The sequence below is a fragment of the Corvus hawaiiensis genome, chromosome Z (assembly GCF_020740725.1).
Source record: "Corvus hawaiiensis isolate bCorHaw1 chromosome Z, bCorHaw1.pri.cur, whole genome shotgun sequence".
NCBI lineage: Eukaryota > Metazoa > Chordata > Aves > Passeriformes > Corvidae > Corvus > Corvus hawaiiensis.
The window spans coordinates 35,654,966-35,798,019 of NC_063255.1; the positions used below are offsets into that span (position 1 = coordinate 35,654,966).

Below are 143,054 nucleotides of genomic sequence, written 5' to 3' on the forward strand. Positions count from 1 at the left end.
CTTTCCTTGTAAGTTGTTTTTATGTTAACCAGTGGAGAATTTTCAGGATTATACAAAAAAAAAAAAAAATCCCAACTTGCTCTACTATAAAACTTTTGCTCCCTTTTCTTCCTAAATTTTTTTTTTTTTTTTAAATTTTCCTGTATTGTCTGGCAGTTCTGCAGAAACATGAATAAAGAACTTCTAAGGAGGGGATTGTTTCAGACAGACAAAAGACATCTTTTCCTGGTAGCCAAACTGCTCAATGCACATTGAAGGAGGTAATCGTAAGTATTTGCATTTCTCTTTGTCTTTCAGGGGGACAGCAAGATACAAATGTGAATTTTGACATTGTGCACATCTACTCACTTGGATTGTTACACAAGTCTTACAGAAGCTATAAAATGTTCCCTATTTCTGCATGCTTAAAATGACCTTTTAAAATTATCTTTGTGAGTCTCTTGTCAAGGACTATTCTTGGTCCCTTCCAACCTATCTTTTATTTTCCCTTTTGTTATTCACTGAACAAAGCTCTGTGTGCCTAAGAGGGTTTTGATAGTTGCAAATTGTTCATATCAGCTTAGAAAAACCCCTCCTTTCCTGTACTGTATGTCCTTCTATTTAATTTATAATGGTGAGGCAATTGGATCCTTTGCTTTTGTTCTCCATATAAAGTAACAGAAACCTAATAGGAGCCGCTGGTGGAAAAGAAAACCTTACTGTAGGGCAGGAAAGAAATGTCCCTGTGACAGACATCACACTGGGAAATCGTGACCTGGTTTAGCTTCAGCCAAAGAGGTGGTTATTAGGGCAACTTAGTTCAAGAAGCAAGTTACATCAGGTTTTTGCATTCTTTGGGAGTGAGAAGGACAAGGGATGCCAGCGCAAAAAAGGAAAAAAAAAAGGTCACACAAGGAGAGGAAAGCAGTCTGCTTTCACCTTTTATTCACATTATATTTCCATTGCTGACTTCTCATTTTGCGGATTCATGGTTGTCTTAAGAGTTGACAGGAGTCAATTGGCTTGTGCATTACTTGAGACAGATGCCCCGTACAAAAACAGGAGCAACTATGAGATACATGTTTTAACATTATTTTTCCATCAAGGTTCAAACTTGGGGAGTCTACAGGTTTTAGCAGGGTAATTCAGCATAAGTTACAGGCATTGGTACAAGTCAAAGAATCCCAACAGTCTTGTGATCCTCTCCGAGTAAATTGTGTGTATGGAAAGCAACTGAATTAAAATGCTATGCTGAATGATAAAAAGGCAGACTCTTCATTCCTTACTGTGGTGATGCATTCCCCCCTTCTCAGGCCACACTATGATCTGAGACACGCATACATAAATGAGACAGGTCTGTGGTTACTATCTTTTACAATCAAGTTTGTCACCAGAAAAATCCCTTGTAATTCCACTTCTTAATTTGTTTTTGTAAAACATGATATGAAGTTATTAGTCTATTAAAAGAAGTATGAAAAATAAGAAAACATCATAAAATATTATAATAGTGCAGGCAATAAAAATGTAGGGTTCATACAGGAAGAATGCAAGCTTAGTATAAAGTTTATAAATGTCTCAATCCATTACTGTCAAACCCTACATTTGCTTTTCCTGTGTTAACAACTGAACACGTTTGTTACCTCTCTGGTTTCATATTTATTCATGACTAGCACATGTTACCCCACATCAATAGTTTGATATTGATATTATACATGTGAAAAACATGTAATCAGAAATGATTCCTGTGATTGGTGATGACTCCATTAAACAATTTTCATTAATTCAATCTTTTTGGAAATGTAATTGCATTTTCAAAAAACATAAAAACAATATATTGAGTTTTAGTTTCTTCATTATTCTTATTGTACTACATTATTGATGTTGCCTCATTGACCTTGTCCCCTGAGGCAAGCACGGCTGACACCTTTTTTATTATTTTTCTCATTAATAAACATGTGCCTCCTTCAGTAGCCCATGTACTTCTTCCACCATGTAGAGTGGATAAAGTGTCTTTATCACTCATTCATTATTCATTGACTGTTGATTCTAAGTCTTTCCATGCCATCTTCCAATGAAAAGACCATTGGAGTGGTTAGTTTCTTAATTTTGTACCCATGCACATAACTTAGCTATTTGTGTAAGAATTACAGGCTCTGTATTTGGACACTGATAAGTGGAAACACAAAATATTTGTTGTTGCTATTTTGTCTAGGAGCAAAGTATGTTAGTAATTTGCTAGTGATACCTCATTTTAAAATACAAATGCTGACACAGCACCACAATGAAGGAAATCCCTACCACTTTTGCCATCCTTCCCTAAATTCTCCGTGTCCCTTATCCCTTTAGCGAACTTTCTAACACGCTTTGCAGTGAGATTTAATAGAGACTGGACTATAGATTACTCCATGGCTAGACACTAACCTACAGTGTAGCTCCACTAAATCTGTTATTCCAGATTAGGAAATAAAAAGAAAATATTCTCTGTGACCTTTACAGCCACTAGATGCACCAAAGGCAGAGAAAAAGACCTTCCTCTGCCACGTCATCCGGACATGCACTTCCCCTACACTACATCATCTAAATGCAGAAGTCTGTGTAACATTTACTTAGCTCCCTCTTCTTCTGTTTTAGGCATACAAACATGGTAAATACAGGGACAGTTTCAAAGTCTCTGAGTGTATCCTCTACATAATTGCCACGTTTATCCATAATGATATAGGAAGTGTTCAGTCCAACAAAACCCAAAAAATCCCAAGGTTAGGAGATAACACCCCTTGACTATTATAATTTAGTTTCATTGCCTCTGTAATTGCAAAAGTGAAGCCAATGCATTTTCTCTGCCTGATGGGGAAAATAAAAAAGTAAAAGGTCAAGGCTTTATCCATCTGTGGTTCTGCCACTGACTTAGTGTATAATCTTGCACAAATCCCTTTGAGCTGTTGTGTATCAGGTTCCTAACTAGGATAGTTAATGGCATCTTCCTGCTCTGCAAAGAATTTTAGGTCTATGTCAATTCTAGTAGTTTGATAGCATTAATCAACATTAATTTGTTGGGCAATGCTTTTAAATGTCTTTTGTGTGCTTATTTTTCCATAATAATGTTTCCAAAACTATTTTTATTGTCATGACTGTAAAATGCATTTAAAATCCTTATTTTTATTATGTTATTTTCCCACAACTGGCAGTGAAAAGGGATTTCTTCTTCAGCAATGTGTGGTTTTTTTCCTCTGATGCTGGCTTACGTCAATGACAAGTGATCTGAAAAGTCATGCCATCATAGCAATATAAAGGTATAGCTTGAAACTTCCACTTTATTCAGAATTGTTCACAGTCACATTCAGCCCAACTGCTTATTCTTTTATCCTCTCGTCCATTCATTCTCTCATCCACTCTGCTACTGACCTATTCCCTGCATCATATATCGGTTTGCAAACCTCCGGGCACGTTCACTGCCCTTTTCACTGACTTACTAAAAACCTTCCACCTGTTCACTCACTCACTCTTGGACAGATCTGCTCTCAGTCCCAGACCTGGCTTCCGAGACAGTTTTGGTCTCCTCTCATTCCCTACTCTGCTCCTGTATCTCCTATGCTGTAGCTTACTTGTTTCCGAGTTTAATTAGAGCACCATCAGTTGCTACAGCTTTCTTTAATCCTTTTTTCTTGCTTAATTGCTTTTTTTTTCCCCTGGCACAGATTTGATATGGTTTGCCTAGACTTAAAATACCCATATGTATATTCAACCTCAACATGCTGTCTGAACGAAGTGTATTATGACTGAGGCATTCTTTACATGTTATTACTTTGCAGAAAGCATTATGTGTCCTTTTTAAGATCAGACTTTATTATGCTTATAGTAGAGGTTTTTAAAAGCATGTTTCCTTCATGTCCTTGGAATACCCATTATGGAATTGATGTGGACAGGTATTAATAATTGTTCATTATATGATCTCATTGACACAGCATGCAGTATTTGGAAGACTATAATCTTTTTTAGGAAAACAAAATCAGTTATAATTACTGTGAGGACCAGTGTCTTTAGCCCTACATCACTAGCTCACATACAACCCAGATTAATATTACAGACCTCTGGAAAACCTGTCAAATTTGTGTTTGAGGCCATTTGTTTCCTAGTCCTGTGAAAGATATGACTTATCACTGGAACCTCTAAGAATTTTCAGTGGTGCAATTTATGGTATTTATGTGTGTTCCCAACACTGTTATTATTAACAGCAAATCCCATTTGGCAATATATTTTACTTGAAAGAAGGTTCTAAATGTGACTGAGAATCTGGCATTTGACAAGGTACAAGTATCAATTCCTTGTTTTACCTCCGACCTTCAAGTCTGTAAGACTTTCCAGGTTTTGCTGAGAATGGAGATTGAAAACTACATTATACAAATTAACAATACAGTTCTTAAAAGGTCATTAAATGTCACCTGGATAGAGTCAGAAATAATGGAAATTTTGTCTTGGTGCTAGCCTTTGCTCCAGTTCCTTTGTGCCACTCTGGGTTTTTGGAAGTTTGTGCAGACTGCAGACTCCCCGGGGAAACCTAACAAAATCCCTGAGATTTTCCTACTCAGAGCTAAGAACTGCCCAAGCTTAGACTTTGTAAAATGAGAGATTAAAAAAGCATCTTTGTTTCTTCCCTTGGAATATAATTTCATAGTTGTACCCCTCAGGAGATGCTTCAAGTCTTGTCTATACTAGAAGGTTTAGCTGGCATATTAATACCAGCAGTCAGTCCCAGGGGAGACGCAGGCTAATCTTCTGATAGTATAAATTACTGCAATTGCCCAAATAAAATATGATAAGGATTTTTTGTCACGCTACTGTATTTGCAGCAAGGATTTTCTGGCATGGGTTCATCTGATCCTTTTTTATGCTCCTGTAAGACTCAGGTTCTCCTCCGCCCTGGCAGACTATGGCTTCTCAGCCCCTCCTGCTCCCTGCTGCTGTTGTGTCCCAGAGCTGGGTATGACTGCTTTCTTCTCCATGTTTCATATCCAATATTTTGATGGCATTATGACCCCATTTGATGCCAATGGTGTGATGGACACTGGTTACCCAATGTTAAAGTGGCCTAAGTTAAATCACCATTTTGAAAACATAATGCAGGAAAATTGATTTCCCAGTGTTTTCCACACAACAGACTGTTTGCTGGCTATGCTAGTATCCTCCTTCACACTCTATCATTTCATAGACCCTGAAATATCAAGGCTGCTTTGCACCTAAACTTTCTTCATCTGAGGTTATCATCATGTCTCCATGTCTTTAAGAGGTTTGATTTGCCCAGTGATTTCTTCTTGACAGTATTTCTTACCTACAGCTAATGTGAATTATTAGAGATTGACTATCATGTTATTGTAAAATTACAATGTTGTGTAACGCTGGAATTTAAAGGTCAGCCAGGAAAGCAAGTGCCAATATCTGACAAACAAAATATTTTGTTCAGTCTTGCTTCAATGACTCTTGCTAACTGAGCTATGGCAATCTCACTACACTGGTATCACCTGTTCCACAGCAATAAAAAAAACCAAACCCCAATCCAAAACCAGACACCCATGTGTCGGTCCATGTCATTCATCTGAACAGTAACACCAGGCGTGCACGGACATGATGGTAATCAATAACCCATCAGTGACTCAGCAGAAGGATCTCGGGTGAGATCTGTGCATTTACTAACCTATTTTCTTTCCTCCTTTTATATACCGCCAAGCAGTCACCTAAGCGAATCTACGCTTTAAGGTGCAGTAATTCCAATAACGTTTGCTTTCGATACGAGTTATTCCATTCCCATGGTGTCGAGAAGCTGGATCCCAGGTGCGGCTTTCCCTGTGGTCTGCGGCGAGCGGACCCATCCTGCCCCAGACGAAAAGGCGGAGGAGGAGCAGCGGAATGCGACAAGTGGCACTAGGTGCGAGGAGCTGCGGCGGCTCTTGCACGGCCCAGCTGAACTGCGGGACACCGCACCTGCTTTCGGCAGAGACGCCTCGCCAAGCCACGCAGCCCCAGGTGGCGCGGGAGGAGCGGCTCCTCGGCGCCGTGACCGGGCTGATGTCACACGGCGCCCCTGCTGCTCCGGCCGCCTGGCGGGGACGCTGCCGTTAACGGGGCTGCGCCGGGCGCGAGGGAAGGGACGAGCAGCACCGAGGAGAGGGCAGCTCAGCCCCCCCAGCCGGACCCCCGCCAGGGAGGGCCGGGACCGCCCCCAGCGCCGCTCGGCCGCCATACTGCGGGACAACCCAAACTTGTTACACACGGGCACCAACTCCTCCTCCTCCTCCTGTTGCCCCTCCCGCCGCCACCGCCCTGCCCCCGCCGGCGGGGGGAGGAGGGGGCTGCGCCGGCCCAGCCCCAGCCGCGGGGAAGGCGCCGAGGCGGGCGGGGGCTGTGCGAGGGGAGCGGCGCAGCCCCCCGCAGGTAGGAGCGCCCGGCGGGGCAGGCTGTGCGCCGGCCGGGGGAGGAGCAGAAGGCGGCGGGGGGCGGGCGGAGGGAGCAGGAGGCGGCGGCGAGGGAGCGGTCGGCACTGGGGCCAGCGACCGTCCGTGCCCGCCGCGCCTTCTCCCACCGAGGTGGGTGTGGGGCTGAGTGACCCGGAGTGGGAGCGCGCGGTGCCGCCGCACCTACGGAACGCAGTCGGTCCTGCCGCCTCACGGGGCCCGGGCCGCCGCTGGGTTCGGGCGGGGGGCGAGGGCTGAGGCAGCCCCCGCCTGCGACGCGGCTGGAGTGAGGCGGAGAGGAGGAGCCTCCAGCAGCAGCAAATGAGCGAGGGCTGTCAGGTTTATAAATCTGCTTTTCCTCCCACCGCCCCCGAGCCCCGCTGACTCCGGCGGGAGCGATCGCCTGCCCGCTGGCTGCGGCTCCGCCAGGTGCGTGTCCGGGGCGGCGGCCGGGTCCCCACCGCCCGTGCTCGCCGCACCTGCCGCGAAGACGGGGGGCCGGGAGCGCGCCCGAGGGTGGTGGGGACGAATGCGAGGCGTTCTCGCCCGGCTGGAAAGCGGTCGGTTTCCAAAGGCCAGCAGCCCAGGTTGCCAGGAGTGTGTCCGGGCGCTTCGGGGAGGCCGCTGTCTGCTGGGAGCCGCCGTCCCTCATTCAGCGAATAGCAGGACGCGGTACTGGGTACTTGCTGTCGGGTAACCGGCTGCATGTGTGCTGAAGAGCTGTTATGTGCTGTTTTATTTTTCAGCTGTCAAGGAGACTTTAAATCACGTCTCCACAGAGGTGCCGAGTTTACAAGGTACGGGTGAAGAGAGAGTTTTCTGTCCCCATTTGCCCCTCTGCTAATTCTGAGGGGATGTCTTTACTGCTTCGCGGATGTGTGGGTTGTTGCATGGTGTTTTCCGCGTATACAAAACTACGTAATGGGCGTTTAGGGGAGAAGGATTGAGTGGACGAATGCAGCTGTGGTAACTTCATTGTTGCAGCTCCGTTCTATTACGTGACTGCCTTTAGCAGGGAGTGGAACAGTAGCTTGATCCTGCCCTGGTGTGGGAGGGAACCTGATGGATCTGTAGGTTGAAGGGCTTTTCAAGTCTGCTTTTTGGTTTAATGCTGAAACATTTTCCTATCCCCATTCATGTCTTTATTATCATGTACCTCTTGCGGGGAGTTACTTCGGCTGAAAAATGTGAAACATCGCCTTTAAGTCTGTGGCACCCAAGTGTTTCTAGTAGCTCTGGAAGTCACTGTAGTAATAAAGCCTCTTTTTTTAAAGAAAACTAAAATTCCTACAGTAATGAGCACAAGGCTGTTGAGTGCTTTATGCCCATCAGGCTCAGAAATAGCTACTGATCTCATACTCCCTTTTGGATACCTGTGTGGTGGTTTTGTTGGAGAACTGTTTTAATGACTTCTTTTATTAGAAAGAGTGCGAGCTCAGGCAATTACGCAAGTGCGCCTAAAGGAAGCTGTGCTGGCTGCATGGATGGCAAATGTGGAGGCCGAGCCGGAGTGGGAGTATCATTTACAAACTGAGTTAGAAAGGGGCATTGTAAGAGAGAACCGAGTAGCCCGTGTAGGGTGAAACACTGTACATACCGTGTTCCCTGCTGTGCGGGGAAGAACATTTGTACAGTGGGCTGCCTGGGGTGAGCAGGCTATGTGTGGATGGACACTCATCGTTCTTTCCGGTAGCAGAGATGAGGTATAGGTGACTTTTTTTCCACTGAAAGCAAATGAGTGGCATGGGAATCTGTTACTATGTCTATATTCTTGGTGGGGGAGGCGGGGAGGGCAAGAAAGCTTTGTAAATGGGGCACTGGATTGACAGGTGAAATCTGTCTTTACTGTGATTTGTTGGCTTGGAGAGGGAGTATTTCACTATCTTTCCCCCCTCCCCTGAAGCAATTACTTTATATACCTTTTTCAATGGTCAAGGACTGCTACAGAGTCTGCTGACAAAAGCTGCTTGCATTCGTACCTACCAAAATAGGTCTGTAGCTGTTTTTTAAATTTCTCTTTTTTTTTAAGAAACAAAAGCCATTGTAGCTGATGGGGACGGCGGTAGCTGCTTCCAGAACAAATGAAGCGTTTGATGTGAACGGTTCTATTTCACAACTGTAACACTGATTCATTGGTTTTTCTGGACACTGTAAGTACAGTGCCCGCAGACTTAATACGCGGTGTTGCCATCTCTTTGCTGGTATTACGATACCCCCCCCCTCAGTCCCTGTATAAACAGCCATTACAATGAACACTTGATAACCTTTTTTGTTAAACTTGCATGGATATAGCAGTAGCCTGCCAAAATGTGTGGATTTATACCACTTGGAGGTCCTGCAGGAAGGAGAGATGTTCTGGATGCCCTGGTGCATCCCTTATTGGCCTGCCTCCTGAGCATGTGAGCGTCAGAGTTACGTGCTTCATGCACCTTCTTGCTGGGGAGGAGCTGGAGAACTCAGAAGGATCTGTCATCTGCTGAAGGCCACTTGGCTGGAGTTGGAAACTGCACTGTGCTTGCTTTGCAGCACACTCTTGCCCTCTCTCCCAGCTGTCTTAGGGGGTGTGTGCCAAATGAATATTTTTGTGTTAAAATACGTTTTCTTAGATGTTTTCTTGCAGTGAAGCAAGTGGAAGGTCTCTTTCAGTCATGTCAAAATTAATTCTTGCTTTGGGCTGCTAGCATTAGATGTAATAATAGGTGCATATGCCGCCTAGTTAGCAAAACGTGTTGGATAAGTTGACAGGCAGTTTTGCCGTAATCTGATTTTTAAGGATGACTTTTCAAAGTGCGACTCCAAATCAGTAGAAATAAAATCTTGAAGCGTTTCTATCATAGTTATGTTGTCTCGGAACTCTGCCAATTGTTTCGATTTAGTTTTGGTCTTCTCCAGGAAAAATGGAATCTCAAGGCAGTTGTTGCAATAGGGATTTTGTAGGTAACAAGAATATAAAGTATTTCCCCTGAATGTTCAGAGGTGAAGTTACTTATCCTGGTTTTTGCTGTGCAAAGGTAATAAAATAATTTCCAAAGTTGACTAACGTTTCTTGTAAGCCTTCAATGCTTCCAGGTATTGGATCTTATTGGATTCATATTCTGTGATTTAAATGAGTTGAAAAGTAATTTCTGAAGGTATATGACCATGAAAGCATTATTCATGAATGGGTGGTGATCTACTATGTTTCGTATTAAACTGAGAATTAAGTACTTGTAGACATGACTGAGACAATTTTTCATGGTGTTTTAGATTCTGGGAAGCATGTGAGAATAAGGTTGGAGATTTAAAGATGACAACAAAAACAAGCAAAGCAGATTGTAAACTTTCACTGTGGTAATATTAAACAGTTTGTTGGGGGGGTATTCTCTGTTGTGCCCTATACTTAGTTGCTTTATGCCATGTCAATTAACTGAATAAAGGTATGCTCAGTTGGGAGGCTGCATAAAAAACAAGGAGCTGGGAAGTGCTTTTGGCTTTTTATTTGGTTGTGCTTTCTCTGAATTTTATGCCTCCTTCTTTGTAACTAGTTATTTTTCTGATGACAAAGCAGTCTTTTGTAAGGCCTTCTTCATCTGTCTGTGCATAGTAGTCCTGTGCTCGAGTGTCTAGGTAGATAGGTAAAAGAAGGGTATTGAATAGAATGAGGAAAGTCCCACTTACGTTACTTGAGTTTGGGAAGTTGAAGTGGCTGAAGAGCTGCTTTCCAGTGAAGCTTATTCAACTGGTTGTGTACAAGAAGGAGCTTGGGAATGCCAAAAGGCACTGCTGTAGCTTCCACTTGCAGTTAACTTGCCCGTGTGTTGATATAGATGTGCAGGCTAGATGTGGAAGATATTTTAATTGTTTCCCTTTTGATAAGAGGGTTTTGTCATTGTTTCTTGGATGAATTAATGAAAGGAACCAAAAATTACTTTTCCTGTTCCCAAAGGTCTTCAGCTGCAAAGAAAAAAGTAGTACCTCATATTTCAGACTAATGTGTGCCATCATCCTGGATTGGGAAGTTACAGATCTTGCTGTCCAGAACTGGATTAATGAGGTCTTACATTTAATTGTATTCTAGCCAAAAAGCTTTTATGGTGTTTTATCTCCCTGTAAAGTCCAGGAATGCAAAGGCCTGTTCAGCCTTCTGAAGGTGTTGCTGTAGCCTGCCTTCACCATGAGGGAGGATATTGCCTGTAGTATGGAGTGTGTTGAGCGCCACTTCCAGCCAAGGGCGTCCAAGAGCTGTTCCCTGTAACACCAAGCTGTGGTGCAGTGAGCTTCTGGGTATGTGAGCATTTCTGAAAATGAAATGAAAAAATATGCCAAAACTTATTTTTAGTATGTGTAGTGCCTTTTTTTTTTTTATGATGGGATGGAGGAGGAAAAAAAGACTTGTACTGAATGAAGAGGCATGCATGTTGTTCTCAGTACTGTAACTCTGAGACTTTTGACAAATAAGTCTTTTAAAGCACCCAACAGCAGCCTTTATTTCAACAGTATGTTGTTCTGTACTGAGTGGTCCAGTTCTTGTGGCCTGAGGGGAAAACAAAACAGATGAGAAAATAATAAAAACCTGTAAACAGACAAAAAAAAAATAATAAAAATCTGTACATGTAAGCAGATAAGGAACTTAGGAACCTTAGTAAAGACTAAATATAGTTAATTGAAGACCACGTATCAAGTTTAGAACCAAGTTTATTGGCACAAGAAATAGTGGACACACTTTTTTGTCTTTCTCTGCTCTTCCACCTATTCCTTTTTGTCTGTTCATGTACAGCAGTAAACTCATAATCCACTAGGCATTTTCTGCATTGATCCTCTTAAAAAATTGGTATTAGCCTATATATGAGGCAGGCTAAAGAGGATTGAACACTGCTGCAAAATTAGTACCTGTTGGCCTCATTGCAAGGACAGGCAGGCTCCCTGTCTCTTGCATGGAGCTTGGTTGTGTTTTCCTCTGCAGGATTGTGCATGCTGAGCAGATGTGTAGGTGATGGAGCACTGCTGTGGAAGTGACTGGGAAATATACGGAATTAGCGGACTGGGAAATTGTGGCGTCGTTAGTGCATCTGATTGCTTGACTGAGCTGGGAGACAGAAAAGGATATGCAAAGCAGAGGAAGGTTTATGGAGATGGACAGTTCTACTGGGAAAACAGGGAGGAGAGGAAAAACTTCTACAAACTTAGTTAGCTCTTTTCTGGCATGCAACAGAGAGACCAAAGGTTGTCTGGAAGCTAAAGAAGGTCTGACAGAACTGCAGCAAGGCGAGACAGTGGGGAGGCTGGTGTTCCCTGTGCCTTAGTAAAACCTCCAGGTCCACACAGATTTGCATGCATTGCAAATGGAAGAGCAGAGGAATAGGGAGAAAAATGCATGAAACATGATTATAGTTCTTACTTTGTTCAAGAGTAGTTTTCACAGGCAGGCTTTAACAGTATTTCTGAGTTTTCTTCCTTCTCCCAATATAAAGCAGGCATTCTTCTTGCTCCAAGTAATTGATTTTGTAAGTATATGCTCAGTTGTGCTTGATTTTTTTCTTTTTTAATAAACAAATGATACTGTATGAACTTTGTCATTGAATATACAAAGAGGTGCATAGAAATGTGCAGGCTTTTTGTTTTTTATAGAATGTCTTCGTTCTCATTTCCACTGAAAGAGCTAATGAGTTATGGTTGTGTGTTACTGGAGAAACAATGCAGGATGTAAGGAAGAGACCTAGAGATGTGGAAGCTCTTGGATTTGTATTTGAACTCTCTGTGTAAATTTTGTGTTCTGGGGAGAATGGAGCAGTATAGACTTTTTAAAAAACAAAGTGCACATTGAATTGAACTCTGAAATCAGGTCATTGAAGCTGTGCTTGACCTTGTTTATATTTGTTGTAATTAAACTCATAATTCTGGAATGCTTCAAAAGGAGCTGTTGTTTGTTTAGCTGAGCATGATATAGACTGGTCAAAGTTTGTGTGGGGACACAGTTAATTCAGTAATTTATCTCCATAAAATGCTTTACTTTACCTCTTTGGTTTGCAGATCATTTCTTGTGACAGTAGGAAAGACTAAACTGGCAATAAATACCCTGTGGTATATGGGACTGTCATATGCACATGGATAACACTGGTTTGTTTGCTAGAGTTAAAGTAACTTGTAAGAATGCATGTCAGTACACTATTTAACAGATACTCGGCTTTCACCTCATCTAGTAATGCTTGAATTTATTCAAAAGACACTTACTAGGTCATATTTAAGAAATGAAATCCCAGTTTTTAATGCAAGCATTTGGCTGTTCAGTAAAATCAGATGAGATTCCTTTTGCTTGTCTGAGACTGTAAGGAAGACAGTCTGTGGAAAGAGGATCACTGGACCAACTGATACAATGGCAGGTTTTAGGAAATCAATATTCTCTCAACCTAATCTTATAAAATATTTATTGCCCCTCTTTCTGAGCCCCATCTTGGATGTTTTCAAGTAGACTCTGTAATTCATGCCAGACATTGCAGTGTGGGCCACGAGATAGTGCTGTGTCTAAATCTGCACTTAATTTGAGTACGGTAAGAATTGTCTGCAAAGCATTTAAGAAGAGAAGAGCGGTCTGCATCTGCATGCAGAAGTTAATAATCAGGGCCCTGGTCTTGCTGGCAAGTTTGTGTGCATGGAACGTAGCTGAGGCTGGGCCTATGCCTGCAGAGGTTTCCGTCAGGTACAGGGTCCTGCGCAAGTATGCTCTCCTGACCTCTCAAAGAAACAACAACAAAAATCCAAACCAAACAAAAAACTCCCCAAAACAACAACAAAACAATCCAAACCAACCAAAACCACACACACACGCACACAATCCCCCAAAACCAAAAACCCTCAGTAGCAAGCTTTAGTTGTCTGCAGACCTTAGGAGTCTGCTGGACCAGTGCTGTGCTCAAAGCTGTTTTTTTACTCCCATATATCTGTTGTTCCTTTTCACAAAAAGTGCCTAAAATGGCTAGAGGCAAGAAATTAGGCATTCCTGTTTCCACTCAGCAATTGCATATAATTACTAAGGATTTGCTAGAGGTGCATATATATGCGCACAGAGATCCCCATCTGTATATGGCTGTAGATGTACCCCACCTGAAGGGGCAATTTGTCAGAAAATTATTCATCCATCAGAACTGTAGGTGTAAAGAAAATAAGTACATTTGATGGAATTAATACCCCCACCAAGAAAGCCAAACAATAAAAAACCCCTGCAAAGCCATTAAAAAGTGTCTGTATTTTGCTAAGTAGTGGGAATTAAATTCTTCTTTCCTGTTAAAGTCTAGTGTTATTTAGGTGAGAGAATGACTGCCTTTTTCTTCATTAAATTATTGGGATTGTGAAAAATCTGCGGTTACATGTTTAGATGCTTGGCCCTGTAGAAATAAATTTACTGTTCTGTTGAATCTGACAGGTTTTTACTCAGCATCAGTGAAATTGATAAACTGCCTTGAAAGGTCGTTCTGGTTATCTTCTAGGTAAGTGAGACGTAGAATGTAATTTTTGTTTCACTTCTTTTGTGCTGGAATTAGTTGTAAAGGATTGTATGGTGAATATGTGAGACCTTTCTACAGGCTTAAGAGCTTTTCTCTACAATTTTCTCTCTCTAAAGAATTAAAAAAAAACCAAACCTGAACCCATAGGTATACATTTGCAGTATATTAGTTGTTTAAAATATTTGACTGGCTGTTTTTAATGAGGGTGGATACTACTGAAATAGTTTCTTTCTTCAAATATGTAGATAAATTTGTTCTAAATGTATTTTGAATCTTATCTTTCTTGTGTCTAAGGGATTTATTACTGCAATGTCAGAGGGTATGTGACACAAATCTCTATTTCATACAAATACATAACTGCATAAACTAAATGTGTATATTGGCTCATGTGTAAATTAAGATGTTTTTAAGAAGACATTCTCAGATGGTTGAATTTGCCTATTTTGAGTTGATTTAAAATAATAATTAAAAAAGGCATCTGTTTGCATTTGTATTGAAATGGGCCTCCTATGTGCATAAATCGATTGTGCATCGAATGGTACATGCTGATATCCAGGAATTCCACTGAGGTTTTTAAGAACTTCTTTTTCCCTCTTCAGCACTGACAACCACCAGAGGTAAAAGTAACCATGATTCAGAGGCTGTCTTCTGTTTTCTAATTTAATTGTTGGCTTTTAGGAGAGTTCAGTTCCTGTTGCTGCACGTCTGCTTCTGTTTTTCTTCATAGTTCTGCTTTCCATCTTCTGGAGTAGAATGCAGATTTATTATATGTCAATTGCTTTGGAAAAAGAAATTTCTCAATGTATTATGAAATGATGCTCTTGATCAGGTGAAACATCTGATGGCCTGTGCAACCTCTGTTTTCTGCTTAGTGTTTGCTGAGAAGGCAATATACATTGAAGTTGAATTTGCTGTAGTGTGAAGGATGGTGCTAAAACAGGTTTAGGAGCATGTCCTGGGGGAATGGGCGAGTGCAGCAGAAAATCAGTTGAGCAGGAATAGTTACTATTTGGTCTGTGGAAGGTGAATGGATTCAGCTGTGCTAATTTCTATGCAATAAATGGGCTTTGAGAGTCAACGGTGCTAATGTGACCCTGTCATTACAAGGCGCCCGGCAGTGAAGGGAGCTTTGAGGTTCCCACAGAGAGATTCTGGCCTGAATATTTCCATGGCAACAGCCATCCCTTACACATTTATAACCTTTGATTAAAGATACAAAAAGGAGGAGGAAACCTTTTAGAAGTTACAAATGTATAGCTTTAACTAGATCTTTCATTTTAACAATATCCCTTATTTACATTCCTTGGAGTGTGGAGATTTTATAAGGAACACAGCTGTCCTTTTCCCATTTGGTAGACTTCGAGATGACATTTGGGGGCAAATGTGATGTTCTGGAGATGGCTATCTGACTTTGATCATAGCTGCACTAATATCACTCTACCAATTTAGTTGCTATTTACTTACATTAGTGTATTTTGTACCAAAATTATACTTGAAGTTTATTATTTTAGGATATTTGTTACTCTGATAAAAGTGTTTGAGGAAAAAAACTAATTCTCTGTTGAATAAGACTTACTTTCAAAGAGGAGGAACATGAGATGGCCTAAATCATAGTTTCTTAAGCAGTATAGTGGCCGATGCAAAAAAAACCTTACTCTGCTGGGGAGAGCAAGCTGTTCCTGCAGAAACTTAGGCTTGCTCTTGACTTGCAAGCTATGTAGGAGGGCATATTTATGGTTGGTGCATCTTCACATCTCTCCCTCCTTTACCCACCTTTGTGTTCTTGAAAATATTTTACTACATGCAGTGGTGGCCAGGTATCAGGATTGTGAAAGGAGTGCTGTCTGTCCAGGTTAGCTATTCTCATTTGTAATTCTCAGATGCATCATGTTGCACTTCCTGGGAATTAGTATTATTGAAATGCAACAGAATTTTGCCACCTATCACTTTTCTTGAATCATCCTTGTGAAGAAATAGTGAATTACTTTTGGATTTCACGTTTATGCTAGAAGAAATTGAGCTGTAGTACCAGAACTAATGCAGTGGGACCTCTGCAGAGGAATGAAATAAAACTGTGTTTCTTCTGTGCCTTTGCTTTGGACTAGTCAGTACTGACTCTAGGTAAGGGCAGAAGGGGCTGGTAATTGCTGTCTTGGTGAGGGAAAATGACAGATACTTTGTTGGGACTGCATGCAGAATCTCTCCAGCATTTCACTGTCATTTCTTTCAGAAGGAAGAGATGTATAGATGCTACTAAGCTCAGTGGTTGGTGATTGATAATTTAAATGGACAGGGTTGCCTAGGGTTGCCTATGGTTGCCATAACAGGGAGTTTTAGTGCTAGATATATTGTTCCATTTGAATTGCTAAGGCCAAGCACACTGTGTCATTACCAAAAGCTTCATGTGCCACTTCTGCCTTGACCATGAAGCAAAGCACCCTTGATGCTGCCCTTGTACAGATCCCTAACGTTCCTTGGGAGAGTTTTTGGTACTGAAAGACCCAGTTGGTTACTGTGGAAAGTTCATAGTGACTATGCAAAGAGGACTGGAAAGTTCATGATGCTGGGATATTTAGAAGGATATTCTCTGTTATAAAAGAGAAAAGAAAAAGAAAACTTAGAGGAAAATAAGAGGATATTGCAAACTACTTTTTTTATTTAAGCTAGCAAACGGTCTTGATACTGTTATTAATCTGTGTAATTTTGCATTGAGAATGGTTTACAGTGGCTGTTGTGATATGAATAAGTATTTCTGGCCACTCTGAAATAAGAGATAACTGTTGTCTGCTTGGGATCTAAGTAAAAGCATCAGAAAACAGAGGTCATCGTGGTGTCAGGACCACATGTCAAATTGACATGGTGGCATAGTTACAGCATTTCCATCAATTTTCATGAACCAAAAAGGTGAGGTTTAGCACTAGTCAGTGTGGTTTGTTTTTTGTTTTTAATAGAGGATGAGGTGGTGTTTTGGCAATTTTTGGCTTTAACCAGAGTTAAACATACATTTTAAGGCCAAATTAGCTTTTGGGTCAAGTTGCCTTACCACCTGAACGCAAGACATTATGCAAGTGAATACAGTTACACCCATGAAAGAGCATGGTCATTTGTCTTCTAAGAGAAGAGTGCTCTCAGTAAAACACTGAAGTCACAACCCCTCTCTCTGAGGTTTTGTTACAGCAGTTACCACCAGAGAAGGAAAGTTGTGCTGTTTTTGTCAGCTTTTGCAATGTAGCAGTAGAACGTAGCAGTTGTACGGGGGTGGATTGGGGTAATGTTTGAGAATAGAAAACGTAATTTGCTAGCTAGCTTCTCTGTCAGTTACAGCTAAGATTCTAACCATTGTTTTAAGTTCCTGAAGACTTGTTTGCAAGCCTTGTCAAGGTTTATGTCCTGTTTCACTAAGAGAGTAAAACCAGGCAAGATCCAGATAAATAACATTAATTGAAACTGCCTAAAAGGGGGGTAGAGGTGGGAGTCAAGTGGTCTAAAATTAAGGATACTGAAAGCACGTGTTGGAGTTTGAAGATGGGTGCATAAAATGCAGCATAGACTCTGATGATCTGAACGTGTGCTTCTGGCAGCTCTGAACTTGAGTGTTCAGACCATGATGTTTGGGCAGTCTTTGAACAGTTCACGCTAATCCTGAAATGTCTGCCTGGATAAAGCTCAGCTGGAATAGATACGCATCTAGAAGATAATACTGTAGCCTTTGTTCAGGATTTGCAGGTTTTTATGTTGGCTTCTGAAAAATGTTTTAATGCTCTCACTAGGAAGAGCAGTGTGGATTTTTAATGTGGTACTTAGATTACAGCCAGTAGCACCATGAAAATGGTTAGATGTCCTTACGGGATTGCTGCTGTGACTTCAAAACTTCTTCAGATGTGATCAAATGACTTCAGCAGGCTCTTCTGAAACCCTTCCTGAGGTGTTGAAAATCCTTTGTGGTTGCATGAGTTAAAGGTGTTCAAGCCTTGAGATTTAAGACTTTATAGACTTGAAAATTGTAAATGTAGCTGACATTCTATATTTGGTTACTGAGGCAACATGCTATTAGATTTTTCTTTATACATTACCACCCCTGAGTATGCCCTCTGTTCAGACAGAGGAACCTTTGGTTTGGGTTAAAATTAATCAGATATTGACAGTAAAGCCACAAGCATTTTTGTAGACTATACTGTTTGAAGGTGGCATATATTAAGATTCTTGTGGGAAGCAAGAAAAAAATGAAGTTTTATCACTTTAATACTGACAATAATGATGAATATCAGTTTCAGCATTCAAAGAGGGAAAGCACAGTTTTGAGCCACTGTTTGTTTTGGCAAGTCATTTTTTGAAAATGTATTGATGGAACTGTTTGTACTGTTCTGAGCCAGAACAATGTAAGGTGGGTTCTGCGTGTACTGGAACAAGCAACTTCAGTGTTTCCTGAATCATCCTGAGTAGAGGACTGTGAAGGACAAAACTGTAATAAAAACTGATGATTATTGCTATTCACTCAAAGAGAAAAGCTGTAGCTAAAATTCAATTTAGTTTAAATTCTTGTTGTTTTATTTTCTTTACTCCAAAGGAGTTCATAAAAATATAGTTGATACCTTGCTTTTGAAGACAGGTATATTCCATGGGACTTAGAAGTCAGGCTTCATTAAAATTAAAATCACTTTAGTCTAAATTTTAATATCAAGCTGCTTAGAAATTGTTTTAATCTAAATTTTGGTCTCAAAATTAGTTAGAGTTGGTTTAGTGAGTTTTTAGTGGATAGTATATGTAGCTTGTATAAGTTGGGCTATAAAGTAGGTATTTCTAACACCTAAGACAAAGAAGTATTGTATATAAAGCCTGCTTCTCAGTTGCCTTAAATTCCTAATACTATCATGTACAACAAACTACACACATAGCTGTTTGTCATCTTTGCACAGTGGCACAGATTTTCTGGACTCATCATGCTGAACCAGTAGTGGGGTTTGTGCCAAAGGGTTAAGTGTATAGAGCAAGAGGCAAGGCATGCAATATCCAGGACAGCACCAGCATTGTGATGATTGTCTTTTCTGGGGCTCTGTTGTGATTTGTACAGTCTGTGTAGCAATCCTTCAAAACCTTGTATTTCTATTAGTATTTCAAGTGAATGTGTTTGTGGCAGAGGCAGGAAGTGGGAGGGTGAAAGCTGTTAACTTTTCATAAAATGCACAGCAAGGTATAGAATTCGTCAGAGGCTCTGTCTCAGCCCAGCTGTCAGCCAGAGAGTTACCCACAGGAGTAAAGTACTTGTGCTTGTTTTGGGGTTGAACTTTGTGGCAGGTGGAAACTGGAGTTCACTAAAACAGCTGAGTGTTTGCTGTGTTGATTGTGGCATGCATCTGGACTTTGGCTGTAACCTCCTGCTCAGCTCTTTGGCAGGAGGACAGTGTGATCTGGTCCAAAGCCTGAGGTGAACTACTCAGGCTTTTACATGTCTGAGAAGCATGTGGAACAGCCTAGGTCTGAAACTGCTAAAGGGGGAGAAACTGTGATAGCAGTGAGGATCAGTAATGAAGCTTAATGCTTCTTCTGTAGCCATCTGCAGAGATGGAAATGTGAGGTTAGTGAGCTTCACTGTTCATTGTGTATTGGCTGTCTTTGTACTTGGGGGTCATGTAGACATGCATCGTACAGGAATACCTTGATTAATCAAGGAAGTATTTCTAGTGTGAACAGGAAACACTTAAAAACCCGAGCTTTTCATTAGCACTTCCCCTTTCCTGTCTAGCCTCTGTATGATGAAATACTGGAGTTTATTTACTTCTGGACTTGAATGCCTTAAGCATTTGGTAAAATTTTCTTGTACTCAGGCATTCTGTATTTGCTTACATTGCCACCATGTTTCTTCAAGATTCTCAGGATGCCTTGATCATTTTCAGGATATAAAGCACTTCTTTTTTTTGACCTCCCAAAGCAAAGACTTGCTTTCTCAATTTTCAGAATTTTGCTTTAATTTTAATACCTAATTGTATTTGTTTTTCGAAGTTTATGTGAAAATGTTCAAAGGTTTCTGTGTTACTGTGATGTGACATGAAGCAAGGGAAGTTTAATCTTTTGTAGTTGATGAAAACGTGAGCTTTAAAAAACATTTAGGAAACAGAGAAGAAATACAAGTGATTTTTTGAGAGGTTGTGGAAGTCATTATGAAGGCTTCTGAAACTTTGTTCCCAACAGTTAAACTGTGCCTGATATAACAAAATTAGGTAGGTCCCTTTATGTGGAGAAGAAGGGCTTGCAGGTTGTGATAGTGTTTGTTGCTTTCACAATTAATGAGTTCCATTTTCTACAAAAATCTGAAGACTTCAGGCTCAAGTGTAATTGATGGCTTTATGGTACTACCAGGGCTGTCATATTCTGATGGCATTCGAGGGCCCCAGATAGGCAGGTGTGTTAAGGGTTTATGGTTTTTAAACACCAATGGGAGACATGGTCACTGCCCTATGAAGTTGACAGCGTAGTTTGAAACAAGAAGAAAGTGAACCTCATGGAAGGAGGAGAATCAGAATTTCGGAAGATAATTTAAGTGGTCCTGCTCCTTTGAGTCACTCAAATTTGTGTTTGGCTGTTTCATCTGAAAATGCTTTCCAGATAAGGCTATCTGTGGAAGTGGATCCCAAATGCTTGGAGGAGGGAAAGGTAGCAGTAGCTGTTAGTTTATTGAATATACTGCAAAATTGAAAGTGTGGGGCAGGGGATGTAAGCATCACCCACATGTCTGAGCTGTGTGGCACAGACATCAAGAGTGGATAGTTAAGAAGGGCGTGGAGTTGTGAAGGATGGAAAACTGGATAAGAAGAAAGAATTACAGGATTTAAGTGTTCTTACAGAAAAGGTGATTTTGGTGTCTTTTTGAGAGGGAGGATGGGAAGGATCATGTCTAGATTTCAAGCAAATGTGTCGTGTGAAAAGAAAAGGGGACTTGCTCTGAAGAAACTCATCCATGCAATTTCTAGATGTGGTTGTTCCATTGTGGAGTGAGACTATAGTGTGTATTACTGATCTGATGCAAGCTGAAATATGTATCATTCTGATCACACGTTACCTTCTTGGTATACCCACTGCAAATACAGTAACAAAGCCCATGATCACATTTTTTCCCTCCATCCCTCCAATTTGATGAGAAATAGATAACTAGGTTTTTTTCCTAAGGTATTTATGCAGGGAAGTAAATTAATCACATTTTATAAATCTAGTAGAATTTTACTGGTATCCTTCCTATGCCAGAGCATTGGAACTTGCAAACCTACTGCTGTTGATTACCATGTTCACACTATGATAAAAATTTAAAGATAATGCAGTTGATTATTGCTTGTGGTTTTGTATCTAGGTATACCAAACATATTGGGAGTTCATTTCTACAAATGGGTTTTCCCTGAGGTTTGTATTCAGGCTGCACTGATTGATCCTTGGCAATAGCTGTATCAATAAGCTGAGTCCTAATAGGCAGCTGGTAATAGAACTGGGTTTTTAGAGGGCAGCCTTATTGGAATATGGCTCTCATTATGGGAGAGTACCACATCTAAAGTCATTTTAGTTCTTATGTTGCAGTAGTGCCGTGTGGAGATGGTGTGATTGCTCCAGGGAGACGGTGGAAATGCCTCACATCACTCAGCTGTCCTCCTGCTGATTAAGGAGTGACACTGTCTGAGATGCCTTTAGGAGGCAGGCATTTATTTTCAGATGGAGAGATGTTAACCAACAACTGAAGCCTTATGGGAGCAAAGGGTAAGCAGGGCTGGAAAGGGAGGATGCCATTCCCAAAACATTTATTTTTCTGTTTCTTAGTATTAGTGTCTCTTAAGAACGGTTTTCCGTTTACATGATGAAGCATTTAGCACTTGTGAGCTGACTATGTGCAGAGCTAAGTGTTCTCTGTTTCATACTCTTATCTTTACACTTGCTCAAATGTAAAACAGCCTAGTGCTAATTTGCATCCTGTTAGTGAGACCAGCACTGATGCTTCTTATTATTTCTACTCTTTTCAGATAGTATTAGGGGGTTTGTTTTGTTTTTGTTTTAATATTGATCCAAAATCTAGTTTTAAGCCGCAAAGGGATTTAAATCCAGGCGGCTGCTACGATGTGGTCATTATATTTGTGGCAGACTCATTACTTGATGACAAAATTTAGGGCATTGCCAAATGCTCAAGGCAACCTTTTGCTACAGTCCTTGTAATAAAGCTCTGAGAACAGCCATGCAGCTTGAGTTGCAGGTAAGAAATTAGTTTTTTAGATATTTTATTAGGCAGGGTGAATTGGAAGCTCATTTAAAGATTCTTCTAGTAAATTAGTTGTCACAATAGGGAATAATTTAGTAGCAGTGGAAAATAATTTTTTAACTTGTAAAATCGTGTAATCTAGGCTCCAAATGGGAGAGGCTTACATAATGTTATCACTGTTGACTGGTCAATTTCATTACATCATAACTAACAATGAAGCTGTTTGAATTGCTTAGCAGATTGAAATTTCTTAAACTGACTCTGAGTCATGTTGTGTATGTGGAGATTAACTGTAAATGTTCGTATGTGTACAGTGGCATCTCTTTCTGTGAGTAGTTTTCATTATTTGTGTAATAGCCTTGGTTCAGCTGGAGACATATGCAGGTGTAGTTCCCAGGAACAGCAGTGCTTGAGTGAGTGCCTCAGTGCTGTCTAATATGACCCATTGGGAAGCTGTTTTCTTTTTGTTGTTGTTGGTACATTGTTTATAGATACTGTATGTTTTCTATTGCCATACAGCTTAAATGTGAAGAATTCTGGAAAAACACTGATGCCTATTTTGTGTAAATTGTGGCTGAACAGTTGGCTGCTTTCTTTACACAATGAGTGTGCAAAACTGTAACTTTATTCTGTATACCTTACTACAAATCACATCAAAGCCTGATGTCTTCAAAATAAATCTCAAGATTAATCTGTGTTTACAAAAGTGAATGGCAGTTGAATATCAGTATTTTTTGCCCAAAGACATGCTGAAGTTAGATGAATAAATGGGGGCTGGGATGACAGGCACAGACCTCAATTGTGCTTGTGCTCTAGAATGTATTATTGCATTTTCTGGTTATTGCTTCTAAATCGTGCCAGTGCTTTTGCTTTTTTATTAAAACTTGTGGTATGTATTGCGTAACTAGTATTTGCTTTTTCCAGTTTTGTGATTTTAAAAATTTAACTGTACCTTGATTATCAGCGTCACTGAAGCCCACTTGAATAAATGAACAGAAGGCACTCCACACAAATGCAAAATCAGTAGGGTGTTGTTTGGAAATATGTGCAAAACAAAAGGTAAACCAAGAATAAAATCTGCCTTTCAGAAGGCATCAGAATAATCTTTTATGCTCCTAAAAGATCTTTTCCTTAATAACAAGAATCTATTAAATACTGAAAGGATGCTGTTACATTTTAATGACATTGATGCTTTGTCTGTTAAAAAAAAGAAAACAAATGGGGAGGATTCTGTGAGCACTTTGAGAAGCTAAGAATTCAAGAAGAGACTTCCCTGGTTCTCATTTAACATGTATATTTAATTTTTTTTAATATGTTAATTTTGTTTTAATATGTTTAATATGACCTTTAGTCAAGGTCTCACTAAACCTATGAATTCCCAATTAGTTTTTTTTAAATTTGATCAGAAAAAGAAGACCAGAATGGTAACAATGACAGAAAATCAGATTCAGAGAAATGAACATTTCTCAACGAGTTTTTGTGGTGGTTGTGCATGCAGTGCTATCTATCTGAAGTTTGATATCTTGAAATTTCTTTTTCCCTCCTACTATGACAAAAAAGGTGTGTGTGTATATATATGTTTATTTCCAGGGATATTGGCGGGTAGCAGAATAAATAGAGCTGATGATGTAGTGTGCAAAATGGAGAAGGATTTTACAGTGAGACCATGGCACACACAAAGAATTGGATAGCTCTCTTGAGGAAGTTCATCTTTGTTGGAAAGGGAGACTTTCCTGAAGAATTTGGCTGAGGAGGTGGTGTCCATAGATCAGTGTGCAGGGAGCACTAGATAGGTGCAGGCAGGGGAGTAAGAGTTTGGTCTGGTGGTGGTAGGTCCTTCAGTAGGAGTTTGCCACAGCAGGCTGTTCTTGGTTTTGGTCTGGTTTTCAAGGCTGCTGGGAGATGAGGATTGTTTTTGTGGGTGCAGGTGGTTTTTCTTTGCACTCAGTTGGAGTGATCTGAGAGGGTGGTCCTACCAATTGGTGGGAGATGTGTGTGATACAGACCTGCTTTTCTCCTGAATGGCTGAAACCTGTTACGTGGCGTAACTTTCTTTGGGGAATGGTAAGCTGATACTTCTGATCTGGAGTAGCTGTTGTTGGTGTTTTGCTCTCTCCCATTTTTTTCTGAGTATGTAGCCGTGTCTGCTTTTTCCTATTCCTTTCCCTTTTAATTTTTTTTTTAAGCTCATGCCACATGACTACTATCTTGCATAACTCTCTACAGCTTTGTTTATTGATGCACTTCAGTACAGACTATTCTTTTGTCTTTGCTTTTGTCCCTGTAGCTTATGTGGTAATTAGTTTTCCCCTGATCTTTGCAGGTGCTGGCAGACAGGGGCAGAGTTGCCAGTGCTGTGGGACAGCTCGGGAGGTCCTCTGCTAACCTGTCAGCAATGGATGTTGCTGTGGTAGCCTCACTGGGGCACCTGCCTGCTTGTTGGCCGTTGCCTCCTCTCCAGGCTGCCCTCTCCAGGAATAAGAGCACTAGAATGGGCTGTTACGGAACCTTCACAGAGGGAGCGGCTGGGCTGCCAAGTGTCAGGGCATAAACCACAGGTGGTGGTAGTGAGTGGAACTGAGAGTGTTCCTCACATGGAAGTTGCGTCCTTCTCCACAGCTTCTTTCATTTTACACAAATCACATTTTGCCGTTGTTTCTTTTCTTTTTTAGCCCACAAAACCATGGATTTGCCAAGTAATTTTCATAATACAGTTTTTATTTGTGTGCTGAGAGTTACTGCTTTTTAGTTGCAGAATTGTGCTGTGAACACCAGCTGAAGAAGTATAGTTGCAGATTAGAAGTGGACAGTGTTCAGGCTTCCTTTCTCATTATTCTGTCAAGAACGAAATGGTTAAAACAATGAGAGGTTTCTGGTTACCATGTTTGTATCAGCTGACTATGTGTTTTTCTTATTAATGAAATGTAGCTGAGTAGTTGGCATCTGCTGTGAGGGAGGGTGAATGGGAGACGGAAATTATCAACCATCGGTTTTGTGACTTTGCTTTGTAGACCAGCTATTTAAACATAGTGCAGTAAAACTTAGCAATTTTGGCAATTCAGAATGATGCTGGCAGTTCCACATTGTTTTCTGTGTGAACAAAGTAGCTGTTGCTGTTCTGGTTGTTTCTGTTAGCCTTCATCAGTGTAAAATAAGGTCCACAAAAACTGCTGTGAAACTAATGATCTCTTTTGAAAAAATCACACACGTTAGGGATTAGTGTGGTCGCTTCACCAGTATGACCGAGGACCAGATTGGGGGTATGTAGCACAGCATGCCAGAGCAGAAGCCAGTGGTGCATGCTGGTTTTTGCAGTTAAAATGGTTTGCAGAAATAGTGCTGACAAAGTCACCTACCAGAGTTGCAAACAGTCAGGAGGTTTGGGGAGAGCTGCAGTGACTGAGTTGCCATCCTTGCTTTGGCCTCTGGGGAAGTCAGTGTAACTAAACAAAGAAGTTTGTTTTAAAAAGTAGTTTGTTCTAAAAAGTTTTAAGTGACTTTGGGTGATAGCCTCATGATCTTGAAATTAGGTTATGTGGACAATATAAATTTGCTGTTTGAATTTTACATCTGGGAGGATTTCAAAAAGCTCAATGAAGTAAGGCGCTTAAATTTGCTTGGAAAACCAGAGTAAAATGAGTGCATAGCACAGTTTTCATGACTGTTTTCTGCTTTTATATTAGATGTTGCTTTAAACTTTAAAGGCATCAGTCAATGAAAGAGGCCTGTACTCTTCAAAATTTTTCTAATAAATATAAGTAACTATATCACTTTGTTAATATGTATTGTAGTACCTAACATATATTATATACTAATGTGTTATTATAAGTAATTATAGTAATTACATTATTAATCATGTAAATACAAATTTTCTTTTCTGGAAGTCTAGTGAAGGTCAGGATCCTGAAGTTTGCTTGAAGTTCAATGTTATTCTGAGGATGGATGAGGAACTTCAGGAAGAAAAACAAGTTATACCTGTTTCTTTGATTTGAGAAGCTACTAGTTACAAGCTCAGGAGCGTTTACCACTCTTATTATATGATCTGCCTTCTTGATTTGGATTTGTGGGTGACAGAAGCAGATGAAATATTTCAGGAAGTAGTCAAGAATGGAGAAGGGAGGCTGCTTGAGCTCGGTGTTAACTGGCTATGTTTTGCCCATCTTTTTGGGTGATGGGGATTCATTACTTCCTGAAGGGACCACCCTTGCCTTCAGAGGCTCTGGAGATACAGGGCTTCTGGGAAAGGGAGTATGTTTAACTCTGTCTCAGCAGTAGCACTACAAGACCAGGCACTAGATCAGTGGTCCTCATCTGCTTGAGAATTTGTAGTCTTGTGAAGGGAAAGACTGGTGTAGGAGGAAGGATCCTTAGCTGTGTTGGCACTTGCTGCTGACTTCAGTTTGGCAGATGATATGCAGAGTGAGGTGTTCTGCTAGTGTATTTTCAGTAACCCTTCGGGCCATGTGCCCTCTTCAGGGTAGTAACAGTACAAACACAAATGCTTTGGTCAAATGATAATTTGGGCAAGATGTGTGATACCGAGAGGGATGAGAGAGTTTCCCCAAACAGCATTGCTACCATAGGCAAAACATGAGATAATGCTGCTTTTCTTTCACTCCATACTGTCCCAGACATCTTCAGATCCCATGTCAGGTTTTCAGAGAGAGTTTTCTGAGGTTTGGCATGCATGCAGAATGTACAGTGTCTTGAGGCTGAAAGTTACTTTCCCATTTGTTTGATCTTACAGACTATCATTTTCCAGTTCTACAATGAAATTTTTCTTCATATGGGATTCATCATGAAGGCCCTTAATTATCATGTGCAATTTGGGGAGTTCCCTTTGCATTACTTTCAGCTGATGTTCTGTCAGTGTACTTACATTGTATTTTATCTTGTGTTATAATTGTTGTTTATGAACTAGACCTGCACTATGCTAGAGCTTATCTAGAAATTGAGAAGTAAATGGTGTAGCCGTGTGTAAGCATAACATGTGAAATAAATGTGTACTGAGACATTTCCTTCGCATGGCATGGAATCTCTCAGTTAAATTTGTACAAATATGCAGAGAGAACATATGTAATTATGCCATGCAAGGTGGCAGGAGTTAATATGGAGAACTTGTATTGAAATGATTCATGGCAAATAAGAACAGACTTAGAGGAGTGTGGCTTTGTGACAGAAACTTTTTAAAAATCTAAGTGGGATTTTTCAAAGCTATACAGCCAAAGAGAAATTAGGAAGGTTTTTTCACAATAATTTTCAGGTAGGTCGCTGAGTAGAGCTTTGCTCTATATTGACTAGACATTGTTTCCAAAGTACAGATGTACTGATGCTATGGTTTAGCTTCCAGCTTGACAATGAGTTGGGCAGATTGATAATGAAAAGAATCTGTGCTGTAATGATGAATTACTGTTTTTTTGGTGTGGTGTGGGGGGTTTTTTTTTGTGTTTGTTTTGGTTTTGGGTGAAATAATAGAGAAATGTATCCAAAACAGCCGTAAGACTGGTTGCTGCCTTGGTCTTTTGTTGTCTCTCTCAGAGGTACACATGAAGTGTTTCTGAGCACTGCATGGGATAGTGAGGCAGCTGCAAGTGTAGCAGAAGACTGCTGAGTGGTTTTTGCCCTGAGAAAGGGCTGTGCTGCAGCTGTGTTCTATCCTTCATTGCTTTTGCAGCTTTGTGACATGGCTGCATTGTAGAACTATGTAAAAAATATAAAAGATAGTAAAATTCTTGATAGAGCCACAAAACCAGTTTTATTGTAGCACCCCAGAATTACAGCAGCTGCTGTCTTGCCTACCCTTTCAATGCCCCCTCTCTTGCCTGAGAGAGGGGAAGGGGTGGGGGGAGGGTGGCAAGCTTCAGCTGAAGGTGAGAAGATAACCTGATGAAAAATGTGAGCCAGTGTTTTCCTGAAGAACAGCAAATTACAGGTGTTACCTTAGCCCCTGAGTAACATGGACCTCTGGAATGACTGAGTGAAATTCTATACTGAGCCTTGTCCACTACTCTCATGTTCCCCATGCAGAAAATGGATCTCTACGAATTTTGTTTCTAATGATTGCAAATCCCCCATCTTATTTCCAAGCATTAATTACTCTCCTCTGTGAGAGCCTGCGCATTTTGTTGTTGATCATCAGTTTCTGGCTGCTGGATCTTTTCATACTTTATTAGATGAATGACCATGCTATTCAATATCACCTTCTCCTATCAACATGATAAACTCTTAAATTGTTTGCATATTGCTTAGACTGTAATAGGCATTTCATAGGCAAATGGGTTACTGTTGGAAGGGCTGATCTTTGTGTACAGGGAGTCTATCATTTGTAGTGTTAAAATTCCAGAATATAGTTTTGCAAAAGTGGAAGCTTTCAAATACTGTAAAATAAGATCATAGGAAAGAAGTGACTGAGCAAAATCAGTACTAAATCTTGTTGGTTTTTTTCCCCATTGATTTACTAAATGTTGCAAATACAATACTGAATAGTTCACCATTTAAAAGCACAGTCGTGGAACAATCAACCTCATCATTTGGTTTTAAGTCAATAAATAATTCGGCTGCTTTTACTTTTCTATGTGAGGGTTGAAGAGGAGCGGAGGATTTTGTTATTGAATGTACTAGTTAAATATCCTAGGCCGTTTACACTGTAACTAATAATTCTGATTAACTCTGGGAGTGAATTTGTTTTTACTTTGAGTAGACAGCTGTAATAGTTGCATGCTATATTAAACTGCAAACAGTTTTTAAATACAGGTGGGGTAGGAATTTTTGAACCAGCGAATGCAGCAAAACGAATTGAGCTTCTTGTTAAATCAGTTGTATGTTTGCCTGTTAACCTGAGTGACATGGTCTGCTGCCTGTCCTCTCTTTAAAAGTGGAAGCAATGTGTACCTTCAGCAAATTTACACTGTGTCTGCCTTAAATTCTACTTCTGTGAGCAAGTGTAAGGGGGGCATTTTAAAGAAAACCCTTAGGGGAACAGCAGAGGCTCTGGGAATGCTGCATTTGACATTGTATATGGTAGCTGGAGTCACGGTTTGAGCCCCTGGAGATGTGATGCTTTGTACATTGCCTATATAGATATGCTTTGCCAGTGAAATAGACTCAGCAGCAGGAGTCATAATCCTGGAGCAATAACTTTTTTCAGTTTTCCTGTAATACTTACTTTAGTATAGGGAACAGTTGCTCTGTTCCTAGTTGCCTGGTTTTGTTTTTAATCTTGATGCTAGCTGGACTCAAACTTGGTAGAGTTCTTGAAAAGCTTTGTAGAGAAGTATGTACAAGATCAGTTTAGGAGGAGGAAACCGTTGCTAGCAGTTACATGAAACTGTTCATGCAGATGATGCTGACTTGCAATGAAAACATGCACTCCTGAATTTATACCCTTAACTTCACGATGCTGATGGGCTTCAGTGGTGATTCTCATGAGGTGTACATATTCAGTCTCAAGTGTGCCCCTTTGCAGTAGCTTTTTGTGGCATAGCCGGTTTTTCAGCACAATTTACTTTGACATTTACTTGAGTAGGTTTTTCTGTTGAAAAGGGTATTTCAGATATCGTACTGTAAGGTTTACAAAAGAGTTGCATCTAATTGCTCAGACTGAAGTGCTCAACTTTCCCGGCTTGCACACACTGCCTATGAAACATGTTAATCCCCTCCTGCCCTCCCCCATTGAAGAAGCATGATACATTTCCTTTTGCATTAGTTGGGCCTTCTGGGAAATACATGCAGAAATAAAAGACTTTTCTATAGCCCTTTCTCCCTCAGGAATGCATAGAAACCAGCTCCTTGGATCTGGTCCACAAAGTTGAAACTTGATTGGGGGGGGGTGGGGAGGGAAGGAAATCTATAATCCTGTGCACATGGTTCTGAGAGAGTCCTAATTACAAACTGAGGTAAAGGTATAGAAACTCAGATGATCTCACAGTACTTTGCAAATAAAGAAGATGTTTGGTTGGTTTTTTTTTTTTAAACCTGTATGTTTTGCTGAGGTTTGCCTCCAAAGCAGGTATTTAAAACTCTCCTAGCTTTGTGACCTTTATTTGTCCTTTGTCTTCATTGGCAGTGTCTACCCAGACAGTCTATGTTGAAGAGGCTTGTTTTGTTTGCAAAGATTACTCAGGTACCGTGGTGTTTTCTGAACTAGCAGTGGTACTCAGACGTTTTACCTTAACTATAGCAAGAAGTGGGCCCCTTGCCTTGGGATAACTATTTGTGCATACTAGTTACACATGCATGAAAACCTACAAGAAAGGTGACTGCAGGTTTTCACGTGGTATTGCTGTGTTGGTAATGGATGCCTGTAATGTACTGCAGGCAGGAAGGCCATGCTGATTTTGGCGTACTATTTGGTTGTATAGGAGTGCTTGCAACTTGGGATGGGCTGTCTGTCATGTTGCAGAGGACCCCAAGTTTTGAGCTGCCTGTGTATGTATGGCTGTGGCTCTTGGGGCATGCAGGTGCTGGACCTTTACAAGAAAGACCTTGTGAGGAGCTGGCCTGGGGTTGGTTAGCTGTGGTGGTATAGTGGTGCTGCCAGGGGATAGAGTATAGAGTGGTGTGATGGCCTGTTCATGTTGTTGGGCATGTGGCAGTGTCCATGCTGCCCTCCTCCTGCCTGAAAGAGGAGTCAGTGTGATTTGAGACATGTGAAGCACAAATGCAAGCCCTTACGGGCAGGACAATGTGGGTGTTCCAAACATAGGCTTGCCTGTGGGTTCATCTTTACTATGGGCAAAACCAAAGTTGCCTCTTTCTCCTCCATGATTGTATTTATTGTTTTAATGTAGCCTGAAAATTGCACAATAAAACTCTTTATTTTGAATACATATGCAAATATCCAACGTCGCCACTTGCTCATTAAGATCAACTCAAATGCAGCAGCATTAGTGGTGCTTTGTGTTTCTTATGGTCATTGCATTCACGGAGGCTTGTGTCTCTCAGTGTTGGTGCACCACTGCCATTGCATATGCCAGAAAAGCCAGTCTGAGCTACTTCTGCTGATTCCCACTCTCTCTCCTTGCTCCCATGCTAACTTCCTCAGAAGTGGTAGTGTCGCTGCTTAGAGGCCTGATGCTGCAGCACATCCATCAGTGCTTCTTGCTGATGGTGTGGCCCCACCAGTGACAAAGCAGCACTGCTGTGGGGCCAGGAGCTGCCTCAGCTGGTTTTGCCAGCAAGAGGAGTGTTAGTGAAACCGTGGTGTGATCTGTGCTGTGGTGAGCTGGAGCATGAAAATGGGCATGAACAAATTAGGGGTAAATCTGACTTGACTGAAGTGACAGTTTCTTTTAGCTTTCATAAGTGTTGGCTTTCTCTCACTTATTATCTAGTGTGGAATTGTAGGTCATGTTCGTTGGCAGCCACCAAAGGAGGGAATTATTTTAATTCCACACCTCTCCCTGAAGCAAGAGATTATGATCTTTGTGATGATGGGTTGTCAGGCTATCGCTTCTCCCCCCAAGTTTTAGAATGGAATTGCAGAGGATGGGGTGTTGGAGACCTGTTGCACAATGTACTTTTCTTTTGATGCTGATGTCTTTCCCTCATGTTTCGGTGCTCTCTGCACCTTGACTTCTATGGGTCAGTTTAATAAGAGCATCTGGCATTCTAATGTCTCCAGCTGACAGTTTCTTAGAGTAGGCTGCATATTTTCTTCTCTTTGATTTTAGTTCAGGTTAGTAGTTGATCTTCTTTGTGCAGGCACAGATTTTTACCATGTTGTTCACTCTCAATAGGTGGCATCTTGTTCTGTGGGCTGTCTTTGTTTAAGCCCAGACTTTAAATGTAGAGGGAGGGCTCTCCTTAAAAAGTATGTAATCTGGCTTTGTAGGCTTTTGGGGACACTTTCCAACACTGACCAGCTCACTGTGATTAATTATATGGCTACTAATGAATTGGGATGTTTTCTGCATTTTTGTTACTGTCAGTGGTTGGTACTTTTTCACAGCTTGCATTGTGCTAAGTAGTTTCCTCAAGATTTAATATCCTGCTTCCAAGGTATGTTTTTTAATTACATTGAGCAAGTTGCTGATTTTAATATGGAATCTTCATTTAGAAATTACTTCACAGGCTGTAGGCAGTGTTTTGCTACAAAACTGTTTTGCTTTAGCTCACCCATATGTGACAGCTCCCGTGAAGTTTGCTGGTCCTGTTGTCTTAACAGCAGGCTACTTACTAGGTAAGAAGGCTGAAAACAGAAGTTTTTGTTTAATTTAAAAACTTAACCTTCTGTAGCTTGATACACTTTGCAGAGAATCACACAGACATATATATAGCATGTGGTTTTAGTCTTTTATGGGAGTACTGTTTGCTTTTGAATGGTGGAAAAATTTTAAGAAAAGTGTGTCAGAAAACACAGCTGTTTAATGGCAGGTCTTAATTTACTCCTTGATTTGATGTTTAAATTTTTAAGTGTGCAGAAATCTTTCTGTATCAAAACTTGCATCATAGGGACAGTATGGTGGGCAGCTTCTTTTTAATCATCTTCCTGAAAGAATGGTTGCTGTAGACCTGATAAATCTTTAGTCTATTTGTTGAGGGGCGCCTGGAGAAAAAAATGTGCTTAGTCATGCTGTGTACGTTTATCTAGCACTTGAAACTCCTAATTTTCCATATTGTTTCGACTGCATTTATTTCCAGTAACACATTTGACTGTGGAATAGGGTTTAGGCATGGAGAAGATATTTCTGCCTTTTACAAGGGTGGCACAGTGTTGTTTTGTGCTCATGGGCAAGAAAAATACATGTCAGCAGGGTTTCTTCAAAGCTAGAAATAGATAAAAGTTTGGTGAAGTTTAGTGTTAGGGGTTTTTTTAATGTCTAGTTAAAATACAGATCATTTGACAGTCAGGTTCTGATTGGGCAAGAGTTTCAAGGTATAAAATGTGAACTGATAAAAGCTGTCTTTGTATGCCTTAAGAAAAGAGGGTTGACCCTTAATTTGAAACAAACAGATCAGTTGATGTTTTCAGCCTGGATAAAATGCCTTTTAAGGGTCTGATAAATCAGTTGTGTGGTTTAACATTGAACAAAGCCCTTTTTAAAAATAGTAAAACTGTCTGATACTGTGCCTTAAATTATTAATGGCAGATGATAGCTGTGGACCCCAAGACAACCTCCTTCCTTCTTCTGTGACATGTTTCAGTGTCTGTTGTGTAGGGGCCCTCTGGCTGTTGGAGCAGTGTTGGCCAGCTGCCGGTGGCTTAGTGTGAGCAGAGTCTTCTGGGGTGGCTGAAGGCTGACTGGGGATGTGAGATATGGTAGGGATCCAGGGAGGCTCTGACCCAAACTCTTCACCAAACAGAAACGCAACTGGGCATCCATTAAGGAGGGGAAGGAGTGTTACTGCTGGGATGGCAGGCTCTTCAAGTTTACGTCATCTGAAGATTATTAAGAGCACAGACCTAATTTTCTTTCTAAATTAGGTGTGGAGTTATTTACCCTTCTTTGAGTAGTAGATTTGGTAGAATCATCTGACAGTCATTCTTATTTTGAGTATCTTGATGTTAACTTACTTGTTCCCCCTTTGTTGTAAGTATGTGCAATCTGGCATAGCAAGATCAGCCCCAGTGTCAGCCTGACTTTCCTCCGAGGCCTTTATGCCCTTCTTGAAGGCATGGGGCAAGGATAGAGGACAAGGAGGAGCAGCTGCCAGCTCTCCCCTGTTTTCAGGTGGTGTGACAAGAGAGCCGTGTCTGTCCAGCACCAGCCTCTGGGAAAGGCTGCTGGAGCTGAAGGGGGCCAGGAGAAACCCGCTCTGAAGGATGGGTGGGAAGCATGTTTTGCTTTCCCCTCAGTTAATGATTGAGAAAGTTGCAATGCCACAGCTCCTTTTGGCAGCACTACAAAAATGGCCTCCATCTCTAGTAATTTATGCCTCTTACTAGGTTTTTACACTCACTGTTTCCCATGGTGATCACTGCCTCTGTCAGCTTCTTGCCTAGCTGTATCCCTGTGTGCCTGGCTGCTCCCTCCCTGCCTCCCAGTGCCTGCCAGAGGGAGCAGGCTCTGAGCCTCTGGGAAGCGCATCCTCGATCTTTTACCATCCCTGTGGTTTTTGGGGAACAGTGCTGTGTGGCATGGTCTGGCTTACATTGCAGACAGCCAGAATGGTGGTTTGTGAGCATATGGGTCCAGACTGTCTTCTGATCCAGCACCAGGGAGAGACAGCAAACCAAGACCCTCTGGCACAGAACTTGCTCTGCTGGCCCTGGGAGGTGGAACTGGGTTGCCACAAGAACTCCATGTCCCATTTAATGTTGGTAAAGAACTGTGACTCGCCTCTTTGTATCTGTAGAAATTGGATTCAGCAAAAATACCAGGTTTAATGAGCAAGGTGCCTTTCTAGGATATTTGTATTTGATGACAACGACAGGGCCTACGGGGAGGATTGGCCTCTATCTCTTCTGGGTAGTGATGCTGTTAATAAGGTTTTCTAATGTGTAATCTGGTAGTAGTCTTTGACCAAACTGATATGTTTTGTCTGAATGCTGACTCATGCCATCTGGATCATCAGGTTTCTACGATTTCCAGGACTCACTCACAGCACAGTATTGGATTGTATTTTTTTTTTTTTCTTCTTCTCCCATTTTGGTGTTGCTGAACTCTTCTCTGTAATCCTCTCAATTCTGTAGGTATCAATTTTTAAAGTATTTTTGCCTGTTTTGTTGAGGAGCTTTCTAGAGTAGATGTGGTAGCCACTACCTTAAATTCCCGTGGTCACTGCTGTCCTGGTGCCCTAGAGTACTGAACCAAGATGACATCAGTTGCTTCTCATGTAAGTCAAATTCTAAACAAAAATGGGCCCCTAAACCAGAAAGTCAGCTGGTGGAAAACACAGGATCCTTTCTCTGACCTTGCTTTCCTCAATTGTTTTCCTCCCTGTGGTTGAGCAGCGCACTCAAGTCTGGGAGGACAAGAGCCAGATGCAGTGGTGGCCAGACTGGCTGCAGGACATGGGGAAGGAAAGCTGTGTTACGGGGCATGTGCCGCACTGGGCATTATAGTGTGAGGGAGCTTGTCTTCTCTGGCGTTGCAGCTGGGTGGCCTTCCCCTCACTTCACTGCTTTTTTGTGCCCATCCTGATATTGCTGTGCTCTCATCCATGTAATGTTTAAGCTCAGTTAAAGAGGAAGACATTGGGATTCTTATGACCTGAAGAAGGTAAGTTCAGATGGTGATTAAGCTGAGCAATTTCATCTGAGTGGTGAAGGCAAGAGGTTTGTTGGCTTGTACTGGAATGAAAGGGGAAGAAGGAAATGAGTCAAAGGGTTTAATTTTGTTTCTGTAATCCCATTTGTTTCTCTTCCTCTTGCAAACTTTTATGTCAGTTTTAGTTGATGGGAGTAAGAGGATGAAGAGGATTTTGTGTCTTCTAGCAATTTAAGAATTGGACTCAGATTGAAGAGAAGTACACCTATTCATGGCATGGCCAAATTGGGCCATGAGAAAAATCTGTTGGGTGTTAGTAGCTTATCTCTGCTTCTTACTTGGTCGGAAGGATTTCTACCTGACAGACCTCCTTTACTCACATGAAATGATGTAACTACAGTGGAAAAGAATGCAGAAGTGCACTAAGGGTTAATTTTTTGCTTCTTAACTTTAGGAACTGTGCTGAACTGGCTGAAGTTGCATGACTTAATGAAAGATCTCGGTGTACTGAAAAGTAACTGTTTTAAAAAGAAAAAAAAACAACCTCAAACCAAAGCAAATTCCAAGAAGTGGCTTTACCTATGTCCTTTATGTTGTAAAGAGTATCTGTGTCTTAGAGATTCTGGAAGGTAAACGCTTGCTGTAGGCTTTTCTTTTCAGTAACTCAAGCTACCTAAATTAACATCAGAGGACTCCAGTGCTGACAGCCCCCAGAGGCTGTTGGTCTCAGTCATGACTTCTGGCTCTGAACCTGGTTGCTTTGAAAACACAAGGTTTTGGACAGACATTGTCTGAATGTCTCAAAAAACAGTTTTAAAAGACACTTGCAAGGATTCATTTGAAAGTTTGGAGCTTTATTTTGCTTTATTCTCTTAATCTTGTCTAGGCTCTGTTTTGAGGTAGCCACTCCAAGGCATCAGTAATAACTTAGCCATTGTGAACTGATGCTATGTATGTTTTTAATCTGTGATGCTTGTAATGAGTATTAGTTTAGTGAAGCTCACAAAAGCTTGGTGTAGTCTTCTTCCATTATCTTGTTTGCCTGTGAAGGAGTAGAGGGTATTACCTGAGTCATGGAGGGTTGAAAAGTGCTAAAAAATATTTACAGTGGGATAAATTCAAGAAGCACTACCTTTGTGATTTCTCAAAGAAAAAATAATGGGTATAAATGGATAATTACAAATGATGGGGAAGAAAAATTTAGCTGACTCCTTAGGGTAACATATGTAGGACCCCAATATTTGGAAACCGGAGGCAGGTATTTCAGAGAAGTAATAAAGCACGCTTCCATAAAGGAAAAGTGGTTATGGATTCTACCTCTGCAGGGAGGCTGTATGTTGGGAATTGCTTTTCTAAGAGCAGATTTTCTCTTCAGTTGACCTGTGGAGGGGTTTAGCAGCCTCTGTTATACAGAAGGGCAAAAATTTTCAGTGACAGCTTTGACTTTGTTAGCTGTGTGGTTTTTTTCCATCCATATCTTCCCTTCTGTAAATGTTTGTCATATAATAATTGTTCTTTGTGAGTTTATTTCATTTCTTACAGCCTTCACCTACTCTAATTCACAGCTGTGTGTTACCTACCTTTGTGTTTCGACTTCACACATTGTTTCATCTGTATCCTAGCTTGGAAGCGGAGATACTTGAAAAGAGAAATGTTGGTAGTTGGGAGAACAGCTTATATCTGGTCTCTAATTTCTTTTGGTTGATTTTGAAGATAGCATTAAGGCATGTCTTAATAAACTTAGGGTCATAAAAATAAATGAATTTTAAGACTTTGTTTAAAGTGTTCATTTGTCTTTTTCACGAGATTATCACTTACAGGCACTTGACATCAGCCAACTCAGATCCATATTGCTAATTGAAAAACATTTTCTCCCTACATGAATTCCTAAATCATGTGGGTTTGTTACATAACCTGACACTAACAGGCTGTGATAGAATAAATCACTACCATTACAGGCCCTTTACTTGTGTCAGCCTGCTATTTCATTTTATTCTGGGATTTCTTTCTTTACTTGTTTCTGAAGCTTTGGATGTTCTTTCATCAATTTTCTCTTCTCATGAAAATTAGGATGAAAATATTTATTCACCTCTTCTCAGTTGGTCCTCACTTTGTGCCACCTGCGATTGCTGCTTGTAGTTAGTGTGGTTGATAAAACATTACAATTTAGAAACAACATTGATATGATTGATTTTTATTCTTAAATATGTTGTATATGTTCATGAAACACCAACAGAAACTCAAAATCCTTTGTAGATTCCTTTATGAAAGGAGTTTTCTCTTTACCTTTTTCTCATGGTAAGTGTTTTCAATTTCTTGTGTCCTATTTTTACTGAAGAATAATTGTCATGTTACAAATGTTTTGGAAGAAGTGAATATCTGATTTTTCTTCTTTTTTAGATGTTTGTCTCATACCTGAGTGTCAAAATGTTGTATTTTTTTCATAGGTTTTAAAAGTTGCAAAAGAGCACTAAATATAGTGACCTAGGAGGCTGGAAGGAAGAGAAACTGTCCTTCCTGGGGAGGGGTTTTGTACTGTCTTTGCTAGCTGATGGCAGTAGTTAAGTGGTATGATGTTGAACTTAAAATTTGATGGCTGTTATGAAAAGGTGCTGTTCAGTGAAAAACTGTAAGAGGAAACTTCAGGGAAACTTTCTATTTTTGCTAAGAGTTTTCACCTCTTCTTTCCGTGCAAAATCTCTTTTCACTGTTGTGTTTGTTGATGAGAAATGGAGCTACCTGCAGAAGTTCAAGCCCTTGTTGACTGTACAACAGTCACCTTTTGTTCTCCAGTTGAATATGTAAAAGACTGACTAACAATGGTTTCGTTATGTGATGGCTCCTGAATGCTGTTGCCTGATAGGCAAGGAAGCGTCAGCTTTAATTAATGGACAGTCTGTTAGTACAGTTTGTTTGTCTGAGCTGTGCTAGGAGGCCCATTGCTCAGTGATACACTAAGCTACAGGAATATGTAATTGTCTGCCTTGAAAACCTTTCAGACTGGTGTATGAGTTTCAGCATCTAAAACTCATTCATTGGCAGAAAAGTTAGACTTGTGCCAGTAGCTGTGAATTATGATTTATCTGTTTTGAAGCTCTACTTCTGAGAGTGACAGGATTAATATCCAGTTCTTCTGCCAGGGAAACAAGTGGATGCCATCATGCTTAGGCAGGGCTTTAATCACAGACCTAGTTCTGTTTCTCAAGATGGCAGTACCCACCTAAACTGTTTTAGTAATTGCAACGCTTTGTCTTTGGGACCCCATTACATTTACAGTAAGGTAGACAAACCTTTTAAAACAAAGTTTCACATACCCATTACTCAAGGGTGCATAGCATGAAAAGCAAAGGTTAATGAAGTGCCTGTGTGTGAAAGTCTTAGTTGTATGTTAACTTTTTGTTTGGCAGTTCTAAACTTTCCTGATTACAGCTTTTGTACAAAGCGTTTTCTGTCTGCTGCAGCTGTCGTGACTATACCGTGTGTCATGTTCAGTCTGTCACTGTTCATTGATCTGGAGGGGGGTAGCCATTAATTGCTCATTCCACTACCTGCTTCTCTAGCAGTTTTGCATTTAGAATCTTTGGATGAGAATACCAGTCTAACTTTCATAGAGTGAGATGGCAGAATTTGGTTAAATATCAGTTTATGTCAAATTAGTTTACTTCATGTTGTTTCTACACAGAACTGTGTCTTTCAGGTTGGTTTTTTGTTCTTGGAGCCTTTGTTTGCTGCCTGAAGTTGCATCAGGCTGAGGGCTGAGACTTTGCATTAAAACTGTAAGTGCACTTGGTTTGTGTTTGCCATACCCAGTGCCTTAGTTTTCTTAGTGATCCTTTATGGTACACTTTCAGTCTCCAACATGTGGCAAGCAAATTTTAAACATGCTAACATTGCTTGTTCATACTTTCTTTGTGCTATCCCAAGTTGTGAAACCAGCTTGTGGTACAAATTACACTTGTTCTCAGGCATTTATCTGCTCTATCTCACAGCACTCAAAATGGCTTTTGGTGTTCTGCAGTCACTGAAGTTGGAAGACAAAAGTAAATAAACCGGCTTCAGCGTAGGTGACCTCTCTCTTTCTGTTCTTCCTCAGTGTTCGTTTTCAGGTCCTGCTGCTGACCATTTGTGACACATCATTATATTCTCATAATGCTAAATCATTATGTCCCTGCCACAGTCTGCTAGGTTTCGTCAGCATGAGAACAGAAGAGAGCTGTGGGACTGCTGTCATTCAGCTATTTATTTATTTATTTATTTATCTTCTGGGAGCAGCTCATGTTTTGGCTGGAGTGAGAATGGAGTAGTGTAGGCTTGGCATCCCCCATACGCTTCTGTAGAGAGAGGCTTTGCAGGCAGCTGAAGCCCATGTTATCTGTCTGCTTAAATGGACTGAGACAAGCTCTAGGATGGGAAGAGAGCAAAGGCGGTGGGATCTGCATTGAGTCCTGTTATTCTGAACTCCAGATCTTCCACTTTTTAGTGCACCTGCGTTACAAGCTTTGACCCGTTCTTAATGCTGTTGTAGATCAGAATCCTGTAGCCGTCTGTGGCTATGTGTTTCAGTGACGCTCAGGTTGGTGTTTCTGAAGTGTTCTCCTGTGTGTGTGTGACAGCAACACAGCTTGTGCACTTGCACTTATGTTTATTCAGTCCTCTAGTATCAGCACAGACTTTTCAGAGCCTCAGAGGTCCAGCCTCTCTGTATGCTTCTCACCACCTCCACTGTAGCTCAAACACAAGTTAACACAGACTTCAAATAAAATAGGATGGTATTCTGCAGTGTTTCCTCACTTGGTTAGCAAGAGCATTAACCCTGTGTGTGCTGTGAGCTGAAGAGACATGCTTCATAGTTTATCAAGTCTCTGGTGCAGCTGCCCGAAGGAAAATTACATAAAAGAGATTCAAAAGATACCCACATGCAATTAAAAATTGAAGAGACGGGTGGATCAGTGGAAACCCAAATTTGTGAGGAACACATTCAAGATGCTTTGTTCCATGGCAGCAGCTGGTCTGGTAGCTTCCAATGTGTTTTCTCTGGTTGGCAGAATTTCAGTCAAAACCTTAACACTTTCCAAAACCGTAGTTCTGCACTGTGAAAGAGAGCATATTCTTCCTGAAAATGTGCAGTTAAGTGAGCTTTTACTTGTTTCCTTGCATTAGTACTAAAACTTTTCTGGCTCTACACTGAGCTGCATTTAGAAGCTGATCTGGCTGAAAAGTCACACCTTCGTTTCTCCCCATCAAAGCAAGTGGCCTACTTTTTCGTCTGGGTAAGTCTTTTGAAACTTCAAATTTAGTGTTTTCATTTCTCTGTAAAAATAAGGGGAAGAAACCTATGCATGTGTAGCTTTCTGCATCTCTCGTACTAATACATATGTTACATATTTACTGCTGTTGAAGTGTCATTTCAGGCACTGTCAGTCTGGTGATTGTATAAAGTCTGAAGTTTTCTGCTTGTGTGCCTGGTCCTGTTTTTCTCGTCCCTTGGGTGATGATATTCTGTTCCTGGTTGGTGTAGGTGGAGAGAAGACTGTGTTTGTTGCTGGCAAATCTCTCTATCTCCATTAATGCACTGCTAATTTTTATTCAAATTATCTTCCATCTCTTGCCTGATACTCTTCAAACAAGTGAATTTCGGGGCTTTTCTGATGGAGCAGATTTCAAGCACTTGATAGTTTACAGTCTCTTTAATCCTTGGTAAGTAACACCAGACAACAAGGGGGAGGAAAAAAAGGTGTATGTGCAGATGTGACTCTAGCAAAAACCTGGAAAATACATTTTTGCCTGACTTGTTTCTATATATCCCAGAAGTATATTCTTCAGAACTGGTCAGGTCTGAGAAGTGCTGAAACAAGCAGAAGTATGGATCCCTGCCGTAGTTCTTCCAGCTAGAATCCCTGGTTAAGAAAGTGGTGTTTGGGAGAGCACTGTTTCTCTTTTGGCTGTGTTGATAGGGAATGCCAGTCTTCTCTCCATATGGCCTAGGCTGGTTCAGTGTGCAGTGGGGGATGATGCTGGGAATTTTCACTGAATGTGAGAAGGAGCTGGATGGTGGTGCTGTTTGAGCAGTAATTGCTAAGTAGCCACTGACAGCCAGGTGCAGGCTCCCATGCCACCCTTGATGGGAAGATCTTTCACTTCCCCTTTGCACAGTGATGAGATGTGTTGTTGGCTGCCTGTTTTCTGGCCTGAGACCAGGGCTGTGTAGGGATGGAGGGCACAGCTTGCTGGGTTCATTCACAGTAAGGCCCATCTTGCCATCACTCTGCAGATGTGCCGCCTTTTATGGCACAGAGAGTGAGGCTGATGCAGTTCAGTTAGTAAGATTTTTGCTGTTATGGCTCAAATTCTCAGGCCAGAGCAGAGGAGGACAGGTATATTTGTGTGTTTTAAATCAGTGAGTATAGCAAACACCCTACTTACCCCATTTTCCTTTGAATTATGGACTGGTTTTTCTTCTTAGAACAGGAGATGCTGTGTGTTTTCAACACTTGTAGCATTGTCTTGGTGCTTTCTGATTCGATTTTCATGAATTTTATGTTTCAGTCACCACATGCAGAATGAGGAAATGGCGCCATTTGCAACAGGAGAACTGGCTTCTATGAGAAGTTTAATTCTGGCCTTATGGAGGCCCTTTGAAAGCTTTGGCCTATTTTGGGAGCTGTCTCTTGTCAGCCACATATTATTTCAGATGAGTTAGCCGTGGCTGTGACAGTAGGCACGTGATTGCTTTTGAAGAATCTCAGCACTGGGAAAAAAATTACTTAATTATTGCAGTATATTGCAGTTCTACTTCTTTTTCTCCATGTATAAAACTCCAAAATTACAGCCTTGCTTTCCTTGCTCTATGGTCATGAAAAGGCCAAGTTTGGAAGGCGCAGTTCTGGTTTTATTACAGAGAAATCTGGGCGAAAAAACTGTAAATTGAGATTTTTTTTTTTTTTTCTTCATGCTACAACAGGCTTGGCTCTTTGAAGAAGCAGCTCTTTGACAATATGTTCTGAACTGTGAGCATGGAATTTTGACACTTGGTGCTGTGAGAACAGAGCAAATGTTCACACCCAGGTTTTGGTGTGGAATTTTGCAGATTTTTTATATATATTTTTATAACAGCAGTTTTGGTCTGATTTTTGCCTGTCCGGTGCTACTGCCGACTCTCTCAGGCACCAGATGATTACTGAAATTTTGGGCATGCAGTCTTAGTATGTTAAATGTGAGTTCCATGGAGTAACCATGCTTTTTGGAAACTGTAATAAAAACATCTGAAAGAGATTCTTCTCCCTCTCTTGTCCCCAGCCTTCCAGAAAGTCTTGCTGTGGAAACAGTGAAACCCAAAACATGCATGTTGTATATTCAGGCTATTGCTCTTGGTGTCTGAAGGCTCTGTTTCCCTGCAAACTAAGTTAGGTGTTTTTATTGTGCCATTTACAGGCTTTCGGTATTTTTTGTTGTTGTTGTTGTTCACAGTGTTTTGTTTGTAATTTAGCATAACCATTAATTGAGTTTGAAAGTGATCTAGAAGAGCCAGGCAAAATTGAAGGCTCCATTGTGCTTGGTACCATGATGAATGTATTTTCTGTTTCTGGTTGGATTTGCAGCACTATTAATTTCAGAGTTGTGTTGGATGCACAATGAAACAGGTTTTGAACTTGTGGGTAAAGGGAGTATTTTTCAGCTGGAAAACCATACTTAATGCTTATTTATACTGCCAGATGCATCAGAAGTTAATAATGAAAAATCATGTTTTAAACTGCTGCCAGAGGGGAAATTTGAGAAATGTGCCTCTAAGTTTGGAGTATTGAAAGTCAATACATGTTCCGTATCTGTGCTATGTGTAAAAGCAGTAACTTAATGTAGGAGACCTACCTTAGGTTCATTCTTGCCTAGGTGTGCCACTTCCAGTACTCTTGTCCTGTATATCCTGCATGGATAGGCAACATCCTGACAGCTGAAACCAGCTGTCACAGGTGTGTGACAGTTAAACATGGCTCTTTCCTGTAGACCCTGCATCAGTTATTTTAAATCTGTATTTCCTGGTTGCTGTTTTACAGATGGGTTGGACAGAGTTTAAACGAACAGAAGTTCTTAATTTCTTGGCTATGCTCATATGAGGCTGTAACACTTTTTAAATTTTCTATTAGTTAGCTTCTTCGATTGGACATTGCTTACATTACCAAATAATCTATTCAAATATTTAAAAACAAGCATTCCAAGATTCAATTTGCATTCCAATTTACTAGTCTATTGCCTTTCTTCAAAATACGAATATTGCCAAAAATGTTGTCAGTAATGTGATATCTGCATATGATATATGCAGACACTAAAGTATTTTAATGTAAATATGAACAAAATATTTTCAGGAATTTTTTTTCTGCTTCTTGCTTTGCTTTTTGCAAAGGTTGTAGCCTTGGGAAGCTAGCCAGACTGTGAACTGTAAAAGAGAGCATAAAGAATGCAGGATGTTTTTAGAATAGACTGAACTGTGAGCAGATGGCTTCATTAAATTCTTTTTAGGAACAAGGAGAGCAGTTGCTTCTTTTGGAACAAAATTGGTTAGAGTAACTGCTTGTACATTGCCATCCTAAGTGTGTGGCAGGTAGAAAGATTATTGGTACAATTCAGTGGAAAACAGTTGGTCCATGTACCTTCAAAATACAGATGCAGGAGAGTGGTGCCTCTGTTCAGTGAAATGATAGGTACTAATTATAACAAAAGACTGAATGTTTCATCAGTAAACTTCCTCTGCATGTTTTTGATATTGGACAGGAGAATCTCTGTTAGTTGATTTTTTGCTCTTCGACCCCAGAATTCTATTCTTTGCCACAAAGTCCTTTGTTCCGCTTTTTTTTGCTTTCCTTTCTGGAGAACACACTGGAAAACTACATTTATAACTAAATGTAACAACATGGAGCTATAAAGGACTTTTGAAGGAGAATGATGCCCGAAAGGTAATTTTCTTCCTTTAGAATATAAAGACTTCTGGCAGAAGTGTATCAAGAACATGGTTGCTCAGGGTTTCAGTATTTTGTGTTGATTAAAGTTTAGTGTGTTCAGTGTGAGCAAATTTTTGCTTTGCTTGCACCTGAGCTGTAATTAGGTACTTGATGCTCAATTTTCTCCCAATCCTTCTAGCCCCAGTGTTAAAGAAAGAACTTCTAAAGTGTGGGTCAATGCAAATACTCTCAAATTACAATATCTGAACTCAGTATCTGAATTTTACAAGCAAAAGAATGTCTGTTGAGCTTCAAATATGGGGATAGCTTTAAGGAGGAGAAATTTGAAGGGCTGTTAGGCCCTTTCAGAGTTGAGTGTTTCCTTTAATTTGTTGTCTTAAAAATTAAATTTGAAGGCAATAAACTGGTGTCTGGGAAGACAGTGTCCTGCTTTAATGCTAAATTTATTGGTATTTATTACTGCATATCTATTTTTTGGTCTGTGAAATGCCTCTTTATTACAAATTAGATTTTAGCTTGTTTTAAGTAGTGGAGGAGAACTAGTGCGTCTGCTGCTGGTACATTTTAACTTGTGTGTTAAGGCTTGTCTGTTGGTATATGGTGTGTTCCAGGGAAGACTTGGGCTCTAATCAAGCTTTTTTGTTGGTTTCAGCTCTGTATTCTGTTAAAATGCCCCTAGCAGATAATCTGGGACAGTAGTATTGGGATTAATTTGTTGTTTGAGATTGAGTCAGGGGGATGCCTTTATTTATGAAGGTGCTTGTACGTCAGGTTGTTTCACCACACTGAACCAAATACCTCAGTGTAGCAGTGGTGTGGAAGTTTGTATGTGAATGTTTACACATATTTGCATAATAGATCAAGTTTGTGGTATTTACCCAGGTTGCTTTTTAAGGGTAAATTTGTAATGTACACATGCGTTGTGGAAACTGGCTGAGCCAGACATCATATTGCTGGAGGAAATTCTGTGTTTAATTAGAATCAATACATTCCACAATGAGGGTAGAAAATGACCTTGTGTTTGGGAGGATGAATTACTGGCATGTTATTGGCCTTGTTCGAAGTTTCTCCCTGAGTTACTCGCACCCTGGATTCTCCTGTTAAGCTTTGTATGTCTATGATACTTCGTTTTAAAATGCTGTCTTTTATGTGTGTGTTTTCCAGAGCTGTATGTGGTACTAAGAGAGCTGGACAGTGCTACTGTTGTGTTAGAAGTATCTGAGCAGATCCACTGTAAATGCAGTTCTGGGCCTAGCTAACTCATCCCTCCCACTGTCTGTAAGGCAAAGCTTTTGGACTTATGCTGGTACACATTTATTAAAACAGTCATGGCTGTAAGTGGAGCATTTCGCCTCATCCCATAGTGTGTATCAGGTATTTTCCAAGATTGGCAGCATTTTTCTTACCTCTTTTGTCTCTCTGCCTCCTTGTTGCTGACAGGTGCAGCACTCTGCATGAGTGTGTGGGGACACTAATGGTCAGGTGTTTTAGATTCTGGATTGTATCCATTTTCACCTTTCATTTGAACACGAACTGAATGTTGTATAACCGTAGTTCTGGTACATCAGTGAGCATTAGCAGTATGTGCTATGAAGAGTAGTCTTGTTAAACGCCAGGCCTTGCACGTCCTCTGTACAGGAACTCAGTCATGTATTTGTGTCTGTCATTCCTTATTGATGTTTTGCAAACATCTCACAACAAAGACTGCTAAGCCATTCGGACATCTGGGCTGAATCACATTTAACCAGCTTATGTGAGCAAATGTTTCTACCCATTCACGTAGAGAAATGTTAGCTGCAAAGCCTGGGATATTCTGCACAGAGATGAATGGCTTAATGTGGTTATGATTTAACTAAATTCACTCAGCTTGTTCTAACCATGGCATTTTCCTCATAAAGGCAGAAATGATTGTCACTTTGCAGTCTAGGTTTAATCTTTCGGCACATGGAAATTCTCTGCTTTTGCTCTTGCTCTGTTTAGCTTCTGTCAACCACAGACCCTCTATAAGCAGAAGCAAAGGAAAGGGTGTGTGCAGACCTATTGCAGATCAGATGCCTCTTGTGTGTCTGGTCAGCCTTGGTTTGGACCATATAATACACAACATGTGAAAACATTTTTGCTAGTTTGGTAGTGTTTTTGTGTGCTGGTGGAGTAGATTATCAGCTTCCTTGAAACTGGCGATGTAATAATGACCCGTATGTTAAGAAGATAAAATGTCTGCTAAGACTGGAGTGCAAATAATTCTTAGTCAGAGTCTGCCGTGTTTCCAGATTTTTCCTAATACACAGCAAAGGAAAATGAGTCTGGTGTTCCAGTACTCGCTCCTTCAACTCTGATCTAGTTGTCAGTGTTGCAGCTCCTAGGTGTGAACAGCTTCACACTACTCTGAGCTGCTGCAGAAAGTGGCCCAGGAGCAGGGTGGGAGGAAGGCCAGTACTCCAAGGATGCAGCCTTAAGTCATAGCTTCAGGTTGTGCTTAATTGAGTAACTGCAATTGCCCGTTGCTTGTCCTTTTGCCCCCTTCCCTGAACTCCTGTGCTGCTGCTTCTCTTGACTGAGATCTTTACGATGATGGGACTGTAGAGTGTCCTGGTTAAAAATTTATTCTTTGTCTTATTCACAAGATAGCTTTCCGCTGAAACAGCTGTCTGATTTTTTTAATTTTATTTTTGTTTTTAGTTTTTATCTCTGCTGTACCACATGGCATGTTACAGCCCAAACAAGCTGTGCCTGTTCTGTTCTTGTATTGTTCTCTTTAGTGCTTAATGCAAATCCTGCTCATCAGTGGTGGTTGTTTCTGTTTCAGGTACAAAAAAGCGAGTCATTGTTCCACTAGCTTCCTCAAGTCCTGGTTGATGGGCAGCATTATCCACTGTGTAGATCAAGAGCCTGAATGCTGTGTAAACCCTGGCCTGACTATAGTATTGTCTGCAGAATGGACTAGTAACTTGACTTTCAGGCCTGTAGACTTGCTTTATCCTCCCTCTGCTGGTGATCAGCCTTCTGCAGTCGCATGGATATAATTGTCACAGACAGCCTTCTGAAAGTGACATGTCATCCTTTCTGATCCAATAGAGTTTAATCTTTTGGACTACAGACATTGACATATAATTGACATTATTGAAATGGGGTTTGACAATATTTTATATTCTCTAAGCATTTTTATTTGCTATTTTCTGTTTAAATTTGGCAAACTAGCAGCAGAAACAACTCCATGTTCTTCCATGGTACTCTGCAGCTATGAAGACCTCTTCCTTTGAGAAACGGTATTTGTGTTTTGGTTAAGTCTTCCAGTGTGCTGCAGTAACACACTGAAGTGTTTGCTTTATCTGTTTGCATAGATTGCTTTAATATCTTGTAATCTTATTTGTCTCAATTTCAAGCTGGCAGGGCAAGGATTGGAGGACTACAGACTTCCTATTGGATGAGCATTTCACCTGAAAAATATTCGGTTTTAGGTTGTTTAGTACTTTCTCAGTGAGGCAATCCAAATGACAGCATATTTATTCCTTGAAATTGTGCATCTTTGCTGTTGATATCCCAAGAACAGGCTATGTGCTTTGCTGTCTGAGAGAGTGCTTCTTGTTGCTTGTTGGTCTGAAAATTTGTCAGTCATCCTGGAGTCAAAATTATGAAACAGGACCCTGCACAGCAATGGGAGAGAGAAGTCCAGCTGGCCTCTTCCGGCAGCATGGAAGAGAGTAGAGGGGCTGGCATGGGGTCTTTGCTTGCACCTGCGTCTCTCACTTACCAGCAGCTCATGGAGATGGGTTTATTCAGGGCACAGGGTTTAGTTGCTAGAAGACCAGATAGAGTGCTGCTGAGAGAATAGGCACTTTTTTCAAACCTCTCTGCATTCATATACATGAGGTTGTTTTTGCTGATGGGTGTTTTCTAAGTTTGCATGTAAGTACTGAAGGTGTGGTTGTACTACTCTGTGGCAGGCTTGGGTCGTTGGGTGCAGTTGGAAGAGTCCTGTGGTGGCAAAGGAGTGGCTGCTACAGTGAGGTAGCTCTGGTAGGTGTCGAGATAGGTGTGAAGGAAGGAGTGTGGTGAGTGGCTGGGAGAGCCTCATGGAGGTGGATGGCAGGTGATGGGAGGTGCTCACAGGCTATGCTGCCAGCTCCTCAGACTGTTAAAGGGACTGATAAATAATGTTTATTAAACTTTGTTTTCCCCCTGAAACCTTATGAAGTGGCTTAGGAGAGAATTGCTTGCTAAGTGACATAAGCATTGAGATGTGTAAGCTGAAAGTGGTGCAAACTTTCACTGAATTATCCAAATTGTACCGTTTACAAGCCACATGAAAATCCTCAGTAGGCAGGCTTCTCACCCTCTTTCTGTTGGAGCTGCTGAAGTCTTCAAGTCTTTCTGATTAGTAAAATTTTGCTTTTTTGAACTGTTGTTCAAGTGCCCTAGCAAGAAGAGGCTTTCATTGAGTCCATTGTGACACTTCAGTAGGTTTCCTGGCAGCCTTTGTGTGCCACAGGAGCTGGTGGAGTGCTTTGCTGAGTAGCTGCTTTCCCAGGCGTGGTCACTTTCTGTTTTTGCAGTTACCGCGTCCTTTGGAGGTGAAACAGTTGATCCCAGGCTTTTGCACTCTTTGTCAGACACGGAACTGGCAACTGCACTGTCATGTATCAGAGAAGCTTAAACATAATGCATGTCTCTGATAGCTGGGAATGTACCAGAGCACTGGAGAGAAGATAAATGCCAATGACAAGTTCTGGGCCTTGGGTGAAAAAAGACCCATCACCCAAGGAGTGGTGTGAGCAATTGCTAGTCAGCAGCTCATCTTGGTCAGGAGCTGACCACATTGTTTTCAGAACATGTTTTCTCAGGAAGTGTCCTATGAAGCCTCTCTTGTTAGATGGGAAGGAGTCCTGTAGGAAATCTTGCAAAAAATCCTGTAGTAGGTAGAATGAAGCAACCAGTTTTCATACTCTTGAGAAACAGCAGGAGATGCATCTTTTGTTCCCTGTGCATCTCAAGTAATTTGGAGAACTTAGGTGAATGTCTGCAAAAAGAAATTTTTGTATCACTGCTGAAACATATATGAAATAAACATAACTCTTTAGTTTTTCATAAGTTTGTCATTTTCTTGCAGAAGGTTCATTTTGAGCAGTACTTTCAAGTGTTAACATTTTAAGTTCTTTGTTTCATTCTAACACAAAAGTAAGCAAGGGCTTTTTTTGCTACTGAGGGGTGATGCCATTTAACATCATCTAAGGTGACACAGCATGACAAGTGTTTGCTAGCAGTCTTGAGGGAGGGGTCAGCTGTTGTGAAATTGCATAACCATTTTCTGTCACTCAAATGTTGGATATGCCACCAGCCTTTCAAAGCATGTTAGGATTCTAAAAACTTTAACTTATTCAGATACTTCTAAAGTGCCGTAGCTCAAAAGAGCTAATGGTAAAGTTCATAATGTCCATTGTATTAGAAAGATAGAGAAGCTATTTGAGCACAGATACTCCAGTACCTTTAATTTTTCTGCAGAGTGACTATTAGTTTTAGGGTTTCTCACAGGGAAATCAGATGAGTTTTGTGATCAATAAAGGAGCAGCTTGTGTTGTGTCTCGAGGTGTGCAGTTGGCTGACCTTGCTGGTGAGCAGCTTAGACCACTGCCTGTGAACAGTAGCGCAGTTTCTCATGTGTCATTGAACAACAAATCTGTTTTTAAAGACAGTGTTTTACCAAGCAGAAATATGTCTGCAGCCTTTAAGAATAAGGAAGCTTAAATGAAGCTCGCTAGCAAACAGTCCAACGGGAGACAGGATTCTTAGCAACAAAAATAATGAAATCTGTCATTCTGTCTTAAATTGTAGAGGAGCAGTAGGAAAGCAGCTAATATATGGATGTTAATCTGGAGTGCTGATTTCAGTTTGTATTATGTATATTTGTGGTTACCTTGAATGACTTCTAATAGATCTGCAAAGGCTACTTAAGAATAGCAAGCTGATTGTTAGTAGATTTAAATTCTAACTGCAAGTCTGCACATTGTATAGGGAACTTGAAGGTCAGTGGTTTTCAATTTCTGAAAAAAAAAAATTTCTGGATTAAAAGAAGTGTAGATAATAGTTATCTGGAAAGAAAACTGTATCAGAAGCAACTCCACAAATAAATAACATTATCTAGCTGGGCTCACATTTTAATAATGGGACATTGTTTTGTTTTGTTACAAACTCTTGCAGTAGTTTAAAGCTAATATTCCAATTAGAGAAAATTGGGGGAAGTGTCAAGGAAGAGTGAGAAGGAAACCAATGCTTAGTAAGAGTCATTGATTTGTTTACTGTAATAAATCTGCCCTTATTAAAAAAAAAAAAAAAAAACAAAAACAAAACCCAAAAAAACAAAAAAACCAAAACCAACAGACCCAAAACAAAACACCAGACTTTTAGCAAATGAGCTGCATAACAATTGAAATTTAAATTTAGAAAATTAATACATCCACAAAGAACTTTCCACTTAAAAGTTTAATTGATTTGAATTAATGTAGAAAGATGATTTTTCGTTTTGTTTTGTAGACAGGGCCCATTTATTTTATAGGCTGTATGGGGGCTTTTGTTTGTTTCTTGCTCTATTAAGTGCACTTTAGAAGAGAAGGATATTTTGCAGTGTAGAATGACACTTGGAATATAGACAGTGAAGGTTATCTTCTTGACTCCTGTCTCTACGTGTTCTGTGTTGTGCAGCAAGGAAAGAGGATATAGCAGTCTCAAGGATGTTCTTCTTTGCATATTTTCTGGTAATGTGACGACCTCAGAAGGATATAAAGGGATACAGGGAAGCAGCTAATGGCTTGAACACCTATGCAGGATCTGGTTCACAAGTCACATTAATTTCCACTGAATTCTCTAACATAATCTCTCTTGTCTGAGATTAATTTTTGCGTTTGGCTGAGCTTAACCTAATTTTTCCACTCTGGCATTTGAAATGTGAAAGCTGTAAGTGTTTTGGGGTGGGAATCTGTGGTTTGAGATAAGACATGAATGGTGGTTGCTGTGGCATTTGGAGGTCAGCTTTGCCAAGGAAAGATGTGTTTCTCTGTTGAGCACTAAACCTTGGAGGAAACACATAAATCTCATCTTGCCTCTAATGCCTTCATGTAATTTTCCAGTTCTGCTTTTCTGTAATACTAAAACCCCTCAAGTTCAGCTTTCAAAGGCTAGAAACTTGCAGTAATTATGTGCTTTGTCAACAAAGTTTGAGGCAGAACCTCTGTGGTGTATGTATCTCCTATTTCTCCTGTTAAAATATCTGTAATGATAGTGCAAACAAGGTTTTGAAAGTTAATCGTCGAGTGTAATAATTACTCTCTCTGCAGCATTTCATTTGGCATAAGAAAAAGCTCTTTTTCGGCTTTGTAGGAGTTAAAATCCCAGTAATGCTCATGAGAATGTTCTGCGAGCAAAGCTTCTATTAATCCTGTCCCTGACATGCTCACACATAATTTCATGTGAAACCTGAAGCACTTGTACTGAAAGATCTGCACCTGTGTTTTTGGACGTACGGAAAGCAGTAATATGGGCAAAACCTGATACCCAGTTACTAGGTAAAGGTCAGAATGACCTTTGCACTGTTAATATCAACACAAGGGTTGTATTGAGGCAGGAACAGTTAAGATCGATGCTCTATAATCTCATAGAATAGATGTAACAGCACATGATGAATCACTGCATCTCTGGAAGATACCCCAGAGTCAGAGGGTTTTGGTTTTGGTTGGGGTTTTTTTTTTTTTTTTCCAAACTCTAGAGTCAGTCATTGCTGAGTTGTTGCTAACTGAATTCTGCTTATGTTTAACAAATTCTTTTCTGTGCAAACATTTTTGTATTTGCTGGTATCTATAATTTCTTTGTATATCTTACAGAAGAGTGCAGATTCCCTGCACATAGTTCAAAAAACAGCAAAGGTTGTTAGTGAGCAACGGTAAAATAATCTAAGGATGATTTGTAAAAGCCCATGTCTGTGCTGTCTGTGGAAAGCACTAGCAGCTTATTTCAGAAGTATGGTTCTGTTACTTTTCAGCATAAAAAATGCAAGGGTTGATGTAAAGGTTTTAACACAGTAAAAAAGGATAATTCAGTTCTGACCTAGCAGAACCTTAAACACAGCGAAATCCCAAACCTTTTAAAATGCTTGCTGCTGAAGCTGCCTGCATTAAGTGTATCTGTTAAGGTGAAATGATGATTTCTTAAATTTCAAGGCTATTTTACTGCATTTCTGTCATGCTTGGCAGGAAAATAATGAGTTGTATTTTGCTTTTGGAGATAATCTCTTGTCAAGATCTCAGCTATTTAAAATGACCTTTGCAGTGTGTGGTGAATTCTGAATTTTGACCCTAAACTTTGTATGTCCGTTTTTGAGTGAGGTTGGCTGGGACATGCGGTTTTACCATGATATGTGATCTTTGCCAGTCCTTCAGAGACAGTGGAGTTTCTTAAATATGCAAGGAAATTTAAGGGTTAACGTGCTTGTGGCCAGGGTTTAGCTGATGAGAAGGAATTGTTGTTGCTTATCACTGGCAGAATAAAGTAAATTGTTTTTCTAATGGTATTGCAGCAGAAGAGCAGTATTTATTCTTTGGGGAAGTGGTATTACCCTTGGGTGGACTTCTGTCTTTTCAACATCTTTTTTTGGCAAGCAATCCTGCAGAAAGGTCCATACCTGGTGGCTGCTGTGCAGCATTAGAGGGGAGAGCTGCATTACATGTGTCACAGGCCTAATAATATACAGCCCTCAGTCCTTCAGCGTTTTCTTTTATGGGCCAGGATGGCTTATCTCTTCCTCACTTTTTCTTATATTGGCCCTGAGATGAGGCAAGGAGGACTTGGAGTGAGTCTTAACACTTATTTGCCATTCCCATTTTCTTTTTTCCCCTGCCCAAGGAAGGCCCAGACTTAATGTCTCCTGTGGTGTTCCACTTACATTTCAACTGCCACAGGCTAGCATGGCTGCTGAAAGGGGCACTGTGGGTGAATTTAAACTCCCTTGATCCAGCACCTCCCCAGACTACATTTTTAGCCTTTGGAAGTTGATCAGTTGACCTCTGGAATAGGTCTGGGCTGGGAATTAGGGATGGATGGAGACCAGAGGACAGGAGTGGCCAGAGGCAGGACAGCGTAAGTAAGCAGGCTGGACATCTTGAAACTGTAAGGAAGAAAAGCAGTTATCTTGCTTGTATTTCCCAGCCCTGTTTGGGGAACCAGGGAATGATTGTTTTAAGCCATTTACCCTGGTACACTGCTAAATTTATGATGAGTGTCTTAAAACTCAGATGTTCATGTAATTTATCAGCTGGTGTCTAGGACCTATAGAGCCTAAATGTGCTGTATTAACAAGAGTGAGTTACCTCATACTGCAAGTGGTATACTGCAGGAGGAAGAGGAAAAAAATAGTTACCTGGTGGTAGACTAGGCATGAGAACTGAGAATGTCAAACTCTACTTGTGTCAGTGCAACGAAAACTTGAAAACTGCGTTGCTTCTTTGTGCTGTTGATGTGGTATCTGAAAATAGAATTTTACATTTGTTGTCTGAAAGTCAGGTATCAAAGAACGGGTATGGAAGGTAGAAAAAAAGATGTTTCTGTTATTTTTATTAATGGAAGGGTAAGCAGACCTGAGGGAAATTACCACTTTTAGTATGTTTTGTTGTTGTGGTTAATTCTTTATTCTGTATCAGGTTTTCAGTGGAAATAAGTTCAGAAGCCAAGACTGGGTTTGCTTTGAGAAGATTCCCTGTATGACTTTATCCCACAGCTGGGTGACAGGAAAAAAGGAATTGATGTTCTGTGTAAGTCTTAACACCCCTGTCTCTGTCGTATGGAAACACGAGTGGTGAAACTTGTTCTGAGAAAACAGCTTACAAAACAAACAGCACATGCATAGAGGCACTGGCTTCAGCTTGGAGCTTTGGAAAGAGAATTGACAGCATTTGATGGTGACTCTTCAGCTAACTGCCATAGAAATACAATTACTTGAGGAAAAAGTGTTTTGAAAGAGGGCTTTACTGCACCACCTTAAATGTGTGTAATGCCAGATGGAGGAAGAATTGCAGATTTTACTGTTCAGGCAGCATGATTCATGTCAAATGCAAAGCTGGTTGTGTGTGTTGGGCAGTAGAAGCAGCTCTGTGGAGTGACAGGTGAAGCACTGGGAGGGTTGATGCTTCCATGCCCTCTCTGCATCCAAAACTGACCTGTTTGGCATTTGGTTGTTGTAGTTCTTCATCCCAAATGTAACTGGGAGTGTGGTACAGGAGGATTCAAGAATGTATGAATTTCCTGTGGTCCATTCTGGTTGTCTTACTATTGAATGGGCATGTTTTTATCATGCTATGAAGTATCATTCTAACCAGTTCGATTGACATTCTCATTGCATTATGATTTGTGCAATTGAACATGAGGGGTAGATAATTTCAAAGTGGCATGTGTGATAAGGCAGGCGTGATGCAGGGTAGTAAGATAGAGATGCTCAGAAGTAGAACAAATTTTACCTGTTCATAAATCAGAGATGTCTTTACAGAACTTGTAGTGCTTGAGGAAATCCCTTTTTATAGCTTTTTAGGGTTTTTTTGGACATAAAGAGTTTTGTTTTGGTTTGACAAAAAAATGGGTGAATTCCATCTGTGAATTTTAATTGGGATTTTTTTTAACAGTAAATACTGCTGCAAGGTTCAATTTCTGACTTTTACATAGCCAAACACAGTTAAGTTTTGTTTTCGTTACTTCTCCACTGTTTTGAATAACTTGGATCAAATTCCCTACTTCAGCAACCTTGTGCAGCTCCCTCAGGGAAGTTGTGCTATGTCTTACACAACCAGGGAGCTGATTCTCTGGCTCCTCGAACTGAAGTTGCGTGGTTTTTTCAGCACAGAAGCTTTTTCTCAGACGGACAGGTAACCTCTTCCAAGGCTTCTCTTTAAGGTGTAAAACGTTTTGCTGGGCAGTTGAAGAAGTACTGGCTTGTAGTTTTATGTGCTGAGATGAAAATTACTCCTCTTTTTCCTTCTGTTCCACTTAATGCCAAATAACTTTAGGAAAAAAAGAAAAAGGAAGGCAGTGTTTTGAATGTGCTTTTAAAGTTAGTTTAAAGCTGGTTTTGCATTGTGTTGTCTCATTGTTTGTGTCCCTGAGCAGTGCATGGTATTGACAGTGTGTAGGGATATATACAGCTTACCAAGTTGAGTGTTCTCAGTGGGCAAACTTGCCAAAGATGTTTTGGTACTGAAAATTGCTGCTGTGGGCAAAAGGTTGTTGTTGTATTTGCCTCCTCTGAGAGTCAAGAAACTTCAGAGTCTGGGACCTGTCAGTAACTGGCATGTTTTGTTAAAAACTGGCTTGAAAGCCTGAAAAACTAGACTCTGATACTGAATAACTGGGTTTTTCTGCACTATCAGGATGGTAAAATACTCAGTTCTAAAGAACACTAAAGATTCTTCATGTCTTTTCCTTGCCTGTGTGGGTTTTTTTTTGGTGTTGGTGGTTTTTTTTGGTATTGTTTTTGGTTTTTTTTGTCAAGGGGCATTGTGTTTCTTAAGGCAAGAGAAAAAAATACCAAGGCAGCACTGAAAAATACTAAATATGAAATACTGTGAAATCTAGGTGTTTTGTAATCTATGTTTAGATAACTCTCTTAAATATATTCAACTATCACCTGTAAGCACTGCTAATGCAGTTTATGTAAAGAATCCAGAAAAATAAAAACAGGAAATGCTGTAGTATTGTATAGTTGAAAAGCAACAAATGGCGTTCTCTGAAACGGACAAAATATTTGATCTAAGCTCTTAAGAAAACAGGTGGTATAGTACAGCATATTGACCTTAGTTTTAGCTTTCCTGGGTTGGTGTGTTGTCAGAATGAATACAGAAGTAGGTAACTTCTCTTACTAATATTAGGAAGTGTTTCCCCATAATTGGCAGCTGATAGTCTTTCGGGTAAGACACATGGTTTTGTGGGGTTTTTAGGGCTTTTTAACTCTTGATTTTCTTTTAGAGAGCTTAAAGAACATCTGATAAAGAACATCAGCGAAAAATACAGGCAGAATTTAGACTTCCGTTTCCTGTTACTTTTCGTTGAATACCAAGAGTAAGATTTGAAGGCTTACCTGCTGTTAATTCTTGTGCAGGTGTTTTAACCGGCAAATAATTTCCAGGATTGCTCCTTTTCTGATAGAAGGAGGAGACGCCAATTACATGGGATTTTATGACGAGAGGCTTAGTAGTTGTCTCCTTTATTTTGACCTTGTTGAAGTAAAAAAAATTGGTGAATATGGAGGTGGTCACAGTGATCTCTGCTCTTCAAAGACTATGTTTTTATTGACCAGAATATTCCAGTGTTGCTTCTGAATTGTTTCCTTCCCTAAGCAAAGGTTATATGAATACATAAAAATTTTACATGTTCCTGCAGTGGTGGCTTAAAAAGATTAATCTGAAGCAAAAGTGCTTGTACTTGTTACTTTCTTTATGCATTTGTGCATCCTCGTTTCTTCTCTCCTGCACTGTGGCTCTTGATCTCACACAGTTTTTTCTCTACCTTTACTGGAATTTGATTCAGAACCAAATCCTTTCCTGAAGAGGGGTTGGGATGCATAGATACTATCATGAAAGCTCCTGTTCAGTTTTATGGAAGTTAAGGTGTAAATTGGTTTGTGGAGCGCTTCATAACTTATCGGATGATTTACAGTTTGCCTGCTCTGGTTTGTTTTCAACAGAATGAAAGCTGGATGGGATTTTTTTTACACCAAGGAAGTTGCTTAACTACAGATTCTCTTAATGTCCTTAAAAATGGAGAAACTCTCATCATGGCAGTAGCTGGCCCAATCTTGATATTTGTATTTTGCCATTGGATACAGAAGGCATTTGTATTTCTGTGTCACCAGTTTAGTCTCTGTTTTTCTTGGCTTTTTTGAAGATGCTTGTGAGATCTCAGGAGGGCCAAGGTGACAGGAATTAAAACTGAGGACCCCAGCACAGTTTGGGCTAGATTGAGATGTCTTTTTGAGACCTAACAGAGCTTTTTTACTCTGTTGTTTCAGAACAAGGTTTAGGATGGGCCTCTGCTTCAGGTTAAAGCTCATGTACTTATCTTTCTTATAATCTTTAGAAAAAGTAGAAGGGTGTTGATAGGCCAGTAAATGGGTCTGTGAAATAAAGATGTTTTTATGAAAAGTAAACTTTGCAGGCAGGAAAGGGAAAAAAACATTTGAGCTTTGCTCTTTAAGTCTTGTAGCATGTTTGTTACTTGATTTTTCACCCCCGGTGTCTTGCACAGGGTGGTTAGCAGGTGTAATCAGCCCCATCCAGAGTGGGTGGGAGCAGTGGAAGTTATGGCCGTGTCAGCAACTGTTACTTTGGTATGTCAGATCAATTATTTAAATATAATTGATGGTAATATGCACTGTTCTTGAAGTTTGTAGTCTAGCCTACCTTTTCATGTCATTTGAAACTCTAAACCACACACAGCATTCACAGGAAAGTTCTAAGTGAGAGACACTGTCTGTGGGCAGCTGTCTGTGCAGCCTTAGTTATTCATAGCTGTATGTTGGCTTTATTGTGGCTTCCATGTAAGCTTTTAAAATAGTTTTTCTAAGAAAGCCGGTATGTGTAGATTGTGGCTGACTTGAGATATAGGTAGCAAATACAGCTCTAGTTGTGATCATCAAGGTATATTTATCTGGAAATCGTATTTCACAAAGGTTAGTGTATAATGCTGTAACACTAGAAATGTTCTCAAACTTAAAATTTGCCTCTATGGGCTCCCTAAGAGACCTCTGAGTAAAGAAAATTTGTTTATAAACTAGTTTTCTTAAATTTCCTTTCTTCTTTTCAGTTAGAATCACTAGGACATGGTTACAGCAGGCGTGTGCTTGAACAGAAAATGAAAGAAATGCCACTGATCTGGATGGTAATTGATGTGCAGAAAGAAAAGTAGTACATGTTAGTTGTTCTTTGGATTTTTTTTTTTAATGCAAGTAGGATGTGACAGCCTGAAGTACCTTGTAATGCATTAATGTGCTTTGGAATTTGACAGATGAGAAGGTCTTCAAATAAATAAAGTGTATGCAAACACATATATGAAGGATTGTGGATCTTTGATGAAAATTTTCGTTAAGGTGACTATCTTTTCATTCTACATAATGTATTCCAGGCTGTCTTTCAGTTATAATCCAGTAGGTGTTTTCTTTAATCTTTGAAGACTTAGTCACAGTTGTCAAAATAATGAGCTATTCGAGGTGTAATTCTTCTCCTCAAGCTTTAAGTAATTGTTGCCAGAAGAAACAGTTTCGGGGTTTTTTTTCCCGGTAAGTTTAGACTTAAGTACTCTTAAAACCTGACAGGGTCTAAGGTTTGTTAAGGAGCTCCTGCGGTGCCTGCTGTAAAGGATCACCTGTGAGGTTTGGGTCAAACAAGAGGACCTGAAGGATGTCTGCCAACCTGCAGTGCTTACATGGATGTTTAATTTCATATTCAAGTTGGGTTAAAGGGCTTAATTATGTCATAGCTTCTGGCAAGCAGGGAGTAGTTACTCATGTGTGCAGCATGGCTACAAATGGTGTCCTCACAAGCAGCCAATGGCAGTGTGAACAAAGGAGAGGAATGAGGCCCTACTTACAAACCACCCTTCTTCACCTTAGCCCAGCCACCCTCTCACATCCAGCCCCATGTCTGTGGGCTTCTCTGCAAGAAACACTGGTGGTTAGTGACCGCTTCCCAAGGACCACACTGAGGAGGGATGGACTACTCTTGGGAGCAGAGTTCTTGAGCTGAGGTGCCGCAGCTTGGAAGTCCAGCAGTTGATCTGCATCATTCCCTCTCTGTGGAGATCCAGAGGCTGGCTGAGAGCTGGCCTGACCTCCAGCCATCTGCCTACCTGTCTTTCAGTCCCCAGTGACCTCAGATCACAGTTCAGAAACCTGGAGCTATTTGTGGAGACTTGAAAACCTCCATGTAAGGCTGTTTAAAGTAAGCCAGGACAGTATATAGGTTAGCTAATTTGCTGCTAGACTTCTCAGAGGAGTTTCACACCTACTGTAGCAATTCATTTAGATGCAAGTGCTTTGTTACAATGAAAAGTGCTTGTACAAGCTATAGGCTGCTGGAAGCTCTTTCTCAAGAGAGGCAAAAGAGAATTTTCTTTTTCCCTTGAGGTACTTACAGCTAAAGTAGATGATTATAGTTTGCTGTGTGAGCAGTAAACTATAAGGAGGCATACTGGGATCTGAAAACTCCTGTAGTCATACTGACTGGCTATGTTGATTGATGTCCTCTTGTGGCAAGCAGGAATTTTTTGTAAATTTTACGTGCTCACTTAAATATTGAGTAGCTACAGCCATAGAGATGATCTGGTGTAAATTGGTTTGTGGAGAGCTTCATAACTGATTGGATGATTTACAGTTTGCCTGCTCTGGTTTGTTTTCAACAGAATGAAAAGTGGATGGGATCTTTTTATACCAAAAATAAGTCAGTTATATTCTGCTACCGTTTGTGAAAAGTAGCCAGTTGGTAATAACATAGGTGGGTGATGGATTTTTGTGGTGTATCTTGTTGAAAAAAGATTGTGGGGAGAATCAGACTGGATTGCCCTCTTTATAGCCCAAAAGACCCAAAAGATACTGAAAATACTGTTTTGTAAGCAAAAGTGGGTTTGATGTAGCTGTTTGATGCCTTTTACCATATTGGTAGCCACAAAACATGGACTGTTGAAGATCTCTGGAAAAGACCCTGTATCAGGCTCTCCCTTTCCTTAGAGACCTGCAGTATTGAGCTGTTTCTTAAAATTTTCTCTGGCCTTTTTCTTCTCGGGCCTCTGTCTTGTGAATCATTACAATCTTCTGGATCAAGAATGAAGTCTTCAGAAGTGCAGTGAAGATTTTTTTGTCAGGTGCACCATCTTAACCACTTGCATCTTTGGGAACCTCCTTACTGTTGACTTCAGTAAAATCTACTTCAGACCCACAATGACTTGCATTTAAAAAACACTGTCCCTTCACATGGCTCAGACCATTCTAAAAGTGCTTGGATGAACACTAGGAAATACGTATGCTGAATATAGTCTGATGTAACAGTGTTATGGGTCTGCATATTAGAAGCATGTTACCTGGAATAGTCTTGGGATAAATGTGTTGTTGCGCCTAGTTGTGATGGCTTCAGAGTGGCCCATTCTTCTCCTGTGATTACAGCAAAATAAATACGAGCATGCCAGGTTTTGTTGTCCGTGTCCAGATCCTCTTTCCTAAGCTTGTGCATCATACAGTTCTTTAATAATGCAGGAGAGTGTTGGAACTGCTCTGTATGAATTTAGTAACGGTAGTTGTGTGTGGGGCTGGCTGGTGTCTAACCTTTCTTTAGTACATCCTGTACCAGCATGTGAGGGGTCCCAGACTCTTCCAGTATCAGTAATTGCTACTGTAATGCAAGTGCTGAATAATTTTGTACTGAGTATGTATCAGCCAGCTTGGGATAGGAGAAACAAATTGAATTTTAAAAGGGCTGATATGTCTGCTTTTTATCAGGTCTGCTTAATATCTTTTGTGTTAAGTGCAACGTCAGGATCTTGGCTCATTGGATGCAAATGTAGCAGTTCTGGTTTTTGTCAGGAATGCTCTGCCCTGGTAATCTGGAAAAGCCAAACTTTTGAGGGAGGATATATTATAATTCCCATATCAGAACCTGCCATTCAGGATTATGTGGTACTGATGTCAAAACCTGTTTCTTACCCCTTTTCAGAAAGGACGTGTCTCTGACAGCTTCCCAGCTGCGGGGTGTTCTGGAGGCTCCGAAGGGTGGCAGGTACGTATGTTGAAACCAGAGGGGCATCCCCACAGCAAGGGGGGCTGTGGTGGATTCGTGGTGACTCTGTTACAGGTGTCTTTGTTAGCAAAACAAATAAACGTACTGCAAGAATACTAGGGACTTAGTGCATACTGAAAAATGTTAATAAGGATTGAATTATAAGTTTGATTTATTACATTCTTTTGTTCCAAGACCAAAACACTCAGGAAACTTACTAGGAAAGGACTTACTTCACTTGGGAACATACTCTGTATTTACCTGTTCTTTAGTTATCACTAAAAGGTCATGTTCAGGGTTGCACCTTCCCTGTGTTACGCAGTTTATGTGTATGAAGGGGTACTGGGCTTGCTTTTGGAGATGTCTGACTCTGAAAGTGTTGCTGGATGCCTAGGATAGTTTTTTTTTAAAGCACACAGGCCTGTTAATTTAGACATGCAGGTACTTTCACATTGCCATTAGTTGCCATAGGCATCTCTGAGTAACTTTGAATGACTCATTCAGTCCTATGAGCCCAAGAAGAAATGAGAAACAAACTGAGCAATATTTTTGATTGTGACAGTATGTTTAACTGGTAGGAGAAGATGAACTTGGGGGATTTCCTTTCTTGCTTGGTTTTAACTGCAGTACTGTCACTGTCACAACCTGGGTTCAGTATCTGGGAGTACCCACTCAGGCAGAAAAGGGTCTTAGAACATGCCTAGGGCAGCTCTTGAATTCTGTATTTGGGATAGCTCAGCATCCAAGGTAGCTCTTTCCTATTGCTCTTGGAAGTTGAATACTATTTCCAGTGACCTACCCACAATAATCTGAAAAACAAGGATTTTAATCTGTCTTGTAATTTTTTTTTTAATAACACTTTATCTTCATGTAATCTTTGCCTACAGAAAAAGCACGTGGTAGTAAAAGAACAGGAATGTGAATCTAAAAAAATAAAGGATCTCTTGAAGTATCCCTCTGAACATAAATTCTCTTCTTTAAGCACAAGCATTAGTTTCCCAAGGACTGCTTGATGACATGTTTATCATGCAGAAACAGAAAATACTGATTTCTGGCCTAAAACTGGGAATTTGTTTCCTCAGAATTTATATCCTCTTTTAGCACTAGTGCACATCCTCCAGCAGGCTTTCTGGTAGAGATAAAGACCACACCAATTGTCTTAAAGATCTTCATCTAATTTGTAATCATCTAGCAACTACAAAGTATTTTGGTTACAGTTTGAAATGCAAATAATCCCATGCTCTACATTTATGTTAGTCATAAAAGGCTACTGGTCTGCTGGTTTGAAGTTGTATCTTACCTCAGGAGAAAATGAGTCCATGTGAGTTTTATAATTAAAGGATTGTAAATAATGTATTTACATTATTGTAAATAATGTTTTTCATGAGACTGTAAAAATGGCACTGTGCTTGAAGTTTTTAAAAGGGTGAGAACTAAAGCAAAGGATATAACCAATCTGTCTTTACTGGCCTGAAATTCACAAACTGTGTAAATAAAACTCAGCTGTCAAAGGTAATTTGTATACTTCTCCCTGTGTAACTTTGATTACTTAAAAGACAAGTATTGCTAACTTTTCCTTTCAGTTTTGGAAACAAAATTGAAAAGAAAAAAAGGTTTAAGCAAAATCTCACAGCTGGACTTCCCTGGTTTGTTTTTCCTGTATTGAACCTTAGAATCTGTTATAAAATAGGCATCAATAAATATTAAAGCAGGCCTGTATTCTGTTAAAGCTTAAAAAGCTTTCAAAAGAAAGTTATTTAGGAAGAACTTGGAATTTATGCCCTCTGACAGTTGAATCCTTTAACTCCCCCTTTTCCGCTGGCGGAAGCAATTCACTCATAAATTCTCCTGTCTCCACATATTGAGCTTCATATCCCTCATCATCGTGACTTACAAGTTACTCCTTGCAAGTTTTGCAAATGTATATATATATTTTTTAATTATCTAAAAATAGTAGGGTAGACTGCCTGGTAAACTTGCCATGGTTGTTTTGCTTCTGGCAGTGGGAAGGAAGGATGTATTGCAGGTAGTTCCTTACTGTGAGGTCCTCATTTTGCTGTCCCTGGACAATGAGTGGTGTGTGATAGTGATTTGATGGAGAGGTAGGGAAGTATGTGTTTTAAAGGGCCTTCCTTTAAGCCTGAAGGAAGGTGGTCTTTTGTCTGGCAGCCTTACTGCAGGGCTGGCATCACCTGTGGTCATGGAGCTGTGCATTGCTTGTATTGAGGAAGAAGAGTGAGTGATGGCATGGGTGGAAACATAACTACAGAGTAGGTGAGGGATTGCAAGGAAAGATAAACCCTGTGGAGGAGAATAAAGTGCAATACAAAAAGGGAGGAAAGTTATGGGGACACTTAGCATGGCTGAGAATCATGAAGAGAGTGACAGAATTAGGCCAGGATGGCCAGTGCTTGTTTGGCTTTCTTCAGGGAGAGGCTGGATGGTATGTGATGGTAATAATCATTTCTTGGGAATCACAACAATCCCAGCTATAACGCTGATTGTTTCTGGTGTGTTAGTAAATTCTCCTGGTTTTAACCTTCATATACAAAATAAAACTAGATCCACTTAGCGGTTTATGTAATGCTGAGCCAAACTGAGAAGTTGCACAATGCAACTAAGTGTTTCTTAGAAGAAAAAAATATTTCAAAATCAGTGTTGCAAAATTGTCCATTTCCTAGCTTTGCAATTCCAGAATTTGGCTAACTTGTGCAAGATTTGCGTGTACAGGATATACACTTGGATCCAGCTCTACCATGCTGACTGGGGAAGAGGACACTTGCCTCTGGGTTGCATTATGTGTAAAAAAACATGAGTACTTGTAAGGTTTGCTGAATTGCTATCTCCGAAAGATGAAATTTTGTAACTACTTCTTTGTGCACACTTTGCCTCTGTGTCCTGAGGATGAGAAAGATGACAGTCTCCTTCCCATGGTTGGTTTTCCAGCTTCTCACACTGCATGGCTAGGATTTTTCCAGAAGGTGGACTAAAGCACTGCTTCTTTGATGCCCAGTGACACAGGTGATGTGAGAGACGGATGGTTTCTGATCTCAGTAATAGTCAGTATATGCCATTGCAATTCCCTGTTTAAAAGTTCGTGCTAGTATTCCTTATTAGCAGTTATGCAGCCTGAAATTTTTCTGACAGCTTTGAATTTCTGTCCTTCAAGAGAGCAGAAAGTTGTTTCTCCCTGTTTCTCTGCTGTGCATTACAATTACACACATCAAGGGGAATGTTCACAGCTTTGAGGTTCCAGCTGTGCTCTGCCAAACTGACAGGAGTTGTGTTGACTGTTTCTGCTTCTGTAGTTGCCCTGTTTTTAGTCACCATAAATAACAAGCATTATGGAAAACTCACTTTGCTCAATTTCGTCATTATATATTGATGTAAAATCATCACAGAATCCCTGAATTACCAATTTACTGATGATTTACCTCAGAAAATTTTAAAAAGTTTTACAGAAAAGTGGACCTGTGGTCACTTTAATTAGAGTTTAATTATGTAGCCAAATATTTCACGTTTCTTTTTGCTTTACTTCTTCAGTGTACTTGTTTCCAAGCAAATTGTAGCTTATTTTTTGGGAGCAGTGCTTAAAGTATTAGGAGACCTAACTTTTCAGAAATTCAAAGCATTCAGATCTAATCAAAACCAGTGAACACTGATGGAACTGAGTTAATTTGGAAATCAGGCCATTGTCTGGGCCTTTTAAAATTTTTTGTTATTTTTCCTTCTTGTGCCACTTGTGTTATGTAAAAAGAGGTTCATATTAGATTATGGATGACCTCCCAGTGGATGTCAGTGAAGGACTTACTCCAGAAAATTTTCAGCACAGGGAAGGGAGGGGCAGGGGAGAGTAATTAAATTGAAGACTAAATTAAAGGACAAGGTTCTGACTGCATTTTCATCTCTATTAAAAGTTATAGAAATGAGAACAAAGTAGATATTGCACAATTGGGCATGTAATGTTCACTGTAGTCTGTTTCATTCTTTTTTGTAACATACAAAATTTTGCCTTAGATCAAGTAATGTCCCACAAGTCAAACTAACTAATGTGAAAAAGGACCTTTCTTGCAACCCTGTACAATAGGAATGAAATCACAGATTTCCATTTTGTATAGCTAGAGCTATTCTCAGTTCACACAGAAAAGCAAACACTAAACAATCCAGCCAGACCATTTGTTTCCTTCAAAAGATAATGTAATTTGTTTCAAGTTTCATTGTCATTTTGCATTTTCTGAGGTAGGTGAGCTGGACCAGGAATGTGACTGTAGGAAAACTCAGGATTTTCCTTTACTAGGGCTTACATTTACTAATCCTATTTGAAGGTCCAAAAAATTTACAGGACTTCTGAAGTCTTCTCTGCAGTCGTCTCTACTATATGGTATTGTAACTGATAGCTTAAAGGTGTCCTGGCTGTCTCTCATAAAAAAAAAAAAATAAAGAGTTAACAGGGAATTGATTATTACATGCAGTCTTTTCAGTAACAAAAGGTAGCATTAAGAAAAGGATTAGCTGTGTTTCTAAACAATGGCTCAAAGATGTTTCTTCAAACTGCTGTTTTCTTCCTTACATTTCTCTTAAAATAAAATAGCTAAACTTCCTGGAACTTTAATCATTGAATTACTATTCCCTTTTTAAACATTCAACTGTAAAGCTGTTTGCTTGCCTCAGAAATATGTGATACCTTGTAAATCGGATGAGTGGGCACTTTTTAATGTATTGGAGGGTAAAACCTGGAATTGCTTGTATATGATGATAAACAAGAAGGATGAAGGACAGACAAAAAAGCCTAGTAAGCCTAACTGAAAACATGATGCCTTAAAAACCAAAACGATTTACATGATGTGCTACAAACAGTTGCATTTGAGCCAAAGTGCTTACCAAGACAAAAAACAAATAGACAAAAATAGTCAAGTTACAGGTTCAGCTTGAGCAAGTTACAGCATTGTGTGGATTTTTTTCTTAGTAGACAAAAGATGTGTAGAAATAAATGAGATTTTGAATCTTTTAATCTTGCCTGTGATCATTTAATAAAGCTGGTGTAAACACTTAGGATGTAGTTGCTCATCTTCTACTCGGCCGCCTTAAGGTCCACTGGCTGCCCTTGCGACATCTTCCTTGCGTTTTCCTGCTTAAACCCAGGTCTTCCCAGAGGCATCTTGCCTGCACTAAGAGATGTTCGTGCTGCAGCTTCACCATAGTCTTTTAACCTCTGTGTTTCTCAGGTACTGGCCCCTTCTTTTTTAATGTTACTTGTGATTTTGTAACCTTCTGTCATGGCTTGATGCTGGCTGGTTGCCAGGTGCCGACAAAAGCCACTTCCTTACTTTCTTCTGCAGCCGGACCAGAGAAGCAAAAATATAACAAAAGGTTCATGGGTTGAGATAAGGATCAGGAGAGATCGCTCATCAAATACCACCAGGGCAAAACAGGCTCTAATTAGAGATAAGAATTGAAAACGTTTCTAACACAATCAGAACAAGATAATGGGAAGTAAAAAAAGCCCTTAAAAACAACTTCCCCTCCCCACTGCTTTCTCCTTTCCAAGCTCTACCTCCTGCCCCAGTGGTGCAAGGGGACAGCAAGTGGGGATTATGGTCAATTCATCACCCACGGTTTATCCCACTGCTCAGGGAGAGGAGTCATTCCCGTGCTGCACCGTGGGGTTCCTCTCACAGGAGACAGTTCTCCATGAACTTCTCCAACATGAATCCATCTCACAAGCAACAGCTCTCTGTGACCTGCTGCAGTGTGAGTCCATCCCACGGGCAACAGTCCTCCCAAAACTGCTGCGGTGTGGGTCACTCTTCCATGGCGTGCAGTCCTTCAGGGACAGGCTGATGTAGCATAGGAACAGAGTCCCTCTCTCCATGGATCTCCGACAGGGTCACAGCTTCCTATAGGCATCCACCTCCTCCAGCCTGGGGCTCCTCCATGGGCTGCAGGTGGATATCTACATCCCTATGGATCTCCACAGGCTGCAGGGGCACAGCTGCCTCACCATGTGCTGCACCAGGGGCTGCAGGGGAATCTGAGCTCCAGCACCTGGAGCAGCTCCTCCCCCTCCTTATCCCCTGACCTTGATGTCTGCAGAGTTGTTCCTCTCACATGTTCTCACTCTGCTCTTTTCTGCTCACAATTAAAACTGTGCCACTGCTTTTGTTTTGATTTCTTCTTAACTATGTTATCACAGAGGCATTACCACCATTTCTGATTGGGCCAGCCTTGGCCAATGGCATGTCTGTCTTTGGAGCTGCCAGGGGTTGGTTCTGCTGGACATGGGTGGAAGCTTCTAGCAGCTTCTTCCAGGAGCCACCTCTGTAGCCCCCCTGCTAGCAAAACCAGGCCATGCAAAAGTACTAGACCTTCACTTGCTCTCCTGCTGGATATCTAGGTATTACAGCTATCTTGCATTGTAGTTTGTGTCGTACTAGAGTCACCTCGGTGTCTCAGTGGTGGCACAGTGAAAATCTAGCATTTTGTGTACTCTGCTGCAAAGAACAGTGTGGTTTTTTTCATCTCCACCCCAAGTGTACAGCCCTCAAAACCTATTTATGATCTAGTAATTGATGAATACACTCACTGCTTCTGGAGTCTTCACCTAGGAGTGGTTGTAGGAAGACAGAAGCGGTGGAGACTTGTGGAAGATGGTGTAGAAAGCAGTGAACAGTTTTATTTATTAGGACACGCCTTTCTGAGTCTGAGAGTAACAGGTGACTCAGAGACACAATGGCTTTCATAGGACTACCTATGAAACTGCCTACACTACTGTTGAAGTGTTTTCTCCCTTTATTTTTGTATGCAGTGCATTAGCTCTTTGTGTCTGTAGCTGTATTTTTACCCCCTAAACATCTTGAGTGAGTTAGGAGCATTATAGAAAACTTCACTAAAAAAGACACTTCTGTAAGATCCCAACGATGGGAGGTACAGCAGATTTGTGTAACCATGCTCATTATTAGTGCTGTACTTCTCATGTTCTTTGCTCTCTGATCTTAGTCATAGTGATTTTTGTTATCTTTGTTTATTGCTTGTTAGAGAGATGGGATTTTCTTTGACACACTGTTGAAAGAATAGAGTCAAGTTTTGTGCATTAAACATAATGGACAATTCAAAGTATTTACACTTGGAATTCTAGATTGAAATGATTGCTTTCAATTGTTGCCTGTTTGCCATGTAATGTGTGTCTTTTTAAGATTATGGTTTTCACCAGTTAATACATTTTGTATCTAAATTAAGCTTTACAGACAGCTGTAGAACTAGTGCAAGATCAATGCTATTTTTGGCAGTATTTGGTTTGCTTTCTCTTTTACTTCTTACTTCCCTCCTCTGTCCACAGCATCATTTATTTCTCCAGCGAAACAGAAGAATGCACTCAGTCACACTTCTCAGCAACTCTGTAGCCTGTGGAGCGTGTGGGCAGTCTCTGTATGCAGCATCCTGGAAAATGTGTGTTCTCTTGAAGTGATCTGCTGAAAAGCACGTGCTTGTACAGTTGTTCCAGCCTCCCTTGTTGCACTGCTCTCAAGGTCTGAAATGCCTTGTCTCTAATACTCCCTGGGATCTGCATTTCGTCTGCCAAAGAAACGCTACCTGCTGCAGTTACCCAGTGAACCCCGAAGAGCAAGGACACTGAAGATGGCCCTGTGTGCTTATTATGCAGTTTGGGGTTTGTTGCTAGAAGTGGCAGTAGCATTTGGCCCAGTACCAAGGATCACTTGGGAACACAAAGGTAAGAACAGAAATTTAAGTATTGTACTATGGGACATTGCCACATCCTCAGGGTTTCTGCGGGATTTGAAACTCATTGAGGCTTTAGGTTCTTTCAGCCAATTTGCTGTGAGTTTGATCAGGTGTTGCTGCTTTGCTCATCTTACAAAATGCTTAGGACCAGAACATTCAAAAGTCATTCAGGCACTGGGTTAACTGATTTTGGTTCCTTTAAGCAGCTTTGAAAACAGAACTTTTTAAAGGAGGAGTTCCAGATTTGGCTTTCTCAGCTGAAGAATATTGCAACTGAAACTTGTTTCAAGAGAAAACCTCAGTGGGTGTATTTTGTTTTAAACAAATTATTTTTGCGTGGAGTCTGAATACGTTAGCAAAATGCACCTCTCCCGCTAATAATCTATTTTGACACCAAGCCATCCTGAGCACTAAATAAATCACCAGGCAAAGGAAAAATCAGCATTTGGCCCTCTTCCGACAGCATTTTATGGTGTCTAGATATGAAAGTCTTTCACAGAACAGTGCTTTTCTTGCATTTGAAATTGCAGCACATATTCACAATCTTCCAATAAAATAATCAGGAGTGTGCAAATGCAGCACAAAGAGAAGTAATAGAAATCAGAGGATCCGTTAACTTTTGGTTTAATAATTTAGCCTGGATCTGAAAAGAACTTTAGAGCAAAGACTGTAGAATAGTAATTTGCTGCATTTGTGTACATACGCATTTTTTTTTCCTGTTTTCTACTCCCACCCCCCCACTCCCCACATGGCATGGATGCTTTAAATAATAAGAGATTTTGTCTTTGGGTCCTTCTTTAATATTAGTAAGCAGCAATTGATTACTTATCCAACTGTGCAATAACTGTACAAACCCGAACAAATACATTGGTCATATAATGAAGCAATCTTAAATAAGGATATTAAATTCTGAGCAGACATTCTGTAGGAAAAGATAGATGGAGATTAAGAATGTAGTAGGAATAAGCAGATTATGAGATGACTGTAGGAAGTGTTTTTCCTGATTATTGGTATAGCAATTAATGAGTTGCTGATACAGCCTTTCAGAAAGGGTGGCCTAGCCAAGAGTTGTAGTTCCTGCTTAGACGCTTTGATGCTTCTATCTTGTAGTTAAAATTTGGCAAGTTGCTATTTAATGGTATGGTGAGGTACTGCTAACTCACATCCAAATTAGTCAGAATAAATGGAGTTTATTTTCATTCCTGGTATTTCTCTCTCGTCTGTCTGTTAAAGACTGTTGCATTGAAATGTTGGAAACCTACTTTGAATAGGAGAGGAAATTTAGTTCAGCGGAGTTGTATGAACCACTTTATCCATTTGGGGAAAATTTTCCTGCCAAGTAAAAGATTTCAAAATTCAGGCTTGAGAATCTAGTTTAAAATTAATGTTTCTGGAGTATTAAAGTTGAAAATGTGCAATTACTAATGATAGGATTGGAAGTAATAGTACATTATTTTCATCTGTATCATAAAAAGCCATGCTTAATTAATCTTGTGTCTTCATGTACAAAAGCTTTCAGTCATTTTTATATTATAGTTGTACACTCAGAGAAAATACTCTTTTGTATTAGTCAGTTTGTGTCATCTTTCTCCAAGCCATTCTGGTCCATTCTGTATGCTTCCTCATTCCACTGCCTTTTCTCTCGTATCTCCCGCTTTTTCTTGTCTTATTTCTATTCATCTTGATTTTTTCCCTCATGTTGTTATTTTGTGTGTATGTTATGTATTTCATCTCTGGTTTTCACTTCACAATCAACTGCAAATGATTTGTTATTTGCTCCTGTGTTTGCTTCTGTGTCTTCTTTCTGTTATGTCAGTGTGCTGAAGTGTTGTCTTAAGGTGTAGAATATTTTGTAAGATTTGTTAAGGGTGGTTGCAAGGGATGTGGTGACTGGCCTGATTTTCCACAGTAGATTGGTATGTGGAAAGGAAAAGGTGAGAAACAACCTGACAGTGGATGTGGAAAATGGAAGTTTAGAAAAAGTAGGTAGAAAAAAAAAATGAAGGAAGAAGTGAGTTATAGGGATCACCACAAGAGGAGATATTTAAGCATTGGAAATTGAATGAGAAAGTCGGGAAAGGTGATTTTGATGTTGTTGTTGGAAGCTGCTGTTTCTGCTGAATCTAGCTTCTGAGGGGTCCCTTGTTTTCTACAGAGGTTGTCTGAATTAACCTTTGTTGTTTTCAAGTTATCCAACAGCTGTTAGACAACTTAGAAAAAATGACTCATAAGCTTGACCCTAAGTGATTGTGTTTCTTCATGAGGTGCTGTTTTTTTTTTTTCCATTTCAACAGAGGTCCAGCTAATACATTTTAATGAATCAAAAGTGTCAAACTATTCAACCTTGCTGTTAAGTGAAGACAAAAATGTTCTATATGTAGGAGCCAGGGAAGTGATCTTTGCCTTAAACGCAGTGAATATTGCTGAGAAGCAGCACGAGGTATGCCTTTTAATACATTATCCTCCATGTAGAAATTGTACTCCAAATTTGACTTAATTTCCTTATGTCAGTAGGATTGCATTTTAGGCAAATAGGTAAAAGAGAATATAAAAGAGAAATAAAAGGGAAATTACTCTGTATGGTCTACTCCAGTATTGTTTCTGGAAGATTTTACAGAGTAATAGAGAGTAAGAAAGGAGAAGCTGGATATAAACAAGTAATTAGAGTTCTCCTTGGGTATTTTCTTCTTGGGGGCAGGATGCTGGACGAGAGGGACTGTGGGTATCATCTGTAGCAGTAGTTCTTACACGTTTTCTTAGTATCAGGAGTGGGCCATCTCTATTAATCTGAGTCAAAAAGTAATCTGAAAAAGAAACAAAGTTGGGGCTTGCTCAGTTGTAGCTGGCTGCAGATGTGCTTCAAATGAAGGCCCTGTCCTTTCAGTCTCATCTTCTGTTTGTGTCTAGGTGTGTCTGCACAGCAAGTGGAGGTGCAGACAGGTCTGATCTAGCTTGCTCAGAGAAGTACTTTGAATATTCTGGTGCTGGTTTCTCTAAGTAGATTAGCCCAGGCAGAAGTCTGCTAATGTTGTATTGCTTCCAGGTCCTTCCCAGGCTCCTGCTTTTCATCACATCAGCAACACAGGCTGACATGTACAGGTGCAGCATGAACTCCCACCCAGGGTGCTTTGGAAGATGCTCATATGATTTTTAATCTGAAGACCATGTTAATGGGTGGTGGTGGGCACTTTTACCAGCATATAAAACATAGCTGTAAATTTGTACTCAGTATAGTGTTAATTAGTCCAGTAAATTTTCTTTGATTCCTTTCCCCAAAGTGTTTTTTATTCAAGTGTTAATGAAATAGAGATGTACTTTAACTTGGAAAAAAACACTTAAACCAGTTACAGTTGCATTTGCCTAATGCACATGGTAATGAACAGTTCATTAGCAATTTGTGGAGAATCGTCATTATGAACCCAGAAGATGGTAGTTTAGTTCTGCTTAAGGGACATGGATTTGAAAGTGTCACATCCCTGGGAAAAAATGGCTTTGAACCTTGCAATCCGACTTGCAAAATGTCTTGAATTTGCTCTAGACAGTATTAGGATTGTCTTTTATTGTGTGTGTTACTGCAAGGTTTTCAGACCTTGCATTGAATTAAAGTGCTTCGAATGTGCTTTTTTGTTGCATGTTTTTTCACTTAGTTACACTGGAAGGTCACAGAAGATAAAAGGACTAAATGTGCAGTCAAGGGCAAATCAGAACAGGTATGTACTTTTATTGAACTTTGAGAAAGATCTTGCACATTTTACTTCAAGAGGAGTGACGTTAAAAGAAGAAAGTTTCCAACTGTTTGAAATTAAAATTTCAAAACAATCACCTAAATTTTTTTAATTAAGTTGAGCGTTAGAAACTGCGGCATGCTTGGTCTTTTTTTTTTTAATTCTTAGTTCATTATTTTTGTTGTTGAATATTATTTGAATGTTTGAAAATCTGAACACACCCTGATGTGTGCTTAATGTTAATGGTTTTCCATTAAGACAATAAACCAGTATTGCTTTCACTGAAGTAATTGATAGCAACTGTTGTGTTTTGTTATTGCAGTAATTCCTTCACAGCATTTGATTTTACAGAGTGAATGATTAATTTTTGCTTTAGGGCATAGGAGTTTTTTATTAGGCCAGTGTATTTTTTTCACTGACTCTGTATATGTGTGTTGGGTTGCTTGGCGGGTGTGCCCCTTGTGGTGTGACTCAGGCAGTTCCCCAGCGCTGGAGCAGCCAGACCTCCTGTCAGCTGGGCAGGGTTCCGTGGTGTTTCTGGGACCCACAGACTCCTCATGAGTGCCAGGGCACAGGCTGGCCTGCTCATTTGCCTCTCTGTGGATGGTTTACTTGAGGTAGTTTACTGTATGTGGATGTACCTTTCTGTTGTGTAACACCACTTCATTTAATGATGCAGTAAAGCAGGGATTTGCTGGGCCTTTAGCACAGGTTTGAAAGTAGAAGTCTGCAAGTCCTGTGAATACAAAAAGCAGATCTACTCTGTGCTTGGAGGGATGTGATCCTTGAATATGCAGCCCGTTTGGTACGCACTGTTAAAAAACCCCAAATGCTGCATCCAGGGCTGATGATTGTCCTGCAGTCATGTGGTTCATCAGGGTGGGAGTGGACTATCTCCCTTTGACTAGCTACTTCTTTTCCTTGACTGACCACTGATGACCATCAGTACATTGTTCGAACACGAGGTGTGACAGATATTTAAGGTTTCCTCCTTGTCTACCTCTTCAGGATGGGATCAGAGAATATTATTTTTGTTTTCCTGTTCAGCTGGGTTTGCTGCTGATAATACTGACATACATCCATGACGAATATGGGATATGAGTTCCTCCTATGCATGAGCATACGTTTAGCAGACTTGTGTGTGAATCCCCACAAGACCTCTCAAAAATTACTGGTGGGGTATATTAGACCCCATAAATATGTACCTCGACTGAGCTCTGAATTTATTTTCTTTTATTTTCTCCTGCTCCCAGTTTAGCAACTCACACTTATTACCAGTCATACTTTTTCCTCACTGTACTTCTAACCTCCGAGTAGTTGTATTTATATTAAGCCATGATGTTTTGCACAGTACAATAGTTTCAAAAGGGTCAAGGAATTAAGCTACTACTGCTATTTCTTACACTTAAATGGGCAGTTCTCTCCCCCACCCATCAGCACCATGCTGTATAATGCCAGCAGAAAGCATTCATACAGCTGCTCAGGGGCCTCATCTGGCAGAAAACTGGTTTTACACTCTTCCCTCCTGCAGTGTTTTCCCACACAGTCAGAGAAATACCTAGTTTGTCTTGTAAGAAGGAATAGTAAGGTCAGTGCTTAAGCTTGCTTAAGAAGTTCATGGAGTAGCAGTTCAGTGGAGGGATCTGGCAGTGTACCAGCAAGAGTTAAGGGGTATTGTCGAAACTGTTTTCCCTCTCTTTAAGTGGATGTTTAGAGTTGTTTCACTTCATTATTATTAAGAATTTTTATTGTATCCTTCATTAAGGGTTTTGCTCAAACTCCTTGTTCTATTTCAGACCAAAAGATACTAAGGAGCTTCCTTGGATGATATCAAGGACTGGAAAAAAAGAAAAAGGATGGCTATAATTGACAAAGCTTTGTAGCTAATTTAAGGGTATTAGAGGTTTTGCACTTAAGATACAGCCTTGGCTGTCACTGTTTCATCTAGGTGTACAAGGGATGACAAAGTCTAAAACTCACTTAATGTTTAACTAGTTGTTCCCATGGACTTGGACGTGTGTTTGGAGCTTGTCCTTCCATAAAACAGCTTGGGGTGGACCCTGCTGAGCATGCTATCCTGCTAGGACACTGAGGTAGCTGGAACACTACTGGCTGTAGGAAGCCACCTGCTTCTGGAGCTGTAGGGACATGGCATCCCAGTGTCAACCATGTGTCACCTGGGCTTGCTGGTATGATGTGGCATAAGAAGTGGCAATGGACAACGTTGTTTGTTTATGTTGGAATGTAGAAGCTATGGTTTATCAGACTAGTCCTTTCCTCATCCTCTATTACAGACAGAGTGTCGTAATTATGTGCGCGTCTTGCAACAGCTGAATGATACTTTTCTCTACGTGTGTGGAACTAATGCATTTCAGCCAACATGTGATTACCTGGTAAGAAATGTACATGTGTTTTGACCCAGCAACAGCTGTAACTTAAAAGCAACTCAGATAGAAAATGAGTTAGTCTCCATTTCCAAAATTGTTGCATCTTCACTGCTGGCTGTATGGTTAGGAGCATTTATTTCACTGTCCCATTATAATGGGAGAGTATGGAAATAAACGGTGCTGCTCCTTTTTCAGAGCACTTAATGAGTTACTGATTCATCTTGTCTAACTGCAGATTTACTTTTTCTTAGCTTTTATACTTCTTTATGCATGGTGCATTAGCATGAAACCAGTTACTGAAACTAAAATTACATTGTTTGCCACTTCCCATTACCAAATCTCCCTGAAATTTCTCAGATTCCTGTCTCTGCTTGTCTCTGCTCCTGGCTGTGCCTAAGACTTGTAGTGCTGAATCCTTCAAACTGAAGTCTTGGCACAAAATTAAAACTCCCTTTTCTCGCTGCTGACTCTTGTATCATTTTCCTTACTGCAGCTCTTAGTAATTCGAAAATTGAGAAATCCTGTAATTCTTTGTGTCTTTAGCTTCTAGTACCTTCATTACATAGTATAACTGATTACTTCCCCAGGACTGTGTCTACATTTCAGCTTTCTGATCCTCATTCTCTTGATTTGTAAGGGATTTATAAAGTAGCAGCCAAAGTACTCTGTTGCTTTTTAAAGCGTAGTTGGATTACACCATATCTCACAAATTTAACATCATCTCAGAAAGTTGCTTAATCCATCTCAGAAAGCCTTTTTGATTTCTAAGACTCTCTGTTTTTTTCAGGCTAATTGAATACTTACAAGTTCTTTCTGTGTATCAGTTAACTTCTCTGCCTTTCCTGCTGTTTAGCTTTTTTGGGTACTCTTTCTTGAGGTCTGTCTGGATTTAACTTTTCATCTTTTGCTCTTTTCTGCTTCCACCCTCACAAAATTACAGGAACACATTTCCTCTCTGTCTTTGGGACTTGATAAGATTTTCTGAAAACACATATGCCTTCTATAATTTCACACAAAATGCCTTTGATGCTGGAAGTTGATGATATAGCCCATTATTTAGTGTTTAGTTTTTAGCTAACTTTGCACAAGTTGAGTGGCTGAAAGAAAAAAGTGCTAACAGTTATTTTGTGATTTTCAACAGAATTTAATTTCATTTGAACTTGGAGGTAAAAATGAGGATGGTAAGGGCAGATGTCCATTTGATCCTGCTCAAAGCTACACATCTGTTATGGTTGGTAAGTTCAGACTTTGCATCCTGGTTCTTATGTTTAAAAATGTTCTATCTTTTCCACTGTCACTCTCACTGTAATTATCAAAACAGTAGCTTGTGTCTCTATTTTTTTGTCTTTATTGTGTATCTATATAGACATTAAAATACTTACATAGTCACCCTAAGCATGTTCTTTAAAAGGAGAACTTCAAACTCATGGTTGTTTTGGAAGCAACTTCTAAAATACCAGTCTTCAAACTGTATTTCCAGATGTTAAACATACTTAGTCCAGATAGTCTAAATGTATTTAGACTGCCCTTGTAGTATCAATTACTGTAATTTCAGTAAATATAGCAAGTAGTATTGTTAGCTGTCCTGAAGGCATGCAGCAGAATAGGGAAGTGAGATACTTATTGCAAGTGTACTTACTGCATGGAAAGACACCACTGAATCTTAATTTGGGGAAGCCAGAATTTGTGGCTTTACCTGCGTGTCTCAAGATCAGAAGAGAGAAGCTCAATATAGCATGAAACAGGAGATGAGAACAATAGAACATGCTCCCTGCATTGTGCCTAAATTCGTACAAGTTGAATTTGAGTAATGGTGGCATAGAAAGAGAGGAAAATAATTCCAGACTTCTGATGCATTTAAGTAAATTTGCATGTTTTAACTTAAACTGTAGGTTTTCATGGTAAGTGTTAAGGTACCACAAAAACAACATTGACTTTTGTCAGTTCTCATGTTAGAGCAGTAGTAACAATAAACCCAAGTGTGGAAAAGTGTTAGGCTTGAGAATGATTGGCAGAAATGTAAACATAAAAGACATGTGTAGGGCAATTCAGAGGAAATCCGTGTTTACCTTTTCTTGTGGGAAGTTAAAACGTATATATAGACTTACAAATATTTATGTACCCTTTATGGTATCCAGTCCATAAGTTCTAACATACTTGGTTTTGTGTTGAAGATGAGGAGCTTTATTCTGGGACTTCTTACAATTTCTTGGGAAGTGAACCTATTATTTCACGGCACTCTCATCAGAGCCCTCTGAGAACGGAGTATGCAATTCCTTGGCTTAATGGTAAGTGGGCATGAGAACTGGCTCAAACAAGTTACTTTTCCTTTTTCAACATCACACGTACAGGGTCTAAGTGTCTGACCCTGGGTAAGGAGTAATTGTCTGGTATCTCAAAGAGATGGATTTTGTTATACTGGCATACACTATGAGTGTGTGCCCTCATGCATGCCATCAAGAGACTTTATTTTGAAATTTCAGGATTTCTATCAGCATTGGTCATGAAAACAGCTTCCGAATATACACGCTTCAACTTGACATTAACAGTTTATCTCTTACCTGCTTGTTCATCTGTGCAATAATGCAGCTTAGTTATGATATGGTAAGGAATGGAATGGTTTTGGTCTTGAATTGGTTCTCAAATTGAGATGATCATGGTTCCTGATGCTTTTTAAGTACCTCAATTTCAAAATTCACTGAGTTTTGTGAATGCTCAGAGGTTTGAGGCTTTGTACCAAAAGGACCAAAGTCATGATCACTGTCCAAAAAGCACAGGATTCTGAGTTTTGTAATACATATTGTAATGGCACTGTCATTCAGTGCTTCAGCTAATAGCTGAAATAGAGGAGAAGCAGGCAAGGGAAGGTTACCTCTCCAGGCCCATTAGAAAACCACATTTGAGTGTGGACTGAAGAGTGCTGAAGTAATGAGCTGTCAGATCATAGAGATCTCTCAGGTATCTTAGTGCTTTCACATAGGTTTTATGGGGCTTGGGGTTTTTTTCTGTTTCTGGTCGGTTTTTGGTGGTTTGGTGTTTTTTAGAAATCCTATTCATGTTATGAACAGCAAACTGTGTAAGCAGGTCAGTGAGTGGAGAGGAGGGAAATGCAGTGTGGAGTTTGGGTGAGACACAGCTTCTGAGGGTCTTTGAGGGGATCTAGTTAGTAGTCACATATGTAATAGAAAATTCTTCTGTTTGTATCTGTAGAGCCCAACTTTGTTTTTGCTGATGTGATAAGAGCAGATCCAAACAGCACAGATGGAGAAGACGACAAGATATACTTCTTTTTCACTGAGGTGTCTGTGGAGTATGAATTTGTTGGAAAATTGATGATACCAAGAATAGCTAGAGTATGCAAGGTGGGAGATAGTTCAGTTTACTTTATCTCTTAGAATCTTGTGTGTGTGTGTTAAAAAGCATTCATTATTGTGGACTTACTGCCAGGTAAATGGAGATGTTTGAGTTCAGGGAATCTTAATCAATGAGCAGTTCCAATCAGTTAATCAGAACTAAGAAAGCCTAATGGCTGCTTTGTAAATAAATACTTGATCTAATTTTGCACAGTTGTGAGATTTCAGTACATCTGAAGGTTCTGCTCTTCTCTGGGAGAAAACAAAACAACCATGACAAAACCCAGCAACAGAAAAAGTGTCACCCCAGTTTTCTTTGTAATTTTTTTTAAACAAGTACAGCTCCCTGTGAAGAAGTGACTTTGGTTGGAGCTGAGCAGATAGGATATGTGTCAGGTGACTTTGAAGTAGCTGTGTGCAAGCGAAACTGTAGCTGTGTCCACAGCAAAATATTTCTTGACTGTGGTGTAGCCGATGGTACTTCTGTGAAGCTGCTACAGCTGCCAGAGCCTGAGGGGAAATGGTCACCAGCAGCCTGATTCTGTCACACTTGCTGTGCTTAAACCTCAGTGTGTTAAGCTGATTCAAGTACATCCTCAGAAGTGCTGGTTAAAAGTCTTGCTGATTAAAGTTTTTTTCAGTAGAAAATGTTTATTTAACAAAAACTTTTTCAGTGGAATGTATCAATTTCCTTTTTTTTTCCAACAGGAAATTTATCTGGCTGTTTCATTTTTATGAGGTTGAAAGTTTTATTTTGACTTTACTGTTTTGTATTTAAACAGGGAAGTCAAAACATCAATAACAAGTTAGTGCCCTTAAGATTTCCATTAAACAAGGAGCTGGAGGCAGGTTTAGATGGGGCTTATTGTTGTGGCACTCTGTCCACTGACAGCTTGTGCACACTTTAAAAGGGGAGTATTGTGGAATATGAGAGCTTCATTTATTATATTATTATATATTTCAGACTGTTTGAAATAGAAATCAGTGGCAGATTGCAAATCTGTAAGCATTTATACTTAACTGTTATAATAAATCTTGTAGATTTCCTTTAATACATTGCATACACCATTGGATAATGAATGGAAATATTAAATGGAAATATTAATAGTGATGCAATTTGCCCTTTTATAAGAGCAGTATCAGAGCTACATCTCAAATATCAAATATAGCAATGGTTTTTAAATGCAAAAATGCTGCTAGTTCTCCTCACAAACACTTTTTTTTTTTTTTTTTAATATCATAAGAGGGACCAAGGAGGATTAAGGACCTTGCAGAAAAAATGGACTTCCTTTCTCAAGGCCAGACTGATTTGTACCATCCCTGATAAGAATTTAATTTTCAATGTTATCAATGATGTTTTTATTCTCAAATCTCCAACTTTGAAGGAACCAGTGATATATGGAGTCTTCACCCCACAGCTGTAAGTGTGGTATATATAGCCTTTTCCTGGATAAATTCCTTTAATCTCAATTCGTTACTACAAGAAAATAGTAATTACTCCTATGTTTTGTTGGGGTTTTTTCCTAATTTCTTCCTGAACTTACAGGAATAATGTGGGGTTGTCAGCAGTGTGTGCGTACAATCTGTCTACTGTAGAAGAGGTTTTCTCAAAAGGAAAATACATGCAGAGTGCTACAGTAGAACAGTCTCACACAAAGTGGGTACGATACAATGGGGAAATTCCTAATCCTCGACCTGGTGCGGTAAGTTTCCGTAATCTTGGATCTGATGACTTTTTTAATGCTCAGTAGTGAACAGACTAGGCATTAGTTACTAGACATTAGTAACCTACTAATGATTCATTTGTTTGCCCTCACCTGGTTACTTCTTGTAAAAACTTTGTAGAAAAACACTCAAGTGTTCTGAACTTTTTATCTGGGAATCAAAGTCTTTGGGTTTTGGGTTTTTGAAATTTAGAATTAAGTTATTTGCTGGTTTTGTATTTCATTATTTCATTAATTATCTTCTCATTGGGAAATAGAACTCAGTTTACACTGGCAACATCATATACTTTTTAGTTCAGATGAAAAGAAATACAGCAACTGTTGCATTGTCACAGTAGAATCAGCAGGTTTATCCAATGTAGTGCACTGCTTTGCAAACTCAAACTTTCCTAGTGCTGGGTCTCCTTCCCGACTTTTCTTACTTCCTTACGTTCCTTACAATCATATTGTTGCTAGTGCTTAAAGAAGTGATGGTTAAAAGTACTGAAAATGCACGAGAGCACAGGAGGAATATTTTCCTAGAATATGTTTTGTACCAAAACAAAAACGTAGTCCAAAACTCAGGGGTTAGTACATCCCTGAAGCCAAAGTGCAATGAGACCTGAGAACCTTCCTTGCTACAATGAGAATAGTGTACAGGTGTGGTTACTGGCCAAAATAATGTGGAGAAGAAAATGCATACAGCTGCTGTTAATTGTCTTTATTTTGTACAAGTAAATGATACAATTTGGTTGTCTTTTTTCCTTTTTCACCCCCTCCTTGTCCCCCCTTCTAGTGTATAAACAATGAAGCCAGAGCATCAAACTACATGAGTTCTCTGAATTTACCAGACAAAACATTGCAGTTTGTTAAAGATCATCCTCTGATGGATGACTCAGTGACCCCAATGGGAGACAGACCTCGGCTAGTAAAGCGAGATGTGAAGTACACACAGATTGTAGTTGACAGAGTCAGAGTACTCAATGGCACCATCTATGATGTTATGTTCATTGGTACAGGTGAGTTCTACAAAACACCTGTTTCTGGTGTTTTCACACCAGCTGATGTAAAAAGTAAGATGCCGCAGTAAGTGGACAATCTTAGGTGCTTTAAAAAAGTATCATGGGAAAAGAACTGCAAAGCTTCAACGAGTTCAGCAAAACCACACAATATAATCCCCAACTGGTCATTTTGTGTACCAAAATGTTATTTCTTGCTCAGAGGTCCTGATGATGGCAAGTTTAATGGTTGCCTTTGACATAGAGTCAAAGCTGAACAGCAAGCAAATTATTGAGACAACTTGTAGCAATTGTGCAGGCTTTTTTCTTGCCTTTTTATTTCAAGGATCTTACTTAAACATATTTCTCTGTTGTTTCAGATCGAGGAGCCCTGCACAAAGCTATCAGCTATGAAAATGGAATGCATATTATTGAAGAAACACAGCTTTTTCCAAATTTTGAACCAGTCCAAACTCTCGTGCTTTCATCCAAAACAGTAAGTGGTGTAAGCATCACAGCATTCATCTCATTTTGTTCTTTCACAAAACTTTTTTTTTTACCACTTTTGCGGCCCTGTGACAAGAAACAATCACTGTGCATAGAGCCAAAGGCTGCATTTGTAACTCACCATGCTGCAGCAATCACGTATTGCCTGCTGCGTTTCAGTATGTTTGGTAGGTGGCGAGCTTCTGAAGCTATGTGGACATGGGGAAGGGCCGGGGGAGCACAGGTGTGCAGGTCTTCGCTTGGTTTGCATGTGCAAAAGCTGGAAACTGTAAAGTGATTTAAGATACCAGATTTCAGTAATGGAGTAATGTAAAAGACCTGACCCCTTGTGGCCACTGTAGATTTGTGAGGAAAAATCCCTGGGGTTAAGGTTAGAGGAGTGGTGTGTGGTTTTGAGGAAATACACCTAAGAAGAGAGAAAGTCTTCTAGCACAGAGACTCATAATTGTGTAGCTAATTGATTTCTGCCGTCCCAAATCTCACAGGCTCCTGCATGCTGGATGAGTTGTGAGAGCAGTCACGTTGCTGCAGCTGTGGGTGAGGACCTCTGGTGAGGTCCTGTCTGCCCAGTGGGGCACCAGCTGCAGCTGAGTGGCACAAGACCTGCTGCAGGCTCCAAACCTGGCAGCTGTCCTGCACCATTCATCAGTTGCTTGGTTTAATCCTGGAGGGGTTTTGTGACAGTAGGAGGATAATCACTGTGTGTAGTTTGTTCATGAGTTAGGTTTCTGGCCCTAGTTACTCAAACGTTCAGATCCATGAATGTATCTGTCTATGCCTAAAGTCACTTGTAGCATCAGTGAGATTTTCTGGGTTTCATAAGGAATGAATGCCTCTTTTGAAGCATCTAGGAGTAATACCAGCCTTTAGTAGCTACATAGTGATCCATAAGTGCTCTGCAGCTTAGGGATTTAGGAATACTTTGAAACAGCTTTTATTTTTGTGTGATATTTAATAAAATGTTGCATGTCAACATGATCAGCTCAGTGGAACAAAGCTTTATGCCATAATTTTTACAAGCTCATCCTGCACACTTACTTATCCGTTCATGCTTATAATAGAAAGAAAGGACAGAGTATGTTTTTGCTAGACAAATGAAAATCAGGATTAAAACCATCTGTGCTTAGTTTTCCATAAACGTGCTTGTATTATTTTTGTATGATACATCACACTAATCACACTTATGTATGTGTAGATAAACATTATTTTATTTGTATTTATTATTGTATTTATTAAGCAAATAAGTATTTGCTTAATGTGCAAAGAAAGTTTCAAATTACTTGCTTTGACAGGAAGTCTCAGACTTTTCCCTGTCATAAAACACAGTGGTAGATAGCTCTTCTAATAAATATGCTAATACACATTTTTCTAATTGTGGGATCATTCCTACACTTCCTCAATTATGATTTGCCCATTTCAGGGGAGTGCAAAGAAAGAAATGGGCCTTAAGCCTGATACCAAAGACACATCATGTAGCAGTTTCAGCACACACTTGGTAGTGAAGACTAGTGTAGAAATACTGGTAGTGTAGAAAAATTGAATTTATTCGCTCTGGGTCCAGGTGCCGTATGCTCAGTTCCTCAAGGATATCCAGAAAGGGGACAGTAGAAGGCATGGCACAGAGACTGCATAGGGAATGCTCTGTCTTTTCACAGAGAAACTTCTCTCAGAGCTTGGAATTGAAATAAAACACTGCTTCCTGCATTGTCACAGTGGAGAGTAACAGTTTGTATCTTCTGCAAGGGAAAATCTCCATGTTGCAAGTATAATTGTTGACGCATAAAACTAAACCCTGAAGTAATGCTGCCCAGTACATTCCTGTAAAACCAGAGGTCCTTTTCAGTGATGAGAAATGGGAGGCCAGGTGCCAGAGCCATGGTAACTGTATCGTCACGGTACCATCCAAGCAGGGATTCCTGCTGCTTCCTAACCTGAAAACGCAAGTCTCTGCCTCCACAGTCAGTGGCTACTGAAGTCCACCACTGAACTGTGATATATGTCATGGCATACCCACAGCAGTGGATGTACCACAGAAGGGTGATCATTACCCTGATGGTGGGCTTTAGACCTCTCTGGAGTCAGAGTCCTTTCTGAGTGTATTTTTTGCTAGTCTCTAGGTTCTTCCCATAGTGTGTGGAGGGTGGTGGGACAGAGTCAGATGAGCTTACAGTAGATTATCTTAACTCCTGCTTGACCGGAAGGTGTGTCTGGATTTTTTTTAAATGGTTTGCTCAGCTCGCTGCATGTTCCTTGAACTTTTGAGTGCATGAGTTGGGAAACAGGCCAAGACACTACAATCCATGCGCAGTGTTGCACTGTTGCAGCGTTACCCAGCAGGGCACTAGAGATGAGCAGTGCTTAGGGCACTGTGGAAATCTTGGAGCAGAATGGGAAACTTTCCCTAGGAAGTTGGATGTCTCCAACACTGTAGACTTCCTTCTGTGAGCACTGCATCACAGTCCAGCACTAATCTATGTCAAATATCAGGATGGAACACTGCATTTGAACGTTCGTTTGACTGTCTTTCAAGCTGTATCTTCCAGCAGTACCAGCAGTTTCTTTTTTGATCCTGTTTTATCTTGCATTTTCTAGTGTCAAGAGTTTCCTTGAAGGTTCTTTGCACACTTTATATTCAAGAAGGATTCAAACTAATTTGTGCTTGGTCTTGCAGTTTCCTCTAGAGACTTCCTCATGATCATTGCATTAAAGAGACTGACCTGTTTCGAGTTCTCATGGAAGAATCTCCTTACATCCTTAGTTGAAAGAGCAGAGCATCATTGAGCCCCAAAACCTAAATTCAGCCCTAAGATGCTCTGTCAGTTCTTTTCTTCAGGGTGTTTACGATGTCAAGACCAAATGTCTGCACCTGAACGTGAGATTTTTGAAGAATATTTCTCTACTTTAAATCCTTCCTTGCATGTCTGCGCATCATTTTGTGACCATACTCATCCTGCTGGAGTCAAGCAGTCTCACTGCAGACATGACTCCGAGTACATTGCTGTGTACTGAGATTGGTATGGCTGCAGTACAAGAAGAGCCATTCTGTGCTTGGATCCAGCTTGTTTGCCTGACAGCTGCAGTAGGGTGCTGATAAACGTGCTCGGTGTTCTGCTCAGGGTGAAGCCAGCTCACTGCTGAGGTGGGGTGTGCCATTCATCTTCTTATGCAGAGCCTCTCAAAAGGAGTAGTGGGTCAGTCGCAGTGGTTTGGGACTGTAGCACAGGTCCATTTCTTGAGGCTTTGCTTGATAATACGGAAAGTTAGAGTCTACTTTTAGCCATTGTTTTCCCTGAGCTCTAAAGCAGATGAGTGAAATACGGCAGCTGCCTGCCTTTTATAATAAGGATGAGTGTGGTCTTTTCCTGCAGTGCTTAGAGTCAGACTCTGAGTCAAACTCAGGGGATTTGGGATCCCCAGCAGCAATGGTTCAACAGCCACTCTGATTATATTCCCCTTCTCCTAGGTGTCTTGCCAGTGCTGTTTCCTTTGAATACTACCAGTGTTCTTCCACAAGAAGCATTTGGCTCTCATAAGGGGGATGCCGATGTGGCTGCAGAGACTGGCTGGCTGGAAAGCTGAAAGCAGTGGGGCTGCTTTGGGTTAACAGGAGCAGGTCCTGCGCTGAGCAAGCCTTGCCTCATAGAAGGATTATTGCATTCATATTTCTGGAAAAACTGTGTGATAAAGTGTGAACAAACCTCTCTCCTGCCCTCATTAAAAGCTGCTCCCAGAGAGAAAGGGGCCCTGGCTCCCTCACAAATATCTGGTCCACACCTGGGTCCTGGGTCAACGATCCCAGATACCTTGCCTCGCCACTATCCAGTTGCACACTTGTGCCCATAAGGTCCCAAACCCGAAGCAGCCAGGTGGTATAAGGCTCACGCCCCCTTCGCACAATGTCGTTTCGCATAGCACGGAGACTGTCGTGCGACAGGGACTCAGTGATGACTTCTGGCTCTGGCTCTCCTGCTGGTTGTGAGGGCCCTGGTTCCCCATCATCATTAACTGGTCGTACTGATTTGGTCTTACACTTCCTCCTTTGCACAGGGGCGACTGCTGCTGGCTGTGGTTGTCCTTGTGGTTCAGCTGGAGCCTGGATGGTTGTAATATCTGTGGGTTCTGCTGCTGCACCATCAGACTCTCCCTCTTTGGGGCAGGGAGAGGGTTTCCCACCAGCTGGGGAGGTGTATTCCCTCTGCACATCTCACACATCTCCTTCATTAGTGCCCCTACTAAGTCTGGGTGGTTCATTTCTGAGGTGGGCTGTGGGGCAGGATCCCTAGTCTCTGGAGCCATGTCAGGTTCTGGGGCAGCACCCGTAGTCTCTGGGGTGGTTGTCTGGGTAGTTATCCAAGTTAATCTCACCTTACCTCTGAGTGCTAAATAGAGTAGGCCTATCAGCACCACTTGGTTAATATCTAGAGGTAATGTAAACCCTTCCAATGCTGGTGGGATAGGCGCAAAGAACTGGTTGAAGGGTTGGGAGAAAACTTCCCCCGGTGTTACTGCCTCACGGAAGGTACCATTATTAACATAACCCCAAAAACATGCACTCAGTGTGAGATAGCCTTGTATCCATGTGCCCACCTTCCAGGGGAATTTAAAAATCCATTAATTCCTCACCTTATTTGACCCATAGTGCAAACTGGATAACAGTCATGGTACCCTTAGTTGTAGGACCCATGTTTAGATAAGGAGCTGCAAATGGGAGAAATATAGCCACAACCACCTGCCACCCGAACCAGGGTAAGCTAGCCCACATGGTGCTGCCTAATGAGGTTTCTCTATTCAGCACACAAAAATCAGGTTACCCAGGAATTGTTACTCGTTTTTTGCCCTTTTCTCTCAATGCCCTCGAACCGCACATTGGGCGCCAAGATCTGTCTTGGTTTGAAAAACAGGTGTCTGCTGAGGAAGGCAGGAGCCTGCCTTGGAATGGAAAATGTACCCCCCTTCCCTCTGAATTATTATAATTTTGAAGTTAAGGGGCTTTCAGGCAAAGATATGAGAAATAGGAATAATAGTTCCTTACTAGTATATATAACAAGGCAATAATACAGAAACCCTGGCTTAACCTGACAGTCAGCATACAACATGACGCCCTGCCAGGCAGGGTGGTGGTAGCAGTCTGATTAAGTGGTGGCTGCAGTCCTCTTTGAAGTGGTTCTGTTGAATTGGTGATCCTGTAGAAGGGTCTGGTCTTCCTCTGAAGGTCCAGTGGTGGTTATGTAGCTCTTGTCCTCTGGGAATCCTGTAGGTAAGGGCTGCCTGTGGCCTTCCACACCTCAGATTATATCCAGGTAGGAATGCTTGGTTCCTCCTCCTGGGCGGAGCATCTCACAATGGGATGATGTAATTTTATGAGTCATGCAGTGAGCCTAGATGGCTCATTAACAGAAGATACCTCTCTGGAAGGAGTTATCAGGGATCTGTCACAGAAGAGAGAAAGAACACTGCCCTACCTGGTTTTAGCAGATGGTGATAGAATACATACTTTTGGTTACATCTTACATTGTAACCTAAGACGTAAAGTCATAGTTAGACATGATTACTTTCCACATACCTGTTTCAGCTTTTTGTTGTCTTTTTGCACTTTCACCAAGATAACTGTCTAGAAATAAAAGCTAATCAAATGCTTATTCTCCTCAGGCACCACTTTTTACAAAATGCCTGTATGTATGCACTTTTTAATAATATTTAAATTGTTCAATGAATTGGATTGTTTGGGTTTGAGAAAGTGACTGGCTGTGATTTTTTTTGTTGTGCTTTGTTTTCTTTAGGGCAGAAGATACCTCTTTGCTGGTTCAAATTCTGGTGTGGTGCAGTCTCCAGTGGCATTCTGTGACAAGTACACCACTTGTGTTGACTGTGTTTTAGCAAGGGATCCTTACTGTGCTTGGAAACCCCTTGAAGCTTCCTGCATTGATATTTTTAAAGAAGGTGAAATGGAAAGGTAATAGTATCCTTTGGTTACCTTACAGTTACAATCAGTATTTAATCAGTCTTACTGATGATTGGAATTTTAAAAATTGAATGTTTTCAGATACAGACTTTTTCCTATCCATTTATGTCTGTTAGTTCTGTTTAGATGAGTCCTATTTAGTACAAAAGGATGGGCAGACTTTAGGAAACAAGATTTGAAGTTGTAATGGTTGGACTTCCTTTTACAGGAGCTGGATTCAAAACATAGGTGGAGATGCATCTTCTTGTTCTGGTGAGTTAGTCTTTGAAGAGCTCTGTCATATGTCTAGGTGGAGTGGTGAAAGAGTTCTGTTTATTTCAGCTTTTATTTTGTGATTATCTGGACATTGATTTGCATTTAAATAGGTATGGGATTCTGCTTTGAATATTTGAGCATTTATACGACCTGCATGTTGTCTTAAAAACTGTCTGTGTTTGTATGCATTTCAGTATGCAGTGCACAACCCCCTGAAATGAATGGGGGCACCTCAACAGTGACTTGTGAATGAAAGCAATACCAGAAGTACTTCTAATGCAGAGGCCTCTGTCTCTTTGATGCAGCATTTGACATTCTACTGTGAGCTTTGACAAGTGCTTGGTTATTGCTGCTAGATCAGATTAAATGATTCTATAAAAAAAGCTGGTTTTATGGTGAGAGGGGAGGGGGAACTCAGAACATGATACAGAGCAGCTGAAGTACCTTCCATAGTGCTTTAAGACAAGTAACCACAGGTCCTTTCTTTATTGTATGTCCTGCTGCCACCAGATCAAGGAGATCGTAAAGAGGAGTACAGTTACAGGAGATTTGAGCTGCAGTAAAAAAAAGCTCTTAAGAGTTTGATGTACTCACTTTTTATTTCTAATCCTAGCAAACTCTGGACTGCTATGAGAGCTTTGCCTGTTATTTTTTTTGTTAACTTACAGGGTGGCATTGTGGGTGTGCCCTAAGTGCAACTAATCTTTTTTTTCAGAAGAGAGTTCCTAATTCAGTTTCCTCTTGGATATTTTGTAGTTGCTGGTTTACTTAAAATGCACTGATTGGATATAAAATGAGACTAAGTACAGTATCTTTCCCAAACAATGACTTGTCTCAGGTGTACTCTCAGTTGTGGGTCACTGAGGTCTCACTTGTCTAGAAGTGGAGGCTGTCTTAGAGTTGAGGTGTCCTATCTCTTAGTTTGTGTTGATGTTTCACGTGCAGTTTGGTATTCCACTGAGATCCTTGCATGCTGTCCACCTGGTCTTGTGAGGTGAATGCCATAATCTTCATGCTTCCAGTAAGACTGTAACACAGTCTGGTGAAGCTGTACAGATTAGAACAAACTGGAATCATTGCTGATACTCTGCACGTTTATTTTGATGTTCCAGATAAAGTAAGAGAGAATCCCCTACAGCATACATTCAAGCATGGGAGCACAGCAGAACTCAAGTGTTCTCAAAAGTCCAATCTGGCACAGGTAGTTTGGAAGTTCAAAGATGATGTGCTGAGAGTGGAGAGTCCCAAGTACCGTCTGCTGGAAAAGGCACTGCTCATCTTCAATTTATCAGAAGGAGACAGTGGTGTTTACCAATGTTTGTCAGAAGAAAAAGTGAAAAACAAGAAATTTTCTCAAGTGCTGGCTAAGCATGTTTTGGAACTGAAAAAAATGCAGCATACCACAGTGGGCCCCACTGTGACAGCCACACCAACAGAAGGTAATAGTGATGTGCCAAAAGTATCAGCTGTATCAACCGAGGGGTCCACTGCTCACATCTCGACCACTCACATGGTACCAGTAACGACAGCAAGGATATTATCAAAGCCCATTGGTCCTGTCCTAACAAGTGTAGCCTCCAGCACAGAGCTCTTCAATTCAATTCCTGATGCAGTCCCGGAAAAGACAATGTTCCTCAAGTCAAATGATAACTTCCTGTTGATGTTCCTCTTCCTCTTCTTTTTCATCCTCTTTTTGTGCCTGCTCTCCTACAACTGTTACAAAGGCTACTTGCCAGGGCAGTGCTTGAAGTTTCGCTCTGTGATGCTGCTCGGTAAGAAGAAGACGAAGTCAGATTTTTCTGATTGTGAGCAAAGTGTGAAAGAGACGCTGGTGGAGCAGGGCAGTGTCAGCCACCAGAGTGGGGAACAGCCCAAGCCTGCGCACGACACCGGCTACGAGACCGAGCCCGACTGCGGGAACAGCCAGCTGCAGGCAGGGGACTCGCAGGCATCCCGCGAGGCCAGGGACAAGCCCTTCGATGTCAAGTGCGAGCTCAAGTACGCTGACTCGGATGTGGAGGGGGAGTGAAGGCCCCGTTGTCCCTCTCAGTGGCGGAAGTGAGCTGTGGTCCTGCGGCTGGCTATTTGAGCACGGAGAGCCTGGGTGTGACAGCTAAGCCATAGCAGGGGTTACATGCTTAAGCTGTACAGCAAGCCAATTTTCATTCAGATCTCAGCAGATTAGAGAAGTGGTGTACTTGTCTGGAGACCGTAGCATCTTGTGTTGTACTGTGGTTTTTTCTATTTTTTTTTTCAAATGGCCAGTTTCAGATCACCACTTGTTTATTCCCAGTTTTCCCCTCCAGTGAGTGCTTTGCTCTAGTAAAGCTACTTGCTTGTTCTTTGGCCATATTCTTCAATAGAGTAAAAGTAACTTTATAATTCAGTTGGCTTTAAAAAGTACTTCAGTCTACACATATTTTTAGTTGCCATTAAAAAAAGATCTAGTTTCATTTTAATTCCAAATTGGAAATTGAGTTTAGTTTATCAGATTGGTAAATTATAGACTTTTGTCCAGATTGGGACATTTTTTTTCTTTGCTCCTAGTGATTGTTTTTAGTTTTATGCTTTGTGTTTTGGCACACTAGATCTCTTTAGTTGGTTAGTTAATTTTTTTAACTGCTCTATAAGTATCTTAGATTTTAAGGTATAATGGGGATAGCATTGCCTTGATTTATGTAAGACTCAGGGATAATCTTGTTTAAAGGCTTTTTTCTTTGCTGCTTTCTAGAAATGTAGGTACTACAATATCAGTTCAAAACATGGAGTAAGTGGGGAATGGGGAAGGAGGAAACAAATGCTTTTCTTTTTTTTTTTCCTCCCCCCACCAGCCAGCCAGCTGGACATAGTCACATTTTATTTTCTATACAAAACTGGATTTTTTTTTTCTTTAGTTTATAGAACAGTACAGGCAAGCAACTGTCAGTTAGCAGTGACATGGAAAGAGATTTCTTGCATTGTGGAAGCAAAACAGGAATCAAGAAGAATTAACTCCAACAATTCAGCTAGTGACTTGCTGGAATGGACTGTTAGGACACAGCCTGATGAGAAAACATTGCTGATTTTTTTCTTCTTTTCAGATTCAGAAATAACTCAGCTTCTTTTTGTGACAAATACTTGCAGCGTCACCCTTTCTGGATGATACCTTCACTCTCCTATGCAACTGGAGACTTGAAACTGGAGCTGCTTAAACAATCAGTCCTTTGAACTGTTTATGTGAATCATGCCTGCTAACGTGAAAGTGTGCATTTGTTCTCAGCCTGGTTCACAGCAGCACTGTTTGTCTGTAAAAGCATTTTGTGTGCAGTACAGTCCTGAAGAATTGTTCCTCTCACTGCTTCTTTCTGTAAATATTGCTAGAAGTAGAATACATTTTAACAGTAAATAGCAGTATGCCTGGGCTGCTTTTCTGTGTTGAACCTTCATGAAAACATAATTTAGAACATCTTAGTGTAAACGGTTTATATTTTATAAGATTCAGTTTGGTTTTATTTTTCTATTTTTAATTATGTACATATAACAGAATAAATATTAAAATAAATTGTATTACATCTTGGCTTTTCTGAAACGTGACACAATGACAGTGCTTTCCATTTGGCAAGCACTAATGTTCCTTCAGATTTCCTTTGGGGGGAATGTAAAAACTTTTTGTAATTAATTTGAAGCAGCCTCTCAGCTTCAGTTGTATGGGTTATATATAACCCAGGGTGGGGAGATGGGAAGGATGGGAGAAAAACAACGTGGGTGAAGGAGAGAAGTGCTCTTCTCTAGGGGGTCTAGGGACACTTCGTCTTACTACCTTTCTAAAACTCACTTGTCTTTTTGCATTATTTCTTCATTGTGTGATGTATTTCTTGCAACTTTTTTCCTTAGTACCCTTTTACTTTCTTTTCTGTCCTCTTCTGTCACACAGCCTCATCTCCTATACCTTTCCCTCCTACTGGTACCTCCTTTTTGTCCTGTGTGGGAAGTGATTCACCTCCTTCACCCACCAGTACCCAGCCTGATGTTTGGTCTAGCAAAGACCCCGTAAAGGTCATGTTGTTGCCACCTTTCCTAAGTGACCAGGCACAGCATGTTAGTATCCGGGGACCCTTCCACCTCTTCTGCCAAGCCACAGGTAAGTTGGAGGACCGCTGTATAAGCCAGCACTTTCTGCATTAAAGGTTTAGCTGTGTCACTGTGTACTGTGTAAGTTTTACTTTTCTGATGTTTGGGTGGGGGGGAACAAAAGCAGAGATGGTATCAGGATGCCAACATGCTCTTACCAACAGTGAGTCACTGCGAGTATTGTTTTGTATAATGGAGGCTCTGATTCAGCAATGCACTTTAGTATGTTAATAGGTAACTGATTTTATTAGGCTCACTTGCATGCTGAAGGAATTCAGTGAATCAGGATTGTACATGGATGTCTAGCAGGTAGATATTTCCATTGTCAGTGTGTATGCAGTTTGAAAATCACACTTTTATTGGATTTGAACTTAGCATATTTTCTGGACCAGGTCAGTCATTCTTTTTTCATCTTATTTCAAATGGTGAAGTACATACAGTAATAACAACTTCCATTTTATGACAGATAAATTATATGAGGTGTACAGGAGGACAAAGCTGTTTTTTCCATAGCAATTCAACATTTTTTTCAAGGTTTTTTTTAGATTGTTACAAATTACGGTTTGTAATTGCTGTTTTAAACTAAGTGTGGTTTAATGGATCTAAACGGGTCTTCATATGTAACCTTATTCTTTAAAAGAAGAAATTACACTAATTGAATAATTATAAAAAGTAGTGTTATTCCATATTTGTGTCCATTAGTGTTATATGGAATCAGATCAAAATGCATAAATCTTTATAAGCATAGATCTTAATAAAGGCACTGTTTGTATTTCCATGGCTAAAAGGAACAACAGTGGGATGAAGGTTCTTTGATAGAATAGAATCATTTAGATTGGAAAACACTTTTCAGCAGTAATTCGTTCACTTTTGCCATAGGCAATTCAGAAACTTCATTGTCCACCATGGGAAAAAAAAGTTACAATAGCACAAAAGATTTAAACAGTTCGATAATCATACTACAGATCTGGACTTTATTTTTAAATTGCTTTTTTTCATCCAGCAGTGTCCATCTTAACATGATGCTGATGCTGTCCTTAAAAATTGTATTTGCCTTGGTAGTGAACTTAAGAAGGAAGGTGCAGTGTCCTAAAGTCAGCTTGTGGATTTCAGTCGTCAGGAGGTGTAGGGGTGAATAGTGTGAGAAGCTAACAACACCTGACATCCAAGGGATACAGTAATGGCACAGGTGGGGCCAAGGTGACCCAGCTGTGGAAGCACTTCCAATGCCTCTCAAAGCAGGGAAGGACTGGACTTTGTGTCATGGATGGAGGTTTTGCTCCCTTTGGGAAACAAGGCAATTGGCTGACATCACACTCGTCTTACCCAAGATTACAACTTTAGTCTCTTGAGTTAAAAACCAAACAAACCAGCAAATGTAAACCATCACACTGAACTGGTGCAGATATTTTGCATCTTTCTGGGTCCTGCATGTGGGGATATATGAATTCATCCTGGGTGGGGGTTGGCTAAGCAATTGCTTTTGCAAGGAAGGTCTCTGCTTGGATTTGTTCAGATTTGTTCAGTGTCTGTTGATATTTCTTTATATTAACATAGCTGTAATGGAACTTTATTCTGCTCAGCTATGACTATCAGGTAAAACATGTTTGCAAGGAGCAACAGGGTTAAATGAGACAGGCAGAGAGTTAAATGTTGTGCCTTGTCTGCAAAAAGGATATGGCATCAGTAAATGTATGATGCAAATACATAGATTGCCACATCATCCAGTCAAAAACCTCAAGCTTATTTTTAATTAAGTTTCTAACTTAATTGTTATTTTATCAGAATTGCTGAATCTCTTCCTTTTTTTAATTGTAAATATCTGTTTCAAGCTGTCTGGAAACTCGGCAGCAGTTGGTGAGTTCTTTTGCTCATCTCTTACTCATCCCACGTGTTTTAACCTGAAAGCTTGCCTAAGGATAACACTTTACAACTTTGTAACTGGCTCATTTCCATAAGGTAAAGTGGATACAGCACAAACAGCACTTGTGGTAAACTGGTACATTTTTTCTGAAATATAAATTTTTTCAAGCATGGAGTCCTCCTGCCCTTCTGGAAAAGGAGGGAATAAATCTCCCTTCACAAATTTCTTCCCAGTTTGTCTCTCTCTAGTCCCCCAAAGAGTCTCACATTTCTGCAGAGACCTGTCTGCTGTGTGTGCATGGGCAAACATTAGGTTTCCTGTGTACTTTTTCTAATAGAACTTTACTCTCCCATTACAGAATTTTAAAATCTTTGCAGGCAGTTGAGGCAAGCTTCAAATAAATTGAACAAAATACTATACCATCTAGTTCAGGGGAGAGACAGTGAGTTGATGATGTATGCACCTGCTGTATAATTTCTCTGGTGTGCTCTGTTGAAATAAAGTATAGTAGGAACAGGCATTTTCTAGAGTTTTGGTTCTGCTCGGAGATGTTTTACTGGCACCTCCTCCCTCAGCTTTGGAGTAGTATCTCCATGTCGATAACTTCACAGACCAATGACATAGCTAAAATACACTGAGTGTGCTGTGCAACAGTGTAAATACTTCTTTGATCAGAAATGCTGCAAAACACTCTGCTTTACCTGCAGATCGAGACTCTCTGTCCATGGTGTCAGGATGACTCCCTCCCTTAGTTTGTCTGCAGCTGGAGATTTTACATACTGGATTATTTCCAGTTTTGGTAAAAAAACCCAGGAGTGTGACCATAAAAGCTCTGTGAACTTGGCAGTATACTTTAAAGGAGTTATTATTTCATGGAGATATTAAGATGGGTATCTGGTAATACCCACGTACAATGCCTGTTCCCTGTGGTTATGCTATTTTAGGAGTACAAGAAAGTTTCCCACATCCGTGGAAGAAAAGATCCATAACTTGAAGAATCATAACTGCGGGTGGTTCACTAGAGGTTCCTCTTTGGTGGAGCCTGAAGTTGCACTGAAAGACATGCAGAAGGGTGGGAAAATACAAAATGCAATGCAGTGAAAATACAAAATGCAGTGCACTTCATGAGGACTGCTGCAGACTGAGTAAGACTCTTGAGAAGGCACCTGCAGAGTGAGTCTGAAAGAGGCCAGCCCCAGGCTTGTCCCGGCACCTGAGGGCTGCCTGTGCTCGTGTCACCAAGTGCTGGTGCTTTGCAGGTCCCAGCACAAGGACTCAAAAGTCCGTATACCTTGCTGCGCCTGATTTTTTTTCCCCTGGGAGGAGGAAGTCGCTTGTCAGAGACTGATTTACCCATGGAAATGAGTAATTCATTCTTGGGTGAGGTTTTTTTGCATCATTTGCATGATTGCATCAGCCATGGTGCCCTGGTGTGGTCTGGTCTGGTGTAGAGCTCAGTCAGGAGAGGCATGGAGGTGAGCAGCATCCAGAGCAGAATGAGCCTGCCTAGGAATGTGCTTTGTGCTGGACATAATGTTTGTCCAGAACTACAAATGACAGCATTTAAATTACAGCATGCCAGCATCTTATAATGGACTTTACTTGGGTTGTTACTTTTCTGCTCTTACAAGAGCACAAATATCAAGAGCAATTTTTCATACACTTGTGTTTTATAACCAGTTGAAGTTGGTAAGTGGCTCTTAATTATGGCTATGGACAGATACAATGTTAGTTTTTGAAATGTGAGAATGGTTTAATTGGTAGCCTTGAAAGGAAAAGCTCTGCATCTTCCAGGACAAATCAATCCACTGCACAAATATTTCAAAACTTTATAGAACTTTAAAGTTTCTATGCAGTATGTTTTGAGATTTACACAGTGATGCTTTCCTGAAGCAATACCCATTACTTTAATCTGTATGCTTAGTAAATGGTTGGTTTACCTTCCTGTGGGAATGGCAAGTTTGCACCATGTTAAACAATTTCATACCCCACTTCATGAATTGTCTGCTCAGCAGACGTTTGGTGTTTCATCACATGCTTTTTGACTCAGTATCAGTCTTTGGCTACAGTTGTCTCATAGTAGCTGTTAATTTAGTCATTCTGTAGATTTGTACAGTTTTTTTCAATGATTTCTGCACTGACTAAACACTGCTTAACAGCGCCTTGGCACTAGGTTTTAACCTTTCCTGTGTGCAGATCTCTTGACATGCCACCTGTTTATTATTATTTGGGACGCATCTAGAAGATAAGTTGAAAAATTAAGATTGTACCTTTAATATATAACAGAAAAGGGCTTGGAAGTTTTAAGGTTACAAAACTGGGTACATATCACAGACCTATTTTGCCTTAAACTCACAGACATTAAAGATACCCTTGTTGCTTTAGATTGCAATATCTTAGGAATGTAATCTTTTTACTACAATGCTGGCGTTTCTTTTTTCAGATATAGGGCTTGCTGAGACCATCATAGCTAAGCCTGCATGCAAAACTAACAGCATTAAATGCCTTTGTAAGTGCTGGGCTCTGATGGTTTCCTTCACAGTAATTTCTGTAAGGAAATTGAAAATTCATTTTCATGAGGACTGTGACATGGATGATGCATTTTTAAATTCTGTCATCAGCAGCAGATTTTGAAACATCTCTGTAGAAATTTCCTTTGCTGTGCAGTTTTATGTGTAAAGGCTATGTCAAGCTAAGAAATATGTGGAAAGGTGTGCAACAAGAATGCCTTTTCCTTGCTTTTTTTTTTTTTTTTACTATATTGGTTTTCCAGTAAGGGCTAGAATAAGTTCAGTATAAAAATAATTTAAGCATAAAGCAAATTAAAAAGCATCAGGCATCAAATCAAGAAGGCAGAGAGCAAGGAAAAGAAGTAGAACCAAAAGTGTCTTACTTTTTTCTCAGAAGATTTCATCAATTTTTTTTCCTACCTTTTACAGTGTGCAGCTGACCACATTCGCACAGGTTTTTCCTGCAGAATGAATAAGAAGGTGCAGTTGGGAAACATCTTTTGTGGCTTTTGGTAGTTTATAAATGATTAAAACATAAAGAAAGGCCCTAAAATACCTTCCCATGGAAGATTCAGTCCACTTAGGACTAGAAGCTGTAGCCTGCAGTGGTTACTGCTGTTGTAATGTGTGTGAAACACTTGAAGCTGCAGTGTGCTGTAGTGTGTCTCCTGCACGCCAGTAGGTGTTGCAGGCACTCACCACTAAGTCTTACAGGCTGCATCTCGTGTCAGCAGAGGGCTTGGGGAAAGGAAGCCACTGCATGGTTTTCAAAGCCTTCCACTGGTACCTGCACACAGTTTGAATGAGCTGCCCTTTTGAGAGATTTACTTGTCAAAAAGTCTGTCGAGGCCAAGGAAAAGAGCTGGCACCTCTGCAGGAGTACCTCTGTGGAGCAGCAGCTTTGCTGCTTCGTTGTCTAGTTCAGCTTTTCAGCTTGCTTGGGGATTGGGTGCTGCATGGGCTGTCAGCAGAGATGAACTGACTAGGTCACAAAAGAGGCAGTATTCTCCATTTGAATTTAATGTATGCGATTTTGGGAGACTACGAGGGCTCAGGAAGAAGAAGTTTTGCAGAATCCATGTCAGCTTTTGTAGTGTGCCTAGGTATGTATAAAAGGAGAAGCTTGCTTTGCACTGGGGTCTTTGAGACCCAAATGCCTTTTGGGATGTCTTATCTCAGGAGAGGGGGATTCAGAGGTGTGTTTTGTTCCTGTACCATTTGCTTACAACAGTTTACTTGGCCTCCCAGTTTAGTTTTTCTTCTTTTGCAATTCAGCATAAATATTTCAACTGTTTTTCTCCTTGCTAATGTGGAACTCTTGATTCAGTAATGCCTCAGCTTGGAGCAGTACACTGGAAATAACTCCTACACCCTGGCCATGATTTCCCAGTCACGCCTAAAGAGATGTGATGGATTTGGACTGGTATTGGAATCTGGAGCATAACCACAATTTTACACTGTTTTCCTCAGAACATCTTGCTACCTGCAACTGATCAGGATTGCAGCCTGGCTACCTGTACACGTTTTTCTTGCCCACGAGAGCTACAGCCTGTAGACTTGTAATTATTAATCCACTGGTGTGGCTGATTAACTGAGTAATAATTTAGACCAAAGCTGTCATCTTTTTTTCAGCTATTTCAGCAGAAACTGCTACCAGAGCTGCCTCAGCATGTTGTGTGCATTGTCCCCACAGTGGAGATGAAAATCTCATTTCCATCTCTTCAGTCATCTTCTGCTAGATCTACCTGACAAACAAAGCAAAAGCAGTAGTTTGTGTTCTCTGGAGAACAGGAGTGATTTTTGGAGAGCATGTTACTCCTTAAAATATGTTCTCCAATTTTCTTCACTTTATTTTAAAACTTAATGTAGTAGCCTTGTTAGCTGATAGGATGGCCAGAAATAATTAGGCAAACTCAAAGTGCCAGGGAAGTTTAGGCTGGTCATCAGGAAAAAAATTCTTCACAGAAAGGGTGATTGGGCATTGGAATGGGATGCCCACACAGGTGGTGGAGTCCCCATCCCTGGAGGTGTTTTAAGGAAGGACTGGATGTGGCACGTAGTGCCATGGTCTAAATAAGGTGGTGTAAGGTTATAGGTTGGACTTGATGATCTCAAAGGTCTTTTCCAACCTAGTTAATTCTGTGATACTGTGAAAATGGAACCTAATTTTTTTTTTTTTTTTGACAGTCCCTGGTTCTAGCTTACTGGTGCCTCATCTGATTTTTCTTCACAGACAATTATCTATGTTCCAATTGCAAAACCTTTTTCTGGACACCGTCAGAGAACATCCGAATAAATGCATGAACAGTTACCAATTGCATTTTCATGTAATGTGCCAGTCAGCCATTTTCCCAACCTGCTTTTAAATTCCACTCCAAGAAGACAGAGGCCGTGTCCTACTTGCACCCACATGTGCTGTGCATCACCTCTAGTGACTGGTTGCTGCTTCCAGCTTTTAGGTGGTTCACGTTTAGCAGGAAGCGCTTCCTGCTTTTCATCTGCCTTCGTAAGGCTGCATCAGCTTGTGGTGATGTCACACACAGGGACCGGTAATTTAATGAAGCACCACGTGTCTGAAGGAGGAGGACATCATGCATCCTTCAGTATGAAATATGTGGTGTTGGAAGTAATATTCTGTGGCATTTCAGAGCGGTCTATTTTCTTGGCTTTTTAAAGGGACTTTTTTCCATTGCTGTCAAGCTTGTCTTCTAGAATGCATTGCCCTACTTTAACAATCAAAAACAAACACCAGTCAACAAAACTACAAAAAAAATGCACCCCTGTTATAGGGGGTACAGGCTATTTAATTTGCACAATATTTGAAGAAAACTGCAAAGATGATTGCCTCAATTAAAGATTTTTTTTCTTCACTTTTCCAGTCAGTTACCCACTGATGGCTTCATTTTGTACTGATTTATTATTCTGGTATGTTATCAGCAGCAATGACTCAGACTCCTACAACTCAAGAACTATGACCAGCCCTAAATCTTTCATTCACATACTAGGTAGTGCTGGTGGTAATATTTCATATTAATGATTGACTAACCTCTTCCTGGGCTAACTTTGATGCCTGATTTAAAAAAAACTTCCTGCATCCAGATTATAGGGCCTTTTTAAAACTTAATCCCTGCTCTGGATGAGGGCTTCCTGTATGATCTTGGTTTTCAGAAATCTGGGATGTTTGCTTCAGTAGCATTCAGGAAAGCTGCAAGCTTGATAGCAAGCATTAAATCCAGATGCCATTCTTTTTCTTAGTCTGCTGCATGTAGTGAGCTTTGAAAGAGGTTTTGGTGTGTATTGGGTTATACAAGGAAGTTTTTTCCTAAACCTGAACTTCCCATCACTGTGGATAGCCTCCGGTAGCAGTTCTTTGTCTAGATTATAGGCATTTGTGTAAAAGATTCTTTGTTACCCTGGTAGAATTTCTCTGTGGGATACCTGTCGGTTATCTTCCCTGCATTTCAATTTGCTGGCAACTTGCAGAAATTATTAGCTGGGGTCTAGGTTTGCTGATGGCTCCTGCTGTTGTAACAAGTCCCCTGTCTTTATCTTGGAAGTGTTTCTGTGAATATAGGGAAGCCTTATTAAATGCTACCCTTCAAGAACTGGGTTAGAAATGAGGGAGACCTTATGCTGAACCACCAGCAGTGGTAGCACTGCTCAGGGTTCACAGTGCAGCTTCACTGGGCTGCTTTTGAAATCTCCACAGCTCTCTGCACATTGCAGCACTTGGCACAAGGAGCCAGCGTGGCCAGTGCTCCCTCTTGGTCCTCCTGCCTTATGTCACTGAGCTCAACTTAATCCATAATCTGCTCCTTTTAAATTAGTGTCTCCAAGCTGTCTTGAAACCCGTATGTCTACTAGGATGTGATGTGTATATGGCAAATGCTTAATTTGATCCAGCTGAGCAGGGCACATCCCCATGCTGCTCTGACTCTGTAGCTGTATACTTCAGTTGCTTCAAGTCTGCTTTTTTTTTTACTTACTTTTTTAACCTTAGGTCAAATTTACATGAATAACCCAGTGAATGCAGTCAGACTGTGGGTAGAAGATTACAAGCAGCTGCGGTGGTTTGAGTTTCTATGCTACCTATGACAGCTGAATTTTTTTCTCATGGAAAATACTGAGAAAAAAATCATCTGGGTATTAAATATGTCATTTGTGTAAACCAGCCTGATTTCACATAGGTCAGAGAACCCATTCTGCTGGCAGAAACTACCTGGACAGTACCTGGGCCATTACTACCTGCGTGTTATAATTTCATTCGAACTGCTGAAAGCAGAGGAAATGAAGTCTATGTGGGAAAGAAGCAAACACTTCCACAGACACTGGAAATTTTGAGGGGTTTATGCAAAGAAAAGGGGTAGTTCAGATAATGCCACAAAGTTTCTTATATTTTTGTTTGATATCTGTTAATTCCCCTTCTAGAATCACCAAGGTGGTGAAGTTGGTTTTATTTCATCACGTGTAATTAATGTAGTTTATTGAAGCAATGTTTTTGATGTTAACTGTTTGAAATATAATTAATGACTTCTCAGACATAGCTACTTATATACCTGGCCTGTTGTGCTGTTTAGTTCTCTATTGGATTATTATGTTTTAATAAGATTACTTTTTTTAAATCTTTCAAGCATTCCTAACATGGATGGCAAAGTAAGTAGATCAGGTTTGACAGAAACTTGTATTTTAAAGGTTGCACTTGACATACAATTAATTTGTGTTATAGTAACAATAGAAAATGCAGAGAATATGCTCGTGTTATTTTCCTTTATCTTAAAAAAATACTCCCCTAACCATTAGATATGATTCTGAATTTCTCACCACAGAGTTGTAGAAAATGTAACAAATGTGATTGAAAATTTTTGCAGATTAAACTGTTTCACAGTGTATTTTTTTCTGTTGTTCCATCTGAAAATGAAATCAAAGTAGAGAAGGTAATTGCCCGAGAATTGGAAACAAGCTCCACTGAAACAGGATCAGTAAAATCCCGAGTACTGCTTGCACCTAGATTTTGCTGTCAACCAGTGTAAGTGGGGATGAGTATGTATCTCTGGGGATTTCCAGTGCTTCTGACTGCACAGAAAAACAAAGGAAGAGTAAAATTGCCAAGTTGCAACTTTGTAAGGGGCCAATCTGAACCAAGACAGCTTGCAAAATTTGTATTTTACATATTTTACTATACTTACACATTTCTTTATACATGTATAAAGAAATGATTGCATATTTATCTCTTGGTGAAATGTGGATGTAAGCTGAAATTTTGACAGATTTCCAGCACAACTGAGATCTTTAGCACAGGAAAATAGAGCAGGTTCTCTAGTACATTTGAAGTAAGTTTAGGTTAGTGTCCTGCACTAAACATGCCACTTCCTTGCATGGCTCTAAAATGGCACTTAGGTATTTCGACTTTTTTGCTGTGCTTGCACTTACTATTCCTCCAAATTTCAAGTTTGTCCAAATTTCAACTTCAGCTTTAGTTTACTGAAGTAACTTGTCCCTGGTTCCAGACTTCCCACTAATTTAGTGACATGTAACCAGTCTGCTGTCAACTATAGAATAAGTACAATCATCCATAAAACACCTTAAAAAAAAAAAGTGTGCCAGACCAGCTATTTTCTGCTGTCAGCCCTTCAGACTGTGCCACTTCCCTCAGAGAAACTCTACAATGCTTTAACTAGATCATGTTCTCTATCATTCACCCTTACTCTTATTGCTAATTTGTGTGCCCATTATTTGTGGGAGATTTGGAAATAAAACTTAGGAGTTAAGAATTTAATATGATACACTGAGGAAGTACACAAATGTGAAAACTAGTTGGTTTTTCTCTGCATGATTATCTAAAACTTAATTGGGACACTAACGGTAGAATTGTATTTTTCTAGGGAAAAAAGGCCACATCAACTTGCTCACAGTAAAAGCTGTAGTAGGTTCTGTCAAGACATATTTGCAAAAATAGTTCATTTTCTTTTTACCTCAAATTTCTCTTTACATCTTCTCATGCTAAGGCTAGTCTGGATCCTAGGCCCAGAGGGAGAAATAGTCATGTTTTAAACATCAGAATTACAAAGATCTTAGCTTGGCCCAGATGTCTGTATTTTAAATGGAAAGGCTCTGATGCTGCCAAGCACACTTCAGCCAACCTTGCCAGTTTTCTGGGAACAGCTGTTCTCTCCTCCAGGCTACTGTCAATCTCTGATTTATTCAAATGTTGCCCTTGCAGGTTAAGACAAGTAACAGTAACCAGGCTAAAAAATTAAATTGCTCTTTGTTGTTGATCCAAGCTTCTTTCAAGTTCTGTCTTGCTTAAGTGCCTGCTGTGACTACTGGTTCTGTGCTTTTTCCACTTCTGCCTTTTTCATTACTACTTCCAGCATCTTTGACGCACTGAGTTCTTGAACTTTTCCCCTCCTGGCCTTTTTTTCAGATTCTGCAAGGCATGTCTCAGGTGGTTTCAGCTTTGTACCAGGAGCTATGTTGGGCAGCAGTAGGCAATGTGCCTAGTGCTACAGGAATTCATACGGGCAGATGGTGCTGGTGTTCATCATTGGTTCTACCATGTGTGTGCTAAGTTCCCCCTTGCGAGAATCCACACAGAATTCTTCAATACATACAAACTCACAGCTTTGGCTTGAACCTAAATTTCCAGAGTTAGCTCCTCTTTATCCCAGGTTTTTGGTAGCTAGAACTTTAGCTGAAGAAACCTAAGAAGCATTACAATCAACCATTCATGTTTTTAAGCCTAATCTTGATGTGATGGGGTTTGTGTTCTTTTCAAAGACTCATCGTCTATTTTCTTACAGAATAACCTGACATTTTTACAGGTCCGGATGACTCCTACTTTGTCTGGAAGAAGAATGGACAAAAGATGAAGGCGTGCATCACAGAGCAATCTCACATGCTGCTTGATGGCAGAGTGCATGTTCTCAGCTGGGTGAAAGATTCAGTATCAGAAAACACAGAATACAGATGTTCATTCATCTCAAAAGTTGGGAACACAACGTCGGAAGTGCTGATCACAGTGGAAGATAAAGGTACGGTTGTTCCAAATGCATGCTGTGTTTGGCCTGACCTTGATAAGAGTAAAGCTCTGTAATATTCACCCATAAAACACGTGCATATCTAAAGGTGGTAACTCTTGCCTACAGCATGAGTATCCACTTCAATTACGAAAATGTTTTAGAGCCATAAAAACTCCTACCCCTTCCCTCAAAGGGCTTATGTAAATTAGCAGTTATGATCTAGAAATTGAACCAAAACCTGCTAAACTAATTAACAAAAACTGAAAACCAAATGAGTAATAGAGAGCTACAAGTAAGTACTCAGCTGGAATTCTACAAGGTAATGTAGAAAAATTCTTTAATGCACATGGACTTAAGGCAGTCAGAAGGTAAAGAGAAACCCCCACTACCCTAGATTTTTGAAATTGCATGATTTGTAAACCATCTATGGTTGGGCAAGGTCAGTTTTCTCAGCTCCATCTGGACACTAACTAGGCAGGTAGGCAGTTAAATAACTTCAGCAACTGCACGATTTTGGAGTATCCAGAATGCCTGCTGCAACTAGCTCTTGAGACCTTACCCAGGCCTGGAGAAGGTCTGAACAGTCTTTAAAAAGACAGCAGGAGCAATGGACATGACACAGCATGGATTTTCTTGGCAAAATGAAGGAAAAATTAACCAACTGGTTAATACTGAATGTGAGTCTGTCAAGGCTCAGTGCTGCTTTTTTCAATGACAGAGAAAAGCCATGGGAGTTATGCCATCACTCCAGTTACTTTGAAATCTGCATTGGAAGCAGAATTAAGAGCATCTCAGTGAAACCAACGTAAATGTAAAGCAGACAGAAGGGCTCTCACTGTGCTCTTAAAACATACATACCACTATTGCTAGTGTCCCAAAGGATAAACAGAAAATATGTCACCATCAGTCTTACCTTCTGCAAAAAAAGCTGGCAAACAGAAATAGCACTAGAATTTTACCAAGATGCAGTAACATATCCCTTCTTTAATTATCACTGGGAGGAAGTATAAAGAACTCTTGAGTGAAATTACATGGCACCTACAGAGGGCTGAAGGATCAGACCCAGCCAGTATGGATTTAGGATGGACAGGTCCTTCCTAAATCAGGACCAACCTGATGCCCTTTTATGTGACCAGGTGACCTGCCTGGTGGATGAGGGGAAGGCTGTGGATGTTGTTTACCTGGTCTTGAGCAAAGCCTTTGTTTGACACTGTCCCCCACAGCATACTCCTGGAAAAGCTGGCAGCCCACGGCTTGGACAGGGGCTCTCTTTGCTGTGTTAAGAGCTGGCTGATGCCCAGGACCAGAGAGTGGTGGTGAACGGTGCTGCATCCAGCTGGCGGCCAGTCACCAGTGGTGTCCCTCAGGGGTCTGTACTGGGGCCAGTCCTATTTAATATCTTCATTGATAATCTGGATGAGGGGATTGAGTCTACCATCAGCAAATCTGCAGATGACACCAAGTTGGGGGGTGAGTGTCAATCTGGTGGAGGATAGGAGGGCTCTGCAGCAGGACCTGGACAGGCTTGATGGGCTGAATCCAGCAATGAGGTTCAACAAGACCAAGTGCTGGGTCCTGTGCTTTGGCCACCACAACCCCCTGCAGCGCTACAGGCTGGGGACAGAATGGCTGGACAGAGGCCAGGCAGAAAGGGACCTGGAGGTACTGATTGACAGTGGATGAACACAAGCCAGCAGTGAGCCCAGGTGGCCAAGAAGGCCAACGTCATCCTGGCCTGTATCAGCAACAGGCCAGCAGGACCAGGGAAGTCATTCTTCCCCTGTACTCAGCACTGCTTAGGCCACACCTTGGGTACTGCATTCAGTTCTGGGTGCCCGCAGTTTGGGGAGATGATGGAGTGGGATGTTGAGGTGCTGGAGCGTGTCCAGAGAAGGGCAACAGAGGTGGTGAAGGGTCTGGAGCACAAGTCCTGTGAGGAGCAGCTGAGCGACCTGGGGTTGCTTAGCCTGGAGGCTCAGGGGTGACCTTATCCCTCTCTACAACTGCCTGAAAGGAGGGTGCAGCCAGGTGGGGACCAGTCTCTTCTCCTAGGCCACCAGTGACAGGACAGGATGACACAGTCTAAAGCTGCCCCAGGGAAGGTTTCAATTGGACATTAGGAAGAGTTTCTTCACAGAAAGGATGATAAAACATTGGAATTGGCTGCCCAGGGAAGTAGTGGAGCCACAGTCCCTGAAGGTGTTTAAGGAAAAACTGGACGCGGCACCGGGTGCCATGTCTGGTTGACAGTGTAGTGTTGGATCCTAGGTTGGATTTGATGATCTCAGAGATCTTTTTCAACCTGATTGATTCTGTGATTCTACGATTACTGAAAAATGGGGAATACTAGCTGGACACATCCATCAGGTCATTGGTTCATCATGTCAACTGGTCCTCTCCATCATGTCATTTTTCTCCCCAGGCTTGTTATGATCTAACTGAAGCATTCCTGTGCTTGTTACATGGGTTTGAACTATTAATTTGTAGGTCCTATCTTCTAGATCTTGAATCACAGATAAACAGCACTAAGCCTGTTTCCTCTGGAGGATATTAAGTTTGCTGCACAGGGTGAGAGAACAATTTCAACAGCACTTACTGCCAAATGAGATGATGGTTCCTTCTAGCTCTCCTTCCTGCAGGACAGGCAGTCCTGCAACTGATCAGGTACAGACTTCTACCATTATATCGTTATGTAATCATCCCATGTACAATTCTCAGATAGTGATGGCCAGGATGCATGGACCAAAGAATTTGATACCTGGAGAAGTGCCATCAGTGAACATGACAAGATGATGCAAAACTGGAGGAAAACATGGGTAAGACTTTTATAAACTGCCTCTTGCACTTCTGCAACTGCATGTACTTACTAACAAAATGATCAATGTTCCTGTACAAGTCATGGTTCATGACCCTCTCAGCAGTGAAGTCTATTTTATCTGTGACATTCATCGCAGTTACGTCAGCTTGTTCCTTCAGTCCACTAACCAAGTGCTCATCAGTCAGTAGTTCTCTTCCTGCCCAAAAGAGTAAGTCTGTGTATAATGAATAGAGTAGATCAATTTCATCACATCTGTAGACTAACTGGATTGCAGAGACTACTGGACTCCAGAAATGGAAGCTGACCATTTTTTACAAAAATGGTCCATACCCATCTATTAGTATTTTTCTTCAACAGTTAGAACAAAGATTAATTTTGAAAACCTTAGATATGACATGCTTGCTGCCTGTGGAACAGTTAGGATAGGCAACCTTTAAGCCCCATTTTCATTTTTAGAGTGGTATTAATACATCATTCTGAATTTTTTCTTCAGGAGACCTGCAACAAGAGAAACAGCCTCTAAGGGACAAAGGAATGAACAGGCTAGAAGGAGAAATGTATGCAAGTTAAGAATACCTGGTACTCTTAGTGTTATTGCATTTGGGGAAGTCTTTGCAAGCATTAGAGTTGGCTTTAAAACTGATATTCAGAATCACCTCAAGCATGAAGTGGAAGGGGATTTTCTTACTGCACCGAAGAATAACTAAGTTACACGCTACAGGAAAAGCCATCCATCCCATGCTGCAACTATCTCTGGTTTTCTGATGTCAGCTATTTCAGCTTAATAAAGAACAAAAGTAGTCTCAGTAAAACTTGTGCTGTTCAAAGAACATAGTCTGTCTTCTGTTTTGAGTTCATAAAGCCAACCAGGTAATTTTGGGCTTGAGGATCTTGGCATATGATTTAGAAATTAGGATGTGGGTCACATTTATTTAAGGACATTTCAACTTGTACACTTATTTTTCTTTTACTATGTTTACCCTTATGTTGCCAGTGTTTTGAAGAGCATTCCTTTCTAGTGTCATCAAGTTCATTTGTTCAAACACATTTCCTTTGGTGATTGTGCTGGATTTGGCTGGGGTAGAGTTAATTTTCTTCACAGTGGCTGGTAGGAGGCTGTTCTGCATTTGTGCTAATGCAGGGTTGATAATACAGAGATGTTGTTGCTGAGCAGGGCTTACACAGAGCCAGGGCCTTTTCTGCGTTTTGCACTGTCACAATGGCGAGGAAGTTGGGGGGTGCAGGGGAGGTTGGGAGGAGACACAGCCAGGACAGGTGCCCCAAACTGACCAAAGGGATATTCCAGACTGTATGGCATCCGTGCTCAGGATACAAAGGCGGGGGAAGATGTATGGAGTGATAACATTTGTCTTCCCAAGTAACCATTACATGTGATGGGGCTCTGCTCTCCTGGAGCTGACTGAACACCTGCCTGCCCATTGGGAAGTGGTGAATGAATTCCTTGTTTTGCTTTGCCTGTGTGCATGGCTTTTACTTTTCCTATTAAACTGTCATCATCTCAACCCATGGGTTTTCTAGCTTTTACCCTTCTGATTTGCTCCCACTGTGAGAGGCTAGGTGGTGCTTGGTCGCTGCGTGGGCTTAAACCATGACAGTAATAATTCTGTACCAAATAAAGAAGTCCTGACTAATGCTTAAAATACAGATAGATTACAAAGTATGCAAGAAGACCCTAGTTTTTGAAAATTCTTCTTCTATATTTGAGAAAATGTAGCTTAAAAGAATTCTATACTGAATGAATTCAATCATTCCTTATGATGATCAAGTGTGGACTGAAAATATGAGGACCTACACTATCCACAGTACAATTGTTCTGAGCAGTAATGCTGTAAAGTTTTGTCCTTCTGCATCTAAGAAACAAAAGTCTGAGGTATAAATCAAATTTTCTCTATTATCTGCTTAATGGATTTCAACAATCTGTAAGCAAGATGCTCCCTAATCAATCAGCCCAGGTGGAGAGCTGCTTCGAGCCACAGCAGAAAGCTTCATAGTCATCCCTAAGTTCTCCCCTATGTGGTAAGATTTAAATGAGTGTTTCCACATTAAAGACAGCAGTCACCCCATGCTAAGACTCGAATGACCCTTTTTCTTTAGTATGAGACCACCTTGTCACACACACAAGGTGACAACTCATATTTTCCCTATTTTCTTAACCATTTTCCCTATTTTTCACATAGGCGTTTCATTAATGCTGATGCAGACTTCTGACACCACCAGAGATATTTTTGTCTCATTTGTTCTAATTTTTTTGTTCTTAGGACAACGATTAATAGACTTTCCTTGAATTGTCTCTCCTCCATTTGTTCAACAGATTTGGAGCAGACTTAAGTTTAGTTCTGTGGAGTTGAGTGGGAACATGGGTTATGGATGACATAGCTAAGCTTTGCTTTGTCTCTGCAGGAAATTACTGCAAGTAGTAAAAAGTTGCCAAATTTTTTGTTTAGTTCAATCTTGTGGGGGAGAAAAAAAAAAATCTGTGCACCAGCTGTGACACCTTAAATTTTTTTTATACGAAGAACTGAAAATAAGTCCCTAAGATTGTGAACAACCTATGTTTCCAAAGTTTTATGCTCTTCTACAGTAAGACAAAATAGAAAACAGAGTCAAAACCCAAACTTCTTCACCAAATGGTCCTCATTCCATGCAATGACTGGGTTTAGCAGTTCCAGAATTTTATATGTGTATCTGAATGGCACAGGTCCAAATGAATAAATCACAACTTACCTTTGGATCAAGGGCGTATGCTGGCCAAAAGCATGTTTTGTCACTGGGACCTTTCACCCCCAATTTCCATTTAAGATTAGAAGGAACTAATACAAAAAGATCATCATCATAACTAGTGACCAACTGTGCATTTCAGCATAAGGCCGGCTCCCCTTCTCAATGTTCTTTCCCAAAACTGACATTTCAAGTATCACTAAATTCCCACAAGACAAGTTTACTTAAATCACAACCATTCTTTATAGAATCAATATATTGTAACAGATTTTATACAATTCATATTCTACAAAAGTGTTTGCATTTCAAAATTATTTAAAGTTTTTAAAATCACTTCTATCATCACAAGGCAGCTATTTTCCAAAGTATTGCACTACAAATGTTCAGTATGGTGAAGCGCTTGCAGACATACCTCAGAGGTGCTGAGCAGCACCTGGCACCTGTATCACCTTTTAGAAAAGCTGAAACAAGTTACATGTGCATCCCTCCAGTTACCTTCTTTAGGCTTGTCCTCAAAAACCAGTACTGATACAGGCCATTCCCACTAAGGTGCTCCACCACTACTATAAGCACATTTTGGTTTTAGCATTTTATTTCCTCTAGGATACAAACTTCATTTCTTGTAAGATATAAATCTTTTCTCTTTAGATACAAACTGAGATTGCTCAAAAACTCCTAGATGTACATACCAACACAACCCCAAACTGAAGGAATGAGGAGTCTCAGCACGGAGAAGGTACAGATAGCAGGCTGGCACATTTGCTGTCCTGCAATATCCTCTAACTTCAAAGCAGGATGTACGATAAACTACTCTAAGTAGCAAAAGAAACATGAAATTTATAAAAAGTCTAAACAGAGCACATTCAGTTCAGGAATTTCAGACCCTTGTAGTCTGTGCTATCTCCTTCACACCTGATGTATGATCCCCAAAGAACAACACAGAAGAGCTAACTAGGAACTTTGTCATCATGGCCTTCCTTAATTAGTTTAAATCAAGCTACCTGCTCCAAATTAATTTCTTGCTGACTAGAATAAAGTGACACTGATAGCAGCCTGCCCTTCTGAGCAGGCTTATTTATAAGAAAAAACTAAGAACAAACCCACAATCAAACAACAGCTGAAGTTTTTTATACTGGAGTTGCAGATTAAGGGCAACTCTCCTTTAGCCCCTTCTGGCTCGAGGAATCTCTTCCCAAAGAAAATTATTTTTCTATCAGATTCTTTTGGTATATTCTATCCCAAGACATCAATGCTAGTCCATAAAAGCATTAAAGTTCAAGCCAATTCAAATGGTTTGGGGCTATGACAATTTGGTAGTGTCATCTGCTATAGTAATCAAACACACAGAACATAAAAATTAACCAGTGCCTCACATGCTCCAGTGTATATTTTGCTTAAAGGGATTCTGAACAGTTTACTTAGCTAACTTCAGGTATTTCTTTAGATTATGTTATTTTTCTACCTTTTTCCTAGGGATCTTACAGAAAAAAAAAAAAAAAGCCCAATAGAGCTGGATCTGGATTTACTGATGGTCTTCCAAATTCAGTATCGCCATGTCAGCAGTTGCACTCTTTTCCAATTCCAGTGCATATGGGTTATATTCTTCCTCAAGTTTTCTCTTCCAGACTTTAACTAGGGAATATTGAAAAACAAACAAACAAACAAACAAGAAAACAAAGAAAAAACGAAAATCAACATATTACCATATAATACTTGAGGTAAAACTTAAAATGAAAAGCCAAACCTGATTGTTTACTTCCCCTTCAAAGTAAGTGCCGAGATAAGCTGACACACAGGCACATTGGCATTTACATTACGCAGCATCAGATGACACACAAAAGAATAGCTTAGGAGTGATGGGGTCTACTGACGTCCTTGTGTCCAACACCCTACACAAGCAAGGCTAACTCTGAAGGTGGTTCCAGCTTTAAAAAAACCTGTAAGTTTTCAAGATTTTCAAAGAAGTTTTGAGTAGTATCTGCAATACATTGTATTGTCTGTTGACTTAAAAACAGACCTGGAGGAAAATGTTTCTAGGAGCGAGTGCTTGTGGACAGGAAGATGGATCACAAAGAGGCTTCATTACAAAAGCCAAGTCTACCACAGTCACAAAGTATGGACATCTACAATTAATCTTAAGAGGATTTTTTAAACAAACAGAAATGTAATTAGGAGCTCTGTTAAACTCTCTTCAGCAAAGCAATGAGTACTGCTCACCACTGGTGAATTTCAGAAAGGAACTTTCTTGAACACTTTCTCAGCAAAACCTGACCTCCAATTTATAAAAAAAACCCCAAGAATTTCCCCCTTCCTTACTAATGACTAGTGCAGGTATCATTTGTTTCATTGAAAATCACAGAATTGATGAGCACTATGTATGAAAATGGAACAAAAAACAAGTCAGTAAATACTTACTGTAATTCGGAACATCCTCATCTGAGTCCCTGGAAGATGTTTTACAAGTTTCTAACAAGCCACTTTTTTCAGATTCATGTAAGATGCTGGGTTGGGTTTCTCCTAGTCCTGCTTTAGCTTCTTCCTCTAAAGCTGCTATCATATCTTTGTAGGCCTTCCTGGCCTCTGTTGTCAGCTGTACCATTCTATGAAAATGGTCCTACGGCAATATAAAATATTAGAGTTTAAATCATACAGCAAGTTTTAATGTCTCCTTGAAAATCTAATGAATATTCCTTATTCAGAATGTGTAGGTTCATATATAAAAGTTGAGCAGCTTAGTATGCATGAAGACATGAAGAACACAGCATTTATTAGCATTTATAAAAACACTTGTTCTCTTGAAAAAAAAACCTGAGGGAGATAAAGATGAAGAGGATGTCAGGAAGAGACAGCAAAAGTAATTTTTTTAAAACAGTGCTGCCTGTTTTTTTCTAAAATCCGTTTTTCATATAAGCTATGTGTATGACCTGTGATGAACAGTCTAAGTCTGCAAAAGCAAAACGAACAAAAAACCCTTCAAATATCTCAGTATTTTTATCTCCTCTTCCAGGTAAAAAATGAAGCTGAACAAAAACATGAAGTGACTTATTTCAGCTTACCTGAGCCCCATCATAACTGAAAATTCCCACCACACTCACAGGCACTGCTTTGTTCACACAGCGGCCCAGGGCCTTACGATTAAGGGCAAAAACAAATGGGATATTCTGCTCACAGGCACAGTCGATAATGTTGTGTAGAGTCTCGTCCAGCCCACCTGGAGCAGACAATACGATCAGGCTGACTGGAGCTAAAGAACCATACTGTTAAAACATGGCAAAATCCCAAAATTATGGGTGCTTTCTGAAACTACATTTTATAGGAAAAAAACCAGGGATCACAACAGTAGCACTGAATATCCATTTTTAAAGGAGACCCTGACATTTTTTTTCTTAATTCTTAGTTAGCATTAATTTTAGACTACTACTATTCCATGTTTTACTATATACGTAGTACAGTCTAATCTAGTATCAAAAAAGACCCAGCTGCTAAGGAATTATTTAAATGACAATAATTACAATAATGACAATAAATTAATGCAAATAATGACAACTTTTAGGAAACTATGACTAGTGACTTATTGTCACTCCATGTCCTAAAAGAGACTGATACAGTGGGACTCCTTGTGATAGCAGAGCTGGCATCAGCAGCCTTTGGATTGTCTCAGTGCAATTTTTTGTAGGGCAGCACTGCAAATCAGTGACTAAAGAGACCCTAATCTCAGGTAACTTCCCCCACCCCAAGACCCAAGATAGTCTTGACTCAGCTCACAGTTAGCTGCACAGCAGTAAACAATCTGAACACAGAAGGCAACTTTATATGGCTGGATTTCAGAGGATACTCATATAAATTCCTCCAACAATAATATTGCTGTCAGTATATTGAACCTTTTCCATTTCTTTTATTGAACTGGTATTTTTTTTGTTAAGAACTTATTTACCCTTTGACTGAATCTTTTCACAGTTAGGAGAGATGATGACACACTTCAGTTTTTTCAGCTTCAGATGTTTCAGAACTTCTCTAAGACCCATAACAAGCCTGCGTTTTATCTTGGCCTTTACTGGGTCTTTCTGATACAAGCGATCTTGGAAACGAACCAGTTCTTTTAAGAGATCTGTCACACAACTGTCAACTTCTTTACTAAGGACCTGGCTGCAGTAACTGGAAGAAAGGAGCAATCAAATGTTAAATTGACTAAAATTACAAATACGTAACATTTAAATGAGTAAAACATTAAATATACATTTTAAATTCTATTCTATGTCTTTGTACTTTTTTCTGTTTCCAATCCAAACACACTTGTTATATAAAAATTTACTTGGGATGTTTTTTCAGTGTCTGAGACCTTAAGAGGAGGAAGTTTTGTCCCTTGTGTTACCTGGCTCCTCAATCAAACTATATTAAAAATACATATATACAATAAACCTATTTATATATATACATATATACACACATATATATATATTTTATCCCAATAGATAAGTATGTGTGTATCTTTTTCTACTGAAGCATTTTTCTGAGGGCATTTATTTTGATGTATATAAATCCAAGTACAGCAACCAAAGTACAAAATTATCACTTATTTCTGTAAGTTCAAGGCTGTGTGTAACAAACATGGAAAACAGGATCAGATTCCTCCTCCATATGTTCATGTCTGTCATCCTATTTCATTTATCTGACTATGGCTTTGTGTTGTTCGTAAGGAAAGGATATAAAACGATGCACTTCATCCTTCTAGTACTCTCTGGGAAGATCAGAGTTACAAATTATTTCAGCCCACCCCACATTTTACACAAAGAATTTTTCAGTGAGGAAGGGTATCAAAGAGAAAAACTAAAGATATATCAACTGCACTGTTAACAGAAGGATGCCAATTGGCAAATTCACGTAAGATAATGACAAGAGATCACAACATCTATCCTGGATCTTAGAGATACAATTATTTCCAAATTTTCTTCAGGTTACAAGAGTATTTACTTAATATTTCCTACTGATTTCACTAAGTCTTGAAGACAGATCTACTGAAACACTAAAAAACCTAACCTAAAAAAAATAATCTAAGCTTTGCTGAACGCTCTACATCCTGTAATAAGTAAGACTGAGTTAAAAAATTAAAACACTGCTTTCCTCAAGAAACTGCTTTAAGCTGTCATGAGTGGATCTCTGACCTCTTCATATATAGTAATGACTACTTCTTCTTTATAAAGAAATGTGTATACACATCACCTTAAATGTTTAATTGAAACTGCACATAATAATTGATAAATATCCCCTTTATTTCTTTGCCCAGCCCCAACATGAAAATGTCATCTGGTTTCTTTCCATCTTTGCCATTTGGTTTGGCAGTAGAAAAGCAAACTACAACTAAAAATATTATTATGAAATAAAGTAGCACACCTTATTTAAGCTGTTACCGCATTATTTAAAATAAAGTACCTATTATTTTAATAGCAGCTTCTTTTCCTCCCTTACCCTCTAATGAGTTTGACTGCTTTTTCCTTCAACAAACATGCATTTTCAAGTGAGAATCACAAAACACACAAAGTTTCTAACTCCTTTGTGTGTCGGCTTACAGAAAGACTGAAAGAAAATAATTTAGAGTCTTCAGTCTAAACTCCAGTTAGTTTTGCAGAGAATGCAACTGAATTACCTTGTTCGAAAAATGCCGTATTGGTGGCATTGTGCAAAATGAGACATCAATACAATCAATACTTACTCTCTAAAATTCCTGCTGTGGATTTTTGGAAGAGTGGTAGTTAGCTGCTTTGAAGTCACAGAACCTTCTTCAGATTCCTTGATCCCTGTGTTCTCTGGAAACCCTTCAGCAACGTGTGTTACTGGAACAGCTATCATGGAAATCAAGGTATTTCAATGAAAAAACAGACCAAAAACCATTGTGAGAAGATTAAGCTGTCAAGCATGGAAGAGTCACAATTTTCGTATTGCAACAGTCTGCGGTAGTAGGGAAACAGGTCTAACTTTTTTTTTATCTCATAGGGTTTTTTTCTCATCTCAAACCTCATTAATTGCCAGAGGTGTGTGGGAACTGTCATTACAACATACCATAAAACCAACAGGCATAGAAGTGTGGAACAGTAATCAGAATCCCTATTACTCAACTGCACTGACTTGCAGCTTTGGCCCACTTTACAGGCAAGATAAGCCTGAGATGATTCTCAGAAAATTCTGAGGTCACAGCTTTCATTTGGCAGTATTTAGTACCTATTTTCTAAAGTACTAAATGTGCTCAAATTTTCAGCTACATACTGTATATTACAGCTTCTCTCGAAAGATACCTGCGCGACTATCCTGTAGAAGTGTTTCGTCTTCAGTAACATTTCCAGCTGTCTGACAAATGTTATCTTCATCTTTTGGTGCTGCTTTCTGTTCTAACAGGTGTTGTTGTTTTCTTTGTTCTCTTTCTTTCAGAATAATCTAAAAATACAGATCAAAATCAAATCAATTTGATGTCATACAGATAACAAAGCATTACTCTTACCACATATGTACATACAGACCATTCATAAAGAGGTTCAGCACTAGCATCTGAAGTTTACAACCTTTTCTATTTGCACATAAAAAGAAGGAAAGATAATTCCTAAATTTACATAGAAAAGGACTTTTACCTTGATTACCAGGGCATGGGTGGAGAAAATATTTACTAGGGATAAACTACAAGGGCAAAACTACAGTTAAAAAAATCCTCTGTATAGAAGACATGACAGGAAGCAACATGAATGGGCAAAGAGGGAAGATACAACAGAAATCACCAGTTGGACCTAACACCTGTTGCTGCAGAATCAGCTGGAGTTCTGGCTTGGAAGAGCACAGAAACATTAAATACTACCTCTGTTTGATCCATTCCCCCCACTCCTGCAAATAAAGTCATCTTTGCCAAGGCAAGTAATGTTTCTTTGCATGTCCCCCTGTACCACTGATGTGTGGACACTTTTGTAGTGGCACTTTTTCAGCTATCAATTGATTCAAGGAAGAAAGTATATTTTTGAGGAATTTGTATATGCCATTTAGCAAGACTACCCTCTTCTACCCATCCCGTCTTTGAAACCAAGCAAAGCTAAAATTTAATTCAGACCAGTGGACACTGAGTTGCAAATCTCCATATGAGGGGGCTTAACAGACTCACAGAAAATAGATTACCCTATGGTTTTACTATTAAGGTAAAAAATACCCGAGGACCTTTTTAAGAGGTGTTGGTCTCTTTGCTTTAGGTACTTCTCTCTGTTTCCCTTTCTTTACCAAAGGAGCACTGGAATCCAAGGGATTATGAGGCATCTTTCCTTGGTTTAAACGGTGACTTCTTGTGGCTGTAGCAGGGTCTTTAGAAAGCAATGGTATGGCACCGCCAACTGAGATTTAAGAAGAAGTCTGCATCAGACAACTATGATACACCTAAATATACCGATGAAATACCTAGTGAATACCTAAACTAGAATCCAATTTCAAGTTTAAGACTGGTATACATATATTAAATTTGTGTTGTGTTACTATTAAGAATATTTACAGGCAATCCTGTGTCATTAAACACTGTTATTTTAAAAAGACTCACAAAAGACTGCTGCGTCCTCTACTTCTATTATACCCCTGGAATCACAAGCAGATTTTTTGTGTCTCAAAAGCAGAATTTCACCAAACACTGCAGTCCAAGATACCTTCAACACCATGCCATGCTGGCTTGGTAAACTTTCAGGAATTTCTGTGTTTCATGGTGGTGGCATTTCTTCCTCCACAGATTCTGTACTGTGTTAAGATAAATACTGAGTAGCAGTATTACAGATTTTAGATTTACTTGCTGTAAATAAACTTGAGCACTGACGCCCACCTTTTGTTACACCTTAGTGAAGCTGGATGAAATTCATTTGCAAATTGGTAATGAGTAATGCAAAGCTACAGCTAGGTCTCTTTTGCTTAACCTGAAAAGCTCGCTGAAGATGTCTACTTTACTTGCATTTTTTCAGGGGGTTTAGAGCACAGAAGCTTTAAATGAGTGGACAAATTATTAAACCTGGATCTTCCACACCATGACCTCATAGCAAAAAACTACTCTCCCTCACTATCAGTAGGAACTGCTGCATCCTGTAGAGCACTTTGTCAAACTTCAGTTACCTGCAATATAAAGCAGTTCACATTAGCAAGTCAATAGAGAGGATGACTAAGTATCAGTGGAACCAGCTTGACACCTCTGTGACTCAGGCAACCTCTCTCCCCTAAATACACTCAAATATTCCGGCAGGCTTGTCTTAAGCCATCTTCATTTACTGCTTCCACAGTATTTATATGCAGATCCTCCCACACCACATGCAGTACTCTTACTATAAACAGTTTACGTCACAAAACTGCTACACCTAATGTTTCTTTTTTGGCTCTGTGTATCAAAGGCAAACTGACAACACACTGCCAAGAACATTATGCAGCACACGTGGCTACAAAAACTGAAGCTGGATTTGAAGCAATAAATAAGCATACACCCTGCAGACACAAATTTCCTTCATGTGTACATCACCATTTCAAGTTCACAGTTTTCATGCTCCTAAACTTGATGACTTTACCAGTATTATTTATCATGTGAAGTAGTAAGTGGAATAAAAACAACTGTCTGTGGTCACACTCCTTTCTGTTCTTGTTCACTGTCCTCTTCTGGTAACAGAGGCCAGCACAATGCCACTTCACAACCTACAGTTGTACTTTGGCACACACCAATTTAATGGGTACACTGAACATCAAAAACTTACAAAGCTAAGGTAACATATGTCTTTATGCTTCCAGGATACAAACATGCCATATCAATTGCTCTTCTGCAGCAGATTCAGGCACAGGAAACTTAGGATTAGAAAGAGGTATTTTTACCCACACCTTTGTGGCCCATCACCTACTCATCAATACGTGTACTGTGTAATTTTGTAGAAACAAAACTGGTTATTAGTGCCTCTGCAGCATTAAGTCTGATTGACTCAAATGAAAAAAAGAGAGATCAAATGAAAAAAAAAGTATTTTAAAAAAGCATCTTACAGTTTCTCTCAGCTTAGTGAAGGAAAAATCTCATCGGTGCTTGGTAATCTTGAGCTTCATATTTAAAATCTCAGCTATCACATTAATTATTGTGAGATGAAACCTCTTGTGATTAGATCTCTGTCTGAAATAATTTCTAAAAAAAAATCTTTGCTGAAATAAGAGAAATTTTACCATCATTGAATGCTAGCAAATATCACAGTTCCTTCTGCAAAATATACTACACTAGCATAATCAAGATTAAACTTTGACCTATAATGAGAAAGGCACTGAGCTATTTTTTTCTGCATCCTGGTTATACATCCAAAAGGACTGAAAGATGCTCTCCATTAACAAAACCTAGCGTTTTGTTAACATCAATTATTTCACAATTAAGAGGTATGTCAGAACTCATCCCTTGGCTTAGGCTGCCTGACTCTCATGTAACTCTGTGCTTAAAAAGGAGCGTTTTCAATCAAGTCACAGCTCTATGATTTTCAGCATCAGAAGAGATTAAGAAAGCCTTTTTTACTGTGTAGCCCCTGCCTGCCTCTTCAGATCAGAACAATAACACACATACTTAAGGCAGAGCAAAAACCTCCACAAACATTGGTATTTCTGTCAAAGCAACATTTCAATCATGCCTCATATTTATACAAGGCACTCTTTTACAAATCAGTGTCCTTAAGATATTTCTTTCCACAAGTCTTCCATCAAACAATTCAGACTGCCATGCTTTTTAAATTTTTCAAGAACCTTCACTTTCTCCTGTATCTGGTGAACTGTGCTCTTGCCTGCATAGAGATCATCACAGCTCAGAAATCCGACTACATTTAATGTCTGAATACTTAAAAATAGCTTAAGGTGAAAGAAAAGAAACTTCATAGTAACCAATACCTGAAAATACCACAGGTTTAGGAGACTGTTTTGACTTCTCTGTTTGCTGCTTCTGCTCCAAGACTGCAAGCATGCCACCCAAATCCAACTGCACAGGAATTTGACTCTTCTTACCACTGCTCCTGGATGTTTCCTGAACAGTTCAGAACCAATTAGTAATGCCCTCCACTTCAGAACGTAAAGACTGTTATTTTTTATGGTGTAATACATCTTTTAACATCTTTATCCACAATACTTCTGATCTTTAATGTCACTCGATGATCTTCAAATAAACATCAACTTTAATGTCAAAAATATAAAAATATCAGGAACAGTTCAGGTAACTTTTTAAAAAGCTACTGCAACAAAGCATAAAAATATAAAGTCTTCAATAAAGGAAGGCTTTTATGTCAGGGTCCCACTTTGGTCAGACTGCCATCTATTTTTGAATGAGATAAAAGGCTTATCAGAATTTAAAGTTTTATTAGAAGTATAAAAAAACTACGGTGATTCTTCCAGGGTATGTGACTGCAAGGCACATAAATCATTATCTCCAATGTCTCACTAAAAAGAGAGGTCATCATCTTGCACCATCTCCTCATAAGCACTCATCTTTCTCTCTGCTTTGAAGAGAAGGCAAAAGCCATGATCCATATTTAATGAGGCAGAATATGAATAGACTATAAATGAATAGTGTGGCTAAGACTATTAACAGACAAACTACCACAGCAAAACATGCTAAGGAAATGACTGCCAGATTTTGCACTTCCAGAAGTCTTATCTGGGAGAATCAATTCATTGTAATTTCTCTTACAACAGGGTTACAGAACATGACCTCCTCAGTCTTCAAATAGAATCCCACTTTGCATCAGAGCTGTGCCAGAACCTACTTACCAACACGAAACTACCTCCTGACCTCGCTCTGTATTCCTCCTCCTTGCCCCAAGATAAAGGGATCTCCTTACCTCCTTGTTCTGTTAGAACCACTTTTAGGAGGTTCCCAGCTCCTTATGACAAACAGTTTGGACTGGATGTATGCCATGACCAAGTAAAACAGGTGAAAGAAAAATTCCTGGTTATCTGAAATCCACAGATATTAATGAAAAGTTTGTGGTTTTCCCTAAACGCTGCATCATATCCTGGGGGCTAGCAATTACTACTACTGATTGCTTCTAATCAAGAGGACCATATCCCTTATCTCAAAGTATAAATACAGAATCCAAGATGAGAATGGACTTAGTTTTATATTTAAATAGGCTCACTGCCTTTGTCATTCTGAGTTGTGAATTTCTCTTCAAACACGAATTCATTTACCTGAGTTTTCTTTCTTTCTGATACAGAAGATGAAACTTGTTTCCCTGACAGTCCATCCACCCTGGGAGTTTCATCCAGAGAGGGAGACCAACTATCACAAGGTTCTTCGGAGAGATGGATCTTTGAATTTTAAAGATGAAAGGTGACAGGAAGGAAGAAAAAATATTTCAAAACAGACACACGGAAAAGGGTGAAGATGCTATTAAATTCAAACTGAGTGCACCTTCAGCAAGTCTGTGAATGACACCAAGCCAAGAAGTACACTTTAGGAAAGGGATGCCATTCAGAATGATGGATGGCATTCCTGACAGGTTTGAGGGGTGTGCCTGTGTGAAACTCATTAAGTTCAGCAAGGCCAAGTGCAAGGTGATGCACTTGGGTCAGGGCAACTCCCAGTATGAGCACAGGCTGGGGGATGAACAGATGGAGAGCAGCTCTGCTGAGAAGGATCTGGGGTGCTGGCAAGTGAGAGGCTGGACATGACCCAGCCATGGGCACTCACAGCCCAGAGACTCAAACGTGTCCTGGGCTGTGTATAAAGAAGCGTGGCCCACCAATTGAGAGGAGTGATTCTCTACCTCTACTCTGCTCTTGTGTGTCCCTACCTGGAAATATATGGACATGCTACAGCAGGTCCAGAGGAGGGCCAGAGAAATGGTCAGAGGGCTGGAACACCTCTCTTATGATAAAATATGGAGACTTGGGGTTGTTCAGCCTGGAAAACAGAAGGCTCTGGGAAGACCCGATGTGGCCTTCTAGAAGAGCGACCATTTATTGGCTGCCATACTATTTAATCACATTCATGGGGTTTTTTTTTCAGATTTGGAAGAAAAAACTAGCAAGGCAGCTTCATTTTCAAATACTTGTTACAGGCATATGAATAGCCTAATAATCACATGTCTCTACAGTTTATGTAAGCTTTGAGGGGTTATATCCCACTTACGTCTACAAAGGTAAGGGGTTGCTTTCATCTGAGTTGCATGTCTGTAGAGCACCTTTTGTTATAATAAATCTTTTTTAAGCAATTGCTGTGCCTTTTGCTACTCGCTCTTCCTTGTCAAAGCTATTTATTGCCTCAAACAAAGCAAACAATGATTTTGTTTTCTTGTGTTTTGGGATTTTTTTAAACCACTAAAATTCACAGGGAAATAAAACCAAGTACCAAAATTTTTAGCAGCAAAACGAATTTCAAAGCAACTGAAATCTGGAATGTTACCATTATTATTTATGCTACTTGCTTTGACAAAACAATCATATGTCCAATCATTGTGATTTATGCTTAGGATTCATTCGCATATTGAATGCATTTCTAAATTAATTCTTAGGATTTATTTCAGTCATGTAAAAAAACCCCCAAAAAACACAAACAACTTGGATTCGTAACTGACATTTGACTCACACAGTGTCGCAGGATTACTTACTTCAGACTGCTTTCTGACTGCAGAAGTAAACGACGGTTTCTGAGGTCCTACTCTGTTTCTCCTCTCAGAAGCAGCTGCCAGATGAGGAAACTCCTCAACATCCTAAACAAATAAACCAGATGATTTCATAAGAACAATCCGTATTTTCAAAACTGTTTTTCCTACACTCCCAACGATTTTCTCCCTGCTTATCAAACATTCATCATAATTTGTTTCACTGTACAAAAATCCAGAAGCCAAGGGTAGTGCCACCAGCTATGACAAATATTACAATGGTTAAGTCTTCTATGCAGCAGCTTATTCAGGGCTGAAACAGCTTGTAACAGAGGTGCTTCCAACAGCAGCTGGTTATGGCTGTCAGCTGATAGAAATAATTAGAGGTAAACAACTCCTAAAGGAGTGTTTTTCAAATAATTTAAAAGCCTTGCAAACAACTTCCCTCTTCTTCCAGTACAGTCTCCAGCTGTGCAACTCTGCCTTAATTACGTGAGTGGTGAAGAACAAAACAGGCAGTATGTACTAGAGTACAGAAATAAACACAGGAATTACTCAAATTATTATGGCTTACATACAAAAGTAAGTTTTATTAGCAGAAGATACATATGCAGAATCTGGATTAATCAAGTGCAGACAGGCTGAAGTCTGCTCTATTCTGGTCACCCTATATCCACTGTCTCCATCATAACGATCCCAATCCACCAACTAGGTTTTTGTTTCTCTTCCCACTTCCTGAGAGGCCTTTTTAGCTGTGATACAGTACTACTGAACACACCAAGACTTTTTCCAGCCTGAAAGGCTTCATTTAAACACCCCAAGCTAGGGAGCTGTAGCACAAGGACTGACAGACTTTAACCAATGAAATAATTTTAAAGAAGCTCACAAATAAGCCAAAAAGCAACTGCAAGGAAGTGAAAAAGTATTTCACAAATACACTCTCTTCAGCTTAGTGACATCTTCAACCAGAAGAGTCAAGTAAGTCTGTCTGATTGCTTCTGAAATGCAAAGAGATTTCTGGCATTTGAAACATCCAGTAGAAAACCAAATAATTAAAATGTAGCACTCAGTGTGATGTTACACCTCCCTGTATTTGCTCGTAAGTTATCATCTGTAAGAACATCAAAAATTAGGAGAAAGGTCAAATAATTTCCTTCTTATTTTCTTAACATTGTCATATTCCCATTTAGCCATCTCTTTTGCATACTTAGAGTCCTAATTTTGTTCAGTCTTGCCTCCCACAGAAATTGCTTCATACCTTTGATTATTTTTGGGGCCTTTTGTCTATCTTTTTTAGTTCAAATATGTATGTTTTTTAAGGAATGGGGGGAATGTAAGAAAATAAAATCCACACTACATTTATATCAGATATGCCCTGAAATTCTGTACTGTCATAATCCATTTTCCTTTTTATTTTCCTAGTAATTCCCAGCACCATTTGCATGTCTGACCAGTACTACTAGCACTCACCTGATTATCAATAGCAGCCTCAATATTTAACTGAAGAAAAACATCTAGGTAAGGACCTACCAATGCATATGAAAATACAGGCTTGGCTTTCTCCAGATGTATCCACTTATACTTATTAGCAGTGCCTATAAATGTCTGACCTGTATAAAACTAGTGAGCAATCAAATACATGGCTCTGTTGAGCTGCTGCACATAAGCAGAACCTTCTGAAGCCTCCTGGGTGCCCAGAAGCTCCACGTGTATCATCTCTTCATGTTTATTATTTCAAGAGCATCATACAAGCATCTCACCCATTTTTCAAGCTGATGAGGACACAAGCATTCCCAGCAAACCAAGAGGGTCACAAAGCTTTCCCCCACTGCCACAAGAGCTGCTGCATCCACATCATGGATTTCAGTGCAATGTGTGTGTCTTGTTCCATGATTCTAGGCAATTTTTTCCCGATTTTGACTTCAATAGTTGCATTACCATTCTGCTTATTTTCCATGGCTTCTGCCATTCTCTTGCAGTCTAGACAATGTCCATTCATAGGTCAGGCACCATGTGGTAGCATATAGCAAAAATGGGGATACTCTTCTGAAGAAAAAAACCAGCAGATCTTTGATTTTACCCATAATTCTCTAACAAAGAGGTCTGTTAATACTAATTTCTTGTGCCATTCCTGGACAAGGAACCACACAATGAAACCATGTAGACACAAGTTCTGCTTCTTTATGCTGTCATTTCGGAGACTGAATATTATGTTCGCTAGATCAAACATGTAAATCAACACATGCATATGCTGTACAATATTGGGCCTTCAGTGAAGCACTGTCAAACCACAGACCAGAAAACAATCCTCTAACATGGGAGAGGCTCATGCCTTTGGAATACCGATACACAGAAGTATCAAAGTACTAATATGCCTGTAACAGCTACATGAATTTGGAAAGACACTGAAATTATAGCTAGAAATGTAAGCATTGTCAATTGTGTTACACAGAAATTGCTTCCATATGTGAGACAATTAGAATTGTAATACTGGTGCCACAATCTTTAAAACTGTGGCACACTGTAGCACCTAGTATATTCCGCAAGCAACAATTGCTACAGAGTATTTTTAATTTAGGAAATTGTGCTCAACAAATATGTGGTAATTTAAAAAGTACAACAGTTTCCTACCAGCAACCTCTGAAAACATCTCAATTGAAATAAAACTATACCAACATCGTCTACAAATAGGATTTGAACTTAAATTTCTACAAAGCTGTGCTGGCATTTGGTCTTCTAGTACACTCATAACACTTAAAAGAACAGCAACAAAAACTTCTTCAGTTTACCTCAATCTTTGGTGGCTCCTGTATTGTATTAGATTCACTTTGAGGTCCTTCTACATCAGTGGGTGACTTGGGTTTTTTCTTCTTTTTCTTCTTTTTTTTCTTCTTTTCTGACCCTTCTTCAGGCTCAGTTTCGCTCGCATTATTTTTTGTTTCTGACTGCTGAAAAAGACCACGAGGCATGACCTTTAAAAACTAATCTTTTTCAGTATCACCTACCAAAATATATGCAAGTGACTAGCCTTACACTACTAAAGGGTATCTTAATCAAACCAGGCTGGGACATTAAGTGGACAAGGAAAATTCAATATCTCTTAGAAATTCATAGCTACAGGAAGAATTCTTCAGTTGCAGCATACTGCATTGTTTTCAGAATATATTGGGACTACTGGGATTTAATTAGGAAATATTCAGCCAAGTAAAGCAAGAGTTTCCATGTTTCATGTCTCATTCTGAGGGTCAGGAATTTGAGAAAAATCCAGCCTCAGAGCTGAAAGTTCTTATTCCTGGAGTAGCACTGTCTTTTTGATACCCTGTGATTCTTTTCCACTACAAGAAAAATTCTAGTAAGAACAAGCTGACTTTACATTATCTCTTAAAAGAAGTGGATACTGTACAGAGCCCAGGGAAAAAATGCCAGCAAAGAGACACAAACACAGTGACAGAAATTAGGTGAGAGCAGAGAAGTACCTTTGGTTCACTCTCCTGCTTCCCTTTGCCTCTGGAAAGACCTTCAGATATTGGTGATGAAACAATTTTCTTTGGGGGCTGCGAAAGTACCACGGCCCAAGACACACGTGGCTGAGCAGAGCCATCTGCAGGTGCTTCGGGAAATGACATTGGGAAAAAAGGAAACACAAAGACGTCTCAAAAACATGCCTCAAATACTCAAAAGGAAAAGCATTGGTAATTAATTAATCAAGGCCTAGCAAGTAAAGCAGAGCCATATTCTTTCTGAAGAAGGACTGGAATAAAACACACATTTCATTTCTCCAGCAAGCCTCCTGAATTGTAACTACTCCGTATACTGTCCCACACTACACATAAACACAATTAAACAGTATTTTGAGATCTGTACTGTATCACCCTAACTCCATACTCCCATGATCCTCTCCAAAATACTGAAACTTCTGCTATGTTTATATACAAAATTCCCTTAATATTTCTCCTAACAGTCATGCAGCTTTCATGCACAAGGCCACATCAGTACTTTTTATTTCCTAAAACCTTCCCTGTGCTACAGACACATGTACCAGCTGAAATACTTCTCAATGTGCCTCAGTGTACAAGAACGTCACCTAGTACCATTGAGGTGTATCAGTGTTTAGAAAGACATAATTAATTTTGTAAATATTCCTAACGCAAAGCAAACATAGAACACAATCTAGATTTTTCTTAAGAAAAAACTTCCCTTGAACAATAAAATAGCGTAATGGTTTTAGATGGCAAAGTTTCGGTAGCAGGGGGAGTCTGCATTAGCTGCTGTGAGGAGATGGACATGGCCAGCCCCAGCCAGCTCCAACACAGACCCATTGCTAGCCCCAGCTGGGCCCATCAGCCACGCTGGTGGTGCTTGTGTTTAGACAGAATGAGGTACAGGAGTTGGAAGGCCAATGGTAAGAAAAACCCTGAATGCAGCAGCCCAGCAGACACCAAGGTCAGTGAAGAAGGAGGGGGAGGAGGTGCTCAGGCACCAGAGCAGAGGTTCTCCTGCAGCCCCTGTGAAGACCATGCGGAGGCAACTGTGCCCCTGCAACCCTGCAGAGAAAGAAGTGGCAGAGTGGCCTTTCTCTGTGTCACTCAGGGCACGAAGGAGATATTAGGAAGAAGAGAGGGTGGGAGGAAAGTGGGTTTAGTTCTGTTTTTGCTTCTCACCATCAGACCCTATTTTTAACTGTCAATAAATTAATCTTCACCAAGTTGAGTCTGTTTTGCCTGACAAGCAAGCAATCTCCCTGTCCTTATTTCTGTTCACAAGCTTCTTTATCTTATTTCCTCCTCCTGTCCTGCTGAGGAGGGAGAGCCAGAGAACAGCTGGGTGGGAGTCTGACTGCTGCCACAGTCAACCCACCAGAAACTGTTATTTGTTTCTCAGGGACAAGAATTTATAATAGTATTTAACTAAAAAAACACCATTACCAGACTTCAAACCACTTCAAACTTCAAAACACCAAACCATGACTTCAAAATTTCTGGAATAACTTTATCTTTAGAAGGTCCTTCAAGGCATTTCGGCAGATTCTCCTGTCCTTTCTGAATCCTTACTGAAGTTACTGGGAAGATAAGGACCAAACTGTTCAGACTGGTGCATATCTGTGTATGCACAGAAATCCAGTGAGAGGCACTTAGTTCAATCTTAACGTATATGATGCCTCCAAGACAGAGTCCTGATGAACAGAACTGTTTTCACATGAAACTAGCCACGTGATAGCTTGTGGCAGTTAAAAAAAAAGGTCTTCATTCCCACAGTCAGACAACAGGTAAACAAAAAAAACCCCAAAGCCCCTCTTCCCCACCCAAACTCCCAAAACAAACACAAAAAAAGGGAGGTGCTTTGGCATTACAGTTCTCTTAAAAGAAATAAAATATGACACAAAAGAAGTTTTAGGTACATACTAAACTCTAGAGTGCCAACTATTCAAAACAAATCTGCATATAAAGACTGACCAAATATACGTCTCTCATTTATTCATGGTAAACATCTGGTATGACTCAATAGACTTCCAATAACCAATACATGTTCCTTTCCTCACCTGAAATAACATGAGAGGCAACTACAGGAATATGCTCCCTTGAGCATCAATGACATGACAAAATGGGACTCAATATTGGAGCCAGTTTTCTTTACTTTCTCCTGTGATCAGTATTGGGGCCAGTCCTGTGTATCAATGACCAGGACAAGAGGAGCAAGTGCACCCGTAGCAAATTCATAGGTGACACCACACTGGGCAGGAGCGTTTTATGTTGGAGGGTAGGAAGGCTCTGCAGAGGGATCCGGGCAAGGCTGGATTGATGGGCGGAAGTCAACTGCATGAGGTTCAGCAAGGTGAAATGATAGGTTCTGTCCTTCAGCCACAACAATCTCATGCAGTGCTACAGACTTAGGGAAGAGCAGCAGGAAAACTGCCCAGTGGAAAAGAACCTGGGGATGCTGGTGAACAGCAGCTGAACTGAGCCAGAGTGCGCCCAGGTAGCCAAGAAGGCCAATGGTATCCTGACCTGTATCAGCAACAGTGGGGTCAGCAGGGCCAGGGCAGAGATTGTCCCTCTGTACTTGGCAATGGTGAGGCCACTCCTCGAATCCTGTGTCCAGTTCTAGGCCCCTCACTACAGGAAAGACACTGTGGTGCTGGAGTGTGTCCAGAGAAGGGCAATGGAGCTGGGGAAGGGTCTGGAACACAAGCCCTGTGAGGAGCAGCTGAGCGAGCTGGGATTGCTTAGCCTGGAGAAAAGGAGGCTCAGGGGAGACCTCATCACTCTCCACAACCACCTGAAAGAAGGGTCTAGACAGGTGGGGGTCAGTCTCTTCTCCCAGGCAGCAACAGACAGGACAAGGGGAAATGCCCTCAAGTTCCACCAAGGCAGTTTTGGACTGGACATTAGGAAAAATTTCTTCAGCAAAAGGGTTATCAAGCACTAGAAAGGGCGGCCTAGAGTAGTAGTTGAGTCACCATTCCTGGAGGTATTTAAAACGTGTGGAGGCTTGGCACTTAAGGACATGGTTTAGTTGTGGACTTGGCAGTGTTAGGGTTATGGTCCAATAATTCTTCAATTCTACAATCCCAGCTGATGACATATATGAGCCAGAATGAGTGATAAGTGGTCATTTCACCGGAAAGAAAGTGATACAGCATTATTTTTTTCAGGGTTTTTTCTTTTATAATGAGCTTGCTCCTAAATCCTTTTTTTACTTTACACATCAACAGCTCCTCAGAACACTTTAGTTTTCCAAACTGATGAGACACAAGCAGTTAAAAATGCAAGCAAATCATTTTTCTTTGGAGAACTTACCTCTATCATCAAATGAAGAGGGAATTAAACTGGCTCTTGCTTCATCTGAAGCTTGTGGTGAAGCTTTGCTTATTGCAGAAGTATCTTCCTGCAAAACAGATGATCAGGTATCATAAAAGGATTAGAATCACTGACCGAAACAGAGCTAAACACAAAAAACCACCATAAACCAAAAAATCCTCAACCCATCTACAGATAAAGGCATAGGGACCCTTTTAGCCTTTTTATTGCTTGTCTTAGCAGAACCATTATTTCAGACCTACAGTAATACAAAATTTGAGCAGGTGTCTCTTCACTGGTGTACAAGCAAGATTATGCCTTATATTTTAAAAAAGCATCAAAACAAGGATCTAACAATAGACAAGAAAATATTTTGATGTTTCATGTATGCTAAAAACAAATTCCATCATCAAACTCAAACAAGTAATGAAAAATGAAACTCAAGAGTTAGCAGAAAGGTCTTTTTTCATTACAGACAGTCTTCCACTCAGAAGCATCAGAAATATTATTCTGTCTGGATCCTTCAGAATTATTAATCATTAATCACTACTGAAAACTTTGATTCAATATACAGGACATACTGCTGAACACTTCAGTGTTTTATTTACTAACAAACAGGGAACCAAGGAAATAAAGAATAACGCTCAACAATTTTTTTCTCCTTCTGGAATTCAGTTTCTTATTTTAACATTTAGCATAAAGCAATTAAGTACAACACCACACTTTGTTTTTTTTTTAATGTGTTGAAACTATTGAATAAGTGACTACTTACTATTATTTCCAGGTGAAAAAGAAAACAGTAAGCTGCTAAGAAAGTACAGGAACATATGTGGTCTCTATAGGCAATACAGACCACATCAGTACATATCTATGTTCTAGTGGAACCTGGCTTTCCTCTATCTATGGCCAGCACAGACAAGGAAAGAACAGTAAGAAAGGGTAAGAGACAGCAAGCACTGACAACACTGCCTAGAAGAGCCCTGAAACCTCTAGCTCTGAACCTCCTTGCTTGCAAGGTACTTACATAGGTCGTAAACTGCCATACTGAATGCAAAATACTTGCATTCAGAAATGCCTGTACTTTTGACAAGTTTTATTCCTAGGAGTTCTGCAACACGGGTTAGCACAGGCTAACCTCAGTGTTCAGCAGAAGAGACATGTGAGGTTGACTAAGGACAGTGTTACTTTCCACCAAACTTACTGGTGTACTTTTATGGCGTACATTCAGTATCTCACTGCTTCCCAAACTCTGTGACTTGTGGAAATCCAGAATGCTAGCTTCAAATGTGGGTACAGGACGAGACTCTGGTTTTGGAGTTTCAGTTGACTTCTTGTTTGTAGTTTTATTGAACCTGTCTAAATAAAGCACGTAAAGTCTAAGAAATTAAATTTGCTTGTGATTATTTCTAGGTACGTTTTATGGTACACTAGTTTACATAACTACAGTAATCATCACTGAGGACTGTTGCTATGCACAGCTCATATTAAATAAAAAAACCTAGCAATTATAATCAACATGCATACACAACACTGACTCAACAAGCAACTATAAATTTCAGATGCTTGTTTTAGAAATTTTTTGTATCAGTCGATGTGAATTTGTTCAATCAGGAAAAGACAGGTCACCATTCCCTCTCAAAAGAGTCACACAGAACAAGTATCTTTTTCCTTAACTGTTCTATACTTAGAAACATAGTCACAAACTACAGTGTATTGCACAGACAACCATTCTACATCTATTCCATGTACTTATAACCAAACAACATGTTTGTACCTGGCTTCACAGAATCTCTGCTGCATGTAGATGTCTGGAATGAAGTCCTGTTCACAATTCTGACCGAAGATTCACCTCCATCATGCCTTTTCTTGTCCAGTTTTTTCTCCCCTTCTTTTGATCTCCTCTGCTGCAAGTATTTGCAACATATTTAGTTGGTTTTACTTAAATTTTGTAAAGCCAGCAAGTTTGCCATGAGTTACAGTTAACCACCTCTGCATCTGGAGTTTGACCATCAAGTTAATACAACACAAATAGTTAGTATACCATAACCACAAGTAACCAATAAAACTACGAACAGCCATTTAGAGATGTGCCATTTAATTTCATCTACCTTGTTACCTGTGCCATTTTTAGCATATATTATAGCTCAAATAAGATGGATATATACATATGCTTCTAGACAACTGCACTTTTAAGATCTCATTCATCAGAGCATTTCCAATAATTTGAAATTGTTTGGTATTATCATCCAGTCTGATTTTCTAAAACAAAATTTCTTTTAGAGCAGAGCCAAAATCTTAAAAGCATGTAATCTTTTAACTAAATCACACATCAAGTACAAAACTGTGTAAGACAATGTCACAACATCCAAAAAACTTGGAGCAAAGAAGTTAGAGAAGACACACCTACATGATCCCTGTAAAGAACACACATTCACACATACTGACTGCACAGCTGTGGAAATCTTATGATTCTTCCACGAAACAAGGTTTGGCAGAGCTGGACTTAGGGATCAGTGAGCTAGGAATAAGCGCCAGGTTTGCATCTATGCAAACTATACTATACCAACATAAACGAATGGCTTAACTCTGATTATAGGATGTTGGACTAAATTCGAAGTACATTTGGCAGCAAAATTGTTTACTTAGGTGGCAGGACAAGGCACTATTTGATCTCCAAAGGTAAATTGTTGAAGCGTTAGGAGACATAATCAAATTAATGCAAAGCTACAAAGATGAATCACTTCTCTGAAGTTCACAAAAAAACACGCCAGGGAAAAATGACAAAAAACCTGTAAAACAGTACAAAGCTCAGACCAAGCCCCTACAAAGATCACAGAACTCCCCCCAGACGCTTAACTAAGTTTCTTCATATTACATCACCTGTGCTAATGCTGAGCTCATCCTCTCCCCAGACAGATTCAGTGCTTAATCCTCCTCTCAGCAAGAAAACGAGTAATTTTAGGTGTCTAGACTTTGTTATGTTATGTCTAGTAATGCATGCTTACGACCTAGTCTTACAACTCCTCTACAGAAGCTTGACCACAGTGAAATTACCAAGTCTCTGCCTAGATAGTGAGGTCCACCAGAAGGATGTGACTGCAGAACAGATTAGATGCAACTACTGGAAACAACAACACTAAACACAACAAATTTAAGAGGCACAATGTCTAACCATGGAGGGAAATTAGTTTGTAATACATTAGGGTTTTTTCCTTTTTATATTTTGAAAGGTTTGTCTATTTTTTTTTTGAAAATATTTTGCAAGTTTCAGGAAATTTATCTCCGAACAGACACACACACAAATGACTGAAGGTGTTTACTGAACATCTGTTTTACTTTTGACTGAAAAAGAGTACATTTCTAACATGAACCTTTCCTCCCTCTCCACGGCAACACAAGTTCCTCCATTCTTGTGGATTGTCTTCAACCTGTAGCCAGTCTTGGAAATCCTTCAACAACAGAAGTGGTCTTATCACTTACCAGTCAAACAGATGATTACACAGGTCTCTCTTAAGTAAGGTTCATGGAAGCTGCCACTGGGCTTAAAGAAAGCCCTTTTCCCTTCCCCCCATGCCCAAAGAGTGAGGAAAGAAAGCACAGCTCACAAATGAATGGCCTTTCCCCCCTGACCCCCCACCTTAGATGCTGCTTTCTGAGGAAAAAAAAAATATTTCCCCTCATGTTCCAAAAATGCTGCTTGAAAAACTGTATTAATTTGAAGCGTAGAATTACATGAACTTTTTAGTATTCTGAAGTTGGGCACACTATACTACTATCCTCTTTAAATACCATTCATGACCTCTACAAGAAAGAATGATGATTCACTTTAAAAGTATGAACCAAACATTTACAAAGACTGATTTAAAGTAAGAATTTAATATTAATTTTTAAAAAAACACAGATTTGCTCACCTTTGAAAGGCTCTTACTTTCTTGTCTGACCAGACATGTTTGCTCAGCAGATTCGCTGACTATTCCTGAACCATTATAGTGTGTTGAGTTGTTAGACTGATATTGTGAGCCAGCTCCTGGATACACATTTGCAACAACATCAGGTGAGTAAGAGCAGCTGGAGTATTCACGGAAGGCAGGATCTCCCAGAACACTAAGTGATGGATATTGAGAAAGAAATGAAAGTCATCCTGGGGCAAGTCTACTTGTTGCCTAGACAAACATATTCCTTGTCTAAAGAATTCGTTTGACAAGAAAGCTCTATTTCAAAAGAAAACTATTCCATGTTATTTCAGTTAAGTATTTACTCACTGCTACAGACTTCTTCAAAAACAATTAATTTTGGTTTGGGAGAACGTGTAATTAAGTAAATATCTTAAAACACAGATGTTATCCATTTCCAGGTGTCAAAACTAGTCTGCTTTGCAGTTATAGTTCTCATGCCTGTTTAAGGTTACCAAGATTCTTCATGCTTATTTTCAGTAAGCTTTTTCTTGTGAAACAAACTAAAAGCACAGCGTAAGGACATGACATGCATCGCATATTTGACTGCAAAAAAGCAAACATTAAAACCTGTCTTAAAATGACAGTAACAAAGTAGGAGTATAACAATCTATGGAGTGTGAAACATGTATGAAATACAATGTAGAATTACAAAATAATAATAATTAACTGACCTCCATGTAACCATCACAATTTATGAATACACAACATGTCTGGGGCACGCCTCTTTCCTTCAAATGTATGCTCAAAAATTCCCTTTCAATTTCCTTCTACACTTTGTCCAGAAAATATATATTTAGAGAGTCTAGATTTCATTAGGGAGAATAGAAATTTCTCAGCTTCAAGAAGTTACACTCAGGTTTTAAAGCTGTTCACCACGAAGCTGCCAACCTCAGAATTTTGTGTGGATAATGACACAGAAAGTTTCCCATCAGTACAAAAGACTTCAGATAACACACTTCATACTGCCCGTTGCAATTCTGATAGAATGTAGTCAAAACGATGCTTATAATCAGTTTACACACGAAGTAGAAATATACCAAATGAGACTCAAAAATATAACTATGTCTCACAACAAGGCAAAACACTCATTAGGAGACTACTGTTGTCTGTGTTGGGGTTTTTTTCATAGTAATTGATTTAATGCTAATGCTGTGGCCTTTCTCTAACGCATAGAACAGGCCATACTCACCTCAACATTAAATTTCTAGTACAAATGAAAATAGGTTGAAAATACTGAGATTCCCTGCAGGATAAAAAGAAGGCCTACAATGATTTTGTTCACTAATGTTCTGAATTTTTAAGGAAACACCAACAACTTTGCAGTAATTGTATAATTAATCCAATGCTTAGGGTCCTGAGAAGCAATGAGAGAATTATGTAACATCATCAGATTCTTACAAGACTCAGTTACTTCCTATCCTATTATACAGGCTTTCTTCTAGTTTGCTCTGGGTTAAAAAAATACTTTTGTAAGTCTACCACGAATACTGTTCTTGGGCTCTAATAGAAAAACACCAAAACTTTCAGAAACCTGTAGCATTTTCAGTAAAACTGCCTTTCTGAGGATGCACAGGTTGTGGAGAGGAGATCCAGGAGAGGCCCCATATATCATATATTTACAGGATGAGAAACCTTCTTGAAGAATCTTTTTGCTCGTGTACAACTACATCTACCTCAGCCCGGTCATAACACAACTTTTATCCAAGGACTGGATTCAGCTCCTTCCAAAACACACAAAAACCAGACCAATCATTACAGACCACCAAATCCACATTAATGCTCTGAAACAGTACAGGCCCTTGTGAGCAAAAGACAAGGTACCCGGTATATGCCCAGAGAACATAAATGTAAAAAACTAAATCATGAAGATAATGCAGAAGCATTTCTACAGTTGGACTAATAATGTACTGAACCTCGCTTCGTAAGACTACTCACTGTTCAAAACCAGAAGGTTAAATCCCCCAAGAAATAAGATTCAGAAAATATACATACTTATCCAAAGATGGTTCCTGAACAAATCGGTAGCATGTAGTTAAATACCTAGGAAAGACACATGCTTCTGAGGGTTCTGACCATGCCACAGTTACCGCCGCGTGTTTTGGAACAAATGGTTTGACCTCTGCTGACAACTTGATGCCCTGAGAAACAAAACGTTTTTTGGCTACATGCATTTGGAGATTAATGTTATTAAGTGAAAAATACTCAGACTTGTGAGCTTAACTGTCATTGGAAAGTGTTAGTTTGCTCTCTTCTAATAAAACATGCAAAACAATAAAGCTCACCAAAAGGAAATGGAGAAATAAGATGAAAACAAAACCAAGGAACTCAAAAAAATATGTGACTGCTCTGGAAAGTTATTAAATAGCCTCATTTATCATGAAACACTCACAAAGGTAAGCTATATAAAGGACAAAGGCTTGCTTAAAACAAGATGCAGTAAATGCAAATATACAAATTCTTACTTCGCATTTGAACAGTACAAGCTAAAACTCAAAAATATACTAGCATTTCTGTTAACCAAACTCTGAAAGTATGTAACAATAATGTCTTTGTGCACATCTGTATTTTAAGGCAGTCCGCCTGAAATGGAACACTTCATTTAATAGCCTTGTTGCTTCTAGCACAACACAAATTTATTAAGACAAGTTTTCCATTTGTTCTGAATTACCATCGACTTAAACTGGATATGTATATATTGAATGAAATGAGACTCGAACTATTTACCGCCAGGTCATCAAAACACGCAGGAAGCAACTGTGACCGTAGGTTGATCACTAACATCCCCGAACCAGGTAATAGGTCCACTACTGCAACTGGTTAGAATCTGGGCACCCAGCCTTAGAATGCCTGGGATGTCTACCTGTCCTTCCAGGAGACCCTCCACTCTAAATGAAGAGATGTTTCCACACTTGAGCTCACTGGCAGAAATGTCTAGAGTTCCCCACCCCAAGTGGTAGAAAGCGCCTCGCTCTGCTCCAACCTGAGCGACCCCTCCCCCCCCGGTTTTGACCTTCCAGAAGGACTCCTCTCCCTGTCCTGAACCAAAGGCTGACCCAAGGCGCAGTGGGAGCTACCCTGCCCGGGGAAGTGTATGGGCAGCCGGCGCGCTCGGCCCGGGCTAGTGAGCGGCCCCCGGGGCGGGGAGCGGCAGCTCGGCGCGAGCCGAGGAGATCCACCCGCATCTCCCGCCCCAGGCGGCTCCCGGCGAGCGACTCCGCGCCGAGAAGAGCCGGGAAGAGGGCAGGGGACTGCGGGTGGTGCTGCCGCCCTTACCTCGCCGCCGCGGCCCGAGCGCGGCCGCCTCTCGGCCGACATGGCGCGGGGGGCGCGGCCCCGCTCCCGCCGCCGGCCCGGCGCAGGGCGCGCGCGATGACGCCACGGCCCCGCTCCGTCCGCGCGCCCGGGGCGGTGCGCGAATGGCCGCGGCCGGAGGGCCCGCACCCGCCGCGGCCGGAGGGCCCGTACTCGGGGAAAGCAGCCCGGGCAGCGGCTGGGGCTCGGCCCCATCGGAGCCGCCCTGCCGGCAGGTGCAGCCGCCTCTGTCCCACAGGAGCGAAAGCACGGAATAAAGGCAGGCATGCATCGGTGACAACCACCCAGGACTCCGGTGGTCACGTTCTGGGGAAAAGCATGCCTTAAAGCAGACTTGGACAGCTCTGCTCTGACCGGGCCTGGTACAGATCAGCACTTGAGACAGACATCTTTGGGCGCTTTTGGAGGAAAGACTACAAGGGTTCTTTTCCTCACCAAACGTGCCAGGTTACTTACTTCTGTCTGCCTCCATGAAAGCACACATTACACAGAGAGAGCACACACTTCAGCCCTGCTTTTGTTGGCCTTCCAACTTTTGCACAACTGTACTGCAATTCACCTTTGAAATGAACCTGTTACTCAATACACTGAAGCACCTTCTTTAAAAAAAAAAAAAAAAAAAGTGGTTGCATGGCTATAACTACAGAGTCCCAAGATGCCAGTGACAATTTGAATGCAAGACAGGAAGAGCAGGCTAAAACCCCAGTGTAAAAACCTTGTGATAGAAAATTGACTGGTATTGGCAAACAAAGGAGCATAAAAATAGCTCTTTGAAATACTGAGTACTACTCAACCCTAAGTTTATAACAAGTAATCATTGAATAAGGTTCACCAAATTTTTTTTTTTTTTGAACTAGGTACTCTTAAAAAAATGTTGGACAATGAATATTTGTTTTATCCAATAAATTGCAACTCCAGACACTTAAGTTTCATAGAACATTAAAAACGGTTTATTTCTTAAGCCTACTTACTCCTGAACAGTTGAACTACTGGATTTGAACATACTACACTACAGCAGAATATATGAGTGCAAAAGTTACAGAACATTAACAAGCAATGAGCTAATTAGAGCAAGCAACACAAACATTAACACAATTTAAGTCAGAGAGGCATTTACATTAACAATTAACAGTACAGTCATCACTCTTTGAACATCATAGCAGCCTACTTGGAATTGCATTTGACTGAGCTTTGTTGCTGTGAATAATACAGCTCATGCACAGGTTTGGATGTATGTTTTGTAAATTCAAAGTATTCACTGAATACTACCAACATATATACACTCATATACATAGTTCCAGAAGATTCAAGAGGTGATGGCTTATTTCTGCTCATCCTTTGGAAGAGGTCTTCTGAAGAGCAGAATATGTGGTTCTGCAGAAAGAAAAGTTGAACAAAGTGTCAGTTTGTCCAAGTCTTGATTAAAGGGATTTCTTTAATTTAGAATGATAGTTGAAGCTTACTTTCAAATAAATAATTAGTAAGCCCAAATATGGCCCCACATGCAATATTAACAGACCAAGTCGGCAGTACCCTTGCAACAGTCAAGCTTTCATTTTTATACTCAATGCTGGCAGTATCATAAACTTCTGTAGAAGAGAAGTACTGGGGAAATAGTCTAATGTAAAGAGACATTATAAAATACTCTGTATTTGATAACCTCTGCTACTGTAACTTAGACTAACAAACTGCTGATACTGTCTGTTAGGTACACATCAAACACCAACAAAATCCACTCTGGTTAATACAGCCAGCTTACATTATTATCGATCTTCTTAATTCTAAATGCCTCATGGAAAGTAAAAGTAGGTGTGTCAGCTTTATGATTTAAAGATATGCTGCTACATTAACTTTGATTCAGTCATTGCATACCCCCGTTATTTAAGAACTCACAAAAAGCTTGTTTCTATGGGCAGAGGCAGGAACACTTTCCAGTCTGGTATTTTTTCTCTACAGTTAAACAATACACATGTAGGACAAGGCTTGCATTTTGCAAGTCTGGAAGCAGGATGTGAAGGTTGAAAATAAAGATTACATTGCCTTTGTTGGCAGTGGACTAAAATAGCAAGGAGAGAGAGTCTAAACATTCAGTAGTGAACTCCAAATGGATCCCACAGTAGGAGTTATGCATCACATACTTCAACTGAACACCAGGTAGGTGGTATTTGACTTTTTCGTTTGTCTAATTCTGTTCAGATGTGCTCACCTGGCTCATGGATCATATAGTGAACCCAGCCAAGACTCTGCTGAACACCAAGTCGTCTCCATTCTTCTTCAGACATCAGATGAGATTTTGGCACTTGTTTTGAAAGTTCTCGTGGCAGCATCACATGTCTGGAGAGGTTTAATTATTAAACACACACACAACATAATGTACACTAGAAAACTAGAACAGATTTGCACTGAAAGACAGTAAGCAGCTTATGAATACTCAGTTTCCCTATGAAGAAAACAAGAGTACAGAGTCTTGGCATGAATTTGATTATGACACCCGTCCCATAATCTAGTTTAAAATTATTTACGAGTATTAAACGTTATAGCTGTAAAGCAACTGCATACTTGAAGCCAATCTGCCTTCTAGAAGAAATTCAATGGAGCTACAGTGAGAGAAGCATGCGCTCCTAGCAACAGGCTGCCATATCAGCTACTTGAAAAATAGGAACTTTGGACTTCTAAAATAGTTGTAATACAGCTTTCAAGTAAGCCTAGGGAGTTAAACTTCAACAGTCCCTCGTCCGCAGGGGCCGACGCTGCTCCATCCCAGGCTCTGCCACAATCCCCTCCCTGGAGTCGCGCAGCGAGTGCCGCCCCTCCGCCATCACCCTGTGGCCGCTTGCCCAGCGGTCCGGACCAGCCGAAAAGAGCATTGGATCACCCACCCCCTTCTTTCAGCCAGTTCAAAGCCACGCGGAAACACCCCATGGGGAGGCTCGGCACAGCCCCTCCCCCCTGGCCTTGCGCCCTCGCTGGCTCCATTCTCCCGGCGGAGCCCTCATTCCCTGAGAACAGTCCGCACAGCTCGGCCAAGGCGCCTGCCTGAGCCGCCCTCCTAGGGAGTGGCTCTTCCCAATCCATTCAGCTAGCCCTCCTGCACTCTCCCGCAGCCTCTTACCGGTACTCGTACTGCTCGTCAAAGTACTTATCAGAATAGTAGATCTGCTTGTGGGCCATGGCGGGCAGCAGCACAGGCTGGAGCAGCAGCACAGCCCTCTGGTGACCCCCTCACGAACACCTCGCGCACTAACTGCCCCCTTCCGCGCCCCTCAACGTTTGAATCCAGCGGCTCGGCTCCCATTGGCTCTCGCTGGGGCCGGCCAATCGCGTGCCGCGCCGCCGCGCCCCACCCGAGCCCGCCGCCGCGTGACTCGCCCGCTCGCCGCTCCCAACCAATCCCCGGCAGCCGCGGCGGGCGGGCAGCGTTACGTAACGGGCGGTGGCGGTCGGGCAGAGCGGCGGCGCCGGCACGAGGGGGGGCCGGGGCGGGTGGGGGAAGAGGCGCGGACGCGCCGTGATTGGCCAGCGGCGGCCGGGGCGGGCGGGGGCCCTTCCAGCGGTTTCTCGAGCGGACGGCGGGACGGCTGGGCCGGGCAGGGTACGCCCGGCCCGCGCATGCGTAGCTCGCTCCGGCGCTCACCGCCACTGCTTTGCGGTGCTTGACTCGGCCTGGCCCAGCCCAGTCCGGCCTTGCCGTATCTTGCTTTGCCCTGCCCTGCACCACTTGGCGGGGCCCGGCTCGGCTTGGTCCCCGGTGTCCGGGGGGCCTGCTTCTTTCAGGGTAGCGAGCGAGAGACGCCTCGTCCTCTTAACAAAGCGTCGCGTTCACATTAAAAGTACGCTGGCCCCGGCCTGCCGGGTAGCTGCTGTAAGCCAATGGTGCCCTGGCTGCAGCTATCGGGAGTGGCCGCAGTGTCGGTCGTACTTGCTCAGGGTGAAAACAGATAAAACGTGGGGTGCAGATGTACCCAGAGCAGGGTGGGAACTGCGGACAGGATTTCAGTTTGCAAACATCCTTACCCGGCGAAACAAACCATCAAACGCATCCCTGGGAATACGTGCGTAGCAGGCCGCTAGGGTCTGCTAAGAGGCGTTGCAGCTCCCCAGATACGCTTGCTGTTTCTGCCCTGCGGGATGAGATAAGGGCGGTGGGAACGTGGCCAGAAAGAGCAATCTTACGGTTGCTTTCATAGAATCATAGAGCCATAGAGTGGTGAGGAGTTGGAAGGGGCCTTAAAGATTATGTAGTTCCAACCACCCACCATGGACAGGGATACCTTGCACCAGACCAGGTTGCTCAGCCCCATCCAACCTGGCCCTGAACACGCCCCGAGATGGGGCATGCACAGCCTCTCCCGAGCAGCCTGTTCAGTGCTTCACGCCCTCGCAGTAAAGAGTTTCTTAACGTCAAACCTAAATTTCCCCTCAGGGTCCATGCCCCCTCCCTGTGGTGTGCTGCTCTCTCCTCTCCCTGCTGGGCCTCTGCAGAAAAAGGAGATAAGTCTTTCAAGAAGTTTCTGCTTCCATCGTGCTGCCAGAAACGTGGGTACTGCCCGGGGTTATGTAATGCATGTGTCTGAAAACAGTTCTGATAGAGGAAAAAAACAACCAAAGCCATGTGATGCATGACTGCAGATACACATGCGTGGGTAATAGGGATGATTTTTTTAGCAGCATTGTTTCTGCTTGGCACTGCAGCTTGTCTTAAACAATAAAGTTTAAGCCAGTTTCACACCGTATAATCATTAAAGGGAGTGCTTATCGTAATCTAGCAGTAATATTTTTCTCTTAATTGGACTGCATATTAGAGCTTGTTGGGCACAGGTCATTTACAGGCAAAATTAAGTCAATGTTTTTGAACTGATACAGTTAAATGTGTGAAACTCATGTTGATGCTTTTTCCTGGTCTTAAAATCAAGAGTGAAACATGGTTAGAAGGGAAAAAGGGATTTTAGCTTGGTATTTATTTTAAGGATCTTTAGGTGCACCACGTCCAGGTCGAAGGCACCTCAGTGCACACCACAATGCCCCCCCCCGAAAAGATCTGGTATAACATTATAGGTCTTACTAATTAGCATATCTATCAAAAATTCCCCAATGAGTGGCTTGAATGAGCCCCCCTCCCTAAGGAATCTTCCCATGGATGGTTCTATCTTAGTTTACAGAATGTGTTCTGGAGAGGACCTTGGGGTCTGGGGCACACTGATCCGTAACTATGAAACTTATAAAATGTTTAGTCTCCTAGCTGAACAAACAAGTCCAAGAATGTAGGCAAAAAGCACTAAGAATACAGGAATTGAAAATAGATATAACAGGGGCATAAAAGAAAAGGCAAAAATCTTCATGGCATCAATGTAACAAAGGAATATATATTCCAGTATAATTGTAAAAGTACAAACCACCTGAAAGTTTTCTAAAGTTTTGGTTGGATTATTCAAAACAGAGAGGTTTGGAGTTTTTTAGCCTTATTTCAGGCAGCACAACTTTTTAAATACTTGAGGCAGAACATACACAATGATTTCTGTTAGGAATGTCATTGTGTAGTAATGGGGAAAAAAGATTAAACCACCATGATGGGTTCTACTGGATGAAAGACATTTCATCTCCCTGTTTTCTTTATAAGCTTTCTGCTTATCTCATGCATATTGAACATGAGAGAAAATTGACCTTTATGTAAGGCTATGTGTAAGCCTTTCTCATTGAGCTCATTCAGAAGTGAAAACCTGGAGTCCCTTTAAAGCAACTTTTCCTTCTGTTGCAAGTACTCATACCTAATAATAATTTTGAAGAGGATCAAAATGATTCTTAGATATCTATGCAATCATATTTGAGATCCCTCTGATTAATTTGAAAATCTCTGTTCCTCAGGACTGACCAAGTGTGTTTGTCAGGCACCTGGTGGAGCTAAAAAATGAACATATTGGTTTTAGTAACCGAGGGTTACTTATTTAATACTGGAGTGTCATTTCAGCTTCTGCTTTCATCAGTTCTTTTTCCAGACAGGACTTTAAAACTCTGGAGAATTATAAATAATGCAACAGTACCAGGAACTTGCTAAGTTCTACTATTAATTTGCTATCCTTTTCCTAAAATGAGAATAGTAGTGTTAGGGATATAATTTGTAAAATTACTGGAAAAAACCAGTGAGCTTGCTAAATGGTTAAACCTGTTGAATAGTTAAGCTTGAGAATCATTTCCAGATGAACAATGAGAAGGCATCAGGAGTAAGTATGCATTCAGCAAGGCAATATCATGCTCTTGACCAACTTGTTAAAGAGCCTGGGAGACAGCAGTCATTGTTTTTGTAGACTTCAGTAAGGCTTTTGACTGTGGGTAATACCTTCAAAGAGAAGCAGTTGATGTATAGACTGTGCAGACAATGACCTCAGGTGAATGGCTACGCCCAGAGTATGGTGACATATGACACAAGAGACCAGTAAGTAGGTGTGTGTCCCAGGGGTCAAAACTGGGCCTGAGCCTTTTCAACATCCTCATTAATGACTTCCACAGTGGGGCAGAGTGTACTCCCAGCAAGTTCGCAGGTGACACCTAGCTGGGAGGAGTAACTGAGAAACTGCAGGCTTGTGCTGCCAGATCAAGGAACTGCAGAAATAGGCTGAGAGGACTTTCATGAAGTTGAGGAGAATGAGGGGAACAACAAGGGGAACAAGTGGAAGAGCAAAGTCCTGCACTGGGGCGGGGAACAACCACAGGCACCAGTACATGGTGGGAACCCTCCAGCTGGAGATGTGTTTTCCAGAAAAGGACTTGGGAATGCTGATGAACACCAAGCTGAATGTGAGCCAGCACTGTGTCCTTGCAGCAAGGATGTCTAGCAGTGCCCAGGGTTGCAGTAGGATGACTGTTGCCAGCAGGTTGGGGGAGGTGATCCTGCCCCTCCATACAGCACAAGCGAGGCCTCTGCTGGAGCCCAGCTTTAGGCTCCCTAGTGCAAGAGAAAGATGGAGCTGCTTGGGAGAGTTCAATGAAGGGCTACAAAGGTGAGAACCTGTGTGTGAAAACCTGAAGGCAGGGTGCAAAGAAGAACAGAACCAGGCTCATTGCAGTGCTGCCCAGTGAAAGGACCAGAGGCAGTGGGCACAAACTGAAACATGGGATGTTCCTCATGAACATCAGGAAGCCTTCTTTACTGTGAGGCAGATGGGGCACTGGCAGAGAGCTGCTGTAGTCTCCAGCTTTGGAGACCTTCCAAAGCCGTCTGGATGTGATTCTGGGCAATGGGCTGTAGGTGATCCTGCTTGAGCAGGGCTGTCAGACCACATGACCTCCCTCCAGAGGTCCAGCCTCAGCCACACTGTGTGGTACTGTGTGAAACAGGGCTCTTCATCATTGTCTTCAGGATACTGTTACACACAAAGGCTGTGTCAGTCACATTGCAAAGAAGGGAATAAACTGTTCTGTACACAGTGTGGAGAGAACAAAAATGCTTGAACTTTGTCAGGGCAGCTTTGTGCTAGACCTTAGGAAACATTTTTTACCAGTACGTAATTTAAATGTCTTAGAACATTTCAGAAAAAAATGCTTTCTGCAGTAATGTTTTAGGTCAAGCTGATCCTGTCTCCGATCAGTGGTTTCTTTGAGGCCTGCTTTCTATGGTTGTGTTAGTTATGCTTTCCTACTGTAACTTTTGCAAACACTGAGTGTA

General features: G+C 40.5%; 4 protein-coding genes across 18 annotated transcripts; 2 read left to right on the forward strand and 2 right to left on the reverse strand.

Moving 5' to 3' along the window:
* Positions 1–5,582: 5,582 nt before the first annotated feature.
* Positions 5,583–61,034, forward strand: LOC125319829. 3 transcript variants are annotated; one of them, XM_048291445.1, is made up of 4 exons: positions 5,583–6,405; positions 7,172–7,222; positions 8,455–10,688; positions 13,825–13,888. In XM_048291445.1, exons 1-3 carry the CDS (start codon positions 5,781–5,783, stop codon positions 8,508–8,510), a joined length of 732 nt encoding a protein of 243 aa, XP_048147402.1. In that variant the 5' UTR covers positions 5,583–5,780; the 3' UTR covers positions 8,511–10,688; positions 13,825–13,888. The 3 variants fall into 3 exon arrangements, with proteins under 3 accessions (XP_048147402.1, XP_048147403.1, XP_048147404.1); XM_048291446.1 differs by lacking the exons at positions 8,455–10,688; positions 13,825–13,888 and adding an exon at positions 60,972–61,034; XM_048291447.1 differs by lacking the exons at positions 7,172–7,222; positions 8,455–10,688; positions 13,825–13,888 and adding an exon at positions 60,972–61,034.
* On the forward strand, positions 6,603–106,815 carry SEMA4D (semaphorin 4D). Of its 11 annotated transcripts, none has more exons than XM_048291437.1 (18): positions 6,604–6,854; positions 68,371–68,763; positions 71,069–71,214; positions 72,422–72,484; positions 74,794–74,892; positions 76,028–76,121; positions 77,061–77,174; positions 78,097–78,248; positions 79,484–79,659; positions 79,786–79,942; positions 80,739–80,961; positions 81,321–81,445; positions 87,228–87,400; positions 87,618–87,661; positions 91,578–91,784; positions 93,607–93,631; positions 100,780–100,801; positions 102,970–103,127. In XM_048291437.1, exons 2-18 carry the CDS (start codon positions 68,670–68,672, stop codon positions 103,015–103,017), a joined length of 1,962 nt encoding a protein of 653 aa, XP_048147394.1. In that variant the 5' UTR covers positions 6,604–6,854; positions 68,371–68,669; the 3' UTR covers positions 103,018–103,127. The 11 variants fall into 11 exon arrangements, 10 of the variants coding, with proteins under 10 accessions (XP_048147394.1, XP_048147391.1, XP_048147397.1 ...); XM_048291434.1 differs by lacking the exons at positions 93,607–93,631; positions 100,780–100,801 and adding exons at positions 105,886–105,983; positions 106,479–106,815 and having other exon boundaries at positions 6,605–6,854; positions 102,970–103,179; XM_048291435.1 differs by lacking the exons at positions 93,607–93,631; positions 100,780–100,801 and adding exons at positions 105,886–105,983; positions 106,479–106,815 and having other exon boundaries at positions 6,607–6,854; positions 81,321–81,436; positions 102,970–103,179.
* A 2,128-nt stretch (positions 106,816–108,943) lies between these two features.
* On the reverse strand, positions 108,944–135,429 carry SECISBP2 (SECIS binding protein 2). 3 transcript variants are annotated; one of them, XM_048291444.1, is made up of 18 exons: positions 135,356–135,429; positions 134,123–134,220; positions 132,038–132,230; positions 129,901–130,030; positions 129,328–129,482; positions 128,127–128,214; positions 124,806–124,939; positions 124,119–124,277; positions 121,336–121,437; positions 119,915–120,034; positions 118,622–118,754; positions 115,916–116,085; positions 115,015–115,153; positions 114,435–114,564; positions 112,659–112,879; positions 111,781–111,935; positions 111,140–111,338; positions 108,944–110,356 (listed from the first exon to the last, which is right to left on the reverse strand). In XM_048291444.1, exons 1-18 carry the CDS (start codon positions 135,395–135,397, stop codon positions 110,247–110,249), a joined length of 2,478 nt encoding a protein of 825 aa, XP_048147401.1. In that variant the 5' UTR covers positions 135,398–135,429; the 3' UTR covers positions 108,944–110,246. The 3 variants fall into 3 exon arrangements, with proteins under 3 accessions (XP_048147401.1, XP_048147400.1, XP_048147399.1); XM_048291443.1 differs by having other exon boundaries at positions 129,901–130,027; positions 134,075–134,220; XM_048291442.1 differs by having other exon boundaries at positions 134,075–134,220.
* Positions 135,430–136,321: 892 nt separating this feature from the next.
* On the reverse strand, positions 136,322–138,674 carry CKS2 (CDC28 protein kinase regulatory subunit 2). Its single transcript, XM_048292904.1, has 3 exons — positions 138,507–138,674; positions 137,601–137,728; positions 136,322–136,768 (listed from the first exon to the last, which is right to left on the reverse strand). The coding sequence occupies exons 1-3, from the start codon at positions 138,563–138,565 to the stop codon at positions 136,716–136,718; spliced, it is 240 nt and encodes a 79-aa protein (XP_048148861.1). The 5' UTR covers positions 138,566–138,674; the 3' UTR covers positions 136,322–136,715.
* Positions 138,675–143,054: the final 4,380 nt, after the last annotated feature.

Bases quoted from the DNA above. Each gene is read 5' to 3' on its own strand.
- SEMA4D (XM_048291432.1), top strand. From the start codon at position 68,670: ATGGCCCTGTGTGCTTATTATGCAGTTTGGGGTTTGTTGCTAGAAGTG. The intron at 71,215-72,421 runs GTATGCCTTTTA...TTTTTCACTTAG, and splicing joins TTGCTGAGAAGCAGCACGAG to TTACACTGGAAGGTCACAGA. The intron at 77,175-78,096 runs GTAAGTGGGCAT...TTGTATCTGTAG, and splicing joins TGCAATTCCTTGGCTTAATG to AGCCCAACTTTGTTTTTGCT.
- SECISBP2 (XM_048291442.1), bottom strand. From the start codon at position 135,397: ATGTCGGCCGAGAGGCGGCCGCGCTCGGGCCGCGGCGGCGAG. The intron at 128,215-129,327 runs GTAAGTTTGGTG...TCTGTTTTGCAG, and splicing joins TACGCCATAAAAGTACACCA to GAAGATACTTCTGCAATAAG. The intron at 120,035-121,335 runs GTAAGTAATCCT...TAAAATTCAAAG, and splicing joins CAGTCAGAAAGCAGTCTGAA to ATCCATCTCTCCGAAGAACC.
- LOC125319829 (XM_048291445.1), top strand. From the start codon at position 5,781: ATGGTGTCGAGAAGCTGGATCCCAGGTGCGGCTTTCCCTGTGGTCTGC. The intron at 6,406-7,171 runs GTAGGAGCGCCC...TTTATTTTTCAG, and splicing joins AGCGGCGCAGCCCCCCGCAG to CTGTCAAGGAGACTTTAAAT. The intron at 7,223-8,454 runs GTACGGGTGAAG...TTTTTTTTTAAG, and splicing joins AGAGGTGCCGAGTTTACAAG to AAACAAAAGCCATTGTAGCT.
- CKS2 (XM_048292904.1), bottom strand. From the start codon at position 138,565: ATGGCCCACAAGCAGATCTACTATTCTGATAAGTACTTTGACGAGCAG. The intron at 137,729-138,506 runs GTAAGAGGCTGC...AAACCTCTCCAG, and splicing joins GACGAGCAGTACGAGTACCG to ACATGTGATGCTGCCACGAG. The intron at 136,769-137,600 runs GTGAGCACATCT...TTCTTTCTGCAG, and splicing joins CTATATGATCCATGAGCCAG to AACCACATATTCTGCTCTTC.